Below are 144,179 nucleotides of genomic sequence, written 5' to 3' on the forward strand. Positions count from 1 at the left end.
TTGATAGATAGATAGAACACGAAGGAATATAACAGCTAATTAGTCCACATAGCAGTACAAAGGACTCAGTTTAACTCACTTCCATGCAACAGTAAATATGGCAGTACAGCCAGGCAGCAAACTGCAGAACTAGGTAAGGCAGCCACACACTGGTCTGATCACCAGAGAGCAACTGAGAGATAGGTGTGGCTTGCTGAGCCATTTATCTCTTTGCCCACGAATCAAACTGCGAACTTATTAATCCCACATGTTCTTATTGGCCAGGTTGGCACTATAAACCTACCTATCTATCACACTATACTTATTCAAATAATCTGAGAAGCTGCTCTGTATGAAGAAGTTGAGGCATCTGGTTTGGAGGAAGAATCATTAACAACCTGTATTATGCAGATGACCCAATCTTGCTGGCTGAAAGTCAATAGGCCTTGAAGTACTTACTGATAAAGCTCATATAGTACACCTTCAGTGTGAATTAGTCTTCAACACTAAGAATACAAATGTCTTCTCAACTTGACAAATATAAACACACAACATCATTACAAATAGAGAAATGTAGCTAAACTCTATTTTACTTGGACCCACAATCAATACTCACAGAAGCAGCAGTCAATAAATCAACGTATTTCATTGGAAAAATCTGTTGTAAAAGACCTCTTTAAAATGTGAAAGAGCAAATGTTTTACTCTGGGGATTAGCAAATTATGCCTGCTTTTAGCCTTGATATTTTTAATCACCTTAGATGCATGTGAAAGGAGTCTTAATTTCAGTGTCTGGTATGGGTTGAATGACTAACAGCAAGGTTGGTGGTTCAACCCACTTGCTGCTCCACAGAAGAAAGAGGAAGCTATTTGACCCTGTAAAGATTTACAGCCTTGGAAACCCTATATGGTCACTATGAATAAGAATAGACTTGATGGTAATGTTTGACATATGCATGTGAAAGATGGACCATAAATAAGGAAGACTGAAGAAAATATGATGCCTTTAAAATATGATGTTGCAAATAATATTGAATATGCCATGAATGCCCAGCAGAACAAAGAGGTCTATCCCGGAAGAAGTACAGCCAGAATGTATTTTAGAAGTGAGGATGGTAAAACTCCATTTCATATACTTTGAACATGGTATCAGGAGAAATTAGTCCCTAGAAAAGGACAAAATACTTGGTAGAGCATCGTCAAAAAACAGGTAAGCCCTGAATGAGATGGATCAACACAGTGGCTGTAACAATAGGCTAAAATATGACCATTGTGAGGATGTCACAGGACTAGAAAGGCTTTTATTCTATTGTGCATAGGGTCACTATAAGTGGCAGTGCGTGAGTTTTTGTTGATTAACAACACTGGGATAGGAGCAATGTGCCCATGGCATATGCTAAACTGTCACCATGCTGGACACAGTTGATCTTTGTGGCTTTAGAGGGTAATTATTTAGAGGGTTATGATTCCACTGAATTTTTTTCTGTGTATTCAAACTATTCCATCCTAAGATTCCACAGATCTATCCAAACCAAGCTCACTGCCATTGAATCAATGCTAACTCATATCGACCCTACAGGACATGGGTAAAATTGTACCTGTGAGGTTCTGAGACTGTACCTCTTTACAGAGGAGAGTCCCATCTTTCTCCCGAAGAGCAGCCGGTGATTTCAAAATACCGACCGTGCAATTAGCAGCCCAATGTGTAACCAAGAACTATTCAGGGAAGCTAGAGGGAGAGCATGAAAAGAAATGAGTAGTTGAGGTGGTTGGATGCGCATCCGTCCCTTTGTTCTACTCTCTATGACTTTTTCTGAGTTCATTCAAAATGTAAATTAAGACACAAAATAGAATTCTACCCAACCCTGCTATATGCCTAAACAGTATCCATTTTTCTCATTCTTACTACTAATAGAAGCTCAGTTTTGTTTAGGGTGATAATGTACCTACTTAAATCGCTCCCTCCTAGGCTCCCTTGCAGCTATGCATAAGCATTTGACCCAGTTTGGGCCAAATATGTGTAGGTGAAAGATACTGAGTAGGACTCCCAAGAAAGTTTTTGTTGTTGTTTAAGGCAAAACACTTGTCTGGCATAACCCATTTCATTTTTGTCCTTGGCTCTTCTGCTGTCATGCTCCCTAGTCAGAATATTGAAAGATGAGAGAGTCACATAGGTTACATGAGTTTGGCAGACCAAAAAGCATGCATTCTCCTATATCCAAGATGAGTCCCTGAGCAAATACGCCAGACCTAGGCTACCTATTTCAAGACTTACTATTGTATAAGGCAAACCCCTGTGTGGTGCAAAGGGTTAACACAATTCACTGCTAAGACAAAGATGCCTTGGAAGAAAAACCTGGCAATCTACATTTAAAAATTCAGCCCTTGAAAACCTCATGGGGCACAGTTCTACCCTGAATCATATGGGGTAACTGTAAATCAGAATCAATTCAGTGGCAACTGGTTTGGTATTTTTGGTGTTAATATAAGAAAAATGAAGCTTTTGTGATTAGACCACTAGTGTCGGTTTGTTTTTTCCCATGTAGCCAGATGCAATTTGGACTGATAGAGAAATAATTAAAAGAATGTAGAGTTAAGTAAGCGTAATGATTATGGAACTAATCATTTAGCAATGGGCTGTCACGGTGTATCATATGAGGTCAGCCAGCGGGCCTTGGGGGCCCTTCCCATTATCCATAGATATTTGAAATAAATGGAGGCCCTCAGCAAGATGGGCTGCAGACACCTCCAGGACTCACTTGATCCTTGGGAAGCTCCCTTAGCCTTAGGACACCACCTGCTGGAACTGTGGCTTTGCTGCCTCTCCTGGCTCTCAACTTCCCTCCTAGAGGACTCCAGCCACCCTTCTCCTTCCAGATCCTTCCAGCAGGAGGCAGATATTGGTCTCTATTGCTTTTGCATGTGGCCAGTTTTCTAGGGACAGATCAGCCTCTCCCAAGAATTTGGGTTCACCAGAGTGAGCGTGCCCACAAGTCTGCAGAGCGTACGGCCAGGCCTCTGAAGAGAGAACTGCTGGAAGATTTGCCCCTTTTCAAAAGCGCTAATTCCATAGTTGAGAGCTCGTCTCCTGGGGACTCAGCTTGAGTCTTAAGGAGCACATCCCCTTTGACACTGCTGGCAACTCGAGGTGCTGTGGATCATTTTCTTGCCTTTGAGGAGTGCAAGGGAAATGCTACAATCTGTCCCTTCACATGAACCACAAATCCTTATCTGGAGAACTCTCCGAGATGACAGGGATGGGAGGGAGATGTTTCTGGGGCACGCTTTCACCTGCACATCTCTCAGGTGAGTCAAACATTTGACCCCCCAAAAGTTGAGTGTGATGGTGAGAGTTCAGGCTGGGAGATAGAGTGTCTGGGTTCAAATCAAGAGACTGCACATCTCAGCTCCCATGGTTCTCCTGCATAAAACCCAAGCCAAGCAGTTTATCACTTCCTTGCTGAGCATCCTACTGAGGCCAGCTAAACTCAATCTTTGCTGATGACAACGTTGCTTGTACCAAATGGCTTTGCCATGTAGCCCTTAGCAATGGCCAGAAGGGCTGCTCATCAAACCGCAGAGCAGGGCTTCTGGCGCACATGTTAAGAAGGGGGCTATTCACAACAAAGTCGGTAGTTCAGAACCCACTAGCTGTTTCTCTGGAGAAAAACTGTGGCTGTGTGCTTCCATAAAGATGCCCAGCCATGGAACCCCCCTGGAGAGGGCCATGATGAGCTGGAGTGAGCTCTACAGGAGTGGGATTTTTTACTGTGGATGTAATCCCACCCGGGCAGAGATTTTCTTTGTGACATTAAAGAGGCTGTACCTTACACCAATCACTTGGCTGATACAAAAGGATTCAATTCAACACTGAAGCAAACCAACTCCAAGGGAAGAAGGCAGAGAGCTCCAAGGACCACCAACCTTGGAGGTTTTTGAAGTCAAAACAAGAATACCGCCCACGAGCCCTCAGCCCCCAGGGATGGACAAAGAGAGCCTGCCCATCAAGCTGGTGCACTGGCATGATGCTGTCAGCCTCCGGTGCTGTGAGAACATTGACTTTAGTGTGTTAAAGGCACCCACTTGCGGTATGTTTGTGATGTCAGCGTGTGGAAACTATGGCAAGCCCCCCTCCCTGCCTCACAGCAGCAAAGCCTTCGCATTAAAACCCCATGCCTTCTGTGGCGCTTGCCAGCTGTGAGAGGGCAGTAAATGCCCTTGGCTTTTCTGCTCCTTGTTGCGACCTCCCGCTGAGGCAGGGAGCAGAGGATGTGTGGTTGGAATCTGTTTTGTTTCATCACTACCCTTTGTCATCTCTCTGAACACTGTCATGTGCTCCTCACCAGTGCTTCGCCCTCTCTATCACCAAGCCATGTGCTCTTTAAAACATGCACACACACACACACACACACACACACACACACCTGATGTTCACATTTTGAGGCACATTTGTCTTTAATTCACTAATAATAACCATAATTATTCAAGCCCCTTTACCATCTGAAAAGAAATCTCTATGCATACACTTAGATCATGGATGCCAACTGCCTTCTTAAGAACATTTCCCAATGAAATATTCAGCAGCGATTATATTAAGCCTGAAGCTGTTCATCCAGTTTGTGTTAATCAAAACAAAAACAAGAGACGAAGGGATCCAAAAGGACATGTAAGATCATAGACTGAAAGTAGCCCCCTCGAGCACCAAAGGCTTGTCCAGAAGGGCAGAGCCACAGGTAAAAGCTATGTCTCTCTGGAGTTGCTGGCATTTAACTAGATGCAAAATGTCAGCGCAGGAAATTGCTTGCCCAATGCAAATACTAACAAGGGAGGCATGTGTTCCTGTGTAAATGGAGCTTCTGCCAATCCGGGCCTTCAGGATCCAGCTCCCATCGCAGCATCCACGGGAAGCACCAGGGAAATGTTCCGTTTGCTTATTTTCCCTCTCTTTGCTAAGAAGAAAAAGAGCCTTTGTGGCCTAGTGGCTACAGGTTGGGCTGCTAATTGCTATAACAGCAGTTTGAAACTACCAGCTGCTTTTGGGGAGAAAGATAAGGCATTCGGCTCCCATAAAGAGTTCGAGTTTCAGACATTCACAGGGGCAAACTTACAGGGGCAGTTCTACTCTGCCCTATAAGTTGGCTGTGAGTCAGCATGGATTCGATGGCAATGAGTTTTCTAAGAGTAAGGAGTATCTAGGGGTGTAAACAGTTAATGAGCTCTGCTATTAAGGGAAAAGTTGTCATTCCCAACCCACTTAGAGGAGCTGTGAAAGAGAAGCCTGGCAATCTTCTTCAGAATCCTCGGCCATTGAAAAGTTTATAGAATGTATTGGCCTTGGTTGTTAAATAAATCCAGGTATATGGTGGAGCATACAGGGACCAACGTCATAAAACTGGGTGGGGGTGGAAAAATCTCTGAGACAGATGCAAAAACTGTGAGGGAATGAGTTGTTGAGCCTGGGGGATCAGGACCATCGTCTCTGGGATTTTCAAAGTTCCTGAGCAATCAGGAAAGGGGCAACAGTTGGTCTCTCCCCATCCAGAGGACAGCAGAAGAGGAGAACTGATTGAGCACAATGAATTAATGACTAGTGACTCAAGCAACGATCACCCTCCACCACTGGAGACCAGAAGAACTAGATGGTGCCTAGCTCTCACTATCGACTGCTATGAAAGAGATCACATTAGAAGGGCTTGATTAGAGTAGAAGGGAAATGTGGGGCAAAACTCAAAATCATGATAAAACACCAAGCTTACTGTTTGGATAAAGGCTGGTGAAATTGCAAGACTATGGTGCTTAGTTACCCTGCAGGTCTGGAACTGAACTCATCATGGCTCGATGTTCAACCAAACAATAGACAGGTCTATAATGGGAACAATGACATTAGAGACATACAAATACCGTAGAATAATAGATCACATGAGATCAAAAGACAGCATTCCCCCAAGAACGAAGTTCAAAAAAGTTGAGAATGAAGGCAGCTTGGAGACAAGAAACAAGAAGATGTGGGGGAAGTGATGGTACATTGTGGGAATTGCTGTCAATGACATGAAACAAAATGTGTATGCATTGCTCAATGGACAGCTGAGCTGCTCTTTAACCTTCACCCAAATCACAATAAAAATGTTTTTAATCAAAGAAAACTTCATGGTTCACTTCTACTCTGACACACACGGGGTGATGAGGAAAGAGTGTCAACCGGGTTTGCTGTGGTCCAACCACCAGACATGTGCTTATGGGAGAAAGAGCATGATGACGCTGGCAATACCGAGCAGGACCAAGATGGTTTTATTTGCCTGCATCATGAAGATGGTAGCCTGGTGGTGAGATGATTCAGAGCTCAAGTGCTAACCAAGAAGCCACCCAGTTTAAACTCACCCAGCCCTACTGAAGGAGATTTCCCTCCTCAAAGGTGTTGTTGGTTGTTATGTGCCATTGAGGCGATTCTGACTCCCTGTGACGGGAAGGAAAGGCACACTGTGCTATAGTGTTAGGGTTTTCAGCGGCTACTTCCTCTGAAGTGGGCAGTGGGACCCTTCTTTGTATTCTGTTCTAAGCCTGGAAGTTTCCCTGACACCTCTTCACTTGGGGTAACCCTGCTGGCATTTGAAATACCAGTCACGTGGCTTCCAGCATCACAGTAACACACAACTCACCACAGCACCACAAATGGATAGACAACAACAGGCTAGGAGTCTTCATGGGAGCAGGCAGTCACGTCTTCACTCTCTCGATGGGGATCAGCGAGTTCAAACTGCCAGTCTCTCTGTTACAGCCGCACATGCAACCCCTGTGCTGCTAGGTACATTTCCTTAAAATTCTGCCTAGAAAAATCTGTGGAACAGTTCTTCTCTGTCACAGAGGGTCACTGTGAGCCAGGATGGGCTCTGAGACACACAAATGCAACACCATGAAGCCACCTTACTCTGTCCTGCTCTTATTTAACTCTATTCTTTTCTGAGCTATCTTTTCCATATATTCAGAAGAGACTGGCACTGAGCAGTGTTAATTCCACCAAGGCCAGGAAGGACATCAAAGAGTCACAAAGGACTATCTCTTTGCTCTCATGCCACTGCACTAAGGAGGCTTGGGTGGCAGCTGGAAGCTGCACATTTCACTCCCTGTCCCTACACTCCTGGCTGAGTCTCCTCAGAGTGAGACTGCCCCTTTACCCAGCTCACTGCATTGGCTGTCTTGCTCTGAAAAGAGAATTCGCACATGTGAGTCTGACTGGGTGGCAGATGGGAATCTTAATGCTGCTCTTTGGAATATGAAAGGTCTTGGATCAGAGTGCTGCAGGGGAGTGATGTCTGCAGAAGACCTGCTGGTCTCCCAGTTAGAAAGAAGCCTTCCCCTTTGCCTCAGAGGTGTGTTCACTGTGGGTGGCAAGTCAGATCCTTGGGCTGGCACTCTCAGTAAACAGATCATATGGGCACCTTGAGAATCGCTTGCTCACTGACCCAGCTCCCGAAGGATGTAAATATACCAACCAGGATGACTAAGGACACCAGTGCCAAGAATGATCACATTCTTTACATGTGTACAAATGAGGTGGGCAGCCACCTTCGCTGATGGTGGCTGCACAGTGAGTGTCTGGAATCACACCTGGCTAGGTGGACCATTGAAAGAGTTGGTGACATGATAATAGGGAGTACACCCCCTTGCCAGTAAAGCTGAGGAAATGGCATTTGAGGAAGCAGGGGCAGCCGGGTCGCCAGAATGAGGTCAGCGAGAACCTTGCTTGTGCCTCCTTTGTTCACTGGTGGCTGCTGGCATCTGGGTAGTGAGGACACCATGGCTACTGCCAGAATTCTCCACGGTCCCTGGTTCCACTCTCAAGTCGCTGGCTTCATCACTACCACTGCCATCGAGTCAATTCTGACTCACAGCAACCCGAAAGGACAGAGTAGAACTGCGGCTGGTGGGTCTGCGGGGACTGTGGATCATTATGAGAGCATTTCTATCTCGCAGTAGCTAAAGGGTCCAAAATGTTGACCTTATGGTTAGCAGCCCAACATAACCCACTTGGTCATGAACCCTTGCCAGCTGATCCAGGGAGTCCATTCCCAAGTGCATATCTAAAAGAATGAAAGACGAGTACCCAGATGGATGCTGTACTAATCACTATGGGCAAAAGGTAAACAATAAGCCAACAATACCCATCAGTAGAAGAATAGAGAAAATATGATCTACACAGAGTGGGGTATACATATAGTCTGTCACAAGAAAACTAAGGCCTTTGATTCGGACAGACTCTGTAACACAGGTGAACGCAAGACATGAAGTGAAAGACGCCAAACACCAAATGCCATGTATTGTGAGTCCATTTAGAGGGAAAATGCTGGACAGGTAAATCCCGTAGAGCCATAGAGTAGATTGGTGGTTTCCCAGGGTGGGGTGGGAGGGGCAATGGGGAATGACTGCTTAATGGCTGCAGGGTCGATGAAAATGTTCTGGAACTGGATGGTGGGAAGCTTTCACAGTGTCCTTAAAACTACTCTTAAAAAGGGGAGAGAAAGAATCTGCAGAAAGCACAGTTCTGATTGACTCACATGAATGCGGTCACCAAGAATTGGAATCCACTAGAATTGGAATGGCAGCTAGACTATTGTTTCCTTGGGAGGTGCCTCCAGGAAGGACCAGTAGAGAAGGGTAATACTGATAGAGCAAAGGGAAGGGGCCGATAAAGAAATGTCATTGAGTAGGTTCCCAGAGACAGTATAAATCCTCTTGTAGTTGTCCCACCCAAAGGCTGAGGGAACTGGAGTGTGGCTCCACCTATCCCCATGTGTCATTGGTTAAAGTGGCATTAGGTCCTGGAGGATGTCAACTCCCCTGTCTGCTCAATGACTGTTCCCTGTGTGGGGAGTTACATGTGCTTCCTGTGAGACCATTGGCATTTATGGGAGTGGTGGATGCCAAGTGCTAATACATGGGCACATTAGCAGCTGCTACAGCAAGTGTTGTACATTTTTAGCTGCTTGAGTGACAGGTGGGCCCTACCTCCTGCCTATATTCAGTGGTAGGGTGTTCAGATGGGGGGCATTCGAAAAATAACAAGGCCCTATTCTTTGCAAATAGACATTATTATTATTTTAATCTGTCCCAACCCCCTTTCTTATCTCTCCCTGTGAACTACCTCACTGGCTGAAATATCAGTTCCCTGGGGAAGACACCACATTTCAATACGGTCACAAGGCTGTTTTCATTGGCCCAGTGGAGACACTGACATAAGATGGGTCAACTAGATGCTTTTTCTGGAGCATTTCCAACCAAAAAACGAAAAAGAAAGTCCCGCTTTTGCAAGTGGCCTGGCATCTAAGAAGCATAATTCAGAAGCACATGTCCTGCCACGTGGAGGAGGCGGTCTATGTTGCGAGATTACAGCATGTGCCCTGAGAGACAGACACAAAGAACACAGGAACATGCCAGTGGTGGTCAGGAATGGTCGACAGAGCCAGCTGTCCTCTTGTTCTCCCCACCTTTCCATTCTCCTAGGATTCTCTCTTCCAAGTATTGGTCTCTTTGCCTGTTTACAACCAAATGAGCCCCAAATAAGATCCAGATCATAGAAATAGAAGGAGGAAGTTGGATGGAGACTGCAGTTCATACTCCCTGGAAGCCATTCAGACTCCCTGCAAGAAGGAGACACTGTGATGGAATTAGCTCTGGATTCCTGACATTTATTGAGGAATGCGCAGGGAATAAGCACCTGTGGGAGGAATCAAGGAAGGGCACAAGAGGGAAATCTCAACAGAGGTCTCAGCCCTGCCTATGGAGAGTGTCATAGTCAGTGTTCCCTAGAGAAACCAAACCAGTTATATAGCTGTAACTGGAGATATCGATATATCCACCAGGGCTCCTATGGTTAACCACTGCACCAGCCACTCATTGCCATCAAGGTGGACTCAAAGTGACTGTGTAAAACAGTATAGAACTGACCTTTTGGGCGCTGGAGACTGTAACTCTTCAGGAGATAATGAAGCTTCATCTTCTCCTCAAGGAGCCCTTGGTGTTTTCAAACTGCTGTCCTGGCTGTTGGATGCCCAATGGGCCACCCACTATGACACCAGTGCCCCAGAGAGTGAGGCTTATTTCTAGGAATTGGCTCACATAGGGGAATGGCAAGTTCCAAATTCAGAGGTCAGGCAACAGCCTAAAGAGCTCTGTAGATGTTCATCCTAAAATCGATAGGTTAGGTGATGGGAAAAGACAAGAATAAGAATGGTCAGAACACACCCTAGGGAAACTCCGTTTCTGCGCTGAAGGCCTTTGGCTGATAGGTTTACCCCTTCCCACATTATGGAAGGTATTCTATTTTGCTTGAGACCAACTCCTTCATAAGAGCAAATAGATGAGGTGAACAAGCGGCCATCTAGCTCAGAAGCAATAAAGCCCACCTGGAAGAAGCACACCAGCCGGTGCGATCACGAGGTGCCAAAGGGACCATGTATAAGGCATCATGCAAAAATAAAAGAATATATATATATATATATATATATATATATATATATATATATATATATATGTGTGTGTGTGTGTATATGGGTATATATATATATACCATAGAGAATGAAGGGGGAAGTGCAGAGTGGAGACCAGAGGCCCAAATGTCCACCACTGGAGATCCCCTCATAGAGGGCTTTAGGAGAGGAGATGGGTCAGTCAGGGTGCGATGTAGTACCGATGAAGAACACAGTTTTCCCCCAGATCCTGGATGCTTCCTCTCCCCAACTACCAGGATCCAAATTCTACCTTGCAGGACTGGATAGGGCAGAGGCTGTACACTGGTGCATATGGGAGCTGGAGGCACAAGGAATCCAGGGTGGACGATACCTTCAGGACCAGGGGTGTGAGGGGTGATACTGGGAGAGTGGAGGGTGAGTGGGTTGGAATGGGGGAACTGATTACAAGGATCCATATGTGACCTCCTCCCTGGGAGATGGACGGCAGAGAAGGGGGGAAGGGAGACTCCGGAAAGGGCAAGAGATGACAAAATAACAATCTGTGGATTATCAAGGGCTCATGAGGGAGGGAGGAGCGGGGAGGGAGGGGACAAAAAAAGAGGACCTGATGCAGAGGGCTTAAGTGAAGAGCAAATGCTTTGAGAGTGATTAGGGCAAAGAATGTACAGATGTGCAGACCTTCAGATAGGGCTTTGGTTAACAGGCTCATGGCCAAGAGTCTCTCTTTGTGAATAAAATTCTACCAGCACACGGCTATGTCCTTCTCTACTGCTTGCTGCTATTTTCACACTCCATCAGTTGGGTTCAGTAATAGTCTCAAAGAGTATATGACCAGTGGAATCATAAAGTATGATTTTCAGGCCTTTTTCAAAAAAGAAATTTGCTGATCCTTGATCTAGGGGAAGAGTCAGGAAGAAAAACAGCAAGACTTTCGGAAATATATAATTTTAAACTATAATGATTATTTGACAGAATATAATATTTTAAATTTTTCACTTGAATGGATAGGTAAGAACTACCTACCATGGTTGTACAGTGGTGACTTGCCCAGTAGTTAAATGAAAAGTCAATCATTCAGACCCAGCAACTGCTCTGTGGGAGAAATTTTTGGTAGAATAACCTCATAAGGAACTACAGGCTTGGTTTTCTTATATGAGAAGTTCTCATCTGTCCTATAGGATTACTAGGAGTTGGAAATGATCAGTTTTAGCAGACTTTTAGTTTGGGTGAAAAGCAACTTTTTTCAATATATTATACTTGAATAAATGACACCAATTTTCAAACCACCAACTTTACAGCCATTAGTTGAGTCCTTAACAGTTAGCACTACCCAGGAACTTCACTGAGTCTGCCTGAAAGCTATTCGACTGTGGCAGTTAAGTGATTTCCTGTCAACTTGCAAAGGAATGAACTCTAGCCTGTCAATCAGTTTGCAGCTAAATGACCTAATTTGGAGGTGCAAATAAGATAAACATCTCACTAGAGGCCACATACATTCTCTCCATGCGAGGCATTCCTGTTCACAAGTCACATGGAGCTACGCAAATAGCAGCCAGAGCCTTGGAGCTGGAGGAGTCCCATGGAAACCCATGTTAGCACTAAGATGCTTTCAAGGCCACTGGATCCACAAGACCTTCCACCCACTAACTAGCCTGTGATCTGCCTGTACTCAGCGTTGTTGCATATGTTGCATGAATCGAGAGGAATTTACAGATTGGTGTCAGACATATGGACTACTATTGGACTTATAAGTTTGATCTGTCCTGGGCTGGTATGCTTTCTCAATTTACAATTGCTGCTTCTATAAAGCTCTTTCTATACACATAGAAGTGCCTATGAATTGATTTCTACAATCCACCCAGACTAACATACTGACCTCAAGACATATGCTGATCACCCCTGACAGAGTAATATACACTCCCTGTAGAACAAGCTCATTTGTTTGTTTTCCTCTCCAACAGAATGTTTTCTCTTCTTACAACTTTGAATCCACAAACATTAAGGGTAGGCACTGAATCATAAACAATATAGATTCCAAGTGGGAAACTATGAGATGAAGAACCCTGGATCAAAGTAAGAAACCTGACTTGAAACTCCCTCTCCAAATGCTCCAGAGTCAGAATGCTTCCTTCTTTTCAGGCCCTTACAGCACCCTACAATACACAGCTCCCTCCCTGCATGGGCGGTTCGTATCTGTACTCACACTGACTTCCCTCCGTGTGTCTTACCCACCGTAATACATGGAATTGTGATTGACTTTTAGACTGTCCATTCGCTGATACAGTGTGTTCTTGGCAATGTTTCTAGAGATGGTACACCAGCCTTCACGGAATCTACATAATATGCGATAGCAACAGTACTAATATGTGAAACCCACTGTAGGCCTGGAGCATGACTGATACAGGTCACAGCAGTGCTACTGAAAGTGAATCCAGAGATTGCACAAAAGAATCTCAAAGACATCTTAAGCTCCCTCAAGTCTCCTTCAGACCCAGCCGGTTGCACATTAGTGTTGACACTTGCAAACACAGAATATGCTGGTCATGAAAACCATGACATATTTCCAGTCTCCTGCTCCACACACTAGCTCTCAATAAAATGACTTGTTAAAATACCTGAGTGAGACAAGTCTGTGTTCATACAAACTACTGAATGGGCTTACCTGGGGACTCTGGTACTGAGGATCTTTTCCCAGAGCTGTATGGTTGGGAATGGTGTGGATTTTATTAGCAGAAGGGGGGGGGGGCGGTATTTGCATATCTTCCTAATATACAGTGGCAACTATGGCTGAATATTTTCAAAATGCTCACTGTTCCACCTTAAACGTAAATGAGTCTCCCAGAAGGATTCATTGGGATTATTACTTGGAAATGGTTCCTTATTATGTGATTGCGATACACAGAATACAGTCCTGTTCATATTGTTTCATACACAATAAGCGATTTATATATAGCTGATTTAAGACAGTATGTATGCTCATTTGCTTAACATATTTCACTCAATTTATTTCATTTATGTGGCAATAGACCCATAAGTTTATATCTAGTCAGCATGAAATGATTTTAATGCTTAACATCTTAGAGAAGGAACACGCATATACTACAATTTATCTCTTTTTAGACATTTAGGTTATTTCTCATTTCTGGTTTTATAATGAAAGTTACTATTTGGGTTGAAATAAAAGAGAAGAGAAAAAAGCATTCACATTAATATTACAAGAAATCACAGTAACAGACATGGCCTTACAGTAAACTTTTCTTCAACACAATTGTAATATTAACAATAAATATCATATTTTTAGTGAGAGCGTTCCCATTAGGACAGAAACACACCAAAGTCTTAACTTTGCTAGAGAAGATGTCTTAGATGACATTGGAACTGCATAAAGATTTTTCTAAAATATTTAATAGTTTAAAGCCTCTTGTGTCAAAGTCAATAGGATCTCCCAGAAGCACAGACTTACGACAATACTTGTTTTATTGCAGAACATATCTTAAGATGTAGATAACAAATGTGGCGAAGAAAGCTGATGTTGCCTGGCTATCGAAAGAGATAGTGTCTGGGGTCTTAAAGGCTTGAAGGTGAACAAGCGGTCATGTAGCTCAGAAGCAACAAAGCCCACATGGAAGAAGAACACCAGCCTGGGCGATCACGAGATGCCAAAGGGACCAGGTATAAGGCATCATGCAAAAAAAATGTGTATATATATGTGTGTGTGTATATATATACATACCATAGTGAATGAAGGGGGAAGTGCAGAGTGGAGACCCAAGGCCCATTTACCGGCCACTGGAGATCCCCTCACAGAGGGGTTTAGGAGAGGAGATGGGTCAGTCAGGGTGTGATGTAGTACTGATGAAGAGCACAGCTTTCCCCAGATCCAGCATGCTTCCTCCCCCAACTACCATGATCCGAATTCTACCTTGCAGGACTGGATTGGGCAGAGGTTGTACACTGGTGCATATGGGAGCTGGAGGCACAGGGAATCCAGGGTGGATGATACCTTCAGGAGCAGGGGTGTGAGAGGTGTTACTAGGAGAGTAGAGGGTGAGTGGGTTGGAAAGGGGGAACTGATTATAATGATCCACATGTGACCTCCTCCCTGGGAGCTGGATGGCAGAGAAGGGGGGGTAGGGATACTCCAGATAGGACAAGATATGACAAAATAACAATCTATAAAATATCAAGAGCTCATGAGGGAGGGGGGAGCAGGGAGGGAGGGGAAAAAAAGAGAACCCGTTGCAAAGGGCTTAAGTGGAGAGCAAATGCTTTGAAAATGATTAGGGCAAAGAATGTACGGATGTGCTTTATACAACTGATGTTTGTATATGTATGTACTGTGATAAGAGTTGTATGAGCCCCTAATAAAATATAAAAAAAAAGAGGTAAGTAACAAACAAAATTGATTTCCTTCTAATCGCTTGATGGTGGCTAGGGTAGCAGGAGAGTAATCACTGACAAAATGCAACCAAACTTACCTCTCCTGAAACTCAACAGAATAAAATCACTGAAAGGCTAGGTGTACATTCATAAAAATCTATATCTGACACAGATAAGAACAAATCTGAAATTATGTCCAGAAGTTACTCTTCAGTTTGTTTGTGTATGAAGTCTTCCATTTCAAGAGGAACACAGACATTTGTAGCTGAAAATATTTTTCAACAAGGGAAAAAGGAAAGGGCAGGCACAGCTTCTCGACCTTTGCAGGAGGAAAGAAACAACGAGAAAGTCGTATCTCAGATGCAGGTTCTAAAAGGAAAGAAATGGGCTTACTTCAGGCAATGGTAGTTACCTGGACTTGAGGTGGGTGATCTTCAGTGGGGCCTTATACCCTGGGTACCATCAATCCTCCAAGGCCAAGCCAAGCAGCTCTTCTACTGAGGCATCTTGAGCAGGTTGCTCCGGAGGTGTAGTGGAATAAACTGTACCACACACTTTGTGTTCAGTGGGGCAGTCATTTCCCCAGCAACCTTTCTGTTCATACTATGGACATTACTTTCTTGGAGGTAACAAATTAGGACATACATTTGCCCATGGCCCCGAGTGGGAGCATCTGAAGCAGGGTGCTCATGGTTCACTCGTGGGCGGCCCAATAACTAGTTTAGATACACCCACTCGGTCCTGGAGGGCACTTGCTAACATTTGAAATTTAACCTTAAGTCTTGATAGCTTATATAACTTTTCCTGATCCTCGCTACTGTTGAAAACTTTGAATGCTGCACTGCGATCTTGCTGTGAAGTCTGGGGTCCACAGTCTAACTTTTTAAGGTTTCTTTTAATGTCTGGAGCTGATTGTGAGATGAAATTTGAGTGACGTACAATGATCCCTTTTGGTGTAGTAGGGTCTACTTTCATGTATTTAAACCTTCTGGAAGATGATGTGACAGAAATTTGGCAGAATTTTCATTTGGTTCCTAAATGATTTCCCTAATTTTGTCATAATTGGCTGCTTTATTTGAGGCTTTTGGCAAGCCCTCAATGAGATGAAAATCATATCATTTTGAAGAATTGGGTGCTCATGATCATCTGATAATTCTAATTAGGGTTGTGCTTGGGAACTGCCTTGAAGTCCACGGGCTTAACCCAGTCTGGGCATACCCTTCATCAGCTCTCTTTGTGCAGCTATCCAGATTCTCTCCCGATCTTCAGGGGTCAAGGTAGTTGTTAAAATCATATGGATGTCATGGCAGGTAAGATCATATGACTGAGTGACATATTTAAATTATTTTATTGTTTATCTTTTATTTCATAATCATAAACTTAACTCTGCTTTCCAGCTGGACACAGGAGAAATAAGGAAAGTAGGAAACCTGAGTAACTGGAGGGAGAGCACAAGATTAAACGATACTGCAAGCACATTGGGAACAGAAGGGTGATTTCTCAAGCTACAAAAGGAATGGTCTGGTGCTTAAGATAAAACATGAAAATTCAGATCAAATTTAATTAGAGTTGTCCACAGTCAGCAATGGTGATCTTCTTGCTGGTTTTGCCATTCATGGAACCAAAACGCTCCATGGCTTCCACAATATTCATGCCTTCTTTCACCAGACCATCCAACCACTCAGTCTTTGCGGGACAGATAACTGACTGGGAACCGTTCGTAGTGGGCCCAGTATTTGCATAGACAGGGTGCCAGGACTTGTGTGCTTCAGGATGAAGTTCTCATCTTCAAATTTCTCTCTATAGATGGACTTGCACCAGTGCCATTATGGCATGTGAAATCACCACCCTGGCAAATGAACTCTGGAATGCGCCTGTGAAAGAAGGAGCCTTTATAACCAAAGCCTTTCCCCTCAGTACTCAGAGTGCGGAAGTTTTCTGCTGTCTTTGAAACTTGTCTGCAAACAGCTTGAAAGAGATGCAGCCGAGGGGCTCACCATTGACAGCTATGTCGAAAAACACAGTAGGGGTGACCGTGGCTGGACCAGAAACCCTAAAAATTCAAGCAGCAGCATCTGCAAAGCCGATATTTAAATTCTTTAATGTAAGTGTCTGGGTCCAATGTATAGCATCTAAGATGTTTTCCTAAGCCTGAAAAATAATTTAACAAAAAAGGGATCTGAATTTTTACTAGCCTCTCTGCTCCTGCAACATCACAGAGGGTACTGAGGGGGGATAGGATTGAGCATGGATGCTTTGGATTTGAAGGAGCTGTCTTTGTGCTGGAGAGGGCTGGACATAAAAGAATGAGAGGTGGAGATGGTGCTGGCAGTAGGGGACAGGTGTCAGATGTCTTATAACATGGCAAGGGTGGGAGGGGAACTGGTGACAGAGAGGTGGGAGGACTGGACAATCATGGTATGGACAAGGGAGGAGTTTGGGTAGAAAGTGTATGAGGTAACAGGGTAGGGGATACTGGATTACAGAGTGTGGGCTCAGAGGTGGTGGGAGGGTGTTGAAACAAGGCAGGAGTGGGAGGAGGTGGTGAGGAGGAAGGCTGAAGAAGAATGAGACACTATAGCAAGAGATATAGGGTTACAGTCTGGCAACTGGGAGAATGTAGCAGCATCCTGTGGGTTGGAGAAACCTGAAGGAGGTTGTAAAGGGGAGGGGAGAAAGAAGGCACAGCTGCAGTTTGGTCAGAGACAATAGGCACTGAAATTGGCGGCATATCATGAACAGAAGGATCACAGACTGATTCTTAGTCTGAGAGAGGAACATTTTCCTGAACCAGTAGGACTTGCATAGTGGAACAATTCTGAAATAAATGAGGTTGAGCACAAAGGAGAAAACTTGGATATACGGAATATCAGAATATATTTTGTAGATTAAAAAGAAATTATTGAGATCTTGAAAAAATTTAAAATCAAGTATACCACCTGGTGACCATCTTGAATTGTTGTCCAATTTGTACTGCAGTCATGCATTATTACATGAGAAAATCAATTTTCCCCTATGAATAAATGATTTAAGACCGAGTGAATTGAAGTTTGCCAGTACACAAACTAGAAGTATTTTATGCCATTGCTTAGTGTGGTAGTTATATAAACATTTGACAATTTGATGATTAAGACTGAAGGGGTGGAGTCCAGCCTGCCAATCAAAATATAACCAATGGCCCCTGTGTGGGTACGGCCTTCTCCTGACAATTTTGGAATTCCGGAATTTCCTTCTTGGAGGCAGGAGACAGTCTCTCTCTCTCTCTCTCTCTCTCTCTCTCTCTCTCTCTCTCTCTCTCTCTCTCTTTCTCGGCTCACTCTCTTAGAGACGCTCTACTGACCAGACACATGATACTATGCTGATAGACCCCATGCCCTGGGAACTAGAGAAGCCACATGGAGACCCCTGCCAATGCTGAGATGCTTACACCACCACTGAATCCAGACTTTCTACCCACTGGCCTGTGATTATCCTGCATTCAGCATCATTGCATGTGTTTCTTACGTCTGAAGGGGACTTCATGGATTGGTATCGGACATATGGGCTAATATCAGACTTATGGGCTTGAACTGGACTGGGTGGGAATGCTTTGTTAATGTACAATTTCTCTTTATATAAACCTCTTATACACACGACTTTCTATGAATTTCTCTAGCCTACCTGGACTAACACACTGAGCATTCTTACAACCCATTTTAAAATGCTGAGTGAAAATGTGAGCTCTGTTATATGAGGTAGTAAAACAGGAGAGCATCCTTACACTGGGTAATTACCACCTAAGCCCCCGGGGCTGGGAAGACAATCTGACTGAGCAAAGCTTTCTGGTACGTGGACATTTTCAGAAAGGCCAAGAGAAAATGAGCAGATGACCTTGAAGTAGGGAGCTTTGGATTTAACACTCACCAATGTGTTGTCAGAGGGTCTTTAGCTGAAGATGTGGAGATCCCTCTGTTAGGCTCACTGGCTTGAAGGGGGTCCAGGAAGGCTGCTGGGAACTTTAGAGGCTAGGGAAAGGAAAGTGCCACTCCAGTCCTAGCCTCGACAGCCCCCCACCTCCCCCGTGCAGGCCACCATATCTCAGGTTTTACAGAGATAAGAGACAGAGTGAGACCTTTAATTTATAGATTTATTGAGGGAGGTGTGGTTTGTAGGGAACAGGAAATCATAGGGGTTTAGAATAGTTAGGTAAGAAAGGTTAGAGCTGGCCCTTCGTCTAAAGCCAGAGGATTAGCTAAATTAAAATGTGTAAAATCCATGAGACCCACTATTACATAAGAGAACATGAACGAACTACAGTAGAATTGGTGAGGAAGGGGTTAAACAGCTCTACTGTCTGCTGCAGAACCTGCAGAAAGAATCTAAGTGGGAGGGAGAGCCAGCCTTACAGGTAGAGAGAAGAGGTGAGAGCAAAAGAGGCCAGAGCAGCAGGAGGGTAGAAGGAGCCCAATCCAATCCAGGCTCAATTTGAGTGTGTAAGTCTTTGGGATATCTGTACTCTTTTTGATAGGAGGGTTCCCCCACATCTTTGTGGGTGGTCTGGATAACTCCAATGGACTGGCTGCCAGCTTCCACAGACTGACAACACAGCTGGGTGGCAAGATAGATGGAGGAAGCTTTGTAAACATAAGAAACTTATGCTTTCCTTAGTAAGGGCTTCCAACGAACCCTAGAAGGGTTCTGGCCCTTCTAGAGACCTATAAGCTTTCCCCCAAAATACTGGGTCTCCCTTTGACTGAGTTCCAGGTCACTGAACCCAGTCTTTCTAGGGCAGGGTGTGTCTCTTCTTCTCCTGCCAGCTGCCAAGGTGTTCACTAAGAGCCACCGAACTGGGCCATCTCCTTGAGGCCCCAGTCCTGGAAGGGCTTAGCCCAGCAACCTGGGAATGCCAATCAGTTTCAGTGCATGGTGGCTGCACTGGAATACCACTTCTACACCCACAAGGCTGAGGCTCCCTGCGGCCACACAACAGCTGGCACTAAGAGCCAGGGAGTTTCTAGAACTGGACCTTGGGTTCTCCCCCGGCCCTGCTTCAGAAGAAGGTACCGCACAGGTGACAAGTCTTAGCAAACCTCCGGAGGAAGCCCTAATGTTTTGCGCACCAGCTGCAGCCACTAGCTTCTGGAGACGCGTGCTCTTCTTCGTAGTGAGAGAAACAACAGACCCCAGGGCTCACCGTTGAGCTGATGAGGTGCAAGGAGTCTCTGGGAGAAGGTATCGATGTATGGAAACAATGAAAAGGGGGGTGAGCAGAAACCCACAAGGCAACGAACCTGGGAACCTCGAGGACAAGACCCCCAGCCTGGGATTACCTTTCTCCAACAGGGATTTCCACCAAGAACCCCAACCAATCCAAAAGTTGGGGGATGGGACACCAGCTCACCTCTCACCAGGAGAGGAGCGTCCCCTGGGGAAGGTGAGGAGAAGAGAAAGGTCGCTTACATCCCAGCAGGACTTCTGTGTGCACCAGGGTACCCCAAACTGGCTGCTGCCCACACGCACATGCTTGGGAAAGAGCGCCCCTCACATGGGAGCGCTGGCTACTACGCAGAGCTAAGGTACCAGGAGGTTCTCTCGCACCACATGCAGCGCACAGTAAGTAGGACGCTAGGACGCACCCAATAAGCCACACTTCCGGCTGGGACATCACCACTTCCACCCCATCTCTGAGCACCCGGGTTAGGAGGAGCCGGCGGGGTTGGTCTCTGCCTTCACTTCACCTTTGAGGCGGTTCTGGACCGGACCATTGGCTTGGATGCACACACCCAGGTGTCTGGGGAAGGGAAGAACCAGAGTGCTGTTTAGGCTGGGGGCGGGGCCAGAGGCGGGGCCTGGGGCGGCGCGGGGAGGAGCCAGTGATAGTCCTCCCGCAACAATGGGCCCTCAGACTTTGATAATGATGGCCAAGTCACCTGAGGGCAGAAACGGTACTTTCTCCCAGCACCGAGAGTGTGCATGGGAGACATAAAACGATGTACAACGTACGTGGACTGTGTAAGCTTGTGATCAGATTCCCCAGATGGGGCATCCTCCTCACTAACATGAACCATCCAGCCATTCAACCCTGCCACGGTGTTAATGGTGCTGACGCAAGAACCGAAACTAATGACCTTTGAGGTGAAGGGCCATTCTGCTCCCCAAAGCATTGTCATGTATGAAGACTGCCTTTAGGAAAAAAGAAGTAGCTGCCATCAAATGCTCTAGGTAAATTTTATGTCAGAGTAACAAAATTTAAATATAAAACAAGCGGGAGCACTAAAACGTGATGGGAGAAGGGGGAGGGGAGTTGTTAAACTTGACTGTCCTTAGAGTTGGAGTTTGTACTTTTATCTTGTTTTATTTTGCTTGAATGCTATTGGGGCAGTTAAACATGACAGTTCGATTCAATTATGCATATCATGATTTCCCCACTCTGCTAATTTAATTTATCACTCACCAGAGGTTCTATCAATCCAATGGTTTCAAGTGCATGGGCAGAATATTTGTAGAGACTCTTCCAAATTGCGAGGTCTGGAATTTAAATTTAATTCCTCCAAGTAACTCTGTTTGGTCTCTCACAACAAGTGCTTATGGGACAGATCAAAGTGAAGCATGTCCCTATTAATTTGCATCCATAAAGACTATGCTTCTTTTATGGCTGTTATACTAGATAATTTCATTATGAAAGTTCTAGTCAGATTCCAAAGTTGCTGGCTGAAAATGGAGATACAAGAATTTCAATATTGTTACATTTCCCAATTTGGTGAGATCATTCCACAGACGATGGAAAACTGTCGCCTAACTTTATAAGGAATCAAAAAAAAAGTCACTTATCGGCAAATATTTACTGAATTAAACTGATTTATGTTGCCAGTTCTGATGGACTCGCCATATCCTTAAATCTTGGGAAACAGAGACTAGATTTTGCAAAGAAAAGGGGACTTCTCTTGAAATACCTGCCCTGTTCGACTGGGTAGGCTAGAGAAACAAATCCAGGGACACTCATAATGTATACGAAAGAGCTTTATATCAAAGTGTAATTGGATATCAAGAAAACATATCAGCCCAGTCCAGACCAAGTCCATAAGTCTGATATTAGCCCATTACTCCAATACTAGTCCATATATTCCTCTTCAGACTCATGCACCACATGCAATGATGCTGAATGCAGAAGGATCACAGGTCGGTGGCTGAAAATTCTTGTGTATCCAATGGCAGTAGACTTTCTTAGTGCTGGCTCAGGTCTCTATGTGGCTCTTTTGGCTCTCTGAACAGTGTGAAGGTGAAGCAGAGAGAAAGAAGTTGGCCAACTTCCAGGGAGAAAGAGTGGAAGTTCCCAGAATTCTCATGAGAAGGTCAAGCCCACCAGGAAGCATCATGGAGCTGTGACATGAATGACAGGCTAACCTTCACCCCTAGACTAATTTATCAGGTGAATATGAAATTATGTAACTACTACACCTGCTTTCATGTGAGGTTTTCTGTCCCCATGGATAAATCATGAATTGTCAAAAAAATAAAACAAGCAAACAAAAAAATCAATCACTGCGATCGAGTCAATATGGACTCAGAGGGATGCTTATAGGACAGGGTAGAACTGCCCTTGTGAGTTTCCAATTCAGCGTCCAAATTAAGTTCCCATGGTTCAGATGTTTACATATTTTTGCAGTAGTTGATTTCACAGTACATGATTTTACATTTACCCTGTAATTATAATTCATGAAGTGTTGTTTTACTTCCAGTATTGCTGCTTCCAACCCAGTAGCTGCTTTTAACAGACTAGATACTTTCAACACAGCAGCTGCTCTCTACAAAGTAGCTGCTCTCTACACATGTGTTACTGGTAAGCAAAAGCACATTATGGCACTAACCCTGTCACACACACTTGCATTTGTACGGGGTGTATGTGATTGGGTTGGAGTTATGATATCATTACGCCAGTTACTCATATGTGGGTGTTTTTTGCATGTGGGAGGATCTGCCTGGAGACAGATAGAGGATTGGTGTCTTGGTTCCTAAGACCATCAGAAATATGTGTTTTCTGATGGTCTTAGGCGATCCCTGCAAAACGGTGTTTGTCTGGGTATTTTAGAGAAACAAATCCAAAGAAACTCGTGTATCAGAGAGAGTTTTATATAAAGGTTAAGTACACATCGAGAAAATATACCAACCCAGTGGTACCCAAGCCCACAAGTCCAAGATTAACCCTCATGTCTGACACCAATCCATTAAGTCCTCCTCCACCTCACAAAATACACACAATGACTGGAGGAAAGCCAAATCAGAGAACATGTAAACATCTCAGTGCTGGAAGGGGTCTGCCACGGCTGCTCCAGGGCTGTATTGGGGTAGGTCCATGCGACTTCTCCTTGGGGATGTCTTGCAGGAAGTGAACCTTGTCAGCTTAAGCAGAGAACTGGCCAAGGCCGCTGCACCCTGGTCCGACCATCACAACGCAAGAGACCTGGGAACTAGAAAGGCAAGGCTCACCGAGTCATTTATCCCTCGGCCCTTCAAACAATCCCACATGTGTTTATCGGCCAGGTAGGCACAATAAACTAATTACCTTGAGTAGTTCGACCTTCAAAGGGGTATCGACCCTCCAAGTTGAGAACCAGTGCTCTATAGGGTTTATATCAGTCTTAAGTGACTGGACAGATGTGAATTGTATGTTTGGGGTCCAGCCTCTAGCGTTGCACCTGAGATAGACCCAAGGTAACAAGGACAATCACAGTTAGCCATGTGTTCAAGAGGAGCATCTCCCCACTCTCATGTCTGAATTCCTAAGGTACTCTCCTCTGGAAACAGCTCCCAGAATGGACTCACTTGATTTGATTTTTCTAAATATAAATCAACCAGTTTTTAGGGAAGAGGCTGAAAAGAATTTATTTCTACATAAGTCCAATGGTCACAAATCATAATATGCTTCATAAAGGAAAGGCAGATGAACCACTCAAGAGAGATTTGAAAACAGTTTCCCCTTGCAAATTAATGGATTGAAACCTGAGGACACAGGCTTGAATGACCCAGCAAACTATAGTGAAGAGCAGTCATTGTGAACTCCAATGAGGCTAACCCTACTCTCTACCCCTGGTTTTTCCAGCTTTCCACCTGACCACTTTTTAGCACTTATTTCATGGAATATATTTGTTTTCCCTTTCCACAACGTTTTACCTTATGCTACTATTTCCTTTCTAAAGCTTTACAGCAATCCCTTTCTCGTTGTTGTTCTACTAATTCTACTACTTCTGCTTCATCTTCGTTTTCTTTTACATTAAGAGAAAATAGAATGGTTCCTACTGGAATTCCTACTAAATCTGTTGCTAAAATCCAAATTTTGTTTGAACAAAATAAACTAAAAACCACAGCAGACCATCCTATTTGTGCTCTCACTTGCACCTACTCCTGGATCTTGGGCCTGTGCTTTTTGGGCCTGAGCACACCCATTACCCTGAATTCCCTTCAGTTCAACCCCAACCCTGTGCTGCAAGGTGGTTTATATGGGAACTCACATTAACTTTCCCTCACTGTGTCTTCTTGCACAGTCATACGCAGCCGGGTCCTCCACGGCCACAGTGCTCAGGTGCAGGGAGAACTGGTTCTTGGATGTGTCTGGGTTGATGAATAGATGATCTCTGAAGGATGGTGTGTATTCGCTAAATCACTCTTACCTGTAGAAGCTCCTTCCTATCCACCCAGGGCCTCTCCCAGGGCTGCCTGATCTGCTCCCAAATAGCGCTGCTTCTGGAGCCTGAGTTCCCAATGATGGTGCAAGTGTGCGTGAGGGTCTGTGATGCCCTCACCACCTCATGGTCTGACTCCTGCAGCTTCACTTTGGACGGGACACAAGGAGACTTACCAAACAAGTATTAAATATCCCACCTGTCATTAAAACTGCTGTGACCTACTGTATCTCCCTGCCACTGACACGATGGGAGACACAGTACCATCAAAATGAGAAAAAGAATGCAAGCAGACCTTTCTGTATCAGAGTCTCCTGGTACAGCAGGCTCTGGAATTCTGCTGGTTCCAGAGGGGAATCTTGAGGGTGGGGTGGGTGTTCATATCATTTAAATAATAAACCACACCAGGCTTTTGCTTATGAGTGTTACTGGCTGTTATCAGGGGGTCAGAGGATGACTATTAAGAGTGTGCTAATTGACAGGGCTCACAGCTCCACATGGAAGCTTCTCCAGAGCTGGTTCTTGAAGCACGTTGTATGGCAGTGATATGTAAGCAATGAGAGTGGGGTGGCCCACAGGCATACACTGAATTTATACCCTCCCAGATCCTAATATTTGCAATCATAAAATTATCCGAGTTCCAGTGTACCTTGTATTGTTTGATTTGAAAAAATGCATCCACTAGTGTGTGCATTAATTTATTCATTTGAGTTCTGAGAGCTATGAACACGCCAGACATTCTTCTGCACTGAGGGAAAATCAGTAAACCACGCAACTGAGCTAGGAAATGAATGATCTCTTCCTCAAAAACTAAACCCACTGCGAGTGCACCTGTCCTGATTCATGGGAACCTTATAAGATTGATTAAAGCTGCTCATAGAAATTCTCTGACTGTAAATAATAACAGGAAAAGACAACCTCATCTTACTTAGGAGGAATGGTTGGCTGGTTTGTGGTGAGCAACCCAATACTTATCCCATTACATCACCACATCTCTGTATATCTTTATACTAAGAAGCCCATATTAAGGGCTTTTTAAATGTCACTTTGAGAAGCCAAGTGGTGATACTTTCAATATTATTATATGAATATGAGCCCTGGACTATGAATAAGGGGTCCATAACCAAATTTATGGCCATTCACTTACCTTTTGGAAAAGAATGTTGAAAGTACCATGGACTGGGCTATCAATATAACAAGCAGATCTCTTGTGAGGGAAACATAGCCTGGGAGTTCCTTAGAATGAAGGATGGTGAGACTTAGTTTCATGTACTTGAACATGTTATCATGACACCAGTCCATTGAGAAAGGCATCATCAATGATAAAGGGGATCAGTAAAGAAGAAGGTGATGGACTGACACAGTGGCTGTAACAATGGGCTCAAACATATTTATTGTGATAATGGTGCTGAACTAGGCATTATTCAGTTCTGTTTTGCGTTGAATCACTGAGATTTGAAATTGATTCTGTGGCACTTAACATCATCAAAATTAAATGAAAAGACACAATATTCTTCCAAAGTTGAATGACAGTGCTAGGGAAAGGATATATGTTTTATTTTCCGTAGCAAAAGGAAATATGTAACAGACTACACTCTTTATAATTGTTCTTATGTGGAATTTCATTTTGCCTTGGTTAAATATTGGTTGCAAAAGTCTTGTCTTCGTATTTATAGAACATTAAGCATCCAAGGTTGTTTGGGTGCAGGAACATAAAGACTCTTAGTGACCCTACATGAAAGAGAACTCTCTGAAAGGATTTTCTTTTCTGTAATAATGATGGGATAACCTTATCAGGTCTTTAACCAACTGAGTCACCATGTGGTTTTGAACTGCCAACCTTTTGGCTAGAAGTTGAGCATTTAATCATGCCCACATAGTTTTGTGGTCCAGGTTCTACTACATATAATTTACATGTATCTACTTTTACTTCCTACAGGTGAATATTTATGTGTATGTTGACTGGTCTTAAGACATTATGTAGAGTTCTTCTAGGTCAATACTATTACTATTATTTGTTCCTTGAGTGTTTAATATGGGATTCTGGCCAATGCATTGTGTGATTTTAGTAGTAACCCTGGGCACCGTCTTCAGTGCCAGAAACACCTCCCAGAATTGTGAAAACTAAGAGTGACTCCTGTAATGGCCAAATACCCCATAAGACATATCAAGGAATCGATGCATTTGGGTTATGTTGTGGCAGTTTCATCATCTCTTGTCAACTTGGGAAGGGATGGAGTCTAGCCTGTCAATGAGATCTCAGCTTGATGACTTCATTTGTAGGTGCAAAGGAGATGAATATCTCCCTGGAAGCCAGACCCAGATAGCATCTCTTCTTGTTGAGACATTCCTGTTTACAAAGCCACATGGAGCTACACTGATGCAGCTAGAGCCCTGGAACTGGAGGGGCCATGTGCAGACCCATGACAGTGCTGAGATGCTTCCATCACCATAAGAACCACAAGACTTTCCACCCACCGGCCTGTGATCTACATCATTGCATGTGTTTCATGAATCTGAAGAAGAATTTATAGACTGATATCAGACATAGGGGCTAATATTGGACTTATGGACTTGATCTAAGCTGGGATGTTTTCTTAATATACAAATACTCTTTGATATAAAGCTCTTTCTTACACACATGTGAGTTTCTCCCTGGATTTGTTTCTCTAGTATACCCACAATAGCACATGGTGTTAGAGAATAATATTAAATCTGTCATGGGCTGCCTGAAGGACAAGCAGGTCTGTCTTGGAGTAAACACATCTTGTTTAATTCTTGTAATCATTCAAATAAGATTGTATCTCACTTATTTGGGCATGACATTAAGGAGAACCAGAACCCAGAGAATGATCTTGTACTTGGTAAAGTAGAATGTCAATGAAAATGTGAGAGACTTTCAATGAGACTGATTGTCCTAAGGCTGCAATGATGAGTCCAAAGAGAGGGATGATTGTAAGGATGGCGCACTTTCGGGCAGTATTTCATCCTGTTTGTATTAGTCTGGGTACTTTAGAGAAACAAATCCAAAGAAACTCATATGTATAAGAGAGTTTTATATAAAGGTAAGTGCATATCAAGAAAACATCCCCAACCGGTGCTGCCCAGGCCCACAAGTCCAACATTAGCCCATACGTTCAACACCAATCCACAAAGTCCATTTCCATCTCAAAAATACATGTATTGACACCGACTGCAGGAGGAAAACTGAGTCAATTAATGTGTAAGCATCTCAGCTCTGTCAGAGGTCTCAACATGGCTGCTCCAGTATCTAGGGTGCATTGGGGTGGGTTCATGTGGCTTCTTCTCAGGGATGTCTTGCAGGAAGTAACCCTTGCCAGCTGAAGCAGGGAACTGGCTAAGGCAGCTGCACCTTGGTCCAACCATCAGAAAACAAGAGACCTGAGAACTAGAAAGATGAGGCTCACCGAGCCATTTAGCACTCTGCCCTTCAATTAACACCACGTGTTTATCCGCTACATTGCACAATAAACTAACCACCTCACTGTTGTTCATGTGATCACTGTGAACTTAAGCCAACTTAAAGATCCCTAACAAAATATTATGCAGGTTATTGTAAGTTAAAACTATTACATAAACATATATTTGTGAGTATTCACTGGAAGGAAAATATTGGACATGCAGCTGATGGATTGGAGAAAATTTGAGGCTCACCTAAGAATTTTATACTGCATTAATATTTTTATAAGGAGTTTTGGTGGCATAGTGGTTATGCATTGTGCTAAGATTTGCATTGACCAGTTTGCAACTACTAGCCACTCCATGGAAGAAAGACGGGGATTCTACATCAGTAAAAATCAGAAACTCACTATAAATTGGCATTGAAATAATGGCAGTGCATTTGGGTTTGGTTTTCTTTTAATATTTTTAACTTGACAACAAATGGCACTAGTTAGTGTCCTGAATTGTAAACTGAGATCTGAGTAGATATTGTTGTGAAGTCTGCCTTTGGGTAGATGGTAAAAAAAGGCCATCCCTATAAAAAGAAGTATGGTCAGATGCCTGGAGATTCCCTAGAATCACACTCTGCACAATGGTCCCTAGAGAGGTGCTGACAAGGCGAGGGAACCACAGCGTCTGAGAGGAAAGCATCACTGACCTAAGTCTCTTGCATCTGCTTAAACCATGACCTGATGTACTAAGGTTTGTGTCTGGGCTCACACTGACTTCCCATCACTGTGTCTCTAGCACAGTAATACACGGCTGTGTCCTCAGGATTCACAGAGCTCAGTTTTAAATAAACTTGGCTCTTGGAGGTGCCCAGGTGATGCTGACTTGGGCCTGGAGAGCTGGATTATAGTCTGTGCTCCCATCACCCCGTATATCACCAACTCACTCCAGTCCTTTTCCTGGGGCCTGGCAGATCCAGTACACACCATAGCTGGTTAAAGAGAATCCAGAGACAGTACAGGTGAGAGACAGGGTCTGTGAGGGCTTCACCAGTCCAAGAACTGACTCATAATTGCACCTTGGCCAGGATACCTGGGTATAAAGACAAACACAGTGAGTCGTGTGCTCAAATGCTGTAATCTCAGACTTCATGTACGAATCTCTGAAGCACTCACCTCCCAGAGTTGCCACCAGAAACAAGAAAAGCCATACACAATTCATGTTCATGTGGCTGAGATTCATGATAAAGGAATGCTCTCCAGGGTGAGAAGGCATATGACTTTAAGTACATGTATGCTGTGGTTTCATCTGAATGCATATTAGGCATTTGCATGTGGGAGGTGCGGTTGTATGTAAAAAGGTGGAAAGGGCAGAATGGTGGTGTCCAAGTGTGTAATCTAAAAAGACTTTCCCCCAGCTTTGTCTTCCCTAAAAATATGCCAAACATTAGAGGCTATTTGCCAGCGTATTGTGGGAGGTAATTGTTTCCATGGAGAGCCAGAGAAGTGGTCAAACCTGCTCAGTGACATCCAAAGTTAGGCTGCCATCCTGAATCTGAGATCCGTCCATCTTGGCACAATCCCTCCCCTTCCTATTGCCTGTATACCCCTAGATTTTCATCCTCTCATTACTGTATTACCTATAGTATGACCCCTCCCTGTGATGTGTGTCTTTACCTGAAATTAGGGGGCTTGCACACCCTCAAAGGTATATAAATCTTGGTTAGAAATAAAGAATCTCTCTCCCGTGGTGCTCTCCTCTGCGGTCCTCGCTTCCGTGTCCCCTCTCCCCTTGTTCTCCTTCCCCTCACTCTCCTGCCCTCAGGTCTCCCATCTCTATGGGAATCACCGAGCGGGGCTACGGTGAGCATGCTAACATGAAATTTGTCTGATTCCATCATTTTACTCTTTCTTCTATCGCCTGTATTTCTCTATGAGTTTACTATAATCTTTAATTATTATCACTGTACAATTGTGCCTACCAGACCTGGGATGATTTGTGAGGTGCTGGCTACCCTGACAGCCATGGGAGAATACAGTCTTCTCCCTGAGGTCTTCACTCTAGCAATCATACAAACATCTGTGCAGATTTCATGTTTAATGTAGCTTTATGTCATTTCCATCAAAATACCCAGATGTTCTATTGAAATTAAAGACAATCTCTATCCTAACGATGTTTAGGTAACAAGACCAGGCCTACCTGAATCTTTCCATACATCTGAACACATAGGGAAACAAGAGTATGTCATCCATAAAGCTCCTTGGCCCTATGATATTTCAGAATACTTAGAAAGGAGTAAAAATACTTTAACCCTATCTTCTAGATTTAGAGTTGGAATAAAAGGTTTCCTAACAATATGGTTATTGTGTGGTTAAAAGAAACCACAGAAATAACAAAAAGTGCATTTATCCTCTCATGAGTTATTACCGAGGGTGGGCATTGGGCTCAGTGTATTTTGAGAGGCGCCTGCTAACAGCGAGAGGCGTTTCCTGGACTTACACTGTCTTCCACAACTGTGGGTACCTCAGCAACATTCTTTTCTGGTACTGAGCTTTCAGACTCTTGGTCAGGAGTATTACCTGGAGTTGTCTCTGCAGGTTTCCTGCCATGGGCAGTAGAGCTACCATAGTGGTCAGCACAGCAGTTCTAGCTGACCAGGCACTGCAGTCCTTACCCAGACTCCTGTCTTCACTTCTATCTTCTCTTGGTCCAGAGCTGGTGGGTCCTTAGCATCCATGCAAGTCTGCTTTCTCCCTGAGACTGGTTTTCTGTCTGGACTCACACTGACTCTCACTCACCGTGAAAAGCTTGGGCCATAGAGAATGATACAAGTTGCGAACACTCTGAATTGGTTGCAGTGAAATGAAGTGAGATCGATTCATGTAGATAATTATATAGATATTGTTATGAGATATATGCCACAATAAAATATCAATCAAGAAAGACATTTGCCTGAAAGACAATCAAAGTATTAAACAGAGGTTAGGGTTCATTCTGTCCACAGAAATAGGAACCATACTTAAAGCAGATTTCTATTCAAAGTAATTCAAGCAAGAGAGTTATAGAGTTATTTATTCCATGTTAAGGAAGAAATTGTCAAGTGAGAATTCTTTTTATGGGTTTCTGTGATGCGTTTGGGAGGGAATTTTGCAGCTGTTGGTAATTGTTGAACACAATAATAATCTAATGCCATTTGTGTTAGTCTGGGTACATTAGATAAATGATCCACAGAAACTCATATGTATAAGAGAGTTTTATATAAAGGTTAAGTGCACATCAAGAAAACATCCTAACTCAGTGGTACCCAAGCCCACAACTCCAACATTAGCCCATATGTCCAACACCAATCCACAAAGTCTTCTTCCATCTCACAAAACATGCACAATGAGGCCGATGGCAGGAAGAAAGCCAAGTAAGAGAATGTGTAAGCATCTCAGCACAGGCAGGGTCACCCCTCAGCTGTTCTAGCACTCAGGGCTTCATGGGGGTAGGTCCATGCAGCTTCTCTTAAGGGATGTTCTTGCAGGAAGTGAGCCTTGCCAGATGAAGCAGGGAACTGTCTAAGGCAGCTGCACCCTTGTCTGACCATCAGAAAACAAGTGACCCTAGAACTAGAAAGGCGAGGCTCACCAAGCCATTTATCCCTCGGCCCTTCAATTGACCCCATAAGTGTTTATCGGCCAGGTTGGCACAATAAACTATGTACCTCTCCATTGAATTATGTATGAGAAGAATGTTGAAAATATTATTTTGTAGCACATATATGATAAAAATAACTTAGAATATGACATAGTTTTCATTTTTTACTCACAATTAGAAACTGATGGAGAGTGTTGCTGGTACAACATTTCAAAAGACTAGCTAAAATATTCAATCAGAAAAGAGATTATGATATAAGCCAGAAATTTGAATTTATAAAAAGTGTTAGCAATGGAATAAATATTCTTTATTTAATATTTTATTTATTGTCTCACTTTTCCTCCAAAACTGTTTTATTGGGAGCAAATGCAGTTGTCATATCCATCCGTAGTTCAAGTGCATCAAGCAGTATTATACAACTGCTACCCCAATTAGCTTGAAAACATCATCTTCCTTTCTCAACTAGTGGCACCATCTCCCTTTATTCCACCACCACCACCACTCCACTGTAGTCCCAGAAACCCCTATTCTACTTGCTGTCTCTTTATGTTAATCAATTCTGGCTTTCATCTACCATCAAAAAGAAAAACATATCGCTGAAATTCAAGAATGCTATCCCCCAATGACAAAATACATGAGATAAACTCCAATAAGAATTTAAATTGAGGAAGCAGGCAGTCCAAGTGCAGTCAGCAGCCCTTCCTCGGAATCCATAACAGACCTAGGTGTGCTTCGGATGTGTCAGTCTGGCTACTGGAATGTGAGGATCTTGTCAGTTGACTGCCTTTCTCAGGATATTCTGGATCCAAAAGCACTCTTTAGTAGTTGGTGTCCTGCAACACGCCCTGTGGCTCATGCTGAACACGCAAACTGCTTGTCATATGCATGATATTGAATACAGCAAGAAACAACAAAAAACACCTACTCCCTGCCTTCAAGGAGATTTCAGCTCACAGCACAGCCTTATTTCTCTATGTTTGCTGTTCTTCAACTGCAGCACAAAGGAGGGATGCTTGCAAACCTCCCTCCCTGCACTGGCCACAGAGTGAAACCACTGGCTGTGAGGACTGCTGCCTACTCTGATGGTGAGCCGGCTCTGTCTCTTCTCTGTGAGCAAACTACTGTTGCACACAGAGCCTGTGTGTGAGCTGAGCTTTTGTCAGTGACTTCCGACACTGGTTTAACAGAAATCAACAGTTATATGTGTGCAGTACACAAGAAGGGGAGTAATTCAACTTGAAGGGAGAATAAGCTTATTTTTATAAAAGAACCTTGTAAATTGAAGCACAATCAGGAAAAATATATTTAAAAGGAAAACCATTAACATGTTAAGAAAGATTTTTAAAATAATATAAAAGATGTCACAGAAAAGGATGATATAATTAAAATGAGAATACGATATATGAAGTTTTGTGGAGACCAGGATGATGGAAAAAATAGAACAATTTTTAAAAATAGAACAATTCCTGATAATAATATGAAGTATGATTAAACACAATGCAGAATACACAGAAAACAAATTAATGGACATAAATAAACAAAACAAGATGCAAATTCAGAAATTCGATAACTATAAGCCATTGGCACCGTTGAATCCCGAATCACAGTGATTCTAGGACAGAGTAGAACTGCTCCGTAGGGTGTCAGACACTGTTAATCTTTTGGAGGAGCAAACAGCCTCATCTTTCTCGCTTGGAGGAGCTGGTGATTTCAAACTACTGACATTGAACTTTGCATCCCAATGTAAAATAGATAAAAAGATGGCAAAATGAAAACCTGTGCCAGGGGAGGCTAAGAGTTAAGTGAGAAAGCCCTAATTCCAACAGGAAATCCTCCCTGTCATCCATCTGTGCCTGTCTAAGGCTGGGTTCTCTGCGCCCCCTGCTGCCCAGTGTCTTCCCTGCAGGGGAGGTTTGTGTCTGGGCTCACACTGACTTCCCCTCACTGTGCTCCTTGCACAGTAATACGTAGCCGTGTCCTCAGCGGTCACGGAGCTCAGCTGCCGGGAGAACTGATTCTTCGATGTGTCTCTGGTGATGGAGAGTCGGCTTTGGAAGGACGGGTTATAACCTGTATTACCACCATAATCTATGCACCCCATCCACTGCAGCCCCTTCCCCGAGGTCTGGCGGATCCAGCTCCAACAGTAACCACTGCTTGTTATGGAGAAACCAGAGACAATGCAGGTGAGGGACAGCTTCTGGGAGGGCTTCACCAGTCCTGGACCCGACTCCTGAAGCTGCACCTGGGACAGGACGCCTGCAAATTAAAAAAAGAAAATTCCATGTCAGTCACAACTATCTCCATAGACCCAGGTCGGATATCTGAATCTCTCACCTTGGGGAACTGTCACAGGCACAGCAGAACACACAGCAATAGCATCTTTAGACCACAGCTCTGTTTCCCAAGAGACCCACAGCCCTGTCTGAAGAGAACTGATAGTTTTCCCACCCCAAGGGTGAAATTGTACCCTAGTGCCTGAAAGATAATTTGCATATGAGGGAGTCCTGTCCTTATAAACAGAAAGTGATAGAGGCCAGGCCCCCCTTTATCTTCTGAGCCCATGGTACGGTAACTGTTTGAACTCATGTTAAGCAGGGACCCTCAGTTCTTGCTTCAGCCCCATTAACACTTTGGCAGAGTTGGGGGGTTGGGTGTTTCCAGTTTGTTAGGAGGATACACATCCACACCCAACGTACATCGTTCTATCTCAACCATGTCACCCATGCACTCCCTCTGCAAAGGGCCAAATTACTGGTGCCTCAGCCATTGTTATCTGAGTCTTTGCCGCTGGAGTTTCAGCCACAGGTGTGGACCCTTTGGCGTGGACCGCCTCTCTCCTCTCTGGCTCCTCCCCGAGCCCCGCCCCAAGCCGGCCAGGCCCCGCCCACCCCCTCACCAGGCGCCTGTGCTGGCATCTCAGCAGAAATGGGCGGGGAAAGAGCTGCCTTGAGAGGAAGTGAAGGCAGACCCCTACCCCTCTCTGACCCCGCCAGCTCCTCCCACCCCGGGTCACGCCCAGACAGGGCCGGAAGTGGCGGTGTCTTATTCTGAACTGCAACTCACTGCAAGGATTCCACTGTCGGTGCTCTGCTTGCGGTGCCAGAGAAGCGCCCACAGCCTGAGCACCCTGTTGCCGGCGCTCCCAGGTGGGAGGCTCTGGGCTCCGGGACATGTATGTGGGCGGAGGCTGTTTTAGTCCAGCTGACTAGGGTGCAAGCGCCCTTTCTCTCCCCCAGGAACCCTGCCAGCGCTTCTCTTGGTGAGAGGTGGGCGGGTGTCCCCAAGGCCGGTCCTATTTCCCTGCTTTCAGATTGGTTGTGGTTCATGGTGGGAGTCCCTGTTGGAGAAAGGGGATCCCGGCTGGGGTTTGGGGCTTCGGGGTTCCCTGATTCTCTCTTTGCGGGTCTCCTAACCCCCCTCCCTTGTTTCCTTCCGCACAGCGATGCCTCCTCCCGAGACTCCTTGCGCCTCCTCAGCTCAAAGGTGAGCCCGGGATCTTGTTCTGCTGACCTCTCTCTGGACCCGACCAGAGTCTGTTCTAGGCGCAAGATCTCTTGCTGGTCCGTGACAGAAACGTCTTCCCTGGCTTTAAAATATTGGTGGCCGCCCTTTCTTCTTACTCTTTGTTTTTATTTCTATCTATATATTACTAAGGTTTTTAAAATCATTCCCATTTCATTTCCTTTCTATTCTTTATTGTTTCTGTTGGGTTCAGTTTGTGAAGCACAAAAGGAGTGGATGCCTAGAGATGAAATAACATGCGAGTGTCTGTAAGGATGCCTGGGTGGGGTCGGGGTGGGTCGCTGGCGGAGTTGGGGAGGGTGAGGGGACTTGGGGAGTAAGAATGAAGGATTGAGGGGACTGAACACTACAACTGAAGGTGACTAATAAGTCTGCTTAAAGGCGATTTAATCATAGTGGGAAAATAGACGATGTGAAATCGATTGTGGTAGTGATTGTGGAATGCTTAAGATGGCTGAATTGTGGGATTATGTGGGATATGTGGATTAAGTGCCCCAAAACATGTTAAAAAGAAAGAAAGATGCTCTCCATCACAAAAGTAATCTAACTAAACTATGCACAGAAGAATCAAAAACCAAACTGAAACAAAGGAACCAAAAACAAGGTAATGTTAAGGTGTTCAACCTCTATTTGGGGGATGAAACTGGAAGTGACCCTGAAATGGGCCCTTGGCGTTTGAACGTTGTGAGGCTGAAGGACAATTTATTTGGGGCTGGTGTAGTGGGCGTTGGCCCTGGGGCCCTTGGCCAAGGCGCCTCTGCCAGCTGTCCAGGCAGCAGCAGGCTCATGGTCACCAGGATGTCGCAGGCTGTGATGGTGGAGTAGTTTGGAATGTGCCAGTTGAGATGCCTGGTCGGCGATGTGCCCAAAGGTGTCTTTGATCAACGAGTGCACAACGCTCATGGCCCTGAACGAGATACTGGAGTCTGAGTGGACCTACTGGAGCATCTTGTGCACATAACACACAGTAGGTCTCCTTGCCGCTGCATTGGCATTTCTTGCTGTCCTCCCTTTGAGCCTTAGCTGCAGCCTCCTTGGGACTCCTCCCTGGAGCAGGCAGGGACTTAGCAGGGTCAGGTGGGTTGTTTGACTGGGACGGTACACCTGGTAAAGGTAATGTAGGTGTCCTAAGGCGAGCTGAGGGAGGACAGAAACCTCCCCTGGAGCAGAAATTGTTGAAGCTCACTGGATCTTGATTTTTAGTAGGAATTTAGACCATGAAAGAAGGACCTCTAGATCCCTCTGACCTGTTGGGGTTTCAGCAGGAAGTGTTGGAAAAGTTACCACAGGGATAACTGGCTTGTGGTGGCCAAGTGTTCATAGTGATGTCACTTTTTAATCCTTCAATGTCGGATGATTTGATCTAATCTTCCTTGTAAGATGGGGGTGGAGGGGTGAGGGGCAGGAGTAGAGGAGGGAGGACAGGAGAGAGGAAGGAGGTGAGAGGGAATGATTGGAGCTGCCTCCACACTCCCTGATCGCCCCTAGCCTTGAACCCCGGGCAGCCACCTGCTGGAAAAGGTGTGTAGGCCAGCCACTGAGTGGGGACTTGTTTTTCTCGACACTACCTAGGTGGTCAATGAGGAGGTCCTGTTAGGAAAATGGGTTGGAGATGCTCACATTGTGCACTTGTGTGTCAGCATGCCGTTTGGATCCCTGGCCCGCTGTCGGCACTCTCCCACCCTGGGGTCCCCAGGCTTTCCCACCTGTCTCACAAACTTGAATAGTTGAGTTGGATCCCATTTTATTTTTGTAGATCTTATCATTGTTTCAAAATGTTTCACACACACAAAAATCTATTTTCAATTTCATTATTTATGTGATTTTGGTGTGTACATAAGTGCATGTGTGTGTACCATACACATGTTTTTGTAGTATCCTTTTTGATAACAACTAAGGATGTTTACCAGTAGTTTTGTTAGGGCAAAATGTGTGCTACCTGCTAACTGCATATATAAATCTCCTAGTACTGCTTTTGCCCATTTTAGCCCTGCAGGCAGGCTGGCCGGCTCTCCCTGCTCTCTGGCAAACAGCATCACCTCCTCCTCCTCTTGTGTTTTAGAAGGGTATAGGTGTGTTTGAAAGATGGTCAGCATCTTAATATGTAAGGGTTAATGGTTTGGGAGTTGGAGATTAGCAGTTTATCATTAGGGATTTAAGTACCAAGTATTTTTGTGTGTTGAAATGTTGCCTAGAACATTTTAACATTTACTACCTATATATAGTATTTATGACCTATTTGGCAACTTTTAAAAAATTGAATAAATCTTTTTATTGGGGCTCATACAACCCTTATCACAATGCATAAATATATCAATTGAGTAAAGCACCCTTATACATTAGTTGCCCTCGTTATTCTCAAAATTCTCCTTCCACTTGGGTTCCTGGAATCAGCTCGTTTTCCTTTTTATCCCTTCCCTTCCCTCCCCGCTCTCCCCTCCCCCATGAACCCTTAATAGTTTATAAATTATTATGTTATCTTATACTTCCAGGCCTCTCCCCTCACCCACCTTCCCATTGCCCATCCCCCAGAGATTAGAGGAAGGTGATCACACAATGATGGTTTTTGTTCTTGGTGTCTGCCACCTGGTCCGTTCAACACCTTGTATTCGCTTAGGTTGCGCACTTCTCTGTGGGCTTTGTTGTTTCCGAGCTAGATGGCCGCTTGTTTGCCTTCAATTGGCAACTTTTTTACATGACATCTTCAATTTATGATGAATAAGGAATTTTCTTTTCTTCTTTTTGGAAGTCATTTTCTTCTTTTTATTAATTCTTTTTTTCTGATCAATCTAGCTAGTATCATTTTTAATATGAGTGGTGAAAATGGATATGTATGTTTATCCTGATTCTGCGATGGGGTGAACTTTTTTCTCTTTCTCTTACATGTGACATTTGCAAAGTTTTTTTTTACAAGAATGTATATTAGCATATTGAGTTTTACCTATTTCATGTTAGATTTGTAGTTGTTTTTTTTTTAACATGAAAAGCTTTTTACTTTGTTTATTATTCATTCTGTGTCAATTTAGATAATTGACTTTTCCCCCATCACTAGGCATATTTGAGTGTTCATTTTCTTGTGTTAAATCAATTCTGGGATGAATTAGAATTAATCTTGATGCATGCTTATTTTAATATATTGTCTGACTCAGTTTCCTATTTTAAAAATAACTTTTTCATTCAGATCCATTATCAACACTCGTCTATATTTTTCTTAAAATATCGTCATCTGACATGGGTATCAGGTTATTTCTTGTCTCATAGAAAATGTTACTAAGTGCTCTAAAAACTATTGTTATGTTGGAACCCAATAAGTTGAACTTAAGCAACAAAACAGTAAAAAAGTGCTTATTAATCTTATGTGAATACTCTAGCTGCCAGAATTTTTAGTTTTCATCTATCTTACAGTTAGGCTGGAAGTTTCTCAAGAAATTTTATTTTGATTCAATTGATTATAGACCTTCTAAGCATCCTGCAATCCAGTGAGTAATTATTGTCAGTCTCTTGCTCTGCTGGATCCTATGAACTTCCAGCTGAACCCTCAGTGTACAGGACTGCATGATTTACAGTTTCCTAGACAGACAAATAGCTGCTCACCACTTAGTGAGTGTGTTGTTTTAGACTAGAGCCCATGTTCCTGAAAGTACTCTGCCACCTGGCATGCTGTGAGGCCCTTAGAGAACTGCCTTCAGCTCACCAAAAGAATGGACTAATGAGGGGTGGAAATGCCTCAGTGATTTTGTTGTCACCTTGTTTGTTCCAACTTTTTTTAACTGAAGAAACCTCTTCCCTTTTTTTCATGAGAGAAATAATATCTTTTGTAAACATAACACACTAATGTCTTTGTGTTTGCGCTGGGTGTATATTTGTGGTTTCTGAGACTGTTGTCATATCAGCTGTCATTGAGTCAGTGCCATCTCACTGGGACCCATTGCACAACAGAACAAAACATTGCACTCTCCTGTGCCATCCTCATAATTGAGGATGAACGCATGTTTTTTAAAAATTTATTTATTTTAACTCATTTTATCAGGGGCTTGTACAGCTTGTATTACAATCCATGCATATGTCAATTGTGTTACACACATTTGTACATGTTGCTATCATCATTTTCAAAACATTTTCTTTCTACTTGAGCGCTGTATCAGCTCATTTTATTCTTCCCTCATGAAGCCCTGATAAATTATAATTTTTTATTGCTTTTTCGTGTCTTATACTGTCTGATGTCTCCCTTCACCCACTTTTCTGTTGTCCATCCCCCTGAGAAGGGGTTATATGTAGATCATTGTGTTCATTTCCCCTTTCACCCCTCACCTACCCCTTACTCTCCTGGTATTGCCACTCTGATTATTGGTCCTGATGGGTTTATCTGCCCTTGATTCCCTGTGTTTCTAGCTCTTTTCGGTACCCATGTGCATTCTCTGGTCTAGCCAGTTTCGTACAGTAGATTTGGGGTCATGATTGTGGGGTGGGGGGAGCACTAAACAACTAGAGAAAAGTTGTATGTTTCATAGGTGTTATACTGAACCCTAACTGGCTCATCCTTGTGACCCATTCTGATAGGTTAGTTTATTGTGCCAACCTGGCTCATAGGAACATGGTATAAATAATGTTGCAGTTTGATTGGAGGGCAAAGAGATAAATGGCTAGGCAAACCGTGCCTCTCTCTCTCTTGCACTCTTCTCATCAGATCAGGGTGCGCCTGCTAGTTCTCTGCCACAACTTGTGAGCTACACTAAGTGTTGGCCTAACAACCTGTGGATCATGTCGCTAGAGCTTGAGGTTCCTTTGAGAAGTGCTTCATCATGTTGCTGATGTATGCATCACTTGAGCTTGGGACTGTTGGATCCTATCTTCTTGCTCTTTGTTGATGATCTGCCCTTTGTTTGCTGCCTGTGTCCAGACTGCCTGCATTGCCGTACATAAGACTCACCTGTCTGCTTCCTTGACCTTGGACCCAGTGGTCCTCATGAGTTGAAGGACTTCCAGTATATTAAATGTTTCACGGAAGTGAGTTGAACTGAGCACTCTGGACAGCTGTGTGAACAAATTAGCTGCTATATTCTTTTGTGCTTTATATGTCTATCCATTATATAGAATATATAATAATATATAATGATTATATATAATGGTTTTATATATAATGATTATATATTGTATATGTAATAGATGTATGTATGCACATATCTATATATATTCACAAGTGTCCTGGTTTTGTTTCTGTGTAACACACCCTTCTGTAAGGGGGTGTCCAATTGCCTACAGATGGACTTTGGGTCTCACTCCACACTACCCCTCTTTCAAATTGATAGGATTTTTTGTTCTGTGTCTCTGATGCCAGATACCTGATCCTATTGACACCTCATGATCACACAGGCTTGTGTGCTTCTTCCATGTGGACTTTGTAGCTTCTCAGTTTGATGGCCTTTAGGACCCCAGAAGCTATATCTTTTGATAGCCAGGAAGCATCAACTTTCTTCACCATATTTGCTTCTGCACCATTTTGTCTTAATCGATTGTGTCAGGAAGCTGAGCATCATGGAATGCCAGGTTATTAGAACAAAGTCTTCTTTCATTGAGAGAGTACTGGGGTAGAGGTCCAATGTCTATCTGCTACTTTTATACTTAAAATTTAAATATATTTACATAGATATGTTACCCTTTTGTCATATATATGTGTACATATGTAAATGACTGTATTTAGAACTCTATAAATGCCCTTTGTCTCCTACTTCTTTCCTCTATTTCCTTTTACTTTCCTCTTGTCCCACTATCATGTTTGGCCTTCATCAGTTTTCAGTAATTCCTCTCATTACATTGCCCTTGATCACGCCCTACCAGGCATCCTACACTCTCCTCAACGTCGATTTTAGATCACTTGTTGTGCCCTTGACCCCAGGCTTACAGCCACTTCCTTTCCCCCACTTCCCTGTTTCCTTTATCCCCCCCCCCAGAACCATCAGCCCCATTGTTGTCTCCTCTGGTGTGTTTATCCTGCCAATCTTATCTAGATAGACATGCGGAGACAATAATAAGCACAGAAACAAGACAGAGCAAAATAACAACAACAAAAAAGGAAGCAACCACCGGAAAAAAAGAGAAAAGACTTAAGAATCATTCCAGGTTTGTTCGTTGATCATTAGGAGTATTTTACTGTTGGTTGAGTCTGATGTGGTACCATGCCTTGGCCACTCAGTCTGTTTTTTTGTATTTCCCGGGCACTTCATTGCTTTGCTCCTCTTGCTGCTCTGTTGCATGCCCTTAGAGTTTTGCCCCAGTGTGGTGAAGTCAGATCGAGCACATTTCCCACAGTGTGCCACAGTGTTGTCCCTCATAGCGCTGTGGGTCATTAAGGGATGCCGTGTCTTGTGATTGGGATGGCCCTATGGTCCTCTCTGTGCATTAGGCAATTTGAGCAGGAATATCATTCTTCGGGTTTGGTGAACCATTTGTCGCAGTCACTTTGTTAATCCATTTGGTAGTGGGATTCATGTTTTTCACTGCCCGTCATCTTTACCAAACAAAATATCCTTTTCGAGGAATGATCTTTTCTGATATATGTCCAAAGTATATAATATGAACTCTCACCATCCTTGCCTCTAAGTAGCACTCTGACATTACATCTTCCAAAACAGACTTGTTTGTCCTTTGCATGTCCATGGTATGTGGGACATTCTTGTCCAGAACTACAATTCTAATATATTCATTCTTCTTCAGCCTTCCTTTTTTCATCTTTCAAATGCACAAGAGTCAATTGACAATAGCCTGCTTTGGTCAGGTGAAACCAGTCCTCCAGGTAATATCTTTTCCTTTCAATACTCTAAAGAGGCATTGTTCAGCAGATTTATCTAATGCAATGATTGATCTCTTGACTGTTATACTTTCAGTATTCAGGATATTTGTTTGTTTGGTCTTTTTTCTATACACCAACCAATTTTTTTCTGGAAGGAGTTAAAATTTACTCAAGCTTTAGATTAAGAATTTTGATCAAGGAGGGGCTGTCGGAGCCAGCTCAGGAGTCAAACCGTCCTGAAAGAGGGGGAATGATTATTAGGGTAAAAAGAAGAGATTAAAAATATTGGGAGGGCAACAGTGAATACTGAAGCTTCGGGTTTGTTTTACATACTCCTTTTATCCATGCAGAAACAACCCGGGGTTTATTATCTCATTGTTAAGCAAGCACATTTGCTACACATAGCAATTTTGTCTTCTGCCAAGGCAGACATCCCTGAGAAAATTAAACAACGTATCTTCCCAGACTTTGCATACTTTCTTGTTCTTTTTTTTTTGTTGTTCTTGTTCTTAACAGTATGTTCAAAACGTAAAGTCACAGAAGAAATCAGCAAACACTGACACATAGTTCATGAGACTTATCAGCTGTTTCAAAGCTGAGTCTTAATGGCCTTCAACAGCCCCCGCTTTTTTATTTACTGAAGACGTCTTTACTCAAAACGTCAGCAGATCACTGTGTCTGTCTTAGGTTGTGAAGTCCTGAAATCGCCCTTACCCGTCATCAGTCACTGTCTGCAGGAGACTATGACCTGTCTTAGGTTGGAATACTCAGACTCGATTTTACCCGTCTGACTAACCAGCCTCTGCCTTATACTCCTGTTTGGGGAGGGAGTGAAGTATGCAGGTGTACTTCCTGTAATTTTGTTCCTAAAGCCAATAATTCAACCATAACCTTGTGCAGTATCATAGGGAGTATGCATAAGATAAACAATACACACACTCCCGCTGTGACTAGAGAAAAAGCATGTGAGGTAGGCCTCTGAGATTTCCTAACGAAGGGAAAGAATCTTGAAAATGCTGGAGCCAATCCTCAGCAACCTTGTCGACATCAAAATAAAGAGACTTAGCATCTTTTATGGCTAATATTTCTTGATGGAGTTGTAATCAATCTAAAGACTCATTAGCATTGTGCCAAGTACCTTGAAGATGATTCTACACTTTAATCCAGCTATACTGACTGTTAGTGTACTATTTAGGTGTAACACAGATCCATGTATGTACAGCATGGCACTGTAGACTAGACCTGGCCTTAAGCCCCTGCACCTCGTCTCCTAAATACATGACCATGTCATAAAGAGCATTTACTTTTTGTTCTAACTTCCTGTCTATATCTTCTTGAGTACCCAAAACATTAGTCACATCTTTGGATAATTCATTTCCACAGTGGACAGTTTGTAAGATTTGTGAAAGTACAATTGCTGCAGTAGTAGCAGTAGCAACTAAACTTAATATAGCTAAAATACTTGCTATAAGCAAACCTACAAAACACTTAAATCTGGTTGATGCTTTTTCAGTCTCTTCTAATACCTGTAACCCTCTTTCTGAATACCAAGGCCCAGTAATATTCACTGGCAGCATAACAAAAGAAGGTTGATATAAAATGGCGATGACAATACCTTCAGGGGACCAGGTAATACAATTAGACAAATTGCAGTTATTACAAGACCTGTTAAACTTAGAGTCATCATGATCTATAGTAATATTCCCTGCCAAAAGTACATAAGGCGATGGTACGCAGGCAGTAACATTTCCCTGTGGTCTGGAGGTAGGGCCCATAAGCTTCATGTCCCCCTAAGCAGCCCCTATTTTCCACCACTGAGTTTGTGGAAAACCCAAATCTGACCACCAAAGCCCTGCAGACAGCCCCTTTTCCCATTTGGCAGTGTTTTTTTTTTTTTTTGAGTATTGTCCTGGTTGACAGACCAATCGATGATATATCTCTCTTTTGTGACGTTATACCTGATGGGCTTGTCTGTGAGACACGATCTCCACAATATGGTTTTATTATTCTTTTGAATCTCTAGTCTACATGAGGAAAAAGACTGTGGAGTGGGTGGAATAACATTTCCTTCACTTTGTACAGGGAGGGCGTGAGTCATTAACCCACATCTTGATTTCCAGACCTTCCCAGACAGCAGGAAGTAAGAGTGGTGGATCAGAAACTTAAGCCTAGTACTTCTCACTGAGCCATGTCCCCAGAAGCACTCTGAGGCAAATTACCATCTGCATGGTTTGCAAACTGCACCAACCATTCAGGCAGCCCCCATGCTCCATCAGCATCCTGTGTAAAAACCCAAACATGCCCTCCTCCCCATATTAATAGCGGGTTGGGGCCATTCCTCCAGGCAAAACAAGCCAATGATATCTCTTCATAGGCTCTTTGAAGTTGGTGGAAGGGACACTAAAGGCAAATCTTTTACAATATTTTGGATCCAAGGGCGTGGTATAAAAACAATCTTTTAAATCTAAAATGATCTTATATGTATTGGCTGGAATAGCAGAGGGGGAAGGGAGCCCAGCCTGCAGGGCTCCCATAAGTTCCATAGTATCATTAACCCTCCTTTACTGTTTTTCCTTACAAAGCAGCTGCTATCGCAAGCCCCTGAGTAAAGAAAGGTTCAATGTCTGAGCATAGTCTGATATAATCGGACAGGTTGCCCTTTTTTCCAAAAGGTCTCAGCAGCTGCCTGGCAGGCAGTATTTGCATTTTCAAAAGCCAATTGTTTCCATTCTGCGGCGGGAAGCACCTCGAAGGAAAGTGTATCTAATAAAGATTGAGTAAAAGAGGCAGTTGGGCCATATTGAGCACAAGCAACCTTGAGTTCTTTTAGCTGTTTGAAAGGAATAGGAGTAAGCCCTCTCCAATAGTTTGTGTTATTTTTCATCAGTTAACCTTATGTAGAGAGCTTGAACCCCATTCTCTGGGCAAAGATGATTGAAGATAAGTCATCCTTTTCCTTGATCCATCTCATTTACCTTTAAACTTCTGCATTCACGTTGGCTCTTGGCATCACCCATGTACCTACAACTAGACATCCTTTGAGTGTAGCGTGCATTCTTTTACAAAGGCTTTATCATTGCCATCCATAAACACAAGAGCTTCAGAGAGGAGAAAATAAACATCCCTCTGGGCCTGTTTCCTAGTTAAGGATGTCTCTGCATTGACTAGTTCACCTCTAGGATTTGCTGTTCATGTCCTTCTGTTTCTTATTGTCCACTTTAAAAAGAAGTTTCACGGATTAGCGTACTCTGCTGTGCATATTACTATGGGCCTCTAATGGATTCCCCCATGCTTAGTAATTTCTTAACACTCAATAAAGTATTTTATTCAAGGAGATGTGAGCTCATAAAGTTTGAAGAGCTCACATGGTTTGGACTGAACACACGCAAGCAGGAAACTCACATAATGACATTTGTGTTTTAACAGTCATATTAACATACACATGCCTACTATGAACAAATCAGCACATATACTAGAAGTAACAAATCTTCATACAATACCCTCAGATTAATAAATATACATGCATTTACTTAAGAAAAAAACCCACAAAGACACACTAAAATATACTAGAATTATAATAATAGAATCAATGCAGAACAGACTACAAGTTCTGTCACATAGTATAACATATTAAGGCACAGAGTAGTTCATGTGTACTAGCACATACAAAAAAAACAGACAAAGTGCATACAAGAATATACACACTGAGCTACAAGAATGTGGAGGTGTGTGGCAGAGACATTTTCTCTGCAGGTAGAGGAAATAGGTACCTAATTTAACTAATCCTTCTTAGGCTCCTCTACATTTCTCCCCTGAGGGTCCCTGTTATCTGTGGGCTTGAGTGACCCCTGAGCCCCGCCCTCTCCCTGTATGGGTGTATGTGTCTGGGTTCCCATAGCCTTTCCCTCTGTGTGTGCCTGACTCAGAAATATGTGATCATAACTACAGCAGTCACAGTACTGATTGACAGAAAATCAGTCCCTGGGCATGTCTCTAGAGAAGGATATTCTGACAGAACTTGAAGGGAACCTGTGGGTGCCCTGTACAGAATAGGATGCTTATAGCCCATGCACAAGGGGACATAGGGCAGGAAGGGAGGTGAGGTCTGTGGAGGCATGTTGAGACTAAGCATAAAATGTGTCTTATCTCCCTTTTCCTACTCTTGTATCAATATGCACAACTGCTAAATTAAACAGCCTTTGGAGAAAAAAACACTGACTCTCAAATTAGCCTGTGGTGGACAAGGACAGACAGGAGCTGTGAATGAATAAAATGAATGAACTCAGAGAAGAAAGTCTCCATTTGGATGAATGGAGAGAGGTGACTTGATCTAGGATTGGGCTACTGGTGGTAAGTTCATGTAGTATGTTGTGTGGAAATATATATATATATATATATATACACACACACAAACATACAAAGATAATAAAGTGAGATCCTTTGCACAGCAGGGACTGTTATCCCGAGGAAGGAGGGAATACAGGAGGGTTATTGAAAGCAAGGGATAAAGTTTTTGATGAAGCCGATGATTTGAACAGAATTTGTCCTAGATGCAGGAATTACCAATTACATGGGAAATTTGAGACAATTCAAGGGAAAAACGAAACAAGCTAAGTTTGAAATCATCCTATCATCAGAGGGAGATTGGGTGAGTGTTTCAGAAAGACGGGAGGAGATGCACTGATTCCCTGAGGGATGCTGAGAAGGAGAAGAATCCCCAGACACAACAGGAAGCCAGTAGTGAAGCTCCATTTGGACCTGCTCCTGGGTCTGAGTCCTGTGCTCTGCAGATCCTGAGGGGTTCCTGCAGCCTAACCTCTTCCACTAGGGTACATTCATGTCTGGGTTAACTCTGACCATTCTCCTCACTGTGTGCGTTGATCTGGGTAGACTAGAGAAACCAATCCATAGACACACGTATATTGTGTATAAGAGATTTAATATAAAGGGCAATTGTACATTTAGAAAGCATCTTAACCCCAGTTAGGGCCAAGCCCATAAGTCCATTATTAGCCCATGTGTCGGATACCAATGTATAAATTCCTCTTCATACTTATGAAATACATGCAATGATCCAGAATGCAAGATGGTCACAGGCCAGTGGGCAGAAAGTCTTTGGATCCAGTGGCATTGTAAGCTTTTCAGCGGAGACGGGTCTCTACATGTCTTCTCCAGAACCCAGGGCTGCATGGGGTAGGTCCATGTGGCTTCTATTCAGGGATGTCTCACAGAGAGTCACCCTTGTCAGTAGGGTGTCTCCCAGGGATTAGAGAGTCTCTCTTCCACCTCCAAGATGGAATACGGGATTTCCCAGAATTCTCAGAAGGCCATGCCCACGCAGAGGCTTCATTGGCTATGATCCAATTGACAGACTCCAACCCTTCCCTCTTTATCCTCTGAAGTCCCAAATTCACACCAGATTATGTAACTACCATACTGTGCATCTTTTGCACAGAAATACAAAACTGTGTCCTTGAAGTTCAGGTTGTCCATTTGAAGTTATAGTATGTCCTTACCATTGTCTTTGGAGATGGTGAATTGGCCCTTCGGAGAGTCCTACCAACACTATTCATGTATGAAACCCACTGCCGCCCCTTCTCTGGGGCTAGGCAGATCCAGTGTATATTATAAATACAGGCAATGAATGCAGAGACTGTACGGGAGAATATCAGAGAAGCCTCCGACTGCCTCAAGTCTCCCTCAGATGCCATAGCTCCACCTCACACTGGACACCTGCAAACACACAGACATCCTGATCCTGAAAATCATATTTACTGCCTCTCACTCATGCCCCCTCATGCACACTTTCTCTGCATCAAAGCATCTTTTGAAATTCCAAAAAGGAAAATTGAGCTCAATAGAGATTCCATTGTGACTTGATTTGTTCAGTCTTGAATGGGGGTACCTTGGAATTCCAGAGGTGGAGCAACTGTCCAAGAGCTTCAGAGTTGGGACTTGGATGGTTTTCCTCAGCAGGGGAGGGGTCTATTTGCATACCTTCTGCCTATATAGTCATAAGTAATGTTGAATGACTTCTAAGAGAGTCACTCCAAGAGTAGATAAGAATGTTCTAGATATCTTGGAAAGCCCTGCGTGTGGGGTTCATTATGCAGTGTGCTGCTAAATGCAAGGTCAGTCATTCTAAATCTCCAATGGCTCTGCAGGGGGAAGAATTCTCTACACACCCATGAAGATTTATAGACTCAGAAGCCTACAAGGGCAGCCCTATTCTATAGGGTTGTTAAGAGAAAGAATTGACTTAATGGAAATGTCAACCTACAGTTAGAGACAGTGCCTTGAAATGTGCCCTCCTCCTCTCCACCCCTTAAGTGTGGTGCTTATTCATTTCTTGATGCAGTTAAATAAATATTCCCCTAGAAATATATATTTAATCTGACACAAGCTTCCCTTGTCTAATTCTCTTTTAAATTATCTTTTGGAAAAGAAAATTCATATGCTAAAAGTAAAACCCTCCCCAGCCCCTTCTAGACCTTCCCTTAATTGTCCCCTTGAGCTGAATATGACAGCGGCTCCTGAGTCTCGCTCCTTCCCTGCAGGTTTGTCTTGCCTTGAATCAAGCTTGCCTTCCCTTCACAAATCTTTTGCACACCAAGAATTTTAAGGTACTGAGTTAAACTTAGAAGTTCTGTAGATGCTGAAGGTCTCTACATACCCAGAGAAGCCAATGCTGTCTGTGAATTTGCATAACACATCGGGACGTTTCCAGGGCATCTTCCAAAAACTAGAGGAAGTCTCCCATGCTTGAGGAGTTGATTTTGCTCTCCAAAATCTAGGTATTATGCTTTACAATACTAATGCTTTCTTTTTTATTAAATACTTTTATTGGGGGCTCTTAGGGCTCTTATCACAATTCATGCATTCATCCATTGTCAAGCACATTTGTACATATGCTGCCATCATCATTTTCAAAGCGTTTGCTTTGTACTGGAGCCCTTGATATCAGTTCCTCATTTTCCCCTCCCTCTCCCACTCTCCCTCTTTCATGAACCTTGATAAATTATAAATTATGATTTTCATATTTTGCATTGTCTGCTGTCTCACTTCACCTACTTTTCTGCTGTTTGTCCCACTGGGAGGGAGTTCTATGTCAATCCTTGTGATTGATTTCCTCTTTCTACTCCCACCTTCCCATTACTCTCTTGATATCTCTATTCTCATTGTTGGTTCTGAGCGGTTTATCTGTCCTGGATTCCCTGTGTTGTGAGATCTTATCTGTAGCAGTGTAAATATTCTGGTCTACTAAGATTTATAAGGTAGGATTGAGGCCATGATAGTGGGGGGAGAAGCATTAAAGAACTAGAGGAAAGTTGTTTGTTTCATCGGTGCTGTAGTGCACCCTGACTGGCTCTTCTCTTTCTTGTGACCTTTCTGTAAGGGGATGTCCAATTGTCTATAGATGGGCTTTGGGTCTCCACTGCACACTCTTCTTCATTCACAAAGATATTATTTTGTTCTGGGTCTTTGATATCTGATACATGATCACGTGTACACCTCATGATCATACAGGCTGGTGTGCAAAGAATGTACAGACGTGCTTTATACAATTGATGTATGTATATTTATGGATTGTGATAAGAGTTTTATGAGCCCCTAATAAAATGTAAAAAAAATAATTTGACAAATCCTGGTTAAAGGATATGTTTTTCTCAAGAGAATAATTACCTATTAAAATAATAAATATTGACAAAAATAATATACAACTGTCAATTATTTCAGAAATGGTAAAATCAGGTTTGGTTTGGTTTTCTCTTCACAGGAGATACTTGGGCTGGGATTCACACACATACAATTTCAACCTAAAGTAATTTGGAAAAAATAATTAGGATGGAGAGAAACTGATTGTGTTGAGTGAAGCACATGGAGGTCAGAATTTAACGGCATAGAGAGACTACCAGTCCTTCTGGGATTGATTTCAACTTGTCCCAAGTGTGATTTCTTTCTCCCCTGTCTTCTGAGGAAGAATATGGGCTTTTAATTTTTAGGATCTGCCCTCCAGGAAAATAAGAGACATGCGAACCTAGTTGCTGAAGGTTCCTTGAAGTGGTCTTCCACATGGGTGAATTGGAAAACTCCAGACACAAGAGCAAAGAAACACTTGGCACCCCCTGCACCTGCTCCTGTGGCAAAGATTGTGTCCCATGTACCCTGAGCTCCCTCTGCTGCCCAATTAGGGTTGTGATGCTTGAGATGTTTGACCATTAAGCCTTCATTGTGTCTCCTAGTACGTTTCCTACATTTTACATGTCAGTGTCCTCAGGTTTCAGATTGTTAAAACACATGCAGCTGGTTGAGCTATAGTGGTTGCAATGCATCAATATGTGAAAACTGAGTTGTTGCTAAGACTCATCACAAGGCTTCTGTGCCACCTAACACAGGTCGTGTTTCCCAGAGCCTTTTAGATCTAGAAACATTGATATTTTCAGACCTGGAAGCTAGACATAGCACTTTGAGACATAGCACATAGCTTTCCCAACTCATGACTGGTCTGTAGCAGCTCTACCTGCACGATCACACCTAGGAATACGGGGGGAAATATAATTTAAAACCATTCTAAGATGAAAAGAACTGCTTTTGACATGAAGGTGCTTACAGGGTAGGACATTCATGTCACCAAGAAGAATCCAGAAGGGTGTCACCTCCACAGACATCTCTGATTAACATGGTAAGGATGAAGGCCTAAGATACCTGACTTTCATGTGTGACTTGGAGCTCTGTTACTATATTTTACTGTAGGCGATCCACGTGTGCTGTGATTGTGGAAGCAGAAAGAGGATGGCTCTGAGGAGGAGCAGTAATGGCCTCTAGAGGGGATTTTCCTGACCTGTGTTCTGTGAGGTCAATCTCTACCTTTCATCATTTGTACTGACTGTGGACAAACAATTTCTTCCTGAAAACCATGGGTAGATTTGTAGAAATGCAGACAGTTGGCCTGAGGTGTGAGCCATAATGAAGGGAATTCCTGGGGATACTATTTTCCTAGGAATGTTCCACTTTCTCTCTGGGCAGCCCAGTTCTACCTTTAGGACAAGGGTAGCCCATGAGATGTGCAGGCTGTTGAGTTAAAGTGGAAGGTAAAATGATGAACATTTCTGAGCATCCACTTCAAAACAAAACACTTTTATTAGAACTTTCCCCCTTATATAATTCAATACTTCAACCATATCAAGAAGAGTTGTATAATCTTTACCACAGTCAATTATAGAACAATTTCTCCCCCTCTGTAATCATTATTCATGTAATATATTTCACATACTTGCAAAACTGTATGCAACAAAACTTTCACCGATTCAACGCCTTCTACATGTGTAATTCAGTGCCATTGAGTATTCTTTTCAGGTTGTACAACCATTATTTTTATCCCCCTGCATATTGTTTCACTGCAGTTAAACTTAATTTAATGCCCCCCTAAGCCAAATCTCTTCCCACTTCACACATGGTAACCATAGATCGTTTTCTTTCTTTCTTTCTTTCTTTCTTTCTTTCTTTCTTTCTTTCTTTCTTTCTTTCTTTCTTTCTCTTTCTTTCCTTCCTCCCTCCCTCCCTTCTTTCCTTCCTTCCTTTTCTTTCTTTTTCTTTCTTTCTTTCTTTCTTTCTTTTCCTGATATAACATTCACATTTCCATACTTAAAACACTTCTAAAAAAAAGTTGTATGCCCATTTTCAAAATAAGCTTAATGCTCCCTCCTGCTTCACAGATCCACTGATTACTCCTCCCCCTTCCATATAAACCATTGCCTCAGTTATGGTCTCTATTCATCCACTCCTTTACTTCCAAACTTGGAGATAATAACAAAAACAATTAAAAACAAAGATATAATTAAACATAAAGAAAAATTATAATGACATAAAGATACAAATAAGAGTAGAGTACAAAACAAATAGAGAAGGTACCTACTTCGCTTTTCCTGTCCTGCTCTTTATCTGCCTCCATGGTTGCTGTGGTAGTTGTATAATCTGCTGTCAATTTGAGACTTAAGATGAAGGGATGGAGTTTAGTCTGTCAATCTGGGTGCAGTTTGATGACATCATTTGGAGGCACTGAGGAGAAAAATAGCTCGCTGGAGGCAGGACACAGTCTCATGCCCTATGAGACATTCCTGTCAACAATGCACAAGGAGCTACGCTAGAGCCCTGGAGCTGAAGGAGCCACGTGGAGACTCTTAACAGCTTTGAGATGTTTCCACCCATCTCCACTGGATCCACAAGACTTTGCACCCACTGGCATGTGCTCTTCATGCATTCGGCATCATTGCATGTGTTGCATGAGTCTGAAGAATTTATAGTCTGGTGTCAGATATCTGGGCTAATATCAGACTTATGGACTTGAACTGGACTGGGCGGTTATGCCTTCTTAATGTACAATTTCTCTGTGATATAAAGTTCTCTCTTGTACACATATGAATGTCTGTGAATTTTTTTCCCTAGTCCACCAAGACTAACATAGTTGTGGAGTTTCACATGTTCACTTTCCAGGCACTAGTTAGAGGTGCCCATGGTATATGACAGGATTTAGCTAGATCCATCCTCTAGGTGATCATATTCTGGGTACAGGATCTTAACATGGCTCTGCTCAATACTTACCTTCATTGAAAAATCAATGAAGATAGGGGCATTACAGCAAAGTGGTGTGAAGAAAGCAGATGGTACCAGGGTATCAATTATCTGGGATCTAAATGGCTTGTCTTCAAGCAGCCATCTAAGTCAGGTGTCAAGGAAGTCCACAATGAAGAAGCACACCAGCATGTGTGACCCAAAGATAGTGACAATTCAAATGTGATGAAGGAAAAACCTTCAGAGCTCAAATTATGAACATCCAATTTGTCGAAGGGTAGGTGAACAGTGAGAACTCAAAAAAATCCATCTGAAGAATATTTAGTCATATTAAACCTCTGGCAGATCCCCTTGAAAAGCTTTACTCTCAGACAGAGATAACTGCGAACTTGATCACGGTGGATCAGACCATGGCATAATATGACAATTGGTCAGTTGACCTACCTCTCGATCCAACCTGTACTTGCTCTAAGGTAAAGCATTTCTCACTTGTTCCATGACAGGATTTTTTTTTTTTTGCTGAACTTTAAAATATTGATGGTAGTCTTTCCTTCTTTATTCTTCATTTTCATTTTTATCTTTATATTATTATTATTTTCTTCTTGCTGTTTTATTTTGGTTTTGTTTTTTGTTGTTTCTATTGGGTTTCAAAGTTTGTAAAGCACAGAAGGCGCGGATCCCTAGAGACAATAACTGATGCAATGGTCTATAGGGCCCTAGGGGAGTAGAGGAGTAGGAAGGGTGAGGAACTTTCGGGAGCAAACAATGAATGTGGGAGGGGGAGAGAACCAAAGAATTCATTATTATATATATGCATATATACATATAGTACAACATTTTAAACATCTATGTAAATGAATACTATTTTTAAAAAACATTTTATTAGGGACTCAGACAACTCTTATGACAATCCATACTTACATTAATTGTATAAAGCACATCTGTACATTCTTTGCCCTCATCATTTTCAAAGCTCCCTCCTCCCTCATGTTCCCTTGACAATTTATAAATTATTATTTTGTCATATCTTGCCCAGTTCAGAGTCTCCCTTCACCCCCTTTTCTGTTGTCTGTCCCCCAGGGAGGAGGTCACATGTAGAGCCTTGTAATCGGTTCCCTCTTTCCAACCTACTCACCCTCTACCCTGCCAGTATCACCCCTCACACCCTGGTCCTGAAGGTATCATCCTCCCTGGATTCCCTGTGCCTCCAGCTCCTATCTGCACCAGTGTACATCCTCTGCTCTATCCAGACTTGCAAGGTAGAATTTGGCATGGTAGTGGGGTGGGGTGGGGTGGAGGGAGGGGTGGAAGCATTTATGAACTGGAGGAAAGCTGTATTCTTCATCAGTGCTATATCACACCCTGACTGACTCAAGTCCTCCCCTAGACCGCTCTGCAAGGGGATCTACAGTGGCCAACAAATGGGCTTAGGGTCACCACTCTGCACTTTCCCCTTCATTCACTCTGGTAAGATTTTTTTTTTCTTATGATGCCTATACCTGATCCCTTCCACACCTCTTGATGACACAGGCTGGTGTGCTTCTTCCATGTGGGCTTTGTTGCTTCTGAGTTAGATAGCCGTTTGTTTACCTTCAAGCCTTTAAGACCCCAGACACTATCTCTTTTGATAGCCGGCACCATCAGCTTTGTTCACCACATTTGCATATGCACCTGTTTGTCCTCGGTGATTGTATCATGGAGGTATGCACCCAATTATAAAGATTTTTTTGTTCTTTGATGCCTGATATGTGAATATTATATACATCTATTTTTAAAACTATATAAAAACAAACAAAGCTTGACCAATGGTTACCATGGGTGAAGGTGAAATGGTTGTTGCTTAGGGGGAATTCAGTTTATATTATTGGTGATGGGATAATTTTGAAAAGGATATCAATAATGGTTGTAAACATGAAAAGTATCATCAAAGATACTCAATTGTACATATAACAGTGGTTGAATTGGAGAATGTTTTCTTGTGTACATTTTGCCAAAAATGTAATGATATGAACAAAAGGAAGAAAAAATTTAATCGATAGTGATGATGATTGTATGCCCCCCACTTTTTTTTAAAAAATGAAGCATCTTTATTAATACAGTATTTATTTGTCTCTGTCAAACCTTGAGCCAATTATTTTCCCCAGGCTGTCCGGGGAGGTGCAGGGAAGGGAAATTTTGGGCAGAGAGACTTGGGACAGAGAAATGTGGGGGGTAGATATGGCTCCTTCACATGGTAAAAAGGATGAGGAAGGCCACCATCAGGCAGAAAAGCCCGAGGGCCTTCGAGAAGGCAAAGCCCAGGATGGCATAGGAGAAGAGCGGCTGCTTCAGAGAAGGGTTCCTGGCATAAGCAAGGATGAGGCTCCCAAACCCAGTCCCAATGCGGGCTCCAGAGATGCCACTCCAACTGTGGCAGCCCCAATGAGCTTGGCTGCTGTGTCAATGTCCTTTGAGATATGCTGGTTTGGAAGCTGTGACTAGGGATCAGTCAAGTCAGGGAATGTAGGGATGCCAAGCTGCTGAAGCGCTCTTCTGTCAGTGTCTAGGATGTTTCTGCGCCACAGATGGGACACCTCATCAGCTGGGAGGCATTCCTGACCAAGGGATGAGTGGAGAAGAATTTGGCACTGGCAAAAATTTTTAGGGGATGAGGGGTAGTGGCAGGCAAGCTGCTCCTACTGCAGAGAAAATCAAGACAGGTATATGCCTCTTCTTGATATGATTGAATTATATCATGTGCATGAAATTCCAATAAAACTGTTTTAGAAAAGAAACAGAAGATCATCTGTTACTTACACAGACCCTCATTGAAGGGCTTTGGTTAACAGGCTCATGGCCCAGTGCCTGTCTTTGTGAATAACATTCTATTAGCACACAGCTATGCCCTTTTCTCTTTCCTGCTGTTGTTTTCACAATCAGTAAGGTTGAATAATTGTCTCCAAGTCTATATGACCAATGGAATCATCAATTATAGTTTTCAGAGGTCTTTTTGAAAAAAGAAATTTACTGACCCCTGATCTAGGGGAAGAATCTGGATGAAAAACAGCAAGGCTTGATGAAAAACATAATTCTAAACTATGAAGATTGTTTGACAGGATATAATATTTTTTAAAAATAACTGATAGATAAGTAAGAACTACCAATCCTAATGGGACAGTCATGACTTGCCTAGCTGTTAAATGAAAATTCAGTCATTCAGACCCACGAACTGCTGTGTGGGAGAATTTGTGGTGGAATAATCTCATAAGGAAATACAGGCTTGGAAATCTTGTAGGAGCAGTTCTAGTCTGTCCTCTAGGATTACTATGACTTGGAACTGATCAATGTCAACAGAATTTTAGTTTGGGTGAAAGCAACTTTTTACAATATATTGTACTTGAATAAATGACACCACGTTTCAAACCACCAACTTTACAGCCATTAATTGAGGCCTTAACGGTTAGCACTCCACTGAGTCTTCCTGAAAGATATTCAGACTGTGGCAGTTACATGATCTCCTGTGAACCTGCGAAGGGGTGCAGTCTAGCCTGTCAATCAGGTCACGCCTTAATGACCTCATTTGGAGGTGCAAAGGAGATGAATAGCTCACTGAAGGCTAGATACACTCTCTCCCTGTGAGGCATTGTTGTTGACAAGCCACATGGAGCTATGCTAATGGCAGCCAGAACCTTGGAGCTGGAGGAGTCACGTGGAGGCCCACGCCAGCAGTAAGATGCTTCTAATGCCACTGGATCCACAAGACTTTCCACCCACTAACCTGTGATTTTCTTGCACCTGGCATTGTATCATGTATTGCATGAGTCTGAAGAGGAATTTACAGAATGGTATCAGACATATGGGCGAATATTGGCCTTATGGGTTTAATCTGCACTGGACTGGGGTGTTTTCTCAATATACCGTTGCTCTTTATATAAAGCTTTTTCCTATACACATAGGAGTGTCTATGAATTTGTTTCTCCAGTCCACCAGGACTAAAACACTGACCTTCTCAAAATACACGCTGATCACCCCTGGAAAATTTCTACTCATTTGGTTGGTTGTTTTTCTCTCTATGAGAATGTTTTATTTTCTTACAATACAACTTTGAATTCACAGATATTAAGGGTAGGAACTGAATCATAAAAAGAAAACAAAACATAAATTCCCGTGTGAAATAGTGAGATGAAGAACCCTGGATCACAATAGAGATCCAGACTAGAAACTCCCTCTCCAAATGCACATGATCCAGAATCATTCCTTCTGTTCATGCCCTTACAGAGCCCTGCAACACAGCTCCCTCCCTGCATAGGAGGTTTGTGTCTGTACTCACTTTGATTTCTCTCTGTGTTTCTTCCCCACCATTATACATGGACGTGTGATTGACTTTTAGACTGTCCTTTCGCTGATACGGTGTGTTCTTGGCAATGTCTCTGGAGATGGTAAACCAGCTTTCATGGAATCTGTACAATATGTGATATCAACAGTACTAATAAGACACCCTGCAGGCCTGGAACTTGGCTCATACAGGTCATGGAAAAGTTACTAAATGTAAATCCAGAGTTTGCACATTAGAATCTCAAAAATGTCTTATGCTCCCTCAAGTTTCCTTCAGACTCAACCAGTTGCACATTGCAATTGCCATTTTCAAACAAAATATATGCCGGTCATGAAAGCGATCACACATGTCAACTGTGTGCAACTCATACCCACTCACACACACTTGCTCTCAATAGCATTACTTATTAAAATAGCTGCCTGAAAAACCCAGCTTAGTACAGACTCCATGATGATTCTGTGTTCATACAAACTTCAGAACAGCGACTCTTGTAGATTATGGTACTGAGGATCTTCTCCAAGAACTGTTTTGTTGGGATTGGGGTGTTTTTTTTTATCAGCATAAGGAGGGCCTTTATTTGCATATGCTTCTCCTGAAGAGAATGAGCCTGATTCACAGATAAAGCAGTCACAAAACCCCATGCTTCAATCCCTGAGCGTTTCACCTCTGAGAGTTTCCCCAAGAAGAGGAAGAAACTGACATATTGGCAATGAGGCCTATTTTCCCAGGTGTATTAAATCAGAATAAGAGCTAAATTTGAGTAAATACATCATGAGACTATATCCAATGGACTATGTGCAGATTTGCATGTGAGTGGTAACTTTGTAATAAAGTTTAAAAGGGGTCAATCTGAGATGAGAATGTTGGCTGCTTCCTCATAGAACACATTCCCTTCCGTGACTTCTCCATTCTTCAAGAACAAGGCCTATTCTTTCAGGCCACAGAAAGTGATAAAGAAGATGGTTGAGGAGGGAGACACAAATTAAGTTTGAGAACAGCTTTGGGAATAAAGGCAGTAGTCCTCTCCTCTCAGGGACTTATATCTTTCTAAGATACTCAGAACAAAACCAAGAGCATTTAAATTGTCAGATACACATTTTCTCTCTGCAATAGATTATGTAAAATTAGATATTCAAATATTTGAAGGTCAGCTAAATCTAGAAATCTCATTGAATTCAGCCAAAAATAGCTCCCATTCAATGCGTGCTGTAAATAGGAGTGGCTTTTGTAAGTCACTAAGAAGGAAGAACTTTTCTTTGACAACTACACTCCTACATCTACTCAAGAGTTATTCTAGTGTGGAAAGAGTACATGCAACACTAAAAAAATTACCTTTGACACAGGAAGACATGTAGTATCCACAAAGTCATCATTAATAAAGTTATTGACACCTAATCTTACATTTCATACAGGATCTTATACCAAAATAGCTGAAATTCTTCACTTAAGGTTGTGTGTCAATGGATACTGGGAATGTTACCGGTATCAAACAACAAAATACTAGCAAAGCCACTAGGAGGAGGATGAGCTCATTAATAGGACAAATGTGGACCCTCTGGGTGAAACCAGAAGGAGTGGCCGACATTCTTTGGGGCTGTGAAGGTGAAGATACAACATCCAGCATGAAGAACTGAATGATCCCGTTTGGCCCTAAGCTCTCCCTGAATCCTGAATTTTCACAAAAAGTTAGTGTGTTTCCTGGACTATCATGGGCTGCAGGTTCTGAAGGATAGACTGATATAGGATATTAACACCCAGATATTAAAATGCAGTTGGCGAATTTATGTATTTTCAGATGGGATTCCAGAAAAGATACACACACACACACAGCCACAAAGGTTAGGAAAAACAACCAAAGCTGTCCTGACCCCTGAGATTTCCCCAAATGTTGGAAACTTGACTGAATAATTTGTGGTAGTAGAGCCCTGCGTTTGCACTCTACCCTGGGGTAAAAAAAAGGAAAACAAAAAAAGCAAAAATCAGCAACAACAAAAATTGTGTCATTTGAAGAAACAATTCAATATAAAATAGGCAGACTGCCTATCTTTTATTAAATTATTAGCTAGATGATTGCCAGAATTCCTCAGAGTGTGCTGAAAGAACATACTGTTAGACTTTCAGCCAATACTCAAACACTTAATAGATACCTTTACCCAGGCACCATTTTCCTGAAGTCTGATTGGAAAATATTTTATCTGAGCGTCTTGAGAACTCTGATGCAGGGACCGCTGGCAAAGTCATTTCCTGTCCTTAAAGGTTAAGAAGCGGATTGTTGCTGTGGGGCAGAATATAGTTTTGGTTACAATATAACTTTGAATTCACAGATGCCAGGAGTAGGCACAGAAGTATTATTTTTTAAATTAGAGATTTCCCACAAGGAACTGAGATTTCTGAGAATCCACATATAACCACAGGAAACCAGCCTTGAGCTCCAGCTGCTCCTGGGTCTGAGTCCTGTGCTTTGTGGTTCCTGCGCACCCCCTGGAGACCAATATCCTCCCACCAGGGGAAGTTTGTGTCCGGGCTCTCACTGACTTCCCCTCACTGTGTCTCTTGCACAGTAATGCATGGCTGTGTCTTCGGCTTTCAGGCTGTTCATCTGCAGATACAGCGTGTTCTTGGCGTTGTCTCTGGAGATGGTTAATTGGCCCTTTACTGAATCTGTATAGTATGTACTAACACCAGTACTAATGCCTGCGACCCACTGCAGGCCCTTCCCTGGATACTGGCGGGCCCAGCTCATCCATGGTCACTGAAGGTGAATCCAGAAGCTGCACAAGAGAGTCTCAAAGACTCTCCAGGCTTTCTCAGATCGCCCACAGACTACACCAGGTGCACCTCACACTGAACACCTGCAAACAGACACTCTGATTAGATGACTTACATACAAACACATGCACTCACAATTATACACACACACAGCAAGCTCTACAATGATTACCATGTAAAATGGCCAAAATGAAAGCCACGTTTGGTACCAAATTCATTATGTGTCCTCTGGACTAGCTCTTGCTTTCAAAATATTAACAGCAGAGACCCCAGAAACGGGTACTGTCCTCTGAGAAGTCCCACATCAGGGCCTGTGGTTGTTTTATCAGCAGGCAGAGAGCTGCATTTGCATGTCCCCTGATATTTAGAAGCAGATGAGTAGAGAATATGGACAAGAGTTCTCCCTCAGACTGAACGAGCACTCCCAACAGAAAACAGCTCTTAAGCAGGTTGTTTATCAAGCATTGCTTTAATTGTTATCAATTATCAATCTTTTTAAAAAATAGTTTTCAATTTGTAAACTTTATATTACATACATAACAAACTTTCTAATTGAGTGGTATGAGCATTCACAATGCATCCTCTCTGATTCCCCTTATGGTGTGGATTCACATGATGATAGTGGACCGTTCTATTACCTGTTTCTTGTGTGGGAACCTTACTGATTTTCTTTCCTTCTAAGCATTTCCATATTTCAGTGATATTTGTACAGTGTGGACAGGAAGTTCTTCATAAAGCATGTCCACAAAACATGCAGAATGGTGTCTCCTCTCCGGTTTCTGATCTGAGAGATTCCAGTCCTCCTGCTTTTGTGATAATCAGGAAACCTGGCTATTTATCACTTTTCTTCATCTTCTAAAAGAGTCAGTTTTCATATAATCAGCTTACTGGTTGTGTTCCTGTTATTTCATTTATCTTGGTTACTTTTTTATTGTCTCTCCCAGGCCCGTGCTACCTATGCCATGGATATTACCTATGCATACTCACCTTTTTCTAGTTCCATTAGTTGGAAACTGAAGTAATCAATCTCAGAGTTTTACTTCTACACTATACAACTGTGTGTTGCTATGAATTCCTCATTAAGTTCTCTTCAGATGAACCCCACGGTTTGTTGTCTTGTGATTTCATTTAATCCAGTACAGCCATCTAGGATGTGAAAATCATTAAACACATGTTCATGACACAAATAATATAGTATATATCCATATATTCATCACTCACACTCACTGCCATGAGCCAGTGCAGACTCATCATGACCCTATAGACAGCGTAGAATTGTTCTTGAGCACTTCTGAAACTGTAACTCTTTAGGGAGAAGAAAGCCCTGTTTTTCTACTGTGGAACAGCTAGTACTTAAGAACTCCTGAAATTTCAGGTCGCAGCTTAATGAGTAACCAAAACACCACCAGGATTCATTTATGCATACATATATTTAAATGTGTTTATGCATACAACATATAAATGAATGAATATTGAAATTGATGTGGTGTTTTGTAATATTTAGGAAGACAAAATTCTCAGAGAAAATGTTTTGGAGGGAAAGGAAACCCTAGATACTAAGAGGAAGCTCCTTGCTCCCATGCCTCCCCCATTGCCCTTGCCCAGAAGTCTGGCTCCTGTGCTCTGTGCAGCTCATGTGATCCCTATAGACTAAGGTCATTATTACAGGGAAGGTTGTGCCTGGATGGCACTGAGTCCTCTCACTGTTCCTCTCACACAGTAATGGACAGCTGTGCCCTCAGTGGTCATTGCGCTCAGCTGCGGGGAGAACTGCTTGGTGGATATGCTTTTGGCGCTTGAGAGTCAGCTGCATTAAGGCAGGTAATTGTTTCCTGATGCTCAAACATATTGATAACATGTGCTGCAAACTTTTCTGCTGGTTGTGGTGGATTCAGGTCCAGAAATATGGAGCCACAAGAGACAGCAAATCTTAGGGAGAGGATTTGTGAGGGATTCATCACTCCTGGGCTCAAATCCTGATGCTGTACCTGTCACGGGGCACCCAGGACAGGGAGGAAAAAAATCCATGCTGACAACTAATGTAAGTCTCTTTTATGTTAACCCATTTTTGGAGTCTCTTGCTATTACGAGAGACATAACTTCCAGGCCAAAGAATATATGAAAGAAAATAAAAACTTGCGGACAGGTTATACAGTTTCTGGAGAATTGTGACCAGTGTGGTGCCTTTCACCATGTTTTGAACTTTAACCTGGAAATTGAAGGAGTGATCTGCATGTTAGAGCCCAAGGAGAACAAAGTAGAGATACTTTCAATCTTTTCTCAAAAAACCGAAAAGAGAGTCTAATGTCTTCATCTTCTCTGGAATTGGCTTCCATTTATTGAGAACTCAAGTTCCTTACACCAGAGTGGAGAAAATGTCTGGACACAGAAAGCTTAGAGAGTGTTAAGAAATTCTGATTTCATTAACCCCCAGCTGACAGTGGATATTACTTCTACTGTGTTCTCTCATTTCTCTGAATAGTCTCTTGAAAATTCAGTCCTCTTTCTTTAGCCTAACATGTAAATTAGCACTAGTTGTGATGGTGGACATGTACAGAGTTTTGAGATGCAAATGGGCAAAGGACATGAATAGATACTTGACTAAAGGGGACATTCAATTTGCAAAGATACACATACAAATATGTTAATTCCCATTACTCATTGGTGGTGTTATTGTTTATTTGGTTGACTTTGTTTTTGAGATCTTTTCTTGGAATGGTTACAGAATACCTGGCCATATTTTCTGGAAAACATTTTAAGCACTTTCACGGAATATTTTTTCTAAAACATATATGTTTAATACAACCTGTAGTGTGGTTTGTTTGTTTTTTCCATGAATTTTCATTGTGTATCACAGTAATACAGAATCATTGAAAGCTGTAGTAGTTTCTCTGTGCAACACGCTGTTCTGAGCAAATAACCTGAGAAGCTGTACTAACTGAAAACTATGACATCAAGATTGAAGGAAGCCAGGTTCATAATCCGGCACATGCAAATGACATAAAACTACATGTTGTAAGACAATATGACTTGTAGAACTTACTGATAAAGAGCAGGGATTACTGCCTTCACTTTAGATTAAAATTCAATGTAAAGAAAATTAAACTCCCTAATATGGGACCAATGGAAAGTATCAGGATAAATGGGGATAATATTGAAATTTGGAAGAAGTTCATCTCTCTTGGATCTACAATCAATATTCATGGAAGCTTGACTCAATCAACTGCTGCATTTAGTTGAGGAAACCTGCTGCACAGACCTCGTCAAAGGTGAAGAGCAAGGAAGTCTCTTTGAAGACTCAGATGTACCTGGCCCAAATTATGAGGTTTCCAATTGTCTCATGTGCATGTCAAAGTCGGACAATGAATGAAAAGGATGAAAGATCAAACGATGTACCTGAATTATGGTACTGGAGAATAATTTGATGGTAGGATGGACCACCAGAAGAACAAACAATTGTATATTGAATGATGTGCAATGCTTAATAGAAAGAAGGGAGGAGGTGATTACTTCATCTCAAGTACTTCGGACATTTGTTAGGAAAATCAGAACTTGGATAAGGACCTAATGCTTTATGAAACATAAGGTTATTAAAAAAGGTAACTTTTAACAAGCTAGATTGGCACAGTAACTGCAAAAAAGGCCTCATACATCACAACTGTGAGAATGAAGCAAGACCTACGCTTCATTCTGTTTTCTCTAGTGTTGCTGTGGGTCCAAATTTATTTGATAGGACTTAAAACAGCAAAATGCAAGGTCAATGACAAACATTGAACTCAATGCAGAGTAAGTGAAGGCATTCACCTTTCAAATTGGAATCAGATAAGGCTATCATTAAATACCAATCTTAATTCGTATTGTGCTGAAACTGTGGTAGTTAAATAATCTGGTGTCAGCTTGAGAATATTGAAAGTGAAGGGGTGGAATTTAGCCTGTCAATCGGGTCACAGCTTGATGACCTCATTTGGTAATGCTATGGAAATAAATAGCTTGCTGGAGGAGGGATACACACTCACTCTAGTTGTGGGATACAAAATGCCCCCCAGCTTTGTCTCACACAAATTTCTGACAAACAGAGGTTATTTGAAAGCTCATGGTGGGAGGTCAGATGCTTAGACATATTCCTCCTGCAGGCATCTGTTCCACTCTAGGTGGGGTACCCACCCAACTGTTAATGGTTTCCATGGAGAGCCAGGAAACAGGTCAAACCTGCTTGGTGACATACAAAGTTAGGCTGCCATCCTGAATCTAGGATCCACCCATCTTATCACATGTAAACCCTTAATCCCTCCTCTTCCTATAGTGTATGTACCCCTATATCACCCCCCCTACCACTACTGTATTACCTATTCCACAACCCTTTTCTCTGATGTATGTCTTTACCTGTAATTCGGGGGCTTACATGCCCCACCCAAAAGAAGATATATAAGCCTGGGTTAACAATATAAAGCCCTCTCCCCTCACTCTCCCTGGCTCTCAGCTCTCCCTTCATCTCCCTCCATCCTTGCTCCCCTGTTCCCTTTCCCATTGTCCTCCTTCCTCCCCCCCTCTCTCCTGCCCTCCTGTCTCCCATCTCCACGTGGACCACCAAGTGGGGCTGAGGTGAGCATGCTACCAGGAAATGTGTCTGACTCCATTATTTCAATCTCTCTTCTAATCTCTCCGTATTCTCTAGGACTTTATTATAATCTTTATATATCTCAACTGTACTATTGTGCCTATCAAACCTGCAATTAGTTGTGGGAGGCTGACCTTTACCTCACACTCCCTGTGACACGTTCCTGCTGATAAGACACATGGAGCTACACTAGATTCCTGCAGCTGGAGGATCCTGTAGCATTGAGAGTTTCCATTGCCTCTGGATCCACAAGTCTTTCCACCTACTGGCCTGCGATCTTCCTGTATCCAGGGTCATTGCATGTGTTGCATGAGTCTGAAGCGGTATTTTTAGATTGGTATTGGACATATGGGTTAATATAGGACGTATGGACTTGGATAGGATGTTTTCTCAATATACAATTGCTCTTTTATGTAAAGGTCTTTCTTAAACAGATTTGAGTGTCTATGAGTTTGTTTCTCTAGTCCACCCTGACTAACACAAACTTTGAACAATAGCTATCAGTCAACAAATGAAAACCAAATGCATCCTAAATGGCAACAAAGAGGTAAAACTCTCTATAATTGCTGATGACAACTCTCTGTAATTGCTGATGATTTTCTAAACATAGAAAATCCAAAAGCCCTAGAAGAAAATTGTTGAAAGCTCTGAAAAGGAAATCAGAAAATAATATCATTTACAATAGCTACCTAAAAGATAAAATAAATGGAATAAACCTAAGAGAACCAAAGTCTTGTAGAAAGAAGTCTATAAGAAAAACACTACTCCAAGTTACCAAAAGAAATGCAAATAATGAGACTAATGGACCATGTTCATGAAGCAGAAGGCTCAGCTTTGTGAAAATAACACACTCTAAGCAATCTATAATTATAATGCAATTACCATTATAATTAACTTCTGACCAAGATCCCAGTGTCTATCTTCAAGGACATGGAAATTACTGACCATATTTTAAAAGAAATGGGAGGAGATGAGTCACTCAGGGTTCAGTGTAGCAACAATGAAAATCAAAACCTTCCTCTAGTGCTTGAACGCTTCCTCCCCTCAATTCTCATGATCCCAATTCTGCCTTGGGGACCTGGTTAGACCAGAGGATGCACAGCGGTGCAGTAAGGATCTGGAAACAGGGAATCTAGGACGGATGAACCCCTTAGGACCAGCGGTGAGAGTGGCGACACCTGGAGGGAAGGGGGTATAGAAAGGGAGAACCGATCTAGGGGATCTACATGTAACCTCCTCTCTGGGTGATGGGAAACGGGAAGGAAGGTGAGGGGAGAGACCGGACAGTGTAAGATAAGATAAAATAATAATTTATAAACTATTAAGGGTTCATGGGGGAGGGGGGAGAAAAGAGGGAGGGGTAGGGGAAAAAGGAAAATGAGATGATTCCAGGAACCCAAGTGGAAGGCGAATTTTGAGAATGATGAGGGCAATGAATGTATAAGGATGCTTTACTCATTTGATGTATGTATGGATTGTGATAAGAGTTGTATGAGCCCCAATAAAATGATTTATTAAAAATTACTCTTCAACTTAAAAAAATGAAACAAATCCATCATAAAAAGGCCAAAACTACACAGACACTCCATACCTAGGAGATCCAGTGGTGTTGTAGATTACAAAATAGACTACTATTTGCAAGTTCTGCAGTTCAAGACCATCATCTAATCCTCAGGAGAAAGACAAAGCTTTCTGATCATGGAAGGTTTTACAGTCTCAGAAATCCAAAGGGGCAATGATGGTTTGTCCTGTACAGTTTCTATGAATCTTAATTGATTCAACAGCAGTTAAGTTGGGTGTTTGGGGGTGGGGGGACAATCCCTATAACTGCACCTGAGATTGACCTATGGGAAAACGGACAATCACAGTTTAAGTGGATCATCGCTAGACTTGTCTCTGAGTCCCTAAGACAGTCTTCTCTGGAAATGTCCACCTGGAAAAAAAATCACTCACTTGTGTCTCAGGTATTCTGGATGTGAATGAGCTAGTTTCTAGAGAATATACTAGAACAGATTGATCCATATATAAAGCCAAGGGTCACACAGCAGAATATGTTTCACAAATCCAGGCAGATGAACTACCTCAAGAAATGATTTCAAAATACTTTCCCTATGCAAATGAATGGATTGAAATTGAGGACACAACCTTGTATGAGTGTGCAAGATAAAAACAAATTTTAAAAAAATGTCCCCAAACAAAGCAACACACTCAGGGAATTAAAATAGAGATAAAATGACTCCAGGTGGGAATACACAGTTAAAATGGAGTCGGCATAAGTCTAAACATAGGACAAGCTGCTAGAAACTTCTTCAGAGGAAACAGAAATTTACCTTTGGGCAATAAATAAGCAGGAGCAGCTCCCACACTCCCCCGGCTTTGTAAAAATTAAAGAAACAACGCAAAATTCTTGAAGAGTGTATGTGGGAAGGGAGATCTTCCGTACTTGGCTCTTGCCCTTCTATCGAGACCAATACGCTTTCCCAAAGAAAGACTGGCCTTCACTTTGGCTGAGTTCCTGCTCACTGAACCCCATCTTTGTACAGCTGGGCCTGTCTCTTTCTCCTTTTACTTGCCACCTGCCAGACTGTTGACTGATAGCCACCAACCTGGGTCACCTCGCTTGAGGCCTCCAGTCCTGGAAGGACTTAGCCCAGCTACCTGGGAATGCCAATCATGTCTCAGTGCGCCGTGCGTGCGCTGGAATATCACTTCAACAACCTCAAGGGTGGGTGTACTCCCCGCAGACACCCTACTGGCTGGCAAGGAGCCAGGGCATTTCCAGACCTGGGTTCTCCCCCCGCCCCGCTCCCCGGGGAAAGTTACTGCACAGGTCACAACATTGGGCAAACCTCTGGAGGAAGCCCTAACGTTCTGTGCACCAGCTGCAACCACTCGCTTCCTGAATAGCGTTCACTTCTTCATAGCGAGAGAAGAAAGGGACCCGGGGCTCATCTTTGAGCTGAAGATGTTCCAGGAGTCTCGGGGAGGTGGCACACTGTATGGAGACAATGCAGGGGGCTTAGGAGAGACCTGCAAAGCGACTAATCGGGAACACAGACGCCCAAAGCCAGTCTGGGATCCCCCTTTCTCCAACAGGTTTCTCGCAAGGAATTCCAACCAATCCCCAAACAGGGGGATGGGACCAGTCTCTGGGACACCCTCCCACATCTCACCGTACAAGGGGAGAGGTACTGGATAAGAGGAGGTGAGGGGAGAAGGGTGCTTGCACCCGAGCCAGGCTGCTGTGTGCGGCAAGGTCACCCCAACTGGTCACCAACACGACCCCAACGTGGGCGCGCCGACTACACAGAGCTCAGGCTGCAACACTTCTCTGGCTCCACACCGTGCACAGCAAGTAGGAACCTAGCTATGACCCTCACTTCCGGCTAGGACACTGCCACTTCTGTCCTGTCTCAGCGTGACCCGGAATAGGAGAAGCATAGTCATGGGTGTGATTGGGAAACACATAAGTGAAAATTCAGTCAGGACAGACTTCATTAAGCACAGATATTCAGGAAAATATGGATGTGGTAGAGGTTAATATGGATGTGGCAGAGACATCAAAAACAGTAGTTCCTGGTGCTTAAATTCCCACCAACGTATCTGAACGTTTGTTCTTCATAACACTGACCATACAGGAAATAATTCAGATGAGTTGGAAATAATGCAATGTGTAGGTCTTAGTGGGGAAAACCCCCCCCCCACCAGATTCTTATCCTGAAAAACGGTTAGATTAGTATTACATGTATGATCAAAGTCACATATCCCATACAGCACTGAGCTAAAAGCACCAACCTGTGACATTCAGTATCCACATCGGAAAAGGTGACGCCTGAGTCACTGTGATAGTGGGTCAGGATGTCATTCTCTTACAACCAGAATCTCACAGCTGTGCTCAGGGCCTCATAAAACAATTAAGAATACACTTCTACCATATCGACACAGTTGTATACAAAATAAACTGAATATGTTCTTCAGCTCTTGGATAGTCGAGTACATTTTAACTTCCAGGTGGTGCTTATACATGTCTGAGACTGAGAAAATCAACCACTGCATCACCTGTCTAGTTTTGGACTATTGTCTATAAGGACACTACTTGCTGTGGTAAAGATGAAACATGTTCTATAAAATGTAAAACACAAAAGCCTAAGGAGCTGTTTCTCTGCTCTCTGTGGTTCTATGAGTCAGAATTCACACAACAGCTCTGACTTTATTGTTCTTCTTTTAAATGTATTTTCTTATTCCATATATGTAAAACCTTTAGAGTTTTGTGTATTTGCAAACCGGAGGCAAAAACAAGAGATATATCACTTCAACCATGGAGCTTGGTAAACAAGAGGAAAACTTTTTAGATTGAAAGAGGCTGAGACAATGGGCTCAAATATAAGAACAATTATGAGGACGGTTTAGGGCAAGCCAGTGTTTCTCCCTGTGGTGATATGGTCACTATGATTTGGAACTAACTTAGTGACACCTAACAACCTCTCTTGTACAGGGACTGTATGTACAATAAGTACTGAAATGTTAGAGTGTTTCTTTTTAAAATAAGCAGTAAAGTAATAATCATTCCAGAATCTTGTTGAAAAAAAATATAATCATGGTTTTAATATGTATACCTGCAATATGAATCAATAGTAAAGGACAAAATTGAATAAATATAGATTTGTACAAGAAACCTTTTTATTAATGCATGAGAAACTTTAAAAGAAAATTTTATGACTACAGAGAATATGGGGTAAAATTATTTATAAAATACACTCTACAACAGAATATATTATACTAATATTTTAACAATAAAGGAACATATTTGATGATTACATAACTATTGGTTTAGGTGAGTGAGTAGATCATACATCAGACCAGTTTATCTTTACATTTGTGGAAATGGGATGGATTGAGTTAGAGAGCGCCTATCCCTGACTTTGAGTTCATATTTCAACTTGATTAAGTGGGATTATTACCAGGGATACAAGAATGTTTCGATATTAGAAAAAATTAATGTAACCAACCACATAAATAGGACAAATAATAAGAACCATATCATATTAATAGATGCGTAAAAGGCATTTGACAATATCTACTACCTATTCCTGATAAAAACCCTCAATAACATAGAAATAGAAAGGAGAGACCTCAACACATGAAATATATTAAAGGAAACATTCTGTGTAGGACAATTAGTTGACTGTAACTTGGTCAAAATAGACACTTGTTCACATAGAAAGGTTTCATAAAAACCTATGTGAACATAAGAACCCACAGATTGGGGGGAAATAAATCTTAAGCAGTGCTGGGAGAGAGAGAGAGCAAGGGAGGAGAAGAAGACAACAGGATAACTGGCATTTTCAGGGATTCCCCATCTTGATGCTCACCTGATCATACACAGGGAGCAGAGCCTGAAGCACAGGGAGCAGAGCCTGAAATCAGTGTCTGAGTTTCAGAGGCGTCCAGGTGAAAAGCAGGAGAGATGTGGTCAGGTAGAGCAGATGGCAGCAGATGCTGTCAAGTGTGTGTCTCTGTGGCCCTAGCTGCTGGAGTGTCTCTTGGGGAAATTCCCACTTGGGAAGCATGCCTTCCACCCATCACTTTTCTTTCAGTTTGTCTTTGTGCCTGGACTTGTGTGGTGTTGGGATTCAAATGCAAACGCTTTTCAAATGCAAGCTGGGCCACCCAAAGTGCTCAGATTTCAGCAGGGCTTCCAGACTAAGAAGAAACTACTAAGAATGAATCCTTTGCCTTGCCAGGCCCTGAGCCTCACCTCCAGGAACCTCCCTCCACGACACCCTCATTACCTCCAGGCCCCGCCCCTTCCCACAGAGACCACCCCACCCCCTCCCCAGGTGATAGTTTCCTGCTGAACCCATTTCCTCTGAGTGAGAAGGATCCAAGAGTGCGGCCCAAGAGCTTCTGTGGGTGAGTTTCTGTGTTTCTGTGCTGATCCCTGGCGCGGAATCCCCTGCAGGCCTGGAGTCCCAGCTGTGTCCGGGTTCCCGTGGACGTTACACTTCCCGCAGCCCATACAACAGTGTTCCAGGTCGCCGCGACCCCCTGGGACATTTCCAGTTAAATCCTTATTGAATTGGTTGCAGGCCTTTGCCTTCGGGCGCGGGAATACTCTGGCCGCTTTTTCTGCTCAGAGCTCCTCCGTCCAGAAAGGCGCGATTGCGTGTTTTTTTTTGTTTTTTTTTTTGGCGGGGGGGGGGGGTTGCCTGGGGCCTGTCCCTTCGTGTCAGGTCGCGGGCATGAGAGCATGGGGACCCCAGAGTGGCCTTTACTGAAAGGAGAGGCAGCCTTGCAGTCATCAGGCCACCCCACTGATGACCGAGGTCTGTATTAGAGCTTAACTTCTCAGCACCCTGCTTTGCAAAGGGGTACCAGAGCAGTGACAGCCCCAAATCCCCGCACAGATCTGGTCCTTGCATAGATTGCAGAGCCCCACATGGAGTGAGCCTCTATTGAGTGGTTTCTGCCCAGGAACCAAGGTAGTAGGTAATCTGACCCTCAGGCTTTGCAGGGTGGCTTTGCTTCACCTCTGCAGGCAGCCCATGGAGAAGCAGTTTCTCTTGGAGGTTTGCCTGAGTGTGTGTCCTTGATGGAGGTCACCAAACTGGAGACAGTCCAGGGGACTCCTAGTCAGGAGCCACTTGCTTTTAGCCTTTCCCTGACTGCATTGGTCAGGAGGCCCTGGACCCATTTTGTAAGCCTGCTATCTAAGGATGGAATGTCTGCCATTGAGATGCATGCTTTTGTGAGTTTCCTTTGCCCCGCCCCTCCCCCACACCCTCTTTGGCTCACATCTCAGTTGTGAACCTTGGAAGCCATTTCCACCTCCTGTTGGTGGCTTCCTTCATTCAGATGATGTGTTTGTGCCCTTGTGCTGTCTTTGTCTCATAAGATTTAATAGATGTTCTCTTTAAACTATATTTAAAACGCGGTCTCCTTTTTACTCTACTGCATGTTCTTAACCATTTCTGCCCATCAAAAACTAGCTTGTGCTCTGATTTGGACTACAAAAGGAACTCCAATCTCAAATATAATTTACGGAGAACATTTATTAATTATTAAAAGAGACAAAGAGAATACAAAGACGCGGACCCATCACCGGATGGAGATCATAGTGCAGTTCAGGGAAACAGTCAAGTCGGGAATCGAATGAAATAAGATTGCAACAGAGGAAACGGTCACACGTTTCTGATTGGTGGAGCATCAGTACAGCATGTTATAAATGGGACTACAGAAGCAGGGACAGGACTGTAACTGAGCCACCTTCATTGCCAGATAGAGCATTTTACAAGATTGTTCCAAGTCCTTCTGACCCAGGCAGTCAGGGCTCAACTGCTAAGGCATTTTGGGCTCCTGACTATAGGACCCTCTGCATTACCTGGAGATCAGTGAATGGTGTTCACCTTCCCAGTTCCTCTGTCCCTGGGCCAATTTAATCTATTTCCTTGCTTGATGATCAGAAAGAATTCAATGGAGGCTTAATCTACAGCCATCTATCCTATAGCGCTTTACTCACTGGAGTGCTAAGACTTTAATCTCTAATACAGCTCCTGAGATTTGTGTCTGCGGATGCTGGACTTTTCCACTTGGAGTGTGAAGAGCCCCAGGGGGGGATGTTTCCCCTATAAGCCTCATCTCAGAGATTGGTTGCATTGATGGCTCATCTCTCTTTAAACTGCCACTTTCCCCCCTGCCGCCACCCTCTTATGATCCTTCTTGGCTCTTAGAGCTTGCTGACCCAGATTTAATATCCACTCATATTTTTAATAGGGAGTTTTGGTTTCCTTTTACATCCTTTTGATTTGCAGGACCCAGCAATTATTTTACTTACTTATTTTCAAGTCATTTTATATATTAATGTGGAGAAATAATAGGTCTTCCCCTGTAGTGTTTCAGTTTTGAAAATCCACAGGGCAGTTCTACTCTGTCCTCGGGGGTCACTGTGAGTCAGAATTGATGTAAGTTAGTGGCACATGTGGTCAAGGTCAGCACTTTTTGGTAATTTCAGTTATTTTATTTTCACAGTGACATAGATTGAAATCCATCATTTATCCTACTGGATACAGAAAGCGTTTGAAATATCCTGATGTTTATTAATTAACCAGATGAATTTAGCTTCTATATTTTCCAGCTTATGCTTGAGTTGGTCCCCATCCTCCCCAACCCCCTCTCCCCACATGATTTATTTTGAAATCATTAATAGTGGACATACATCCACATCCTAATGGCTGCATACTGTGACTGAACGACCCTAAGTCTCATTTGCTAACCTGCTGACACTCGCCTCTATATTTCCATTGCTTCAGCTTGCTATTTCTGCATTGGTCCCCGGACCCACCAGATTCAAAATGTTAGTGGGCTGCTGCCCATGCCCATGTTGGATATCAGCAGGAAGTTCCCTAGCTGCTCCACCCCCCCTTAGTCAGCGTGTACAGTTGTGATCGGAGGAGAAAAGTATTCCCGCCCGTTCGTGGTTTCTTGCTGTATAAACCAGAGTTCAAGTAGTGCGCTTGGGGCCAGATGGATTGAGCGCCAGCTGTTTCCTGGCGGCCAGCTCCAGTGAAGCTTTGCATTTGATCCTTTTCCCTGTGGCCCTGATTAATCTTTTGATTTACTTTTTTTTCATATGTTAGCTCTTCAATTTGTTTGCATTTGCTGTTCAAGAACAGAGTCCTACTAATAGCTCCTCCTTTTAAAATTTGTGTCATGATTATTTCTAATAGAAGGCAACCTCCAGATATATAACTGTTATATATAGTAAGATAGCATGTTATTTTCTCTGTGCCCCACTGCATGGTAATGCTTGAATGTTCTAGCCTTTTATCCACGCGTTCTTGATAAGAGGCTTGTTTTGTCCACTGCGCTACAGTGGATTCTGTGAGTGATGTCACAGCACCTTCCACTCCTCGTTGGGATTTCTAGGCTATAATCATGCGTTACCAGATGGCCACTTCATGGAGCTGCCAGTCCTTTAACCACTGGAGCAGTGGGGCTTCTTCACGGACTAATTTAGATGGGCCACACTGACATGTTATTCATTGCAGACATGGTGATTCTTAATGGGAATTATATTTGTTTTTGATTTAGTCATAATTTCAATGTAATATCCATGTGTATACATAGACAAGAATATGTGATCATGTTCAATTTCCCCTTTGGTTAGGTGTCATGGAGTTAGTTCCATCTCATGGCTATGTCATGTGTTATAGAGCAGAACTGTTCCATAGTTTTTCTGGAGCATCATGTTTGTGGAAGCAGATCTCCTGTTCTTCCACAGTAATGCGGGCTGTTTACCCCCATCAAGCCTCAGGGGAACAGTCTAGTGCAAGCTGTTTGTGCCACCTAGAAACTTTGTCCCACCCCCCAAAACAAACTCACTGCCACACAGTCAATTCTGACTCATAGTGTTCCTCCATAGGTATCTGATAACAAAATCTATACAGAAGCAACCAGCCTCATTTTCCTTTTGCAGATGTGCTGGTGAGGTTGAACTGCCAGCCTGCAGAGTAGCAAATGATACCAGAATTCATTTTTCCCCCAAAGGAATGAACCAAATCAAGCATCTGCCATCAAACCCACACCAACTCCTGGGGACTCCATGTGAGTCAGAGTGCAGGGATGTTGCCGAGGGGTTTCAGTGACTGGTTTCTCAAGTGCATCACCCAGGCTTTCTTCCCTGGAGACTGAGTAGACACAAACTTCCAGCCTTTCCATGAACACCTATCCATGGTAACCATTATCATGCTCAGGGACATAAAAAACTAAGCAAGACACACATGTGTGTATGTACACACATGCCAGAACCTATGAAACCTGGCAATCTATCAAAGAAGGAAAATTCAAAACTACAAGGAGATTGAGTTTCTAACTATAACATGAAAAACCACACAGTTGAATTTGTAAAATTTGCAGGACCCAGAAAAATAAAGTCATTCTGTAAATTTTCAGCTCTCAAGTTTTTATGTGTATCGTACATATATACGGTAACCTAACTGGTCTCTTTACCATAGATAGAGAATAAAATTAATATCAGCTTTAATAGATCTTTAAGAGAGATGCTGTATATAAATAGCTTAGTATTCTTTCTGAATTATCATGGAAGATGAACAGGGATCCTAAATACTTTTAAGATGTACAATATTTGAGGAATTAAAAAAGATTTATGACATTATTCTATTTAGCATAATTTTGCACTGTTTAGCATAATCTATTAGGAAAAGATATGCAGTAGCTTCCAAATGGAAAAATTCCATTATTTTTATTCCATTTTCCCATGGCCTTTTTCAAAAACCCCTTGTGCATTCATGGCATGAAGGATTGGCTACCAATGAGCTCCTTGTATCTCAATTAAGTAATACTTGTTAAATATCAATCATTTTGCCTACCATTGGGTTCCATATGGTGACCGTATGTGGTTTCAGAGTAAAACTATGCTCCGTAAGATTTTCATTGGCTAACTTCAGAAGTTGTTGATTTCTTCTAAGGTTGCCTTCAGTCTCTAATCATTTGTTTGGTAGCTGAGCACTCTGTTGCTCACACTACTCAGGGACTCCATTTAGGGACCTGCATCTTGAAGTGTGAGTGCTTGCAGGCAGAGCCCTGTGTAGCCTGATGTGTCAGGAATTAGCTTCCCTTACAAATTGGTGGGCCTTTCTGGAGCTGCTTTTCTTTTTCTGTAGGTCTTTCATGAGTTCCTGTAATGATACTTTATTGTATGTGGGACACGTGAACAAAGGAGTCCTTTTGTCCAGTGGGTTAAATATTGGGCTGCTGACTGCAAGGGCAGCTGTGCACACTCACCAGAAATGTGCAGAGAAGATGAGTCTGCCTGCTCCACTAAAGATGTGCAGGCGTGGGAGTCCTACAGGGAGTTCTGCTCTGTGATAGCTCTGCTGTGAGTTGGACCAGATGTGGTGGCAGGGAGTTATGTGCGGACAATGCCAACCCTTGTTCTTGACCCCTTATTAGCTATTTGAGGCTAAATGCAATTTGATTCACATTTTTTGTGGACTCTTGTGAAGTGCAAAAAATAGAATATTTTTTGTTGACAGTTTTGGGAACTGATATATTAGTGGAGGAGAGTTTTTTGGAACATGCTATTTTTTTTAATCATTTACGTTGGGCTCAGACAACTCTTATCACTATCCATACATCCATCCACTGTGTCCGATGTCTCCCTTCACCCACTTTTCTGTTGTTCATCCCCCATTTGTCTTTAGTGATCTTATAGGGAAAGTGAGCACACAATGGTATGAAATTTTGGAACATGCTACTTTTTTATTGATTTCAATCTTTTTGCATTTCTTCATTGAAATCCCAACGACACACCTTTCTGACTTCCTTTATCCTTATAAAAATGTATTTGTTCAACCTGGGCTTTGACTATCCTTAAAACATAGCAAGTACATTTCTTCCTAATACCCTGTGGTCTGGTATTTTCTCCTCTAGGAACAAACTCTTTTGGACTACCCATTAGTTAATCCCATCACATCCTTCAAATCACTGTTTTCAATGAACGCAATTGATTAGACTACTAAGGGCAGATAAGGAAAACCACTTGTAAACAAAAGGGCCCCATAGGCAGGTACACAGAATGATTTCACAATGAAATCAGCTGAGAGAGTACCTGTTTTCACCGCCCCTCTGTATTGAGGACAGATGTTTGCTCTGGGTCCTAACTAGAGTAATTAATTAGAGGCATTTAAAAGGATGCTTTTCTTGTTGTTAGTTACCATCTAGTTTTCTCCAATTTATTACAACACTGTGCACCCATGGTGATGTAGTGTGCTATGCGTTGGGTTGGTACCCACATGTTCAGCCATTCAAAACCGCTCACTGGTCCACAGTAGAAGATGAGGCTTTCTACTCCCTTAAAGAGTTGCAGTTTCAGAAACGCGCAGGCCCTGTTCTACTCTGCTCTGTGGGGATGCTTTGAGTCAGAATTGACTCAATGACAGTAATTTTTTAAAAAAATGTACACCAGAAAGAAAAACATGCCCTGTGACCTCCGTACTCTGACTTCAACATGGTCAGCTTTTATCTCTGAGACTGGAATGGTGACTTTGAGCTCTTCACATATTGGTCATAAACCTGAACGTCCTCATTTGCATTTCTTTTAACTATTGCCTCTTTTGTTTTACTTTCTTGCTGGTGCTTCTTCATGCTCCACTTATTTTCCAGTGTGGGAAGTTCCATGAATGCTTATTGCTAACGAGCTTTTCATTTAGTGGCTGACCATGGAGCTTCCCTCTCCGGCCCCTGAAGACCTGGGTGCTCTTTGACTCCTTAGCCTGTATGTTTGAGAAACGGAAATCGAACTGAGCATTTGCAAATTCATCACAGAACCTTCCCATGTTGTTAGAATTTCCTTATCATGCCAGGGTTCTCTGGCTAGTGTTTCCTAAAGTGATCATTTTATTTCTCCCTACACTAGCTCACGAAATGTAAATATGTATGTGTTAATGCTTAGACTCCACCTCTGTTGCATTTCTCATAAGAGTTATTATCATTTGGCCTTGTGCTTTTGTTCTTGTTATTTACTGTGGAGTGTTTTCAACTCATAGCCACCTCATGTGTGCAGGGTTGAACTGTTGGTTTTGGAATGGTGTGCCCTCTCAGAACACATTGGTCTGGTTTTGTTCTGATTTGCTCAATGGTTTTTTATTTGCTCAATCAATCTAATAATTTCTTATATGCAAGAGCCAGTTGTACGGCCCTGAGGTAAGCAGTATTGTCTGAGGGTCCTGGCTTTTCCAGGACAATGCGTTCCAGTTATCTGAATTGAATAGATTGTTTTCTTCGTCTCCTCTTTGTACTACACAGAAGATCCAGATCATCTCTGTAACTGATGACTGACAGAATAAAAAGCTCTGGGCATATGAACAGAAATGTAATTGCCAGGCATTTAGTTGTACACACATGGACCTGCATGCTGACCTGGTTCAACAAGTTTTCATTTGAGCAATACTGAAATTGTGAGTAATGTTGGTGACTTCAGCTCTATCCCATTGGGAGCAACATCTGCTTAAAAGTGAGTGACAAGAGGACTAAATGAGCCAATGTGGCCAAATCTTTTTGGAAATTGCCTCAGAATCGTGGTTGCTGAATAAATGCAGTGTTTTATCATGAACATGTTGTGTGAAAGAGGCCCTAGTGGTTCACTGGTTTAATCGATGCCGCTGGCCAGACCCTTTGTGGCTCCAGCATTCCAGGCCCATCAAGGGAGGCCAAGGAGGCTGCGTGGGCCCGTGAAGATTTACAGACTTGGAAACACTAGCGAGCAGTTCCACTCCCTGTTTTATGGTCAAAATGAGTTAAAATGTACTTGACCGCAGTCCATTTGGTTTTGGTTCATCATGAAGGAATGGGAAGGCTTTAAAACCCGGCACCCGATGCACTGCTGTGGATGAGATTTTGAAAGGCTTATTGGATCGACACTAGGTTACACTGTTGTAGCAGAATTGTGGAGTGACCGTGACAGCTCATGCGACTTTATGCCATAGCTAGTTGGCCATGCTGTGAAATCTTAGCATAAAGTGCAACCTTTTCTATGTTGTTGTTAGGTGGCTTCGTGTCCATTCCAGCCCCTAAAGCCCTCTATGTAACAGCGCGACACACTGCCCTGTCCTGCACCATCCTCACATGTTCCCACGTTGGAGCCATTGCGACAGCCCCTGTGTCGATCCATGTTGGCGAAGGCCTTTCTCTTCTTTGCCTCTCTCTCCCTCACCAAGCACCATGTCCTTCTCCAGGGACTGGTCTCTCCTGAAAAGATGCGGGAACAAAAGTATGACAAGTCATGGAGGCCAGTCCCACAGCTGAGAGAATGCTAGTGGTCATCATGTTCAGCTAGTCGTCCTTCCATGATCTGCAAATGTGAAAAAATCTTTAAAAATCTAAAATGTGAAAAACATCTCAAAGCCTGGTATGTAAGTCCTAGTATCCTAACAGTTTAACATTGAAATGCACTGAAGTTCAGTCAACTTATAAGAAAATTGGAACCTAAGTACATTTTCCCAATCAGCAAAAAGGACATGCTATTATGATACTGAATATATTGTGCTCTTTTGTCAGTATATCCTATGAGCTTAGTGTGTATTGATGTGCGTATCCAGTATTTTTTGAGGGGAGCAGTCCATAATAATTACATGACAGTAGCTTTGTCTCAGTGGGAAAATTTTCAAGATATCTGCATATATTCTTTTTTTTAATCATTATATTACAACTCATCACAATCCATACATCAATTGTGTAAAGCACATTTGCACATTCATTTCCATTATCAATCTCAAAGCATTTGCACTTCACTTAAGCCCCTGGCATCAGCTCCTCATTTTTGCCCCTCCCTCCCCACTACCCCCTCCCTTATGAACCCTTGATAACTTATAAATTATTATTTTGTCATATCTTATACTGTCCAAAATATCCCTTCACCCACTTTTCTGTTGTCAATCCCCCAGGGAGGAGGTTATATGTAGATCCTTGTAATCAGTTTGCTCTTTCCACCCCACCCTCCCTCCATCCTCCTGGTATCGCCACTCTCACCACTGGACCTGAATGGATCATCCACCTTGGATTCCTTGTTTCCATGTTCCTATCTGTACCAGTGTACAGAGGGTATCTATATTCTATTGTTACCTTTCACTCTTGCCCGGTTTCCCTTTTCAATAGCTTGTCCTATCTCATTGAAAATACAAAATACACAAGCGTGCAACTGCAGAGTGACTGGAAAGTAGGCGAGTAACATAGACACTCTATAGAAAATTTCATAATTCCCCAAATAATCATCTCTATCACCAGGTAACACGTCAGCTCTTGATCACGTAGAATTCTCCAAGAGGATACCATGACTCCAGGGCTTTGGGTCCCTACTTTGTTAGTTCATACCAGCAGCTCTCCAATGGCTAAGGAGGGGCGACAGGGAGAAGCACAAATTCTGCAGTGTTTCCTAGTTGTCATCTTCCTTTCACCCTGTGCTTCCTGTTCTGATAAATATTCTAATTTCAATCCTCCCTCCAATGGAAGAGAGGATATGAATTTGGAATCGAGGCTTTTATTTTTGATCATTCATCTGATTTATGTGTTCTGACTGTTCTCTATTCTGAAACAGCTAGATAGAAATAAGGCTGCAGTTGGTCACAGACAAACTGTACAGAGATAAACTCATTATGCTAGAAGCATGCAGTCCTTGGGATAACATGTAATCAGTGAGGGAGTGTGTCTAGTGCAGTGGTTCTCAACCTTCCTAATGCTGCAACCCTTTAATACAGTTCCTCATGTGTGCTCACCCCCCAACCAAAAAATTATTTTCATTACTGTAATTTTGCTACTGTTATGAACGGGAGAACCCTTTGAGAGGGTTGTTCAACCCCCAAAGGAGTTGCAACCCACAGGTTCAGAACAGCTGATCTAGTGGGTGAAGTGGGTTAGCTAAACCCTGATGGAAATCCTTAGAGCAAGACCCCTGTGTCTAATGCCCATGTGAAGTCTCTGTTTCCCCAGGACTGTCTTCTTCATCCTTTCACATAGTGGAATGCATGGTACCTTGCCAAGCCAGAATATACGGGATGTTTTAGGACACTGTGGCTGTTGAGGAGGTGGCTCTGAATTTCTCCGAGGAAGAATGGGCATTGCTGGACCTTTCTGAGAGGAAACTATAGAGACACGGGATGATGGAAACTTTTAGAAACCTGGCCTCAGTAGGTATGAATATTTTCATTAAAAACGGAAAGATGTGTGCGTGCGTGTGTATATGTATATTTGTGTATGTTTCATACTCAGTGATGCTATTGCAGTATGTGAGCTGAGTAATGGGAATACTTTGTTATATAAACAAGTGTAGTACTTTCCTCTCAGGAGCATGATGTCATGTTTCCCCATGAATATAAGGCTCTTAGTGTTATACTGATTTCTTATATCAAGTGTGACTATGAGTCTACTAAGTTTCCTTACGTGTTATAAATGTGAGTGTTGACCTTTGGTGCAGAGAGGCTATGTGTGCATTGTGCCTTGTAAGAGCTCTGTGTTTTTTCAAGGTTAACATGATAGCTTTATCTATTTATTATCTATTTATCCATTGTGTGTCAAGCACAGTTGTACATGTGTTACCTCATCATCCTCAAAACATTTGCTTTCTACTTGAGCCCTTGGTATCAGCTCCTCAATTTCCCCCCTCCCTGCTCACTGCCTCTCCATCATGAACCCTTGATAATTTATAAATTATTATTTTTTCATCCTTACACTGTCCAATGTCTCCCTTCACCCACTTTTCTGTTGTCCATCCCCCAGGGAGGGGGTTTTATGTAGATCCTTGTAATGGGTCCCCCCTTTCTGCCCCACCTTCCTTTCACCCTCATGATAGCACCACTCTCACCACTGGTCCTGAAGGCATCTTCTGTCCCAGATTCCCTATGTTTCAGGTTCCTATCTGTACCAGTGTGCATCCTCTGGTCTAGCTGGATTTGTAAGAGAATTAGGTTCATGATAGTGGAGGGGAGGAGGAGCATTTAGGAAGTAGAGGAAAGTTGTATTTTCATTGTTTCTACACTGTACCCTGACTGGCTCGTCTCTTCCCTATGATCCTTCTGTAAGGGGCTGTCCAGTTGCTGACAGATGGGCTTTGGATCCCCAATCTTCACTCCCCTTCATTCACAATATGCCCGATACTGATCCCATCGACACCTTGTAATCAATCCATAGGTTGTGTGCTTTTTCCATGTGGGCTTTCTTGCTTCTAAGCTAGATGGCCACTTGTTTACCTTCAACCCTTTAAGATCCCATATGCTATATCTTTTGGTAGCTGGGCTCCATCAGTTTTCTTCACATTTTCTTTGCACACAGTTGTCTTCAGCTATCATCTTAGGAAGGTGAGCATCGTGGAATGCCAGGTAATAGAACAAAGTGTTCTTGCATTGAGGGAGCACTTGCATGGAGGCCCAATGTCCATCTGATACCGTAATACTAAACCTATTAATATATGCACCTAGATCTATTTCCCCACCCTAATATAAATATATTTACATATGCACATGCTTGTATTTAGACTTCTGTAAATGCTCTTTGTCTCCTAGTTCTTTCCTCTATTTCCTTTTACTTTCCTCTTGTCCCACTATCATGCTCTGTCTGTAGTTCAGTAATTTCGGGGTTTCAGTAATTCTTCTCAGTTACATTGCCTTGATCAATCCCTACCAGGCATCTTACACCCTCCTTGCCACTTATTTTGTGTCAGGGGAAAGGCCAGACCCTAACACATCACAGCGGGTCGGTTGGTGCAATTGTACAGTGATAATAAATAAAGATTATAGTAAAGTCATAGGGAGCATGAGAGATAGAAGAGAGATTGAAATAATGGAGTCAGACACATTTCATAGTTGCATGTTCACCTCAGCCTCACTTGGGGGTCCACATGGGGAGAGAAATATTTATTGCTAACCAAGGCTTTTATATCATCTGGGGATGTGCAGGCCCCCTAATTACAGGTGAAGAAATCCATCACAGGAAAGTGTTGTGCTATAGGTAATATAGTAATGGGAGTGGGCTGCTGTAGGGGTTCATATGCTGTTGGAAGAGGAGGGAGTAAGGGTGTGCATGTGACAAGATGGGCGGACCCGAGATTCAGCATGGCAGCCTAACTTTGGATGTCACTGAGCAGGTTTGACCTGTTCTCTGGTTCACTGTAGAAATCATTATCAGTAAGGTGTACTGTAAACCCACCTTGCAGGGTCTAAATTGAAGCCTTTAGGGGGAAGTATCCCATTGTCCTTAACAGCAGGGATGGGCCCTATATGTGGTGGGACTAGACAGTCCTCTGACAGCTGATTGCCTTCAGGGAGGTAACTTGACAATTATTTACCATTAATTGTGAGCAGTGTCCTAAGTCTAACATATATTTGGGGGAGATGACTTGGAAAAATCTTTCTGTTTCCCACTATTTTGGATCACTTATTGATTGTTCCCTTTTCCCTGGGTTGGTTAACACCACTTTCTTTCCCCCACCTCCCCTTCTCCCATGTCATGCTCCCTGCCCCAACCATGGGTCCTGTTGCTTTCTCCTCCAGATTGTTTATCTGGCCTATATTATCTAGTTAGAAGTGCAGTTATAATATGCACACACACACACACACACACATACACACACACAAGCACACATACACACAAAAGAGCAAAACAAAATGACAAAAGAAAACAAAACAACAGCAACAAGAAAAAAAGGGAAAAAAGAGAAAAGCCTGTAAAAAGTTAGAGGTCTCTATGTTGACCTTTAGGAGTGCTTTTCTGTGGAGTCTGATGGGGGCCACGCCCTGGCCCCCGAGTCTAATTTTGGTACTCTTGGGACTTCCTTGCTCTACTTCCCTTGCTGTTCTGTTGCACAACACCCTTAGTGTTTTGCCTGGGTGTGGTGGGGTCAGATCGGATGCAATTCCCAAACTGTCTCCAGTGTTGTCCCCTATAGGGCTATAGGTCAGTGAGGGATGTCATGACTCATAGTCGGGGCAGCCATAGTGCTTCTTTTTGCATGGGCTGCTCAGAGCAGGCATATTGTCCTCAAAGCTTGGTGGGCCAGGATGTGTGCTCCACTCTCTCTTCCTCCCCCTTCATTTTCTCCCGTGTGCTCTGATCAGACATGTCCCTTTCCCTGAGCTGTAGCTTCAGTGTTGTCCTCTGAAGTAAATTCTTCTGGGGGAAGGGGCAGCTGTCCTCTTAGTTGGGATTGGGGCTGGCCCCTCTGATATTTTTGTTATAAATAGATTTTCTTCCACCAAAATTCCACAGACCTAGAGGAGCATAGGACTGGCTCAGTGTCAGGGAATTGTTGATTATCTTTTCACACTTTCCTTGTGATGTGTTTTTCTCCAAGAGCAGCATGTCAGGTACACCTTTTCGCCCTCATATGACACTAATGTGATGGGGATCTGCCTTAGGCTGGGTTCTCTAGAAAAATAAAACTATAGACACTGACATATGCATAAGAGAGAGCTTTTCATCAAGAGAACATCCCAGCCCAGTCCAACTGAAGCCCATGGGTCCAATGCTACCTAGAGCATCCATGGCTCAGTGTGTTCAAGTCCCCAAACTTCAGTTTTTGGGTGAGCATCAATCCTATCTGTTGTCCAGCTTGGTATATGTGTGTGTATCACATACATATATGTGTGTGTATCACATACATATATGTGTGTCTATATAGTCACTCTAATATTATATGTGCACACGAATGCCTTGGTTTAGTTTATTAATTCATCAGTATATGAGGACCTTCAACACTACAGAAAACTACAGGACTCTAAATTCATGCTTTCATCACAGAATGGGTGGAAACAAATTCCCTGTTTCAGGGTTTTAATCTGAATACATTTGTACTTCCTTTTCTGTAAGATAAATGCTATAATTTTGATCATGCTGTATTTCTTTTTTTATTAAATCACTTTATTGGGTCTTGTAGAACTCTTATCATAATCCACACCTCCATCCATTGTGTCAAGCACATTAGTACATTTGTTGGCATACTCATTCTCAAAGCATTTTCTTTCTACTTGAGCCCTTGCTGTCAGCTTCTCATTTTTATTCCCCCCTCCTCATGAACCCTTGATAATTTGTAAAGTATTATTTGTTCATCTCTTACACTGCCCTATGTCTTCCTTCACCCACTTTTCTGTTGTCTATCCCCCTGGGGAGGGAGTTATACGTAGATCATTGTGATAGGTTCCCTCTTTCTCCCCCCACCTTCCCCTTCCACTTCTGATTAACAATTAATAGTTAGGGAGTTAAGTACCAAGAGTTATTTCAGCGTGTTTAAATGTAGCCTACAATGTTTTAGCATTTATTAGCTATTCATGGCATATCGTGAATATTTTATGGATGTGATAATTAAATTATGATTAAAGGAATTTTTATGTCTTTTTGGAAGCCTCTTCCTTAAAAAAAAGTGAACCTGGTAGCTCTAGTTAGAACATACAGTCAATTTTTAATATCACTGGTAAAAGTGGACATTTATGGTTGTCCTTTTTCTGACGTGGGGTGATGTTTTTTCAAGTATGACTTTTTCTTTTTAGGAATGTATATTAGCATATTAACATTTTGAACTATATTTGTTTTATGTTAGATTTGTAGAGTTATTTTTCCTTAGCATGAAAAGTCTTTGACTTTGGTTAGTAAGTTTTGTGTCTATTTAGATTATTAATTCTTTTTTACATTAATTGGTATATATTACAGTGCTCATTTTCTTATATTAAATCAACTCTAGGATAGATTCTACTTAATTATCATGTGTAATTATTTTCATGTGTTTTCTGACTCTATTCCCAATGTTTTCAAGAACTTTTTCATGTAGATCCATTATCAATATTGCTCTACAGTTTTCTTGAAGTATCATTATCTGACCTTGTTTACAGGTTATTACTGGTCTCATAGAAAATATTAATAAGGTTACTCTGACAATTATTGTTATGTTTCACCCAATAACGTGAACTTAGACAAAAAGAATAAAGCGTCTATTCATATTGCGTGAATACTCTCCTGTCTAGCTGCCAGAATCTTCAACTTTAATCTGTCTTACAGTTAGCCTTGAAGTTTCTCATGGAATTGAATTGTGATTCAGTTGATTGTAAACTTTCTGAACATCCTGAAACCCACTCGACTCTCATAGATCACTTGCTCTGGCTGGATCCTCTAGAGTGATAAATGATTTACACCCCTCTTGACGGGACAAATCGTCACTCACACCTGAGACTATGGATGGGACATCCTTGAACCCAAGCCAATAAGCCCACTACTACAGTGTGTGTTGTTTGCCATCAGTCAGCATTACCTAGAAAGCTTGGAATCCAGAATTTAGGTCAAGATGACAAAATGGTTTGATCAGTCATCTCTTTTCTGGATACATCTTGCATTTTTAAGCATCTTCCCTCACCTTGGCTCTTACCATGACCCCTTGCCATTCCATGACTGTAAGCTGCAGTCTTTCCCAAAGGCTTTAAAATCGGACATCTGTAAACACAAGAGCTTAAGAGAGTAGCAAATAAGGATTCCCCTGGCTTGTTTTCTTGTTTAGAATATCTCTATCTTGGCCAAGGTACCTCTAGGATGTGCTATGGGTGTCGCTCTGTCTCTTGTTGTCCACCTGTACAAAAACTTTCTCTAGTTACTACACTATTGTGCATAAATGGGCTACCCAACCATAGCGATTTCTTCACACAATAGATATTGTAAAGAATACCCAGGATGCAAGGGGATTGGAGTAGGTTTTACTTAATGAGAAGCTCAGCCTGAGTTGGAGTGGCAGATATGAGCGTGATTCAGCTTGATCACTTTCACCAGATATGTCAAGGGTTTTGGTCTGAGGTTCCGTTATGGGCTTTTAAAGAACATTCTTCATAAAATATTCCGTTCTTCAGTTAGATTGCTGGTGAAAAGAAGATATTTACCTTCAATGGAGCTTGAGAAATTTGAGGCCTTAAGTACTTCCACTTTGTGGATCCAAAGTTGATCATGATATTTGGGAAATTAGTAAAATTGCTCTGCAAAGATAGAGTGGACCCTTGTTTGATGCAAACCCTCAGCTTTGAGCAGGATTTTGATCCCAGGTGGTGGGGGTGGTCACTATTTAGCGCAAGAAGTACAGGCCAAGAAAGTGATATGCCTTTTTCAACATTGCCTCCTCTTCTGTTTCAGAACAAAGATTTGCCACAGAGAAATACAGTCCAGTCTAGGGAGCTAGAAATCTGGTACTAGTGTCTTGCACATTGAAGCATGACAAGGAAGGACTTCAACTTCTGACTGGGTCGTGAACCAAATCCATTCACCTGACTCCAAGCAGGGTGAGCATCCCTGGGGTTCCTGGGGTCAGCACTGGGCAGAGGAGTTTGAGGGGAAGCAGGAGGGATCTGAGCTTTCTGGGGTCTGAACCCAGGAAACACCAGTGTACAAGAACCCAGGCTGCCCCATTGGTCGGGGTCCGAGCAATTTGCGCATCTCCCGGAATGATAGAATTTGCTGATAATGTAACCATGTATAATTGTATTAGAACTTAAATTGTGAGCACTCCAATTTGCAAAAGGCGGGTGGCATAGTGGTTACAGATTGGACTGCTAACTGCAAGGTCAGCAGTTCAGAATTACAAGTCACCCCTGAGGAGAAAAACAAGGTTTCCAATCTTGGTAAGAGTTATAGTCTCCGAAATCCACAAGGGGCCATTCCACCTCCCTTTAAAGGGTCACTGTAACCAGAATCCACTCTGTGGCACTGAGTTGGGTTTAAGGTTTGCATTGCTGATGACAGTGACAACTCTGTCCATTTGCTGCCTCCCCAGTTTGATTAAGCCTCCATTGAATTCCTTTTGATAATTAGCCAAGAATGTAGATCATCTTACCCTTGCGGAAAATGCCTTACAAAATAGATTGCCTGCACTCCTCTCCATCCATCCCCCTCCAAGGGCCTGCCTAGATGTATCCTTGATGGAGCTCACCTAAGCGAGGACAGCACAGGGGCCATTGTTATGAGTCTGGCCTTGATTGCCTCAGTTTGAAGGCCCTGGACCAATCTTTTAAGTCTTTCTATCTAATAATGTGCATGTCCCAATTATGGTCCCATTCCTGCTGCTGCAGTCCCACCTGTATCTGATGTATTGCTTTGCCACCAATCATGATCTGTGACATGGCCTTTTGTTCTGTGTCCTATTTATCTAGGGTCCCGACTCTGAATCCTCAGTTGCATTTGAACTGCTAATGGCCTCCCTTATCCATATGATGTGTGTGCGTATCTTTTGTTGTCTCTTAAAGTTCAATAAATGCTCTCCTCAAATTATGTTTGACAAAGAAGTCACTTTTCCACCCTAACACACAATTTAGCATCATCAGTGCCTCAAGGTACAGTTCTCTGGGACAGCATCTTGACAGCCGTACCTGCAGGTGAGGTCAGGCCCTACAACCCCCTGGCTTCTGTCCTAAATGTACAAAAATTACAAAGTTCTCTTAGTTCTGCGGATAAATTCTCTCTCTGCACCTTAGCCTTGTACCAGACACACTTAGCTCTATGTGGGTTGGCAAATCTAGTTCCCCAGATAAGAACTCAAATGTACCCCTATTTCACCTCTAACCTCCTGCCCAAAGGCACTTAGCTCTCTTGTTCTGTGGTCTGGGAATGCCACTGCTCTGTCTCAGGCTCTTGGTTCTGCTGCCACCATGTCTCTGTTGCTGCTTCTTCCCTTCATGTCCACTCTTGTGTCACAGCTGCCTGTCTGCTGGATTGAAGAATTTCTGTGAAAGAATCTGGGATCTAAAGGCCCCTACTCCTGGTTCTTTTTTTTTTAAGTCATTTTATTAGGGACTCATACAACTCCTAATACAATCCATACATATATCAATTGTGTAAAGCACATTTTTACATTCGTTGCCCTCATCATTCTCAAAACATTTGCTCTCCACCCAAGCCCCTGGCTTCAGGTCCTCAATTTTTCTTCTCCCTCCTCACTCCCTCCTCCCTCATGAACCCTTGATAATTTATAAATTGTTATTTTGTCATATATTTCTGTGTCCCATTTTTCTGTTGTATGTCCCCCAGGGAGGAGGTCACATGTAGATTCTTGAAATAGGTTCCACTTTTCCAACCCAACCTCACTGTGCCCTTCAAATATCACCACTCACACCACCAGTCCTGAGGGGATTATCTGCCATGGCTTCCCTGCATTTTCAGTTCCCATCTGCACCAGTGTACATCCCCTGGTCTAGTCAGACCTGCAAATCAGGATTCAGACCATGACAGTTGGAGGGGGGGAGGAAGCACCCAGAAACTTGATCAAAGTTGTATTTTTCATCGTTGCTACATCACACCCTGACTGTTTCATCGCCTCCCCAAGACCCTTCTGTAAGGGAATGTCCAGTGGCCTACAAATGGGCTTTGGGTCTCCACTCCACACTCCCCCGCTCATTCACTATGGTAAGATTTTTTGTTCTGATGATGCCTGATACCTGATCCCTTGATACCTTGTGATTGCACAGGCTGGTATGCTTCTTCCATGTGGGCTTTGTTGCTTCTGAGCTAGATGGCCGCTTTTTTACCTTCAAGCCATTAAGATCCCAGATGCTATATCTTTTGATAGCTGAGCACCATCAACTTTCTTCACCACATTTGCTTATGCACAAATCTGTCTTCAGTGATCATATTATCGAGATGAGCGTGCAATGTAATGACTCTTCTCCATCTATCTTGATTGATAATTTGGCTTGGTAGCGTATTCTTGGGTTTGCATTGTTTTCCTTCAATTTTTTGAAAATGTTACTCCACTCTCTCTTCTTCATAGTTTCTGCTGATAGGTCTGATCATATTCTTATTTGGGAACCTTTATATATGATTGCTTGTTTTCCCCTAGCTGCTCTCATGATTTTCTCCTTTTCCTCAAAGTTGGATAATTTAACTATTATGTGCCTTGATGACTTCTTCTTGGGATCCAGTCTTGCTGGGATTCTTTCAGCTTCCTGAATGGTTGCCTTGTTTTAATTCACTAAGCTGGGGAAGCTTTCCTCCAAGAATTCTCTCACTACTGTTGCAGATGACTTCTTTGTTGTGTCTTCCTCCAGTAAGCCAATAATTCTAATGATGTACCGCTTCATAGCATCAGACTTAGTTCTTAAGTTTTCTTCAGCTTCTCTGATGATCTTATTAGATTTTTGTTCTCGTTTGTTGAAGTCTGCTTGGCTGTCCTCCAAGTCACTGATGCGGGCCTCTGATTCTTCCAGTTGCTTGTCGAGGTCCATGAGTGTGCTACTGGTTTTTGTTATCTCCTCCCTAAGCTCCTGTATTTCTCTTTGATTTATGGTTTTTACCTTTTCTATCATTTCATCATTTTTCTGTATTGTTTCCCTCATATCCCCTGACTCCAAGTAACATTCTGAAAATTTCTTTCTGTGGCAGCTCAACGTCTGCTTCCTCTATGCATGCATTATGTTCAGGACATCTTCTGGCTTTGCCTTTTGTTCCTCTCCTTTTTTTTGTTGAGGTTTTTGGGGCTGATGGCTGCTTGTGTTGCGTTGTTTTAGATGAGCCAGGTGCCATTTTCCAGGGAGTCGAAGAGCACTGGCTCTCTCTGGGAGACTTTGAACTGCCTATAGCTTATTTCACTATGGAATTAACCTACCACTTTGTCCTCCTGTGGCTTCCCTCTCGGGGGAGTGACCCAGAAGGGTTGCCTGCTTTGGTGTTGCAGAGGTTGGGCAGAGGCTCCTGCAGTAACTTTTGTTGAGGAGTGTTGGCCGAGCTGCCTTATGCCCCACAGGCACAAAGGCTGGAAGGAGTTTCCCCAGTCAGAAGTTGAGCAGAGTATCCCCTGTTGGGGGCCAGCAGGGATTTTTCCAGCCTGCTAACTACACAGGGTGGAGCTCACCTAGCTGCGTGTGGCTCAGGTGTAAATGCCCTAAGTTAAGGGAGTGGTCTGGAGGTTAGCAGTAGAGTGTGAGAGACCAAGAAAGAGGAAAAGAGGAGAAAAAAAAGTTAAAAAGCAAGCCAAATGTGCCCATGAGGGGCGGGGGAGGGGGAATATAGTGAAGAGATGGATAGAAAGCAACAATGTAGCTGAGCCCTTATCCAGGCCAGAGGAGCTGCAAGGGTTTAATCCTTGTTCGGAGGTGGTAGCAGCAAGCTGTGGCTGTGTTGAGAAAAGGCTGCTGCACAGCCCTCCAAGACTGATAGGGTGACAGAGAGGAGATGCAAAGGTCTAGTGCCTGCCCCAAGGCAGGTGGTGGCAAACTGTGGCTGTGTTGAGACCAAGCAGCCCTACAGGCTCCAAATGGTCCTGGCTCTGGCAGAGACAGTGGCGGGGCAAAGGTCAAGCCCCAGCCGGCCTCCACTGAAGTAAACCAAAAGCCCCCAGCCCCTCAAAACCCCATGGGTCTGTGCCTACTTGTCTTTATGATGATGCTCCTCCTGCATTCCAGCAGTGTTCAGTTATCTCTAAGTAACTCTCCTAGCTTGAATTCTGTGGAGTTCCTCTGGTGTTTGTTACTCCTTCGCCATCTTGCCGGAAGTCCCCCTGGTTCTTCTTTTTTGTTGGTAGTGAGATCCCAATTTCTGTCTCTGAAATAACTCAATTAGTTGTAACATGAATTCCAAAGTAACTAATCTGTAGGTTAGGTTTCAGACAGTTTATTTACATAACCACAAGGCACAACGGTACCAATGTATTGTTGGCCAAGCTGCCCGATTGTCTTATATGACAGCCCCAGTGGGTTTCCAAGACTGTAACTTTATAACGGAGTAAAAAGCCATGTCACTCATGCTTTCGAGGAGAAATTGGTGGTTTCCAATTGCTGACCTTGCAATTAGCAGCCTGACAGTAACCACTATGAGGGACAACTTTTCCTCGTTCACATTGGCAGGCGACAAACCCAGGTAAATAATTTGGAGGAAGTTAAGGGGGCATAGCTAGACTGTGTACTTGTATAGACCACCTGTCTGACTCAGTGATTCTCAACCTTCCTAATGCTGCGACCCTTTAATGCAGTTCCTCATGTTGTGGTGAAGCTCCAACCATAAAACTACTTTTGTTGCTACTTCATGACAGTAAGTTTACTACTGTTATGAATCAGGCAACCCCTGTGAAAGGGTCCTTCAACCCCCAAAAGGGTCTCAACCCATAGGTGGAGAACCACTGATCTAACTGCATTAGGTACTACAAATAATGGTATATTAAAAACATTATCTATATTGGGATTCAAAAGTGCACTCATTATTGGGGGATATATACTTCTTCATTTACATTTATATGTAATTTATATATGTATAGATATAAATTTCAATCTAATAAATGTCATATAAATGTTTATTATGGAGCCTTGTTTTTGACATGCGTTAAGTGTTGGACTTCTATCCTCAAGGTCAGAGGTACACACCCATTAGCATCCTGTCATGGCTTTAGAATCTTGGAAGCTCTGTACAGCAGTTCTCCTGTGTCCTATCTGCAGCTTATATGTCTAACTCTACTTGATGGTGAGTTTAAAAGTGTTTCTAAAGTTATTTTACAATTTATAGTTCTCCTATAAAATAATCTTTAGTTTATAATAGCTCTTTATATATCCCATGTAAAATGTTTCCAGATGCTTTAATTAACATAATCATCTTAAAGGTTCATTGATTTGTCATTCTCTTTGAGAGTCACACAGTAAGGAATTGGTAGTTTGTATGCTGTGGGGTAGGGATCCAACTCTTTGTTTATTTTTTTATATTTATATTTGATTGCCCAATCTCTATTTGTTATAAAATAATCTTTTATTCACATGTGTGAACATTATGAGTTTTAGATTTTATTGCTCATGGTATAAGCATGTTTCCCATTACTCAATAAGGGCACCGTTAACAGTATTGGGGACTTTGGGTGTTTAGAAGAAGGAAAGAACAGTAACAGCACCTGGACCTATTGGTTATGTGTTACACTGTATTCTCCCATCAGCCTGCCGATGGTGCATCACCAGCAGCTTAGAGGAAGGAGGAAGAGTGCCTTGTATTATTACTTTTGGGATTTCCTCACGAGAGATTGAAATTTGTGAGCATCATTAGAGCTGATCCAGATAAGACAGAGCATCCCAGTTGCCTGTAGTGTCCTAAGGACCAAAGAAAATGGCCAAGGCTCAGGTGCTTCTGATGTGTTTTATCCTTTTCTGTATTTTCTACTGGAATTGTAGGAGCCTGTATAATACTGATTCAGTTCATTGGAAAAGCAGAAATTTGAAATAGTAGAACTTAGAGCTAAACTTTTACTCTGATTTCAACATTTGGCTGGAGAAGATTAGGAATATATTGATCATAGGATTAACAATAAACTATTGACATTGAATATAATATAGCACTGAGGATTCTTTGGATAACATTATCTTCCAGCTCATAATTTATTATTCTATGGCCAGCATATCTTTCAAATTATATGCTATACATGGTTTTTAAGGAGAAATAAAATCACTTCTTTAGGAGAGTTCAGTAGTCCATGGGATTTTTGTTTGAGTAACTTTCTTTAAAGCTTATTTCTGAAGGTGATATGTTAAATACTCTCCCACACAGCAGCATTCTCATCAATGCATCTAAAATGGGTCTTGTTGCATTAGTGGTTTAAAAATGAGACAGCATCTCACCTCCTCTAACTAGAGATGCAGGAGAGAGAATTAACTGTCAACATCAGCTCTGATTCATATGAGGCAGAGCTTAGACAGACCTGTACCCTCCAATGGTTTTCCAGTCTGACACCAGTATCTTTGCCACACTCCTCTCCTACTCAGCTTATTCTTTTTTTTTTTTTTTTTTGCTGTGGCCATGGACTAATTACAGTCCAGAGTCACAGGTACAAGTTTTACTCAGGAACAGAGTATAATTTGGTATCAGAATTAGTAGGCTACACATTGACTTTCATATTAAAGAACCATGTAGGCACATTTGCTCTTCTTCAGGGAAGGCCTGTTTTCCCTGTCCCCTATCAGACATTTTTCCTTCTAAAGATAGGCTCATTTCTTAGTTCCATCTTTATATGGTCCTCTCAACTACTTTTGGATATCCTCTTCTTGATCTTGCCTGCCTGTCCCACTTTCTTGGCTGAAAAGCCCTTTCTGGACCTGACACCATTGGCTCTGTCACTCTGTCCCTTCTGCCCTGGTCATTGTCTCCATTAGTGCAGCTCTTGACCCATGAATAGTACAGTTCATTTTGCAGGAGCAGCAGTAGACCCATCCCTATGTGGTAGAGGTTCAAGATGGTCCATGATTTGCTCAGCAACATCTCACAAAACTCAAAAGTCATCAAGTAAATAAATCACTCTTCAAGATGTGGAAGCTGGTGAGTTCCAGATCTATATAAAGGTCAGGAATCAGTCTGTAGGTTTTTCCTCATTGATTTGTTTATAAACGCTGATGAACCAGATCATCAGGTCAGACCACAGTCCACTGCCTCACAAAGAGAAGTTGTTGAATCTCGTCAGCTAATAGGTTGCAGGGGCTGAGGAACCCAAATTGGAAGGTCAGACAGCAAGCTAATGGCTCATAGAGTGGAGGAAGCTCTCAAGTCAGGTCACACAGGCAGCTCATAGTTGCCATTTAAGGAAATGCCACATTAATTTTTTGGAAGCTGCAAATCCCTAATCCATGGGTTCATTCTGAACTGTGTGGCTGCAGGGGCTAATAAACCCAAATCAACAGCTCAGATGACAGGATAATGCCTCACTGTCTCCTCTCAAACCATGCCTGCAGGCAGTTCTCTCTCTCCCTCTTAATATGTTGGCTTCTTGGGCCAACCCAGCATCTTCCCTGCCTAGGCAAGATTAGGAAGGCTCCAGAGATCCACCCAGCAGAATTAGGCTGGGGGCGCCTTGGAGAGCATGTGGTGAAAGATGGCAAGTTCAAGAGGACCTTGCAATTAAAGTTAAGATAATTCACTCCAAAGGTGGCTGAGGAGAATTTGTCCTAAGGTTGTCAAGAGGAGCTTGTCCTAAGGTGGCCTTTAAGAGCTTAGAAAGTTGTTCTGCACTCAGTAAGGGAGATAATGTCTATGAACATTCTGATCTTGGTTCTGACTTATAGCTTCTTGTTCCTGATCCCGAGTTGTACCTTGTTCATTAATAGACCACTTTGATCTATTGAGTGTTGTGTGACCACAGCAACAGATTATCAAACCCAGAAGTGAGACAGAGTGGTGTGGAAGGATTGACTTGTTTTAGAGTTGACAAAAAGTGTTGGAGAGTTGAGGTATGTTTGACCTCCCCCATCTGCACTGTTCCCAGTACTTATTGCCACTGAAGGTACCGAGCCTCTAATAATGGTGATGCTGGTAGAAATCCTAATGCCATTTAATAACAAATAGGTCTTTATCTACCTTGTGTGATTATAAAGCTGAGCTATTTCTAGAACATTCAGATAATGTCACTGGAACTCAAAATTCTAATGTTAAGAGTGGGTGCATTATTTTCAGGCACTGGGGTCCCCAACACTCCAAAAGTGATCCTCAGGAGTGACATTGCAATTGTGAGAATATTAAAAGACAGAGAGCAGACAGCTGGACACAGGGGCTCTCTTCCCATGTCAGGCCTGAGAGAGTGAATATATTTTCCAGTGGGTATATATAATGGAGCTTACAGGTCTTTCCATAAGGCGTTCGTGTCATGCAGTTAGCATGTACATAGTTAATGGGTCATATCATAAGCGGGTAAAATTCTAAACAAGCAAGATGCTGAGTTACCATCTTGACCTAGTGTTAGTTGACTTCAAACTGGCCCTGTGCCCTCCCCAGGTGTTTGCTACATTTATGTTGGGCTGGCTCTAGAACCTGATTGCTCAGATATACAGATAACCTTCAGGCATAGTGAAGTAGCCAGGTACAGAAATGATTCCTCTACTATGGGAGCTCCTTTAAGCCTGCTCCTTAATGTGGAGCTAGCTATTGTGGGGGCACTGTATTTGACCTGGAGAATGTATTTGAAAACATTTATTTCTCAGAACACTGGAGATCTTTCTAAAATTAGGGCTAGTTTTCTCGGCTGATGGTCGTGAATGTAGAAATAAGGTAAAATATTTTTGTACCAAGTCCTCAGTTAATGACGCATTATGGAATGAACTACCACAATAGTTTTTATTATTGTTTTCCTTTTTTTACTGTAAGATATATTTTTTTAAAATCTTCAAATGGAAAATACTTCATTAAGTAGACCCCTCTTACTACAGGAACCACTGACATTCAACGATGTGGCTGTAAAGTTCACCCGGAAGGAATTGTAGCTCCTGAACTCTGCTCAGAAAACCCTATATCAGGATGTGATGTTGGAGAACTATCACAACCTGGTTTCCATTGGTGAGGAGAATTCTCAAGTCATTGACCTCGTCACTGGCTTTTCCTGTCTTATATGTTAAAAACTTTGCGGTGTTTGTGGTATTCTCAAAGAGGTAGATTCTCATTGCATTTTCTCATCCTAGGTTAGTGGGTTAGGTCTTCTACCCCTGAAAGAATGCTATTTACTTTGTTCCTTTGAACATTATTTTTCTAGAAATACAAAACTGCAGTCTTTACACACTTTACGTTAATTTTGGTGTGTCCAAGATTCTGTAATTTCCCTTAAACAGGTTATCTAATTGTCACCCCAGAAGCTTTCTCTCAATTGGAACAAGAGAACTGTGTTTGGTATTAGAAGCAAACTATAGTGGAATTTTCTCAGATGCATGGTCAAAACACCTTAAGGGGAATTGGCTGGGGTAGTTGATTGAACAGGGAGAAGGCCTCATATCTATGAAAGGTGTCAGAAAATGCATAAAAGTGTGTGCTACTTTGTATGTGAGAGTTCACTTGTCCAAGATGTTGAGGGAAGTACACCTGTAGCTCTTATGAGATTAGATTTCCATTTTCTTGTTTTACACTAAGTGTGTTTGCTTCCATAATTTTCTTTAACATTCTGAAATTTTCCCTTCTTTTATGTTTCCACTTTACTATGAAAATCTGTCTTGCACACTTCTCTCCAAACAGAGAACTCTGAATTAGTAACTGTCCTCTGAATACAGCACATTCCTCCCCTACTGAGTAAGAATGGATATCCATTTGCAGTATGCAGCACCATCTTGCATCTTGAGCTCCCACCATAAACGGGTCTCCTTTGTGCTTCCTTAGCTTCCCCCCTTGGAGTTTCTCTAAAGATTTGGTGTCCATATTCTCATTTGGTGTCCTGTTCCTTTAAAGTTTTCTTCATGCAGGTGATGTCAGTTCTTTCTGTTTTCTTAGAGAGATGGTCAATTTGCCTTCTCTGTTGGAATTCTTTAACAGACATATTTCCCCATATTTTACTCCTTTTGGTGAAATATATTTATGACTTCTGTTGTTTCCGGGTATCTAAAATCATCTTCCTAGCAAGAAAATTATCAGCTTAAAGTATACTTTAGCACTGTACCTTACATTTTTTTCTACCTGTAAGATTTTTTTAAGTTGTCTGTTCCTCCAATAATTTTTGTAAGTGGAAAGGGCATGTTTTTTTTTAAATTAAGCAATGTCTGCTATATATTTCTTACTATGTAGTGTCCCTTCCTTAGGCCCACCCCTTCTTAACAGGTCCAATACACGAAAGATGACTGTTGCTGCTTCTAAAGAACATTTTTGCAGTATATTCCAATAGGTTTTATTGCTGTTATTCAAACAATGCATAGTACATTCAATATTGCTCTCTTTTCTTTTCTGTCTCTTGAGTAGCCTTTTGGTTTCCATGTGTAAGTTGCCTTTCATGTCATCCCACATCTCATCTGGTCTCTGTCATTAGTCTTCAGTCAGACTTTTATTCCTCATGTTTATTCTTTACATAGTCTCTAAGCTGTGCTCTAGCTACTTTGGCTAGCTTCTACTTGGATTTGAGCAATTTATGATCTGTTCCACAGTTAACCCCTGGGCGTGTTTTGACTTATAAGCTTCTCCACCATTTCTTTCTGTAGATGTGGTTGATTTGATTTTCATTTGTTCCATTCCGGAAAATCCATATGTGTAGTTTCCATTTCTGGTGTTTAATAAGGAATTTGCTATGAATTCATCATTAGTCTCAAAATGTTATCAGTGAACCTGTGTGTCATTTCTGTTACTAAGGTCACATTTTCCAACTACTGCTACTTTCCCCAAATTTTACACTTATCAGTGTGTATGATTGTTTGGTTGATCAATGTCAGGCTGAAAAATTCATGTGAAAATTTCAATATATATTTTAAAATATTTTATTGGGAGCTCTTATAGATATCATAACTTCCCATAGTTCAATTACATGGAGCAGTCCTGTACAATAGCTACCACAGTTTGAAAACTTTTTCTTCTTTAATTCCTTGATATCAGCTCTCCTTTATCCCTTCTCCCCTCAATTTCATTATTGTGGTGGTAAACAGAACCTGGATGAAAGTGTGAGCAGCAGCCTTATATCTGTACTCCTGACCACAGGGCTTGGAAGACCAGTTCTAGTGCTGGAAGAAAACCCCCACAAGTCCCAAAGCTAGAACTGCTAATGAGCAATCTCCAGACAGAGATTTCCCCCCAACTGCCCTCCAGGAAGATGTTAGTATACAGCTGCTACAGGTGCCTGACTTCTTGCTTCTCAGCTGAAAGATGCCTAGCTTTGAAAGCAATCAGGTTCCCTTTGTTGCTGTCACTTAAGGAATCAATTATCTCTTTCTCTCTTAAATGCCCACTGGATGGGTCCTAAAGGACTGGTGTGTAATTGAAGGGCAGAAATAAAAAGGCTTTGCATTCTTTCACCAATTTATATAATCTCAGGGCATGCAGCTCCCCCGCCTCCCACACAAACACAGGCAGACACCTAGCTACCTAACAAGGTAGGCAGGATCTTTAGCCTCGGGATCCCTGAAATAATTGGATGAGCAACTTAAGACCAGTGCTGAGGGTAGGTGGAGTGGAGTAATTGTCTCCTGAGCGGGGAGAACAATAACAACAACATGTCTGCTCTTGTCGTTAAAGCTGCTGGCAGATAGTAATTAGCCATGCGCTTGTATGAGGTATCATTAAGGTGGCACTACAATGAAAGGATAGTGTGGCGATGATATTTAACTAAGAGTATGTGACTGGGACTCTTCTCCAACTTTGTGAATGCTTCTATGTTTGCTTTAATTGGTGCACAAAACTGAATAACACTTGTACTAACTGGTCTTGCTTGCAGGCATATGAATATTAGCCTACCACTGACAAAATTATACATCAGGGAAGATATTGCAGTGTGCTTTTGGATAATGAATATGATGCCAATCTTCTTGAATTTGTCGATCTCAGCCTTATAAACCACTTGATTATCTAATTAAAAATAGCCAGTACCAGTCTATTAAAGTTGAATAATGCATACACTATCAATTTTTACCATTCCATTTTGTTTTGACAACTTGCAATTTTTCATGACAATATTGCATGTATGCCATTTTCCATTTACTAGAGGATATTAGCAGCTATTTTTTCTCATTTTCAGTCATGCCATGTCAAGCACTGAAGGTCCCCAAAGCTTTTCCTCCATCTACATCATTATGGTTGACTGTACTTTGAGGATTTAGTACTTGTTCAGTGTTATTTCATTGCCATTAAACCTGAGGGGTTCATGTTCCAGAAGTCGATCACCAGATCTTCCTCCCAGTCCCTATTTCTGGAGAATCCACTAAGACCTGTGCACCATGGGTGGTCCTGCTTGTATTTGAAACACTGGGTGGCAGTGCTTCTGGCATCACAGCAACCTGCACGCCACCACAGGACAGCACTGTAAGAGGAGTGCTGTGAGCTAAAATACAGGCTCCACAAACATAAGGAATGTGTTTCTGTACCATAATCCCTTTCATATATACCTGTAAAAATGGTTTTCTCCCAAGTAGAATATTCGCCATGTTTCGCATTCCCAACTTTATCTAGCACTTAGTTATCTTTCAGTAAAGATTGATTAAATGAATACATTTAACCTCTACCAAATGGAATTAGCAAGTCATATCACTCCTGTGGTCTATTGGTCTCATGTCTTCCTTCTGTTATGTTTGTTGTATGTATTCATGTACCTCTTTAAGCAAATATCAAACCTGTGTCCATTTATCACTTTCATATCCAACCTGATTTCTATAGTAACTATTTTTACCATTTGAATTGTTTACATGATTGTATTTCGTCCAATGGGCAATAAACATTAAGCATAGTGTTTTATTTATAGTCATAAAAGAGGGTTGTCACTAAAGATCTACTTTATATCAATGTGTATTTTATGGGGTCCATTGAAAACCAAGATATTTAAAAGAGTCAATGTTGTGTTCTTTTATAGAAATCCAGAAAGATGATGATCATTTGCTTGAGCACTTGCAGTGTGAAAGATGCATTGACAGAATGGAATGGTGCTACAAATGTAATACATATTCTCAGCATAAAAATAATTTTCCTCCAAAGGAAACTTATGAGATGTTTGGATTACATGAAAAAAATGTAAAATCAGATTTAATCATTCTGGAATTAAATCAGAACAGAAGCAACAAAATACAGAAGATGAGAAAACTTTTCTCCACAGTGAACAAGAGCAATTTAATACTGAAATGAAATTCCCTGAGTGTGAACCACCCAGGTTCATGAAGTCACAGTGCATTCAGCATCAGGAGTCTGATGAAATTGAGAAACTACACACAGGCGATAAATGTGGAACAACCTTCATTGAAGACTCTGTGTTCTATGAACACCAGATTATTGGTATACTAGATAAGACCTACGAATGCAGTCAGTGTGGGCAAATATTCAAGAAAATGTTCAAACTCAATGAACATTATCAAAAAAGTCATGAAGGACAAAAGCTAGGAAAATGCTTGCAATGTGGGAAAAATTTTCACAGTGTATCATACCTCAAGGGACATCAGGAACCTCATGTGGCAGGAATGTCCTATGTATGCAGTGAATGTGGGAAAGGCTTCACTAGGAAGAGTGATCTCACTGCTCATCAGCAAACTCATACTGGAGAGAAACCCCACATATGTGGTGAATATGGAAAAGCCTTTATCAGGAAGACTCTTCTCACTGTTCATCAGCGAACTCATACTGGAGAGAAACCCCATGTATGTGGTGAATATGGCAAAGGCTTTAGCCAGAAGAGTAAATTTACTGTTTATCAGCGAACTCATACTGGTGAGAAATCCTATGTATGTGGTCAATGTGGAAAAACCTTTCTCACGAAGAATGTTCTCACCATTCATCAGTGAACCCATACTGGAGAGAAACCCCATGTATGTGGTGAATGTGGAAAAGCCTTTATTCGGAAGCATGCTCTCACTGTTCATCAGCGAACTCATACTGGAGAGAAACCCCATGTGTGTAGTCAATGTGGAAAAGCTTTTATCAGAAAGAGTAAAGTTACTGTTCATCAGCGAACTCATACTGGAGAAAACCCCCATGTATGTGGTGAATGTGGAAAAGGCTTTATCCAGAAGACTGCTCTCACTATTAATCAGCAAACTCATAGTGGAGAGAAACCACATAAATGTAGTGAATGTGGCAAAAGCTTCATTCGTAAAGGAAATCTCAAAACTCATATAAAAATTCACAGGAGTAAAACCCTATATATGTGGCAAAGGCCTTATCCAGAAGATTTCTCTCACTGTTCATCAGCTAATTCACACTCGGGAGAAACCCCATGTATGTCATGAATGTGGAAAAGCCTTTATCTGGATGGCTTCTCTTACTGTTCATCAGTGAACTCATACTGGAGAGAAACCCCATATATGTGATGAATGTGGAAAAGCTTTCAGCCAGACACAATGCCTTACAGCACATCAGAGATTTGACAAAAGGAAAAAAGCCCTTTGCATGAATTAAATGTGGAACATCTTATATGTGGACATCAGATCTCGTTAATCATGAGAAATTTTCAACAAGAAAAACTTTCATTGGAGTTAGTGTAACAAAGCTTTCAAAACAAAGGAAGAGGTGCTGGAGTTTGGCCTGGGCCAAGTGTGTGAACGGACAGTTGTGACTTACCATATGGGTACCCGTGTTCTGTGTTGCTGTCCCTCTACTGACATGGCCCACCATCTTGGCGACAGATGACCTTCCAGACTTCCACAGAGTGCATGTTCTTCCTCAGATGCATGAAGGTTCCCTAGACTATACACGGTAGTCCCTGGAGAAATGCTGACAAGGTGGGGAAACCACAGCTTCTGAGAGGAAAGCCTCACTGCCTTCATTCCCTTGTCTCTGCTGAAACTGAGTTTGTGTCTGGGCTCACACTGAGTTCCCATCACTGTGTAACTTGCACAGTAATACATGGCCGTGACGTCAGGATTCACAGAGCTCAGTTTTAAATTAACCTGGTTCTGGGATGTATCCCTGGTGATGCTGACTCAGTACTGGAGAGCTAGATTATAGTTTGTGCCCCCCATTCTCCCATATTATCCCAATCCACTCCAGATCCTTTCCTGGAGCCCGGTGGACCCAGGTCACATGATAGCTGGTTAAAGACAATCTAGAGACCGCACAAGTGAGAGATAGGGTCTGTGAGGGCCTCACTAGTCCAGGGCCTGACTCTTGTACCTGCACCTGGGCCTATACAGCTGGGGATAGAGAGAAACCCAGTGAGTCATGTGCCCCGATTCTTCACTCCCAGACTTCATGTCTGACTCCCTGAACCACTCACCACCCTGAGTTGCCAGAAAGAGGAAAACCCACACATGCTTCATGTTCATGTGGATAAGATTCGTGACACCCAGAAAATGCTCTCCAGGTGAGAAGGATTATGAATTTAAGTCCTTGCATGTTGTGGTTTTATTTGGGTTCTTGTCAGGCATTTGCGTGTGGGAGGTGCATGGTATGTAAAGGTGGAAAGGGCTGAATGGGGCCCCTGCCTCTGGGACTCACACTAGAAAAGTGATGCTGGTGGAGTCCTTGAGAGAACACAGCCCTCTCTTTGAGGTCTTCACTCTACCAATCATGCGGACATCTGTGCAGATTTTAAGTTTAATGTAGCTTTACATCTATTACCATCAGAAGTACACAGATGATCTGGTGAAATTAAAGACAATCTCTATGCTTACCATGCAATGGAATCAAGACTAGGCCTACCTGAATCTTTTCATTCCTTTGACCACGTAGGGAAACAAGTATATGTCTCCCTAAAACTCCTTTCCCCTATAACATTTCAGAATATTTGGGAAAGGATAAAATATACTGCGTTATAGTCCATGTTTAATATTGGAAAAAAAGTGTTTCCTACCAACAAGGTTATTTGTGGGGAAACAGGAACCCACAGAAGTCTTAAGAAGGTCATATTTCTTCCCATGGATTAGTACCCTCTGTGGGTGATGGGTATTCTGAGTCCCCTGCTGACAGCAACCCATCACATACAGGAGAGGTGTTTCCTGGGCTTACACAGTCTTCCAACTTCTGTGGGGCACACAGTAACATTTTCTCTGGTCATAAGCATTCAGATTGTTGGTCAGGAGTGTTACCTGGAGTTGTCTCTGCAGATTTCCAAACACGGGCACTGGAGCTACCATAGTGGTCAGCACAGCAGCTCTAACTGCAGTCTGTATCCAGGCTCCTGTGGGGCCTAAGCACCCCTGCAAGTCAACTTTCTCCCTGAGGTTATTTTTACCTCTGGTCCCTCAGTGGGAAAAGCTTTAGAGGTAGAGAGTGCTACAAGTTGCAAACACTGTGAGCTGGATACAGTGAAAGGAAGTATGATCTACAGACATAGCTCTTTATACAGATTTTGATATTGAGATATACGCCACAAAAAATACTGGTAAAGAAAATCTGGCTCAAAGACAAAGATATTCTACAGGATTTAGGCTGCCTTCTTTACAGAGGAACGGGGAAGTATTTAAATCAGGCTTCTATTCAAAATAATTGAAACTGGAACGTTTTAGTTAATTATTTGATGTTAAGGGGAAAGTTTCTAGTCAGAATTATTTTGGGGGTGGTTTTCTGTTATGTTTGATGGGAAATTTTGCAGATGTTTTTAATTGTTGAAAACAATACTCTAATGCCACTGAACTACACCTGAGAAGAATGTTGCAAATAGTATTTTGTTGCATGTTTCATGAGAAAAATATGTTCCAATACATGACAGAAAGTTTTGCACACATAGCTGCAAACGGACAGAAATTCTTGCCAGTACAATATTTCAAAAACTTTAAAATATTGAACAGGAAAGGGATTGTGATATAAACCAATAACTGAATTTACAATAAAAAATTTCATAATGAAATAGTCTATGTTTATTATTTTATTTGATTATTTGTTTTTTGCCCAAACCATCTTATAGTTAGCTGTGGTCGTCATATAATCATTTGTCAATTTCACAGGATTAAGAGTGAAGGGGTGGAGTCTAGCCAGTTAATCAGATCATAGCCAATGTGGCCTCTGTGTTGGAGTGGCCTCCTGAGGATTCTGGGAACTCCTTCATTCCTCCTTGAATGTAGGAGTCTGTCTCTCTCTGTCTCTTTCTGTTGACTTCCTGGGAGACATTGCAGCTGACAAGACATGTGGAACTATGTGAGTGCTCTCAGCTGGAGAAATCACGTGGACCCATGCGAGCGCTGAGATGCTTACAATGCCACCAGATCCAGAAGACTTCCCACCCACTGGCCTGTGCTCTTGCTGCATTTGGCATCATTGCATGTGTTTTGTGAGTCTGAAGAAGACTTTAAAAATACGTATCGGACATATGGTCTAAGATTGGACTTAAGGAATTGATCTGGACTGGGCTGGGATGTTTTCTTGATATTTGAGTTCTCTTGTACATAAAGCTATTTCTCAAGGACGTGAGTGTCTATGAATTTGTTTCTCTAGTCTACCCATAGTAACATAGATATCATATCATCCCACAGTTCCATCACATCAAGCAGGAGGAAAACATCTTTCTTGAACTTTTTAATATCGGCTCCCTTTTACCCCACCCATTGCCCCACTGTATCTCCAAGAAATCCTTGTTTGTCTTGCTGCCTCTATACATTTATCAATTCTGGGTTCGTATACTGTTAAACAGAAATACACATAACAAAACTCAAGAGAATTACCCCCAATTGCAAAATACATCTGAGGTGAACCCAAAAGGAATTGCAAGTTGAGGAAGAAGGCAGTCCAAGTGTACTCTTCTGTCCTTCCCTGGAGTCCAGGACTGAACCAGTTGTGTTTAGGATCAATTATGTCAGTCTGGCTCCTGGGATGTGGTGACCTTGCTGGATCACTGCCTTTTCAGGGGCTTCTGTGTTCAAACATACTCTTTAGGTCTGGTGTCCTACAGCCTGCCCCTTCTACCTTTGGTTGAACACATGCTAACATTCCCCAAACTGATTGTTAAATATATTACAAGGAATACAAACGACGACGACAAAACTAACTCCCTGCCTTCCAGTAGATTCTCCCTCATAGCACAGCCCTATTTTGTCATCTTTGCTGGTGAGGAGGGAACACTGTTCTTTTAGCAGCTCAAACGAAGGATGCTTACAAAACAACATCCCTGCACTGGCCGCAAAGTGAGACTGCTGGCTGGGGGTAGTGAGACCCGTTACTGATGAGCCAGCTCCATCTCTTCTCTGTGTGTGCAAAGTACTGTTGCATGCAGTATTTGTTGGTAAACTGTGCTTTTGCTGGGGACCGCAGACAATGGTTTAACAGATTCATGCTGTTAAGTTGACCTTACATTACAATAGAGGGGGATACTATTGGAAGGAAGAATAAGGCTATTTTTGTACATCTACCTTTAAATTGAAGCAAAGCAAGTGAAAAAATATATTTAAAAGGAAAGCTAAGTGTTGGATCGGCCCTGTGAACAGCTCACTGCTGTGGGATTGCCAAATTTGCAGGTAGGTAGCTGGGTTGGGGCCTGGGATATAATACCAGGTGTCCTTTAAATTGGTTTATCCACAGAGAGCACAGCTGTGCTCTCAATCATGCCGTCGGAGTTCACAGCACCTTCCTGTGCTTTGCTTCCCTTGCAGGTGCTGTGGCAACTCCCGGCCGAACTGTTGATACTTCAGGATCATCCCACAGAAGCCTGCAGAGACAACTGGAGGCTTGATGGTGAACCACATGGTCTGCAGAGGGAGGAGAGCTCCCACTGGTGATAATCCCTAGCTATGCCCAGCTCCTTCCTGCAGATGATTAGATCAGGCCACGTGGAGAGAGTCTCAGCACTGGGGAAACAGGAGTGCTTGGAATCTGCCAGGTGCAGGGCTAGGTGTCGGTGGAGGTGTTTCTATATTGCTTTGAGAAAGGAATCACAAAATGCCTCACCGTGCTAGTAGAAATAGGACCTGGTATTTCCAGCTTTCCGGCACTTGTCCTGCACAGGCCAGGTACCTTTCAGAACTGGTGCCCAGACTGTAGCCTGATCCACTTCTGAATGTACACTCCTCCCTGGGCCATTCATTGTAATAGAAAATTGACACCCCAGGACCACGCATAAACAGCGGATAATTCTGAGCTGTTTAGGAAACCACTGTTATAAGCACAATAAAAGTGCACTCTTCTAAAAATAATTCACAGGGTACATAAGGGACTGTAGTGGATTGGTTATACTCCTCCCTTGCCCCAAACCACAATAACCTCTGGAAATACAGACTGGTATCTCTCATGAATATAGATGCCCAAATCCTCAACAAAGCCCTGGTCAATAGAATCCAACAGCATATAAATTTATTTTAAAAGACCAATATTCTCAGGTCAATGAATCAGGACAGAAAACCCAACAATAAAAACATCCACATACAATTGATTTTTACATTGGCCCAAAAGACATTAAATGGGAAGCAGGTGCCCTCCTCAATAAATGGTGCTGGAAAATCTGGATAACCACCTGCAGAAGAATGAAATGAAATATCTCATTCTATGTACTAAAATAACTCCAGGTGGATTAAACACCTACATGTAAAATCCAGAGCTAGCAGGATCATTAGTCCAGGGAATACATGGGTTGGCAGAATTAACAAAAGAAACATACTCCATAGAAGGTAACATAGATGAATGGGACCTATGAAAAAGAAAACACTTGTGTAAATCAATAGAGTTTATTTAATAAAAGAGTAAAAAGAGAGCCCACAGACTGGAAAAGGATATTTAGTAATGACACATCATATAAAAGACTAATGATTAAGATCCACAGAATTTTACAAGGTTATAGCAAGAAAAAAACTTTTGATAAGATGGGCTAAAGACCTGAACAAACAATTCATACAAGATGATAGATAAATGGCTAATAAACACATGTGGAAATGTTCTAGGTCTGTAGTCATTGAGGAATTGGAAATCAAAACAACAATGTGATACCAACTAAAGCCCAGTAATGTATCCCAATTTAAAAACAAAACATAACAGAACAATAAAGGGTGGACAGGGTCTGGTGGGATAAGGACTTTTGTACAACTGCTAGTAGTCATGTAAATATGTACAGCCACTATAGAAGGAGATATGGCGATACCTAAAACATATGGAAATTGAACTACCATCTGACTCACCAATACCATTACTGGGCATATACCCCAAAGAAATAAGAAAGAGATGACGAACAGACATGTGTTCCCCCATGATCATTGCAGCACAGTTCACAATAGCACGAAGCTGGAAACAGCCTAAATTCCCATCAAGAGAAAAGTGGATACATTAAAAAACAACTCTGATGTAAACACACAAATAATATGAATCCCTAAAAAGCAGCATTGAAACACTTCAAGTCGTGGAAGGATCTGGAAGACATGCTTAGTGAAGTTAGTCAAGCACAAAAGGACAAATGCTATTTAAGTTCACTCCACTTGGAAAAAGTCGCAGAAAGGGCACAAGCTCAAGTTTGCACATCATCAGGCCCTCTGGCTAGGAGCTAGATCGCCTGGGAAAGAGCTGGACCAGTGCCATGAACCACAAATCCTCTGGTCAAGGTAAGTATAGTGGAGGTCATTTGGCCAGAGGACACTTCCTGATCTCCTGATAGCTGGGATCCATTGGTGGGGGAAAGGGGGCAGGATGCTGAGTAGTAGCAATATGGATCTGGGGTGAGGTCCCCTGGAGAGGGTGGTGGCCCTCTCAAAGGGGTGAGGCTTAGTGATGGTAGGGCGTGGGCAGCACTGAAGAGGGGAGATGGAACAGTCAATTTTGGGTGAACGTAAGTGCGTGTCTGCTCGGGTGTGGGAAAGGAGAGCTGACAGCCAAGTGGAGTAAGGAGAGACTGCAGGTGCTCTTCGGATCAACAGGTAGGGAGGGTATTTCATGACTTGCACTCGGAGAGCAGAGCTGACTTAGGACTCTGGGGTTACCTGGGAAGCCAGGTCAGATGTCACAGAACAGTGGGAAACTGAATCCTGACTCTCAGAGTACAAGTCATGCTGCAGAGCTGCTTCTGTGGGATCCCCAAATGGGAACTCCACTGGGGGAACTGGATTCTACCCCAGACTCACTGTAACCTGAGGAATTAAGCTGGAAAACACATGGTGTCTGGGGTTGAAGAAAATAGCTGTACCAAGAGCTGTCTACTATTGGTTGTCTAACAAACAAGTCTTGGTACAGCAAGTGTGCTGTGTTAAGACGTATTATCCTGGCAACTGTGTGGCTGTTCTGTTGCAGTCTGCTTATACTCATCTACATTAGGCTGTTTCTCACAGGTGTGCCGCCATTGGAGCTCACCGTCTTGAAGCAGTGTAATTTGTTTGGTTATTTTTCAGAAAATGAAACCTAGGGATGTTGTGCCCACAGGGAAAGAAAGCATAACAAGGTTTTAGGGTGCTTGAAGGGTGGAGGAGAAAAAAGGGAGATGATTTGAAGAAGTCTAGGAAGGAACCCTATCATTTGGAAAACATGTATGAGTATGCAAGAAATTGCACAATTCGTTTGGACAGAATTGAACTATGGAACAATATGACCTATACAGTGGTTGCCAAGTTAAATAATTTTAATTTTATCAAATAAAAGGTAATAAAGTAATAGATCAAGGAATGGGTTTGGGGCTTGCACTAAATCCTATCCCCAATTTAAGGACTATCAGTTCGAGCCCACAGGACGATGGCAACGTAGTCACACATGCCAGGGGGACTCTGCAGAATCCAGCCCAGGAGAGTTGCTTAGAGGGAAATTCAACGCTGCTGGATCGCAGGAGGTGCATCATAAAGATAAGTAGGCGCATATCCACTGGGTTTTGAAGGGCTGTGGGTTTTGGCTTACATCACTGGAAGCCGCCGGGGGCTTGACCTTAGCCCAGCCGCTGTAACTGCTGGAGCCGGGACCATTTGGAGCCCAGCCAATGTATCTGCCAGAGCCGGGGCCATTTGGAGCCTGTAGCAGGGCTTGGTCTAAACACAGCCACAGTTTTCCCCTGCCTGCCTCAGGGCAGGGACAGGACCCTGGCAGCTCCACCAGCAGGGATCAGGGTTCAGCTACATTGATTGTTGCTTCTGTTTATATCTCTGCTCTCTATTCCAACACAGCCGTGGAGGGCTGCACAGGAGCTTTTTCATGTCATGGCCACAGCTTGCGGTGCCTACGTGGTCTGAGCAGGGACTAAACCCAACACCCCACAGCCCAACAGGCAGGGATCAGGGTTCAGCTACACTGCTGCATCTGTTAACATCTCTGCTCTGTGTCCCCCCACTTCTTTGGGGGCTGCTCAGCAGCTTTCTTGCGACTCTTGGGGCTCAGCTGTGGATAGCAGCTGGGGCTTGGGGCAGGGAGTAAGCCCTTGTAGCTCCACAGGCAGGGAGTGGGACTCAGCTACATAGTTGCTTTTGCTTCCCTCACTTCCCTATACCCCTGCAGAGTCTAGTCTAACATTTTAATTTTTCTCCCCCTGCTCTTTATTCCTACCCTGCTCTCTCATGCTCCATTGCAGACATATGGGGCACTCCCATTGCCCTAGGGCATTTGCGCCTTGGCCACACCCAGCTAGGTGAGCTCCACCCTGCTTAGATAGCCAAAGGCTAGGGAAAGGCCTGCTTGCTCTCTAGGGGATACTCCTCAGACTTCTCACCAGGGAGTTCCTGCCTGAGTACCTGGGGACATAAGGCAGCTCAGCCAACACTTTTCAACATTCAAACCAATAACAGGAACATCAGCCCAGCCTGTGCAACACTGGGGCAGGCAGCCGACCTGCCATCTGGGGTACTCCCCTGATAGGGAAGCCACAGGAAGATAAAGTGGTAGGTTAATACCATAGCAAAATCAGCTGTAGGCAGTTCGAAGAAGCATTCCTGTAAGTCTTCCAGAGAGAGACTAGAAAATGGCACCTGGTCCCTCTAAAATAACTCAACGCAAAAAGCCATCACCCCTAACGACTTCAACGAAAAAAACAGGAGAAAAAAAGACAAAGGCAGAAGATGTCCTGAACATAACAACATACATAGAAGAAGCAGACATTGAGATGCCACTCAAAGAAACTCAGAATGCTGCTTGGAGCCATGCAGGATATGAGGGAAACAATACAGAAAAAGGATGAAACGATACAGGAGCTTAGCGAGGAGATAATGAAAAACAATAGCACAATCATGTTCCTTGAAAATTGATTGGAGGAATCAGAGAACCCTATCAGTGTCTTGGAGGACAGCCAAGCAGACTTTAATAAACGTGAACAAAAATCTAACAAGAGCATCAGAGAAGCTGAAGAAAACCTAAGAGCTATGTCTGATGCTATGAAGCAGAACATTAGAATTATTGGCCTACCGGAGGAAGACACAACAAAGAATCATCTGCTACAATAGCGAGAGAATTCTTGGAGGAAAACTTGCCCAGCCTAATGAATGAAAACCAGGCAACCATCCAGGAGGCTGAAAGAACACCAGCATGACAGGACCCCAAGATGAAATCACCAAGGCACATAATAGTTAAACTATCCAACTTTGAGGAAAAGGAGAAAATCATGACAGCAGCCAGGGAAAAACAAGCAGTCACATATAAAGGTTCCCACATAAGGATATGCTCAGACCTATCAGCAGAAACTATGAAAAAAAGGAGAGAGTGGAGTAACATTACTCCAAAAATTGAAGGAAAACAACGCAACTCCAAGAATATCTACCCAGCCAAATTATCGATCAAGATCGATGGAGAAGTAAAAGTCTTCCCAGACAAGGAAAAACTCAAAAATTACATTACAACAAACCCAGCCTTACAAAAGATCCTCGCCGACTCAGTATGGGCAGATGAACAACACTCACCAAGCACAAATAAGAGACCAATACATAGAACAACTTCACCCAGAGCACAACAAGGAGAAAAGAGACCCCAAGATAGCATTGGTTTAAGGATGGAAAGAAGTCAAGAATGATACACACAAAAAACACACACTAATGAGAAAGGAAAGTAGGAAAACTCCCAACACAAAAGGTATAAAATGGCATCACAGAGTCCACAGATGGAGATAATAACCCTGAAATCAGTGGCCTGAACGCAGGCATTAAAAGACTGAGACTAGCAGAATGGCTTAGAAAACACAACCCATCCATTTGCTGCCTACAGGAGACACATCTCAAGGCTACAGACAAAAATAGGCTGAGAATCAAAGGCTGGAGAAGGACCTACCAAGTACACAGCAATACAAAAAAAGCAGGGGTTGCAATCCTAATCTCGGAATAAATTGACCTCAAAGTACAAACCATAAAAAGAGATAAGGAAGGATACTATCTAATGCTCAAGGGAATCATAGACAATGAACCACTAAGCATTGTAAACATATATTCCCTGAATGAGAGACCAGCTGAATATGTCAACCAAACACTCCAAAAGATTAAGAAAAAATCACAGACCCGACAATTATAGTGGGTGACTTCAACACACCACTCTGAGAAAGATAGATCACAGGGAAAGAAACTCAACTATGATGCACATACCGGCTTGGGAGGAACTGGAGGAAATCATGCTAAGTGAAGTAAGTCAGGTACAAAAGGAAAAGTAAAACATGATCCTGCTGAGGCAAATATTAAAAAAAAAATGCTAATGTGGCATAGGGGAAAAAGTTACTATATACTAACATTTTTGGGTTGAAGACTGTGTAGTATGGCAGAGACCAGATCAAAACCAGGGATGCACATAGTAGACAACTGGGGAGGAGGTGGGGAAAGAAAAATAAAAGGATGAATATAAGGAAGAAAAGGTGAGCTGGGGCATGGGGCACTAACCCACCCAAGGGGAGGGTATTGTTTATATCTCCACAGGGAAAGTGGGACCAGACTTCCACCCAGTGCCGCGAGGTGTGAATGCAGCATTCCGGAGTGGAGTAGGGAACCAGTGGAGAGGTCTGGGAGGCTGGCCCCAACACCAAAAATTAAGTGGATTCCTGCCCCTCCCCCAAGAAGAATTTGTTTCAAAGGACGACATTGATTCTACAGCTCGGGCAGAAGGATATATCGGATCAGAGCACACGGGCGCAGATGAAGGGGAGGAGGAGAGAGTGGAGCACAGACTTGCCCACCAGGCCGTGAGGATGATGTTCCTGATTAGAGCAGCCAGTCCACAGAGAGGACAACATGGCCCCCACTATAAGACATGATACCCCTCAGTGACCAATGGCGCTACCGGAGAAAGCATCAGAGACACAGTGTGCAGATTGCACCTGACCTGATCCGACCACACTGAGGCAAATCACTGGGAGAGTTCAGCGGAACAGCAAGGGAATGGAGTGGCAAGGTCCCCAGGGAATGCTGAAAGTGGATTTGGGGCCAGGGCGTGGTGCCCATACAGACTGAACTGGAAAACACTCCTAAAGGCCAACAAACGAACCTTGAACTAACTACAAGCTTTTCTATCTTGATGTGTTTTGTTTTGTTCTTTGTCAGTGGTTTGTTGTTGTTTTGTTGTCTGGCTGTATACTGTTGCTTTGTTTTCCTCTGTCTTATTTTTGTGCATGTTATTATCTCCACAGGTTTGTCTACATGAGACAGGCTGGATGAACTATCTGGAGGAAAAACAAAGGGACCGACAGTTCTGGGGGTACCTGGGATAGGGGGAGATTGGGCGTAAAGAAGTGGTGTTAACAAACCCAGGGACAAGGGAGCAACATGGGATCCAAATTGGTGGCGAGGTGGGGAGTGGCTGGCCTGGTAGGGAATGATAAGGGCAAGGTTACTTAAAGAAGAGGTATAGCTGTAAGCCAGGTGGGGATGGAGCATGATAGTGGGGCAGGAGGAAAGTCAAGGGAAATAGAGGAAAGAACTAGGAGGCAAAGTGCATTTATAGAGGTCTAGACAAAGACATGTACATGCAAATATATATATGAGGATGGGGAAATAGATCTATGTGTCTATATTTATAGGTTTAGTATTAAGGTGGCAGAAGGACCTTGGGCCTCTACTGAAGCACTCCCTCAATACATGAATAGTTTCTTCTATTAAATTGTCATTCTATGATCCTCACCCTCCCGACACAATTGCTGAAGCCAAAGCATTTGAACAAGTAAATATGAAGAAAGTTGATGGTGCCCGGCTATCAAAAGAGATAGCGTCTGGGGTCTTAAAGCCTTGAAGGTGCACAAGTGGCCATCTAGCTCAGAAGCAACAAAGCCCACATGGAAGAGCACATCAGCTTGTGTGATCACGTGGTCCCGAAGGGATCAGTTTTCAGGTATCAAAGAGCAAAAAATCATATCATTGGCTGCACAGCTCCATGATACGATTGTCGAGGACAAACGGGTGCATAAGCAAACGTGGCGAAGGAATCTGATGATGCCCGGCTATCAAAAGAGATAGTGTCTGGGGTCTTAAAGCCTTGAAGGTGAGCAAGCGGCCATCTAGCTCAGAAGCAATAAAGCCCACACGGAAGAAGCACACCAGCTTGTGTGATCACGAGGTGCCAAAGGGATCAGGAATAAGGCATCATCATAAAAAAAAACCCAAAAACTTAACATCGTGAATGAAGGAGGAAGTGTAGAGTGGAGACCCAAAGCCCATTTGTCGGCCACTGGAGATCCCCTCACAGAGGAGTCTAGGGGAGGAGATGAGTCAGTCAGGGTGCGATGTAGCACCAATGAAGTATACAACTTTCCTCCAGTTCCTAAATGCTTCCTCCACCCCACCTCCCAACTATCATGATCTGAAATCTACCTTGATAGAGCAGAGGTTGTACACTGGTGCATATAGGAGCTGGAGGCACAGGGAATCCAGGGTGGATGATACCTTCAGGACCAGGAGTGTGAGGTGCGATACTGGGAGGGTAGAGGGTGAGTGGGCTGGAAAGGGGAAACCGATTACAAGGATCTACATGTGACCTCCTCCCTGAGGGACAGACAACAGAAAAGGGGTGAAGGGAGACGCTGGATAGGGCAAGATATGACAAAATAATAATTTAAAAATTATTAAGGGCTCATGAGGTAGGGGTAGCAGGGAGGGAGGGGAAAAAAGAGGATCTGATGCAAAGGGCTTAAATGGAGAGCAAATGCTTTGAAAATGATGAGGACAAAGAATGTACAGATGTGCTTTATACAATTGATGTATGTATACGTATGAATTGTGATAAGAGTTGTATGAGTAATAAAATGTTAAAAAAAGAAAATAATCTAAGAAGTTGTCCTAAATATAGAAGAGCACGGAAATAATATTTGTGAAAGCCTTATTAATTCCCTGTAGTGTGAAGATGCCTTAATACTGCATGCCATAAGGTAGTCTGACTTGAAAAACGTACTGATGAAGATCAGAGACTGGTGCCTTAACTACAGAATACAGCTCGATGAAAGAAAACCAAAATCCTCACTATAGGACCAATACAAATTACCATGAAAAATGGAGATATCATTGAAGTTGTCAAGGATTTCATTTCACTTGGACCTCAATCAATATACACAGAAGCCATAGACAAGTGATGTGTTTCCCTGGGCATATTTGTTTCCCAGGACCTCTTTAAACATTTAAAAAGCAGTGTCTATTTGAGAACTAATATTTACCAGATCCAAGCTATTTTATTTTTAATTGTCTCATATGCCACTGAAAGTTGAAAAATGAATGAGGCTGTTTAAAAGTAAAATGATGCATTTTAATTATAGTGCTAGTGAAGAACTTGATAGTTTGATGCACTGTCAATTGTAGCTTAGAAGTTGTACAATTATAATGCTTGTCATAAATGGATACTATGAAAATTTCATTTTAAGTATATTAGAAATTTGTTGAGAGATCTGTCCATTAAAGGACATCATGCTTGATAAAGCAAAATATCATTGAAAAAAGGATGAACTTCAACAACATAGAACATCACAGTAACTGCAACTAAGCTCAAACTTGACAACTGTGAGAAGGAAGCAGGACCCATATGTGTTTCATTCTTTTTTTTCTCTAACATTTCTATGAGAGTGACATGATTTAATTTGACTTAAACAGCAAAATGCAATGCCAATGACAAACATTTTGCTTGATGCATAGTTAATTAAATTTTTCCCTTTACATATTGGCACCTGATAAGGATACCATTTAATACCACTTTTATTTAATAATATGCTGCAAGTCTTTATGGCAGTTATTGATCAACAAGTGTCTAATAAAAGCTGACAATGGTAGCAAAGATGTAAAACTGTAATTGGAGATGGTATCACTCTAAACATGGACAATCCAAGGCCCTACAAGAAAATCATTGCATCCAAATGAAATGTTCAGCAATTTCACAGGCCATAGGTCAATATAGAAAAGTCCATTTGGATTCCATGTACCAACAGAGAACGCTCTGGAAAGGAATTCAAGAAAATAATACCATTTACAAGAGCCACCTATAAGATAAAATGGAAAAAACCTGGGCAGAAAAACAAACATCTGTACAAAGAAAACCTTAAAAACAGTACTACAGGATACCATAAGACATAAAGTGAAAAATTAGCCATACTCTTTAATAGGGAATTTTACTTTGTGAAAATATCAAACACACCACAAGTGATCTATAATTATAATGCAATTCTGATTCAGATCCCAGCATCTTTCTGAAAAGTTGAAAATGAAAGGGAAGAGATTCTATACCTAGAAGCTCTGATGGTGTAGTGGATTATACAATGGGCTACTAGCTGCATGGTCCTCAGTTAAAAACTGCCAGCTACTCTTTCGGAGTAAGATGATCCTGAAAAGTTTTATGATCTCAGAAATCCAAAACGGCCAGTTAGCCCTTGTCCAATAGTAGTGGTTCTCAGCCTTTCAAATGCCATGACCCTTTCATACAGTTCCTCATGTTATGTTGTGGAGAACCCACACCATAAAATTATTTTCTTTGCTACTTCATGAATGTAATTTTGCTACTGTTAAGAATTGTAATATAAATATCTGATATGCAGGATGCATTTTCTTTGTTACAAATTGAACATAATGAAAGCATAGTGATTAATCACAAAAACAATATGTAATTATGTATTGTGAAATATTTATTTCTGATTACAAATAAATGAAATTTTGTCTTGAAGCATGGTGTAGCATGGTTAACAGTCTAATATAATGATAATAAACTGCATTGCTACATTTTGCGACTGTATGCATAAAAAGCCAGCGTGCGTGCAAATGCTGAGAAACCTTCCTTCTCACCAGATCAGAAGTTCTCAGTCTTTGCAAGAGCACAACGAAGTCTACTTTGGTATTTAGACTTGATAACCAAAAAGCTGGAAAGCCCTGTTTCACAGATATGTTGTTGGAAATGGAAGAAGATGGTCTCAGATAGGTATATGACTGCCAACACTTGATCCAGAATTTTGTAACTGGCATTGTAGCGAAATCAGTTTGTGCTGACTCACTGTTAATGAGTTCAATGAACACTTCTTGAACTGTCTCCGGAGCATCTTCATCTTTGACTGTGAATGGGTGTCTAGCAAGTGCAAATGGAATGTCAGGTAGATTTGGAAAGTACAATGAAATTTTATCTGCAAGCATGTGCAAGTGTTCTTTCATAGGAATGACCATCGTCATTCTTTTGTATGGTTCAATGTCATGTTCCTCAAAAAAAGCAGATACAACATATAAATTTTATTTTCATCCTTTTTTTGTGCCAAAGCTAAAGTTTCATTTGGAATGATCAGATCTTTTCAGAAAATCAAGTCATGTTGCATTTGTTCCTCACAGTGATCAATTTAACTCATTCAAGATGGAAAATGTGTCAACCAAGTAAGCTATTTTCTGTAGTTTACTTTGATCGCTGAAAAGTGCTTTGAACTGCGTTGTTGCCTTCTGATTTTAAAATGCTTTGAGTTCATCACAAAGCTCAAAAACACGTTTTAAAACGTTTACTCTTAACAACCATCTTACTTCCGTGTTAAATAGCAGAGCATTATTGTGCTCATCCATCTCGTTCTGCAGTTGCAGTCAACTGTTTAAAGTGCTCGCCTTTACAAAATTGACAGAACTTATGACACTATTCATTATTTCTTGTAACTCTTGTGGAAGCATCTCATTGCTAATATTTGCCGATGAATCATACAGTGAAGTCCGTTGACTTTTAGTGACTCATTCAGTACCAAACGTTGAAATGCAGGTAGGCATCCTAGCATAGCTGGAGCACCATCTGAGTAAACTCCATAAACTTTTCCCAAGAGATCTTATGCTCTTTCAGAAATGAACCTACTGTGTCAAATACATCATCTGCAGTAGTTGTTGTTTCAAGAGGTTTGCAAAAAAGAAACTCTTCTTTAAAGTTGCCATCATTAATATACCTCAGGTAAACCAGTAACTGGGACCAGGTTGCAATGTCTGTAGATTCATCAAACTGGATGCTAAATATTGGAAGTGACTGGATGCTAAATATTGGAAGTGGAGCAGATTTAATTTCCGGGATGACCTGATAAAGGATATCAGCAAACTTGTCACCTATTCTTCTGCGGACAGTATCATTAGATAAGGAAATTGACTCAATTTCATAACAAGTTTGTGTCCAATCATAACTCAAACAATGACTTTGGTCACTTGCAACAATAAATCCTCAGCAATGGTGTGAGGTTTCATAGCTCTGGCAACTCTGAGTGCCACCAAGTATGAAGCTTCATTGGCTGTTAACGTTTGGTTTGTGGTTTTGCCACCAGTGTCAAGTCTGGCTTTCTTGAGTCCATGAGCTTTGCTTCTAAAATAGTTGGTATAATTGTTGGCAAACACAGATGCTTGCTAACAAAATGGCGTTATAGTTTCTTTGGCTTCATATATTCAGCTGATAGAACTTCACAACAAATAACACATTGTGATTCCTCAATTCCTGCTGTAAATATTGAGATAAATACATACTGTAAAAAATCCTCGCTATATTTTATTTTGTTAACATTCTTCTCTACATGATTCATTGTCATGGCATGGTTTTCTAATGAAAATAATATAAAACAATCGCTTTAATAATACAAAAGGTGATACATGGCACAGTTCAGTCAATAGAGTTCGTTAAAGTTTCCTGTGATTTACCATTCTGTGGTTTTGGTTTGTTTGTGTTTTTTTACATACCTGTTACTCTCACAAGGGAGTAGTATTCATATCAACCATAGCTGAATTTAACAAGACCAATCAGCATCAGGATTAAGTTGCCATGGTACAGATATCCCATATTTTTGCAGTAGTTGATGATTTCACGGTACAGGATTTTACATTTACCCAATAATTATAATTCATGAAGTGTCGTTTTACCTCCAATACTACTGCTTTCAACACAGTAGCTGCTTTTAGCAGAGTAGCTAACTGCTTTCAACAAAGCAACTGATCTCTACAGAGTAGCTGCTCTCTACACATGTGTTACTGGTCCGCTTAAGCACATTATGGTGCCAACCCTTTCACATACACTTGTATTTGTATGGGGTAGGCGCGATGATGTCATCACACCAGTTACCCATATGTGGGTGTATCTGCACGAGTGCATACCCACCTGGAGATGGATGGAGGAGTGGTGTCTTGATTTCTAAGACCATTGGAAAATGTGTTTACTGATGATCTTAGGTGATCACTGTGAAAGGGTTGTGCTAGTCTGGGCACTTTAGAGAAACAAATCTACAGAAATTCATGTATAAGAGAGAGTTTTATATAAAGGTTAAGTGCACAGCAAGAAAACATCCCAATCCAGTGCTACCCAAGCTCACAAGTCCAAGATTAACCCATATGTCTGACACCAATCCATAAAGTCCTCCTATATCTCACAAAAGACAGGCAATAACACTGACTGAAGGAGGAAAGCCAAATCAGTGAACCTGTAAGCATCTCAGAGCTGGCGGGGGTCTCCACACGGCTGCTCCAGCACCCAGGGCTGCACTGCAGTAGGTCTATGTGGCTTCTCCTTGGGGATGTCTTGCAGGAAGTGAGCCTTGACAGCTGAAACAGGGAACTGGCCAAGGCAGCTGCACCCTAGTCCGACTATCGCAAAGCAAGAGACCCAAGAACTAGAAAGGTGAGGATCATCGAGCCATTTATCCTTCAGGCCCTCATTTAACCCCACATGTGTTTACCAGCCATGTTGGCACGAGTAAATACCTCAAATGTCGTTTGCTCATCCCCCTGCCCCCCCCCCCCCCAGCAAGTGGTCTCGAACCATAGGTTGAGAACCAGAGCCTTATAGGGTTTCTAATATTCTTAAGTGACTGGACAGCAGTGAGTTGGGTGTTTGGGGTCCAGCCTCTATACCTGCAACTGAGATAGACCCAAGGAAACAAGGACAATCACAATGAGCCATGTGATCAAGAGAAGCATCTACACACTATCATGTCTGAATCACTCAGGCGCTCTCCTCTGGAAACGTCTCAGAATAGACTCACTGTGTTTTGATTTTTCTAAATGTAAATCAACCAGATATTAGGGAAGAGGCTGGAAAGGATGTATTTCTATATAAGCCAATGGTCACACAACATAAAATGCTTCATAAAGCAAAGGCAGGTGAACCACTCAAGAGAGATTTGAAAACAGTTTCCCTTTGAAATTAATGGATTGAAACCTGAGGGCACAGACATGAATGACCCAGCAAACTGTAGTGAAGAGAAATCATTGTCCACTCCAATGAGGCCATCCCTACACTCTACCCCTGGTCTTTCCAGTTTTCCACCTCACCACTTTTTAGCACTTATTTCATGGAATATAATTGTTTTCCTCTTTTCACAACTTTTTACCTTACTCTACTATTTCCTTTCTAAAGCTTTACAACAATCCTCTTCTTTTTCTTCTTCTTCTTCTTCTTCTTCTTCTTCTTCTTCTTCTTCTTCTTCTTCTTCTTCTTCTTCTTGTTGTTGTTGTTGTTCTACTACTACTACTACGACTACGACTACTACTACTACTACTACTACTACTACTACTACTACTACTACTACTACCACTACTACTACTGCTGCTGCGTCATCTTTTTTTTTTAAATTAAGAGAAAATAGAATGATTCCTACTGAAATTCCTGCTAAATCTGTTGCTAAAATCCAAATTTTGTTTTAACAAAATAAACTAAAGAACACAGCAGACCATCCTATTTGTGCTCTCACTTGTACCTGCTCCTGGAACCTGGGCCTGTGCTATTTGGGCCTGAGCACACCCATTGCCCCAAATTCCCTTCAGTCCAACCCCACCCCTGTGCTGCAGAGTGGTTTGTGTGGGAATTCACATTGACTTCTCTCTCTGTGTCTTCTTGCACAGCCATACACAGCTGGATCCTCAGTGGTCACAGAACTCAGGTGCAGGGAGAACTGGTTCTTGGATGTGTCTGGGTTGCTGACTAGATCTCTGAGATTTGGTGTGTATTCGCTAAACCACTCTGACCTGTAGAAGCTCCTTCCCATCCACTCACAGCCTCTCTCAGGGCTGCCTGATCTGCTCCCATGTGGCACTGGTGCTGGAGACTGAGTCCCCAGTAATGGTGCAGATGAGAGTGAGGTACTGTGATGGTCTCACCACCTCAGGGCCTGACTACTAAAGCTGCACCTGGGACAGGACACCAGGAGTCTTAGGAAACAAGCTTTGAATATCCCATCTGTCCATAAATCTGCTGTGACCTAGTGCATCTCCCTGCCATTGACCCGATGGGAGACCTAGGACCATCAAAACGAGCAAGCGGATGGAGACAGACATTTCTGTATCAAAGTCTCCCTGGCTCAGCAGGCTCTGGAATTCTGGTTCCAGAGGAGAATCTTGAGGGGAGTGAAGGTGGGTGTTCATATCATTTGAGAAAATAAACCACACCAGTCTTCTGCTTGTGCTAATGGACAGGGGTCACAGCTCCACAAGGAAGCTTCTCCAGAGCTGGGCCTTGAAGCAAGTTGGATGGCAAAAATATGTCAGAAATGTGAGTGAGGTGGCCCACAGGCATACACTGAATTTTTACCCTGCCCAGATCCCAATATTTGCAATCACAAAATTATCAGGGTTCCATTGTATATGAATTGTTTGATTTGAACACACGCATCCACTAATGTATGCATTACTGTATTCATTGTGAGTTCTGAGAGCTATGAAGACACCAGACAGTCTTCTGCACGGAGGGAAAATCAGTAAACCAAGCAAGAAACGAATGAGCTAAGAAACGAATGATTTCGTCCTCAAACTAAGCCCACTGCAAGTGCACCTATCCTGTCTCATGGGAACCTTATAAGACTGATTATAAATGTTCCTGAGAACTTCTTTGACCATAAATACTTACAGGAAGAGACAACCTCATCTTACTCGGGAGGCACAGTGGGCTGGTTTGCAGTGAGCAATCCAATACTTATCCCACTGTGTCACCATATCTTCATATATCTCTACACCAAGAAGCCCGTATAAAGGGCTGTATAAATGTCACATTGAGAAGCCAAGTGGTGATTTTTTAATACTATTATGTGACTATGAGCTCTGGGCTATGAATAAGGGGGGCCATATCCAAAATTATGGCCATTCACTTACCTTTTGGAATAGGATGTTGAAAGCACCACAAACTGGGCTATCAATATAACAAACATCTGTTTTGAGGGAAATACAGCCAAGGAATACCTTAGAAGGAAGGATGATGAGACTTTGTTTCATGTAATTTGGACAGGCTATCATGACACCAGTCTGTTGAGAAAGACATCATCCACGATAAAGCATGGGATCAGTGAAGGAGGAGGTGATGGATTGACACAGTGACTCTAACAATAAGCTTAAAAATATTCGTTATGGTTATGGTACTGAACTAGGCATGATTTAGTTCAGTTTTACATTGAATCACTTAGCGTTGCAATTGTCTCTGTGGCACGTAACATCATCAAAACAAATGAAAAGACACAATGTTCTTCCCAGATTGAATGACAGTGCTGGGGGAATGGGTATATGTTTTCTTTTCCTTAGAAAAGGAAATATGTAACAGAATACACTCTTTATAACTGTTTTTATGTTGAAGTTCCCCGTGCCTTCGTTAGTTATTGGTTGCAAAAGTCTTGTCTACATATTTATAGAACATTAAGCATCCAAGGTTGTTTGGGTGCAAAAACAGTTAAAGACTCGTATTGACCCTACATGAAAGAGAACTGTCTGAAAGGATTTTCTATTCTGTAATAATAATTGGATAACCATATCAGGTCTTTAACCAACTGAATTGCCAAGGTTTTGAACTGTCTACCTTTTGGCTAGAAGTTGAGCATTTAATTATGCTCACATAGTTCTGTGTTTCAGGTTCACCTATGTACAATTCATATGCATCTATTTTTACTTTCTACAGGTGAACATTTCTGTGCATGATGGCTGGTCTTAAGACATTATGTAGAGTTCTTCAATGCAAGTACTGTTACTATTATGTGTTCCTTGAGTATTTACTATGGGATTCTGTCCTAGGCATTGTGTGATTTTAATAGTAACCCTGGGCACCATCTTCAGTGCCAGAAACACCTCCCAGAGTTGTGCAAACTAAGAGTGACTACTATAATAGCCAAATACCCCATAAAACATATCAAGGAATTGGCGCATTTGGGATATGGTGTGGCAGTTTCATAATCTCTTGACAACTTGGGAAGGGATGGAGTCTAGCCTATCAATGAGGTCACAGCTTGATGAATTCATTTGGAGGTGCAAAGGAGATAAATAGCTCACTGGAAGCCAGACCCAGATAGAATCTCTACCTGTTGAAATATTCCTGTTTACAAAGCAACATGGTGCTCCACTGATAATAGCCAGAGCCCTGGCACTGGAGCCCTGGCAATGTGAAGACCCATGCCAGTGCTGAGATGCTTCCAGCACCACCAGATCCACAAGACTTTCCACCCACTAGCCTGTGATCTTTGTCACTACATGTGTTGTGTGAGTCTGAAGAAGAATTTATAGATTGGTGTCAGACATATGGGCTAATATTGGACTTATAGATGTGATCAGAGCTGGGATGTTTTCTTAATATACAGTTACTCTTTGATATAAAGCTCTTTCCTATACACATGTGAGTGTCTCCCTGGATTTGCTTCTCTAGTCTGCCTGGACTAGCACATGGTGTTAGAGAATAATGTTAAATTTGTCATGGGCTGCCTGAAGTTCTGTCTTAGAGTAAGCACATCTTGTTTAATTCTTGTAAGTTTTCAAGTAAGATTTTATCTCACTTATTTGGGCATTACATTAGGAGGAACAAGAACCCAGAGAATGGTCTTGTGCTTGGTAAAGTAGAATGTCAATTAAAATGGGAGAGACTCTCAATGAGATGGATTGTCACAAAGGCTGCAACGATGAGTCCACATAGAGCTACCATAGTGGTCAGCACAGCAGTTCTAGCTGACCGGGCACTGCAGTCCTTATCCAGGCTCCCGTGCTCACCTCTTTCTTCACTTGGTCCAGAGTGGGTGGGTTCTTAGCATCCTTGCAAGTCAGCCCACCCCCTGAGGTTAGTTTTATGTCTGGACTCCCACTGACTCTCCCTCACTATAAAATACTTTGGACATAGAGTGTGATACAAGTTGCAAACACTCTGAATTGGTTGCAGTGAAAGGAAGTACGATATATACATGTAGATATTTATCTAGATTTTGAGATTGAGATATATACCACAATAAAATACTGATCAAGAAAGAAATTTGCCTGAAAAACAATCAAATATTGAACACCGGTTAGGCTTCATTCTTTCCACAGGAAGAGGAAACGTACTTAAAGAAGATTTCTATTCAAATTAATTAAAGCAAGAGAGTTATAGAGTTATTTATTCCACGTTAAGGAGGAAATTGACAAGTCAGAATTCTTTTTTATGGGTTTCAGTGACGTGTGGTAGGAAAATTTTCAGCTGTTGATAATTGTTGAACACAGTGATAATCTAATTCCATTTGTGTTAGTGTGGGTATATTAGAGAAACGAGTCCACAGAAACTCATTTGAATAAGAGAAAGTTTTATATAAATGGTAAGTTTACATCAGGAAAATATCACAACCAAGTACTACCCAAGTCCACAAGTCCAACATTAGCCCATATGTCTGACACTAATGCACAAAGTCCTCCTCCATGTCACAAAACACATGCAATGAGACCGATTGCAGGAGGAAAACTGGATCAGTGAGCAGTGTATGCATCTCAGCGCTGGCAGGGGTATCCACAGAGCTATTCCAGCACCCAGGGCTGCATTGGGGTAGGTACATGCGGTGTGTCCTTGGGGATGTTCTTGCAGGAAGTGAGCCTTGCCAGATCAAGCATGGCACTGGGTAAGGGATCTGCAATCTGCTCCAACCATCAGAAAGCAAGAGACCCAAAAACTAGAAAGGCAAGGCTCACCGAGTCATTTATCCCTCCGCCCCTCAATTGACCCCACATGTGTTTATCTACCAGGTTGGTACAATAAACCACCTCCCTCTCCATTGAATTATGCATGAGAAGAGTGATGAAAATATTAGTTTGTTGCACGTGTATGAGAAAAATAACTTTTAAAATATGACATAGTTTTTCAACCACAATCAGAAACTGACGGAAAGTATTGCTGGTACAGCAACACTTCAAAAAGCCAGCTAAAACATTGAACCCGAAAAGAGATTATGATATAAGCCCAAAATTTGAATTTGTAAAAATTGTTAGCAATGGAATAGTCTTTATTTAATATTTTAATTATTTTCTCACTTTTTTCCCCCTCCAAAACCATTTTTTGGGGAGCAAATACAGGTGTCATGTTCATCAGTAGTTCAAGTGCATCAAGCAGTATTGTATGACTGCTACCACAATTAGCTTCAAAACATCATCTTCCTTCTTCAACTAATGGCATCATCTTCCTTTATTCCACTCCCCTACCCCCCACTGTAGCCCCAGAAGCCCTTATTCTACTTGCTGTCTCTTTATGTACATCAATTCTGGCTTTCATCTACAGTCAAACAGAAAAACATATCACAGAAATTCAATAATGCTATCCCCCAATGACAAAACACATGAGATAAACTCTAATAGGAATTTAAAATTGAGGAAGTAGGCAGTCCAAGTATAGTCTGCGGCCCTTGCCCGGAATCCATAACAGACCTAGGTGTGTTTCAGATGTGTCAGTCTGGCTACTGGAATGTGAGGATCTTGCCAGTTGACCGCCTTTCTCAGGATTTTCTGGAACCAAAAGCACTCTTTAGTAGCTGGTATCCTGCAACACACCCTGTGGCTCATGCTGAACAAGCAAACGGCTTGTCCTTCACATGACATTAAATACACCAAGCAACAACAACAAAAACAACACAACCAACTCCCTGCCTTCCAGGAGGTTTCAGCTCACAGCACAACCCTATTTCTCTATGTTTGCTGTTGAGGAAGGAACACTATTCTACAACTGCAGCACAAACAAGACATGCTTGCAAACCTCCATTCCTGCACTGGCCACAGGTGAAGCCACTGGCTGTGAGGACTGCTGCCTACTTTGATGATGAGCCGGCCCTGTCTCTTCTCTGTGCGAGCAAACTACTGTTGCACACAGAGCCTGTGTGTGAGCTGAGCTTTTGTCAGTGACCTCACACACTGGTTTTACCGAAATCAACAGTTATATTTTGTGCAGTACACAAGAAGGGGAGTAATTCAACTTGAAGGGAGACTAAGGTTATTTTTATAAAAGTACCTTGTAAATTGAAGCACAACCAGCAAAATATATGTAAAAGGGAACCATTAACATGTTAATAATAATTTTATAAATAATATCATAAAAGGTGTCACAGAAAAGGATGATATAATTAAAATGAAAACACGATGTATGAAGTTCTATGGAGACCAGGATGATGGAAAAAATAGAACAATTCCTGATAATATCAAATACGATTAAACAAAATACAGAATACACAGAAAGCAATTAATGGACATAAACAAACAAAACAAGATACAAATTCAGAAATTTGATAACTGTAAGCCATTGGCACCAAGTGAATCCCAAATCACAGTGACTCTCGGACAGAGTAGAACTGCTCCGTAGGGTTTCAGACACTGTTAATCTTTTGGAGGAGCAAACAGCCTCATCTTTCTCCCTTGGAGGAACTGGTGGTTTCAAACTACTGACCTTGCACTTTGCATCCCAATATAAAATAAACAAAAAAGATGGCAAAATTAAAAAAAAAAACTGTCCCAGGGGAGGCTAAGAGTTAAGTGAGAAAGCCCTAATTCCAACAGGAAATCCTCCCTGTCATCTATCTGTGCCTGTCTAGGACTGGGTGTCTGTGCTCATGAATCCTGCGTGCCCCCTGCTGCCCAGTGTCTCCCCTGCAGGGGAGATTTGTGTCTGGGTTCACACTGACTTCCCCTCACTGTGTGTTTCCCTTGCACAGTAATGCATGGCCGTGTCCTCAGCAGTCACGGGCTTCAGCTGCAGGGAGAACTGATTCTTCGATGTGTTTCTGGTGATGGAGAGTCAGCTTTGAAAAGACGGGTTATAATATGTATTACCAATAGAGCATAGCTCTCCCATCCACTGCAGCCCCTTTCCAGAAGTCTGGCAAATCCAATGCCAGCAGTAACCACTGCTTGTGATGGAGAAACCAGAGACAATGCAGGTGAGGGACAGCTTCTGGGACGGCTTCACCAGTCCTGGACCTGACTCCTGAAGCTGCACCTGGGACAGGACCCCTGAAAACAAAAACAAATGTTCCATGTCAGTCACTTGACGTCATAACTATCCCCATAGACCCAGGTCAGATATCTGTATCTCTCACCTTGGGGAACTGTCACCAAGCATAGGAGAACACATAACAATAGCATCTTAACACCACACCTCTGCTTTCCCAAGAGACCTACAGCCCCGTCTGAAGAGAACTGATAGCTTTCCCACCCCAAGGGTGAAATTGTACCCTAGTGCCTGAAATATAATTTGCATATGAGGATGTCCTGTCCTTATAAACAGAAAGTGATAGAGACCAGACCCCCTCTATCTTCTGAGCTCATGGTAGGGTAAATGTTTGAACTCATATGCATATTAGTCTATAACAGAAGAAGTTTTTACCAAGAGGTGTGTGGGAGAGGTCAAAGAGTGCCCAGAATTTCTGAGCCCAGTGTTCTTTCCTTCCCGGTCCTCATTGCTCCTGCCCTGCCTTGGGCTCCTGTATATCCTGTGCCCCAGAGAGTGGGCAGAATATAGTTTGTTAAAACCATCAATTGGACCCCAAGTCATCTTCAGACCTCACAATTTCCAAGGTTCTTTTTTTCCTGTATACCCTGAAACTTCTTAATTAACCTCCTCAGAGCCTTAATAGTTTTCCTTGTGTGGGAGTGACATCTTTGAGAAGCATGAATATCAGGTTAGTCCCAAGGAGTTGTGGTTGATAAGATCCCAAAGGTCCAACTCTTCTATGAAGCCATTCAGTTCCAATTTCCACCTACTCCACTCTTGAGGAGATTCCCTTATGTTTCTGGATTCTGTGAATCAATGAAAAATCCAAAAGAAATTAATGAAATTTTGAGGAAAGGAATCACGTGGTGGTGGGTTCTGTTCAGTCCAAATTCTGACACTCAGGAAAGGGTAAACCAGATGCTGTGCCCAAAGGACAAGCTCCACTCCCAGCTTTGCAGTTTATTTGCACACATCTGACCTGAAGCCTCAGGCAGAATGTTTCCAGTCAACATTGTCCCTCTGCTAATCTGTTGCAGCCAGGATTTCCCAAACTTGGGCCATGGTCATCACCAACCCCACTACTCTTACCTGTAATACCCACACTACATCCCAGAGCCCAATGATCGAGGTCAACCTCAGTGTAAGCAAAGTGATTCAAGTGTTACTGGGTCTCAGGGAAGAACGTGACACCTGGAAAAGTTGGGCCCCAGGCAAGACAATATTTTAATTCAGTAGCCTCTAAGAAATGCAAGATTCTGAATAGAAAACCACTCCCTTGTTTGCTAGAATATCCGGAATAGTGAAAAATCAGTCGAGTCATGATTTCAAGTACAAAGATGGAGAAAACCAGTAAATGAAAACTAATCATTTAAGAAAAGGCTCAGAGTAAGAGTCAAGTACAATATTGTCGACTTTGAAACCAAAGACCTTTTCCTGAAACCCACGAGGCACTCGTCATTATAATTAGGTCTATCCATCCAACTGATCCTCGACATTTAGAGATTAAACAGACACTCTTGTAAATGTCCCTTGCCCTGGGACTCTGGTTCCATTGAAATGTGAGCATCTCCAACCACAGACAGCCTCTCCATTTGTGCTCTGGGCACAGCCACGTCACAACTGCTCATGGGTCTCACCTGACATTTATTCCCTAAACTCAAAGATTGTCTAATTTTGGAAAATGGTACATATTATTGGCTATAGAAGCTGTGACATCTATAAACATGTAGTTTATAGATTCTTTCCTCATAAAGTTTAAATATTTTCCTCAGACTGAGGGTTGACAACACTCATTTGCTGATTAATTAGAATCTGTACACCTCCAAATTAATGTTTCTTTTTACGGTGGGGAAATCCAAGCACTACGTGTTGGTCACCTGGACTTCTTTGTGCCAGAATTTGCTGAAGGGCATAATCAATTACTTTAAAGTGAAGACACATTGTACTCACTACAATCCAGGGGTGAAAGCACAGGACACTCTAGCATTTTTCATTTGGAGATCATTGAATTGGTTCACTTTTCATATGCACACTGGCAGAGAGAGCATCACTTGATCCTGTTCATTTCATCAAACCCCCATCTCACTCTTTGCTCTTGGTGCTTGTCTAACCGATTCAAGCTTGAGACCGTGATGTAGCTTGTGTTAATCTGGGTAGACTAGAGAAAGAAATCCATGGACACACATATGTGTATAAAAAAGATATTTATATACAAGAGCAATTGAACATTGAAAAACATCTCAGCAAAGTCCAGATCAAGTCCATACATCCGATATTAGCCCATATTTCTGATATCAATCTGCAAAGTCCTCTTGAGATTCACACAACACATGCAATGATGCCAAATGCAGAAGATCACAGGCCAGTGGGTAGGAAGTCTTTGGATCCAGTATCATTAGGAATATCTTAGCCCTGGCAGAAGTCTCTGTGGCTTCTCTGGCTTCTGTGGTCTGGTTCTGTCCATGTGGCTTGTCTTCTGGAATGTCTCCCAGGGAGTAGCAGAGAGAGAGAGGTGTCTTCTTCCTCCAAAGAGGAAGTATCGGAATTCTCAGAAGGTCATGCCAACAGAGGTCCCTTTGGCTATCTTCAGATTGACAACCTAGACTCCACCCTTACACTCTCAGTCCTTAAATTGACACCAGATTAGGTGACTACCACATAGCTGCACACTAGTTCAGGTCACTGCCATGATCATATCATAATTTCATAGCAGTGATTAGTAGGGGTCTTCTTAAGTGTCAACCACATGACATTATTCATGTACACATCACTATCCTAACAGGTTTGGTACACATGTTCTCAATGATCTCCTATCTCCCTGTACTCTGAAGGAGCAACACATCGAACTCTTCTAGACTCAGATGTCTGGGTTTCTTTTGCAGTCCCCTATCTCATGAGGTTGGGCTTGGTCAGTCACTTAATCAAGGTGCACTGCATCTCTCAAAATTCTGAAAGATGGAAATAATAGAAAATATGGCTTAAGGAAAATGCAATAATATTTGCTCCAGTTGTCTATTGTTGTACAAGGAATAGATATACATTGCAGCTTAAAATTGAAAGAGCTTTTTGCTTTTTATTTGTTGCTTGATTTCCCTTTTAACTCTTTTGATGCACATAAATGTCTGATTTTTAGATCACTCTCATCTATGTTGCCTTCTTTGTGTGTACTTCCTTTGCTGTGTTTGACAGCGTATGAACGCCCTGAAATGGGGCACTAACATGTGTCCCTGCTTCCTTATAAATGGTCTTCATAGCTCTGGGATTCATATTAGGTCCTTGATCATTACACTTAAAACAACAAACATCGTATTTTGAGAGAGAGAGCTGCTATCAGGAAGGAAAAGGAGCAAGTTCTTACCTTCTCTGGAGAAGATGTCTTGGATGATATTTAAACTCAATAAGATTAGGCTGAAACATTTAAGAAACAGTTAAATGTTCCTTGGGTTAAAGTAAATAGCATCTCCCTGGAACACAGACTTAAAAAAATACTGTTTTCTTGCAGAAAAATCCCTTACGCTGCAGATAATAAACAAAACCTTATTTCCTTATATCCCTTGATCATGGCTACAGTAACAGATGAAGAGTCACTGCCCCATGCACCAAGATCCACCACTCCTGACTCTGAGAAGAACAAAATGACTTTAAGGCTCAATACCAATTGGTAAAAATCTATCTTTTAAACAAGCGGCCATCTAGCTCAGAAGAAACAAAGCCCACCTGGAAGAACATACCAGCCTGTGTGATTGAGTGGTCCCGAAAGGATCAGTTATCAGGCATCAAAGAACAAAAAAATCATATCATTGGCTGAACACCTCCATGATAGGATCGCTGAAGACAAATGGGTGCATAAGCAAATGTGGCGAAGAAAGCTGATGGTGCCCGGCTATCAAAAGAGATAGTGTCTGGGGTCTTAAAGGCTTGAAGATGAACAAGCGGCCATCTAGCTCAGAAGCAAAAAAGCCCACATGGAAGAAGCACACGAGCCAGTGCGATCATGAGGTGCCAAAGGGACCAGGTATAAGGCATCATGAAAAAAAAAGATATATATGTATATGTATATATATGTGTGTGTATGTATATGTGTGTGTATATATATATACACACCATATTGAATGAAGGGGGATGAGCATAGTGGAGACCCAAGGCTCAAGTGTCGGCCACTGGAGATCCCCTCATAGAGGGGTTTAGGAGAGGAGATGGGTCAGTCAGGGTTTGAGGTAGTACCGATGAAGAACACAGCTTTCCCCCAGATCCTGGATGCTTCCTCCCCCAACTACCATGATCCGAATTCTACCTTGCAGGCCTGGATAGGGCAGAGGTTGTACACTGGCGCATATGGGGGCTGGAGGCACAGGGAATCCAGGGTGGATGATACCTTCAGGACCAAGGGTGTGAGGGGCGATGCTGGGAGAGTGTAGGGTGAGTGGGTTGGAAATGGGGAACTGATTACAAGGATCCACAAGTGACCTCCTCCCTGGGAGATGGACGGCAGAGAAGGGGGGGAAGGGAGACTCCAGATAGGGCAAGATATGACAAAATAACAATGTATATATTACCAAGGACACATGAGGGAGGGGGGAGCGGGGAGGGAGGGAAAAAAAAGAGGACCTGATGCAAAGGGCTTAAGTGGAGAGCAAATGCTTTGAGAATGATTGGGGCAGGGAATGTGCGATGTGCTTTATACAATTGATGTTTTTATATGTATGTATTGTGATAAGAGTTGTATGAGCCCCGAATAAAATGTAAAAAAAGAAAAGGAAAAAAAAAAGGAAATGATTAGGGCAAAGAATGTACAGATGTGCTTTATACAATTGATGTATGTTTATGTATGGATTGTGATAAGTGTTGTATGAGCCCCTAATTGTTAAAATTAAAAAACAGTGTCAAAAAAATAATAATAAAAGCCACCGTAAGACAAAAAAAAATAATCTATCTTTAAAAGGGCAAGTCTAAAGTCATGCCCCAGACCACCTCTCTATTTAGGCATGAAGTCTTCCATCTGAAGAGGAAGAGCTTAATGATTAGTAGCTGAAGGCACTGGGGAAAACCTTTGCACCAACGGAATGAACAACTTGGAAGAAAAGTTCTCTGCCCAATGGGAAAGGGTAGGCAGAATGTGCAGATCCGTAGAACCTTCGCAGACTAAAAGGAACAGGTAGAAACCACATCTCAGAGCCCGGTCCAGGAGGACCCCCTTGGAATGAGGCTCAGTCAAAAGACCAGAGAAATGCTCATGGCCCACACCCTGCCACAACAGTGACCCGCACTCAGTAAAAATAACAGCAGGGTGCATCAGGGAAGTTAATATCGAGATTCTCTCTAGCGATAGAGCAAGTGAACACAAAGCAAACACATTTTAAAAAGAGTTTTATAGAGGAATTTGAGTCCTTTAGTATTTTAAATAAAAACCAAGGTTAGCAGTGATGTACATTGTTTGTAGTTAACTACAAATGGATCCATGACTATATTTTAACAAACTCTGACAATTAAAGCCTAGCAGAACTTTGGTCATAATCAGTCCTCAATAGAAAACATCATACAGAACATAATATGCTGATATATATGGACATATTGAACATGCCCATCTATCCACAAATATTATGGGTAATACAAAATAGTAAGAAACGGTTGTAAGTGATACACATCAATTTGGGATACATGATTGACACAGAGATGGGTATTATAAAATTAAATATGAAACTCTAAAATTATGATAAAAAATCTACAGGAAAATGTCAATAAATGTGGTATAAATAGTATCGTTAACAGGGTCACAAAGATGACCTGATACAAAGAAAAACATAAAGTGGGTATTTATTTTTGGAGACTATTACTATAGAAAATAAAGAACATTCTATCCAATAATGTACATTACGTGTAAGAAAAAACAAGAATACACAGAAACGGAGATCATGTAGCATTATGCAGCTCATACGCCTTTCTTCTCCTGGACTTCAGGAGTCACATTGCCTTCTCCCCCACCTCCTTTCACAGGGATGCACGGCAATGGCCTGCGCAGCAATGGAGCTCAGTGTTCAATGAATGTGACTATGAACAGGGTCACTGGGGATGTGTACTTGATATATGGGAGGAGGAGTATAGTCTGCACACACCACTCCATAATACGCTGACTCGTAGCTGATGTAAGAGAATCAGGAGACAGAATAGTGAGACAAAATGTATACACTTTATACATTGGTCCAACCCCAGCACATTGGCCTGGAGACAGAGATCCAGGTGCTCAGATGAAGTATTGCCAAACCTTCTCGTTTCAGTCTCTGACCTACTCACCTCTGAGAGCTGCCCCAATATGACGAAACCGACATATTCTTGGGAATGAGGTCCATGGTTCTGAGATATATTATAAAGAGTGAATGAGACCTAAATTTAAATAAATACATCATGAAACTATATCTGGTTGGAGATTTGCATATCATTGGTAGCTTTCTAATATATTTTAAAATGGGTTCATCTGGGTTGAGATTGTTGACTGTATCCTCAGAGAACACAATCCTGTCCATGACTTTTCCATTCACCAAGACGAAGGTCCCATTCTTCCAGAACACAGAAAGTGATGGGGAAGATGGCTGAGGAGGTAGACTTGGCTTAGCATTGAGGATGACTTTAGGAATAAAGTCAGTAGTCCTCTACTATCGGGAACTTATATATTTATCAGACACACATAACAAAACCAAGAACATTTAAACTGTCAGATATACATTTTCTCTTCTCCATTAGATTATGGTAGAATTATTCAAAAGTTAGAAGATCAGCTAAATCTAGCAATCTTAGTGAATTCTTCCCAAAGTGGCTCCAATTCAATGATTGCTGTAAATAGGAATGGCTTTTGTAAGTCACTAAAGAGAAAGAGCTTTTCTTCAACAACTACACTGCTATGTCTACTTAAGAGTCATTCTACTGTGGAAAGAGTACATATCACTGTAAAGCAATTTACCTTTGTCACAGGAAGATATTTCTCATACAAAATGTCATCGTTAATAATGTCATTCACACCTAATTTTACATTTAATACAGATTCTTATACTGAAATATCCGAAAATCCTCACGTAAAGTTGCATGTCACTTGATACTGGGAATGTTACTGGTATCCCAACACAAAATAGTAGCAAAGCCACCAGAAGGAGAGTGACAGGTATGGACTCTCTGGGTGAAACAAGAAAGAGTGGCCAACATTCTGTGGGGCTGTGAAGGTGAAGATACAGCATCCAGCATGAAGAACTGAATGATCCCTTTTGGCCCTAGAGATCTCCCTGAATACTGAATTTGCACAGATAAGTTCGTGTCTCTCTGGATTATCACGGGTTGAAGGTTCTGAAGGATAGATCAACACAAGACATTAGCACACAGATAATAAAATGCAATGGATGAGCTTGTGTGTTTTCATATGGGGCTCCAGAAAAGACACACACACACGTAGGCTACCATCCAGATTAGGAAAACAACCAAACCAAACAACAGCAGCAACAAAACCTGTGTCATGTGAAGAATAATTTCAACATAAAACATGCTGACTGCCTAGATTTTAACTACATCATTAGCTAGATGATTGTCAGAATGCCTCACAAATTGTGTTGGAAGAACATGCTGTGAAATTTTCAGCAAATAGTCAAACACTTAAGACTCAACTTTGCCAGCTACAATGTTTCTAGAGTCTGATTGGAAAGTATTTATCTGAAAGTCATGAGAACTCTGATGCAGGGACCCCTGGCAGAGTCATTTCTTGTCCTTAAAGGTTAACAAGTTGATTGTTGCTGTAGGACAGAATATCTTTTCCTGTTACAATATAATTTTTTAATATAGATAACAGGAGTAGGCACAGAATTATTATTTTTAAATTAGACGGAGATTCCCCGAGGGAACTCTAAAATTTAGAGAATCCACACATGACAACAGGAAACTAGCGTTGAAGCTCGCGCTGTACCTACTCCTGGGTCTGAGTCCTGTGCTCTGAGGGTCCTGAGTGCCTCCTGGGGACCAGTCTCCTCCCTGCAAGTGGGGTTTGTGTCTGGGCACACACTGACTTCCCCTCACTGTGTCACTTGCACAGTAATACATGGCTGTGTCCTCAGCTTTCAGGTTGTTCATTTGAAGATACAGCGTGTTCTTGGAGTTGTCTCTGGAGATGGTGAATCGTCCTTTTACAGAGTCTGTGTAGTATGTACTACCACCATCATAGCTTATGGTTGCCCCCCACTGCAGGCCTTTCCCTGAAACCTGGCGTACCCAGTTCATGCCATAGTCACTGAAGGTGAATCCAGAGGCTGCACAGGAGAGTCTCAGTGAACCCCCAGGCTTTCTTAGGTCACCCCCAGACTCCACCAGTTGCACCTCACACTGGACACCTCTAAACATAGAGTCACTGTGATTAGACGACACACATAAAATCACAGACAATCGCAATTATACACACATACAGCAAGCTCTCAGTAATTGCCATGTAAAATTGTCAAAATGAAAGCCAACTTTGGTATAAAATTCATTATGTGTCCTCTGTACTAGTTCCTGTGTTCAAAATAGTAACTAAGACCCCGGAGACAGACTGTCTTCTGAGAAGGCCCACATCAGGGACTGTGGCTGGTTTATCAGCAGACAGTTACATTTGCATATCCCCTGATATTTAGAAGCAGATGAGTAGAAAATTTAGGCAATAATTCTCCCTCGGACCCAGAGAAATACAAACACTATCAAAGAAAAACTGCACTTTAACAAACTGTTTATCAAGCATTGCTTTAATTGTTCTATATTATCAATATTTTATAAAGTAGTTTTCTATTTGTAAACTTTATATTACATACAAAACAAACTTTTTAACTTTGTGGTATGAACGCTCACAATGCATCCTCTCTCATTCCCCTTAAGATGTGGATACACATGATCATAGTGGCCATTCAATTATATGTTTCTTGTGTGGGAATCTTACTGATTTTCTTGCCTTCCAAGGCATTCCCACATTTCAGTGACATTTGTACCCCGTGGACAGGAAGCTGTTCATAAGGCATGTCCACAAAACATGCAGAATGGTGTCTCTCTGGTTTCTGATCTGGGAGATTCAAGTCCCCCTTCTTTTGTCATGATCAGGAAACCTGGCTAATTTTCACTTTTCTTTATTTTCTAAAAGAGTCAGTTTTCATATCATTGGCTTACTGATGGTGTTCCTATAATTTCATTTATCTTGGTTCCTTTTATATTGCCTCCTCCCCTCTGCTACCTATTCTATGGATACTACCTATGCATACTCATCTTTTTCTAGGTCCATTAATTGGAAATGGAGGTAATCAATTTCAGAGTTTTGCTTCCACACTATTCAAATGTGTGTGGTTATGAACTGCCTTCTAAGTTCTCTTCAGATAAACCCCACAGTTTGTTGTATTGTGATTTCATTTTCATTTAACCCAGTACAACCATTCATGTTAATGATACAAATAATATAGTATACATCCATGTATTCGTCACTCACACTCACTCACTGCCATGAGTCAGTGCAGACTCACAGTGACTCACGGGGACAGGATAGAACTGCCCGTGAGCATTTCTGAAGCTGTAACTCTTTATGGGAACAGCAAGACCCATTTCTCTACTGTGGAACAGCTGGTGGTTCAGATCTCCTGAAATTTGAAGTCTCAGCTTAATGAGCAACCACTATACCCTCACGATTCATGTGTGCATGCATACATATATTTAATTGTGTTTATGCATACAACTTATAAATGAATTAACATTGAAATTGATGTGTGATTTTGTAATAAATATTAAGGAAGCAAAGATTATTGGAGAAACTATTTTGGAGGGAAAGGAAACCCTAGATACTAAGAGGAAGCTCCTTGCTCCTCTGCCTCCCCCATTGCCCTTGCCCAGAAGTCTGGCTCCTATGCTCTGTGCAGCCCATGTGATCCCTATAGACTGAGGTCATTATTGCAGGGAAGGTTGCGCCTGGGATGGCACTGAGTCCTCTCACTGTTCCTCTCACACAGTAATGGACAGCTGTGTCCCTCAGTGGTCATTGAGCTCAGTATTGCGGGGTGAACGACTTGGTGGATGTTCTTCTGGAGCTTGATAGTCAACTCCTTTGAGGTGGGTAATTGTTTTCTGCTGATCAACATATTGATTACAACCACTGCAAACTTTTCTGCAGGTTGTGGTAGATTTAGCTCCAGAAATATGGAACCACAAGAGACAGAAAATCTTAGGGGGAGAATTTGTGAGGGATTCATCACTCCTGGGCTCAAATCCTGATGGTGTACCTGTCACAGGGCACCCAGGACAGGGAGAAAAATCCATGATGACTACTAATATGAGCCTCTTTTATATCAACCATTTTAAAATATCTTGATATTGTGAGAAATACATAACCACCAGGCCAAAGAATATCCGAAAGAAAATAAAAACTTATGGACAAGTTAGGTAGTTCATAGAGATCTCTGACCACAGTGTCATGTCTTTCATCATGTTTTGAAATTTAACCCAAAAATTGAAGGTGTGATCTGCGTGTTAGAGTCTCAGGAGGAAAAAGTAGAGAAGCTTTCAGTCTTTTCTCAAAAACCGAAAAGAGAAAGTGTAATGTCTTCATCTTCTCTGGGATTGGCCTCCATTTATTGAGAACTCAAGGTCCTTAAGCTGAAGAGCAGAGAAAATGTCTGGACACAGAAAGCATAGAGAGTGTTAAGAAATTCTGATTTCATTAAAACCCCCAATTGACAGTGGATATTAATTCTACTGTGTTTCCTCGTTTCTCTGAATATTCTCTTGAGAATTTAATCCTCTTTATTTTTTCTAACATCTAAATCAGCCCAGTTGAGACAATGTACATGTACAGTTTCGAGACACAAAATGGGCAAAAGAAATGAATAGATACATGACTAAAGGAGGCATTCACGTTGCAAAGATACACATACAAATATGTTAACTTCCATTACTCATTGGTGTTGTTATTATTTGGTTGATTTTGTTTTTCAGATCTTTTCGTGGAATAGTTAGAGAGGATCTGGCCATATTTCCCAGATAACATTTTTAGTACTTTCATGGAATCTTTTTTCTTCTTCTTTTAAACATATACCTTCAATGCAATCTGTGGTGTATTTTTTTGTTTCCATGGATTTTCAGTGTACATCACAGTAATATAGAATCATTGAAAACTTCAGTAGTTTCTCTGAGAAACATGCTATACTCAGCAAATAACCTGAGAAGCTGTACTAACTGAAAACTACGACATCAAGATTGTAGGAAGTCATGTTAATGATCTGTCATTTACAAATGACACAAAACTACATATTGTAAGGCAGCATGGCTTGTAAAACTTACTGATAAAGAGCGGGACTGCTGCTTTCCCTTTAGTTTAAAATTCAATGTAAAGAAATTAAACTCTCCACTATGTGACCAATGGAAAATATCAGATAAATGGAGATAATATTGAAGCCGTGAAGGAGTTCATCTCGCTTGGATCTGCAATCAATACTCATGGAAGCCACAGTCAATTAAATGATGCAGTTCGTTGAGCAAACCTGCTGCACAGACCTCCTTACAGGTTGAAGAGCAAGGATGACATTTTGAGGACTGAGATGTACCTGGCCCAAACTATGCGGTTTCCAATTGTCTCATATACACGTGCAAGTCAGACAATTAATGAAAAAGATAGAAAATCAAACGATGTACTTGAATTGTGGTACTGGTGAATAATTTGATGGTAGGGTGGACCACCAGAACAACAAACAATTGTATATTGGATGATGTTTAATGCTTAATAGAAATAAGTGAGGTGATTACTTCATCTCAAGTACTTTGGACATATGTCAGGAAAATCAGAGCTTGAATAAGGACCTAATGCTTTATAAAGCATAAAGTAATTTTTAAAAAGCTGACCTTTAACACAATACATTGGCAGAGTAACTGCAACAAAGGCCTCATGAATCACAGCTGTGAGGATGAAGCAAGACCCGTGCTTCATTCTGTTTTCTCTCATGTTGCTGTGAGTCCAAACTGATTTGATAGGCCCTAAAATGCAAAGTCAATGACAAACATTGAACTCAATGGAGAGTAAGTGAAGGCATTCTCCTTTCAAATTGGAACTAGATAAGGCTACCATTAAATACCAATCTTAGTTCATATTGTGCTGAAACTCTGTGGTAGTTACATAATCTGGTGTCAACTTGAGAATTTTGATAGCGAATGGGGTGGAATTTAGCCTGTCAATCAGGTGATAGCTTGATGATCTCATTTGGTAACACTATGGAAATAAATAGCTTGCTGGAGATGGGATCCACACTCACTCCCTTGTAGGATACAAATGCCTTCCCAGCTTTGTCTCCCCCAAAGATATGCCAAACATTAGAGGCTATATTCCAGCACATGGTGGGAGGTCATATGTTTAGAGATATTCTCCGTGAGGAAATCTGGTCCACTGTAGGTGGGGTTCACATCCTACTGATAATGTTTCCATGGAGAGCCAGAGAACAGGTCAAATCCGCTTGGTGACATGCAAAGTTAGGCTGCCATCCTGAACCTAGGATCTGCCCATCTTGTCACATATATACCCTTAATCCCTCCTATTCCTTTAGGTATGTACCCTTAGATCACTGCCCTCCCATTACTGTATAACCTATAGCACAACCTTTTCCTCTATGTATTAATCTGTAATTAGGGGCTTGCACGCCGCCCCCCCCCCCCAAAAAAAAAGATATATACGCCTGGGTTAGCAGTAAAAAGCTCTCTCTCTTCGCTCTCTGGCTCTCTCCCCATCCCACCATCCTTGCTCCCCTGTTTCCTTTCCCCTTGTCCCCCTTCCCCTCCCCCTCCCTCCTGCCCTCATGTCTACCATCTCCACGTGGACCATCAATCTGGACTGAGGTGAGCATGCTATCATGAAACGTGTCTGATTCCATTATTTAAATCTCTCTTCTATCTCTCCTTATTCTCTATGACATTATTATAATCATTATATACTTCAACTGTACGATTGTGCCTATCAAACCCGTGATTCATTGTGGGGGAATGGCTTTTCCTCCACACTCCCCGCGAGACATTCCTACTGATAAGACACATGGAGCTACACTAGAGTCCTGCAGCTGGAGGAGCCTGTAGAGACCCCTGCCAGTGTTGAGATGCTTCCATTGCCACTGGATCCACGTCTTTCCACCTACTGACCTGTGGTCATTGCATGTGTTGCATGAGTCTGAAGAAGAATTTGTAGATTGATATCGGACATATGGGTTAATATAGGACTTATGGACTTGATCTGGATTTGGTTGGGATGTTTTCTCAATATACAACTGCTCTTTTATATAAAGGTCTTTCTTAAACAGATTTGAGTGTCTATGAATTTGTTTCTCTAGTTAATCCTGACTAACACAAACTCTGAACAATAGCTATCAATCAACAAATGTAAAACAAATGCATCCAAAATGGCATCAAAGAAATAAAACACTCTATAATTGCTGATAACTCTCTATAATTGCTGATGATTTTCTAAACATAGAAAATGCAAAAGCCCTAGAAGAATAATATTGAAATCTCTAAAAATTAAATCAGAAAATAATACAATTTATAATAGCTACCTAAAAGATAAAATAAATGGAATAAACCTAAGCAGAGAAACAAAATTCTTGTATAAAGAAAACTATAAGAAAAACACTACTCCAAGATACCAAAAGAAATGCAAATAATTAGAATAATAGACCATGTTTATGAAGAGGAAGGCTCAACTTTGTGAAAATAACACACTCTAACTAATCTATAATTATAATTTTATTATCATTATAATTAACTTCTGAACAAGATCCAAGCATCTATTACTGATCAAATTTTAAAGAAATTACTCATTAATTTAAAAAAATGAAATATATCTGTCATAACAAAGGCCAAAGCTACACACACACAAACCAAACTTAGGAAATCCAGTGGTGGTGTGAATTACACAATAGACTATTAATTACAAGTTCTGCAGTTCAAGACCACCATCTAATCCTCAGGAGAAAGATAAAACTTTCTGATCATAGAAGGTTTCAGAGTCTCAGAAGTTCAAAAGAGCAATGATGTTTTGTCCTTTACAGTTTCTATGAGTCTTAATTGATTCAACAGCAGTAAATTCGGTGTTGTTGTTTTTTCTTGGGGGGGGGGGCAATCCCTACAACTGCACCTGAGATTGGCCTGAGGGAAAAAGGACAATCACAGTTCAAGTGGACTACTGCTAGACTTGTCTCCGAATCCCTAGGACACTCTTCTCTGGAAATGTCCACCAGTAAAAAAAAACAAAAAACACACACACTCGTGTTTCAGGTTTTCTGGATGTGAATTAGGTAGAATCTAGAGAAGATACTCGAACAAATTGGTGCATATATAAAGCCCAAGGTCACACAGCAGAATGTTTCACTAATCCAGGCAGATTAATTACCTGAAGAAATTATTTCAATTACTTGAGAGGACGGCATTGAAGCTGCACCTAGGGGAGAGGGGCATTTTTGATGAGAGCAAATGGGAGCAAAGAATGGGGAGGAAGAGACAATGGAGCACATCCTGGCCCATCATGCCTGGAGGATGATATCCCCACTCTGAGCAGCCAATGGACTGAGTGGACAATATGGCTGATCCCACTAAGAGACACACCATCCCTTGATGGCCCCGGGTCCTAAGGGGTCAACACTGCAGACTCAGGGCTAGGACTGGCTAAGACTGACTCTGTGACAAACCACTAAAAGTGTGCTGCAGAGCAACTGTAGAAGCAGAGCAGGGAGCCCCCGAGGGAGTACAAAGGACAGACTCGGGTCCAAAGCATGGTACCCCATTGGACCTGACTGGGGGACATACCTAGAGATCAAAATTCAGACCTTGATCTATTTACAGGTTTTTCTCTCCTTTAAAATTTTTTTTCTTTTAATTAATTTACTCTTGCATGGGTAATTGGATTCCTTTTTTTGTTGTCCTAGCTGTCTTCTCACTCATCGCCTATCTTGCTATGACTTGATTTTGGTGCATATTATTATCTCTACAGATCTATCTAAATATGATAGACTGGATAAACAGTCTGGAAGAGAAAACTACGGGACCAATGGTTCTGGAGGGACATTGGAGAGAAGTAGGAGGGGGAAAGGAGGTGGTGCTAACCAACCCAGGGACAGGGGAGCAATAAGTGATCCAAACTCAGTAGCAAGGAGAGTGTGAGTGACCTGGTAGGGATTCAGCAAGGGCAAGGTAACCGAAATTACTGAAACCCAAATGAAGGCTGAGCATGATAGTGGGACAGAGGAAAGTAAAAGAAAATAGAGGAAAGAACTAGGTGACAAAGGGTATTTATAGAGGTCTAAAGACTGGAATGTACATATGTAAATATTTTATATGAGTAGAGGGAAACAGATGTATGTGCATATATTTATAGGTTTAGTATTAAGGCAGCAGATGGACGTTGGGCCTCCACTCAAGCACTTACTCAATGGAAAAACACTTTGTTCTATTAAATTGGCATTCCAGGATGCACACCTTCCCAACACGATTGCTGAAGAACAACATGTGCATAAGCAAATGTGGTGAAGAAAGCTGATGGTGCCTGGCTATCAAAAGATATAGCATCTGCAGTGTTAAAAGTTTGAAGATAAACAAGCGGCCATCTAGCTGAGAAGCATCAAAGCCCACATGGAAGATGCACACCAGCTTGGCTGACCACGAAGTACAGAAGGTACCAGTTATCAGACATCAAAGAACTAAAAATCATATCAGTGGGTGCCCACTTCCCTGATACAATCAATGAAGACAAATGTGTGCATAAGCAAATGTGGCGAAGAAAGCTGATGGTGCCCAGCTATCAAAAGATATAGCATGTGGTGTCTTAAGGACTCTAAGATAAATAAGTGGCCATCTAGTTCAGAAGCAACAAAGCCCACATGGAAGAAACACACCAGCCTGTGTGACCACGAGCTGTCAAAAGGATCAGGTATCAAGCATCAAGGAACAAAAAATCATATCATTGAAAATGTGGGTGAGTGCAGAGTGGATACTCAAAGTCCATTGGTAGCCAACCGGACACCCCTTACTGAAGGGTGGTGGGGAGGAGATGAGCCAGTCAGGGTGCACAGTAGCAACAATGAAACATATAACTTTCCTCTACTTCTTGAATGCTTCCTCCCACCACTATCATGATCCCAATCCTACCTTACAAATCTGGCAAGACCAGAGGATGTACATAGGTACAGATAGCAACTGGAAACACAGGGAATCTTAGACAGATGACTCCTTCAGGACCAGTGGTGAGAATTGCAATACCTGAAGGTTGGAGAGAATGTGGGGTAGAGAGAGGGAACTGATTACAAGAATCTACCTATAGCCTCCTCCCTGGGGGATGGACAGCAGAGAAGAAGGCGGGGGAAGATGTCAGACAGTGTAATATATGACAAAATAAAAATTTATGAATGATGAAGAGTTCATGAGGTAGGGGGGAGTGGCGAGGGAGGAGGAAAATGAGCAGCAGATACTAAGGACTCAAGTAGAAGACAAATGTTTTGAGGATGATGGCAACAAATGTACATATGTTTTTTGACACAATGGATGTATGTATGGATTGTGATAAGAAGTATATGAGCCCACAATGAAATGATTTTTTAAAGAAATTATTTCAAAAATATTTTTCCTGTGAAAATTAATGGATTGAAATTGAGGACACAACTTTGTATGAGTGTGCAAGATAAACAGTAAAGAAGAGTCAGTGTGAACCCCAATGCTGTCTTCCCAACCCAACCTGTGTTTCGTACAGGACCACTGGAGTCTTCGGAACAAGCATTAAAGGACCAATGGGTCTTTGAATCTGCTGTGACCCTCTGCATCTCCCAGCCACTGACCTGATGGGAGAACTAGTACTATCAGGCGGAAGAGAAAGGAGACTGACGTTTCTATATCAAAAGCTCCCTTACTCAGAAGGCTCTGGAATCCTCTTATCACAGGGCGGTGATGGTGGTGGTCTCGTTATGAAAGAAACCACAACAGGCATTTCCCTAGGAGTATTCCTGGCTGTTATAAGAGGTGGGGACTATGATCAGAGTGATAATTCACAGGCACCACAGCTCCACAGCAAAGTGTCTCCAGAGCTGGTTGCTGAAACAAGTTGGATGACAGAGATGGGAGTGATGTGACCCACAGGCATGCCTTAAACCAGTAGGCTCCTTAGATTCCAATATTTGCAACTATAAAATTATCAGAGTTCCAGTGTACAGTATTGTTTGATGTGAACATATACTTCTACTATTTCATTCATTAATTTATTTTTTGTTAGGTCTGAGAGCTAGAAACATACCAGATCTTCTTCTACACTGAAGGAAAACCAAGAAAGCAAGCAGCTGCTTTAGGAAACGAACAAGCTCTTCCTCCAAAACCAAACCCCCTGTGAGTGCATCTGTTCTAATAGGAACGCTATAAGACTTGTTAGAACTGCTCCTTAGGCTTTTCTGTGACTGTAATTACTTACAGGAATAGACAACTTCTTACTCAGGAGGATTCCTTATCTGGTTTGAATCCCTGACCTTGTGGTGAGCAACCATATCCTATCCCTCAGCACCACCATATCCCTTCATATCTCTGCACCAACAGGCACATGTTACAGGGTTTCTTAAAGGTCCCTTTTAGAAACCAAGTCATGACATTTTCAATATTATTATATAAATATTAACCCTGGACTATAAATAAGGAAGGTCATAGAAAAAATGATGGCCTTCAACTTGTGATGTTGAAAAAGAATGATGAAAGTACTGTGGGGCGGACTGGCAACATAACAAATGGATCTGTTTTGAAGGGAGTACAGTGAGAGAGTTCCTCAGAATCAAGGATGGGGCGACTTTGTTTCATGTAAAGTTATGATTCCTGTCCCTTGAGAAAGACATCATCCATGATAAAGTAGGAGATCAATGAAGAACAAGGTACATGATGAGATAGATTGACACAGTGGCTGTAACAATGAGCTAAAAATATTCATTGTGATTATGGTGTTGAGGGAGACGTTTTTTAGTTCTATTGTATTTTCAATCACTGTGAATTGGAACTGACTCTTTGGTACTTAACATAATAAAAAAGAAATCAAAATACACAACATTCTTCCCGGGTTGAATAACAGTGCTAGGGAAATGGTATATGATTTATGCAGAAAAGCACATCTAGCAAAGGGAAATATGTAACAGAATACATTGTCTTTATAAGTGCTCTTATGTTGACGTTCACTGTGTCTTGGATAATTATTGGCAGCACATGTCTTGTCTGCATATCAATCGAACTTTATGCATCCAAGGTTATATGAGCGCAGGATTGTTGTTAGAGACTCCTAATGAAGTCTCCAACATGAAAGAGAACCGTCTGAATAGATTTTCTTTTCTGAAATACTGATTGGAGAAAGTTATCAGTTCTTTAACCAACGGAATCACTGAGTGGTTTTGAACTGCCAATCTTTTTGCTAAAATTGAGCATTTAATCATTGTGCCACATACCTTTGTGGTCCAAGTTCTCCTGAGTATAACTTGCATGAATCTACCTTTACATTCTGAAGATTAACATTTCTCTTCATGGTGACCAGTGTTAAGACGTCATATAGATTTCTTCAACGTCAGTGCTACTGCTATTTTTTGTTCCGTGAGTATTCACTGTAGTATATGTAGAATATGCTGTCCTATATATTGTGTGTTTTCCGTAGCAACCCTGGACACTATCTGTAGTGTCAGAAACAGCTGCCACAGTTGTGATAACTAAGA

General features: G+C 42.1%; 1 long non-coding RNA gene across 1 annotated transcript; it reads left to right on the top strand.

The window, feature by feature from the left end:
• The first annotated feature begins 34,517 nt into the window (after window positions 1–34,517).
• On the top strand, window positions 34,518–99,989 carry LOC142436143 (uncharacterized). Its single transcript, XR_012781805.1, has 6 exons — window positions 34,518–34,682; window positions 34,977–35,019; window positions 85,792–85,937; window positions 90,987–91,098; window positions 94,806–94,932; window positions 98,900–99,989. It is a non-coding gene; the product is annotated as an uncharacterized LOC142436143 (long non-coding RNA).
• The last annotated feature ends 44,190 nt before the right edge of the window (window positions 99,990–144,179 follow it).

This window comes from Tenrec ecaudatus, unplaced genomic scaffold (assembly GCF_050624435.1).
Source record: "Tenrec ecaudatus isolate mTenEca1 unplaced genomic scaffold, mTenEca1.hap1 Scaffold_178, whole genome shotgun sequence".
NCBI lineage: Eukaryota > Metazoa > Chordata > Mammalia > Afrosoricida > Tenrecidae > Tenrec > Tenrec ecaudatus.